Below are 144179 nucleotides of genomic sequence, written 5' to 3' on the forward strand. Positions count from 1 at the left end.
GAGCAATATTTAATAAAGCTGGACTGTATATGAAACTGACCGGCAAGCCTCAGTTTAGAGACTTATAGTGAGAGTATCCAAACATTCTTTGGCGGGTTAGAAGTTACTTTCAGGGGCTTTAAGCCGCAATCTCTGCAAGCCTGTGATAGAGCCATATTCAGTTTGATGGAATTTATTATTGCAGAAGCAGGCTATTGATTATATATACATGAGAATATCACCCCTGTTTCCATTTGGGAACAGATGAACATCTGTCTCTGTCTCTCCCCCACTCCCACTCTCTCTCCCTCTCTCTTTCTCCCTCCCCTCGCCCTCTCACTCCCTTCCTCTCTCGCTCTCCATCCCCCTCTCCCCTCTCCTTCCCCTCCCTCTCTCCCCTTCCCTCCCCTCTCCCACCCACCCCTGCTCCCTCCCTCTCTCCCTCTCCTCCCCTTTTCTCTCCCCTCCTACCCCTTCTTCCTCCCCTCCCCCCTCTCCCTCTCCCTCTCCCTCCCTCCCTTTTGCGCTCTCTCTCAGCGTGTTTCTAAAAATGAGTAGGTATAGGTGTATTTTGAAATGGTTATTTTCCTTAAGTATAACCAAGATGAGCCTTAGCCACTTTAGATCAAGTTCTGTGTGGGATCCATTGTCATAACAACAGTGAGATTCTGTTAAGAAAAAGCAAGAGACGATTAATTGTGGACTTCAGAAAGGAGGATCGTTTCCCAGGGCCTCCAAACAATTATTGACTAAGGAGGTTTAACATGGCCGTAGTTTCTTCTGGCAGGATCTGAAAAACCTGTACATCAGGACCATCTCTAAGATTTTTTGCTGCCTAATGTGGGGCAGCAACTGGCTTTTTCCTCACCATAACGAAGAGTAGCAAAGCAAAGTACTTTGGCAAAAAAAATCAAAATAAAAAAATCAAATCAACATAATTCTTTGGCAGTTAGAAAGCAAGAACCATACTTTAAATTGTGAATTGTGTAATCTTTATCCTGAATTCAGTGGGGTGAGATGAGAGAAATATCTTAATAAAAACAGAAATTATGCCTGTATCGGAATGAAACATATTGCTTTGCTTTTATAAGCCACATAAATCATCTTTTTCTTCTTCTTCAGAGCAAAATGTTAGGCAAAAAGCAAACCCATAGGCCAAATATGGGGGCTAAGGACTCCAACAGTGGACGAACCCCACATTTTAATATATACATCTTGAGGTCCTAGATCATTCTTCCCCAAACTGCAAATCCTCAGAAAAACTGGGATTTGTGTTTATATATTTGGAGTTAATATATTCGGAGAGCATCACATTTGGGGAAGCTGGCTCTAGAGAACATGGTAGCCTCCAGTTGTGTAATAGAGAAGGCCTGGTGTTTCTGGGAAAACTAATATACTCTTAAAAAATGTAAAAGTATTTTATTTTTATTTGCTGGGGAAATTAGGTTGGTTTACCAATCCCGGCTCAGGGAAATGAGAATCACCTGGGGTTAAAAAGTGGTACAAAAGCTTTCTTATTGAATGATACTGTTCCTCTTCATTTTTTGCTTTTCAGTATAATCTTTCCCAAGATGGCTTTCCTGTCCTATAGAAAGGGATAAAGGAAGAAGTGAGATGGCAGAAGATAGGGTGGGTCTCTGGGTACTTCCTCCCAGAGATAAGATAGCTGCTGAGGAAAGTGGGTGTGCTTTTATTTTAGGGGAATACGCCATTCAACAAAGAGAAAAGATCTGAGCAATTGTAAAAGACAATGCTGCAATAAATGCAAAGTCAGCTTCAATAGAGTAGTATTATTCATTAAAAAAAAAATCCATGGTTGTGAGGAGAAAGATGGAGAGCATCTTTCATTCATAATTATTTGTAATCATTCTCAAAGAAGCTGCTTGTAAATTGTGCTCCTTGATAGACTTTATCTATACCTACCTACCTACCTACCTACCTCTATATCTATCTATCTATCTATCATCTATCTATCTATCTATCTATCTATCTATCTATCATCTATCTATCTATCTATCTATCTATCTATCATCTATCTATCTATCTATCTATCTATCTATCTATCTATCTATCTATCTATCTATCTATCATCTATCTATCTATCATCTCTATCTCTATATATCTACCTATCTATCAATCATCTTTCTTTTTCTCTCTCTCTCTCTCTCTCCATCCATCCATCCATCCATCTATCTACCTATCTATCTACCTATCATCTATCTATCTATCTATCTATCTATCTATCTATCTATCTATCTATCTATCTATCTATCTATCTATCATCTATTTTGTGCCCTTATTATTTTTATTATAACTCAAGGTGGTGAACATACCTTTCTTCATAAAATACAATTGCTGGAATTCACAACCCCAGTGTGCTGCAAAGACCACTGGCCTCGGTGGCTTTAAAAAGGGGATAAAAATAATTTTTGGAAGCTGGTTAACACTCTTCTTCTTCTTCTTCTTCTTCTTCTTTTTCTTCAGCGTTTGTCTCGCGCTCTGGCGAGGTCCGCTAATGTCCTTGAGTACTGCTTCCACGCCTCTCTGTCTGCCACGTATGTCGGGTCTGCCTTCGCGATCTCTAAATCGGCCTTGATCGTGTCCATCCAGCGTTGCTTAGGTCTACCACGCGGTCTCGCTCCTCCGACAGTCACCTTCATCGCAGATTTGATGATGGATTCTTCCTTGGCGCGACTCACATGGCCGAACCATCGTAGCCGGGACTGCCTCATGACCGTGGGGATGGGCACGACGTTGAACCGTCTACGCACTTCTTCGTTCCTGACACGATTGAGTAGGGTGAGGCCTACCGACCATCGGAGCATTCGCATCTCCATTGTCTGGAGTCTGCTTTCGACTTCTTTGGTCGTCGGCCAGCACTCTGCGCCGTATATGGCCACGGGCGCACCACAGAGTTATAGATTTTCGCCTTCAGGCGCATCGGCATCTTCTTGTCACAGAGGACGCCCGTGACGGACTTCCATTTGCCCCACGCTGCGTTGATCCTGGCTGCCACCTCAGCTTGTAGTAGGCCTTCTTCCCCAAGAGTAGTTCCCAGGTACTTGAAGGTGGAGGCGTGCGGTAACTCCTGCCCATTCACGTGGATGGAGCCTGTCGTTTCGTTGTCAGTGGTCAGGTATTCGGACTTCTTTAGGTTCAGCCGGAGCCCGAACTGCTCGAGGCGGTCGTGCCACTGTTGGACTAGGTGCTCGAGTTCAGCCTTGCGCAGGTTGGCCAGGAACACATCATCGGCGTAGAGCAGCGTCCATGGGGCGGGCGTGTACAGGTCATGTGTAATTGTGTCCATCACCAGAATGAACAGCAGTGGTGAGAGAGCAGAGCCCTGGTGTACGCCGACGGTGATATTGAACTCCTCTGATATCCCAGCCGCCGCTTTTACACGGCTTTTGTGACATCTGTATAGGAGTTGGACCCATTGTACGAGCAGCTCGGGCACGCCGTGATCTCGCAGTGCGTACCAGATGAGATCGTTCTGGACTCGGTCGAAGGCCTTTTCCAAGTCCAGGAAGGCGGTGTGGAGCGGGATTTTCTTCTCTCTGTGAGCCTCCATCAGCATCCGCACACCGAAGATGGCGTCGGTGGTGCCGCAGTTCTTGATGAATCCGGCCTGGTTGACGCTGATGTCGACGATGTCCCGAATGCGCTTATCGAGGACGCATTCGAAGATCTTCATAGTATGTGACAGTAACCTGACCGGTCTGTAGTTGGAGCAGTCCGCTGGGCTGCCCTTTCCCTTCCAGATCGGAACAGTGGTGCTGCGGTACCAGTCGTGTGGCACTTTTCCCGTGGAGACGATGTTGTTGAACAGCTCGCACAGCCACAATGCCGAGCCCGGTAGTGCCTTTTTCCAGAAGTCAGCAGGGATGTCGTCTGGTCCTGTTGCCTTACCGTTTTTCATGGCCTTGATGGCGTCGGTGACCTCGCTGGCGTGAATGCCTGAGACTGGGCCTTCGACGGGGTCACCTCGCGGGGTTCGTGGGTGTGGGAACTCCTCGGTGGAGATCTTCTCGAAGTATTGCCGCCACCTCTCGGCAGCGCGTCTCTGGGGTTGACGATCAAATTTCCCCTTTATCGTTGATCCCATGAAACTGGTCAATGTCCAGGGTCTTCCTGTGTCTGCTTTTGGCTAGGCGGTAGATCTCATTCTCGCCTTCTCGCGTGTTCAGCTTCTCGTAGATGTCGTCGTAGTGGGAGCTTCTGGCTGTCGCTACTGCTTTCTTGGCTGCCTTTTTGGCCGTCTTGTACTCGCAGAGCTTCTCGCTGGTCTTGTCCTGAAGAAAGGCCTTGTAGAGCCGTTTCTTCAGGTGCACGGCATCTTGTACTTCCGTGTCCAGAGCCATGTATCTCGTTCGATGCGTCTCCGTCCTGGCTTGGTACAACCAAGCTGTTGGCAGCCGGCAGTGTGAACAGTGCTCTTCAGCATGGACCACGCTTCCTGTGGCCCGTCGACCATCTGCAGGAACTGCTCCGGTTTGATGAGGGGTCCCGCCATCTTCTTCTGGTTCCACCACTTGATTCGTGGCTGGTCTGCATTCTTTTTGTCAATCTGGTTAACACTCTATTTGCTGAAATTTTGACATGTACAACTTTGAATCCCAGTTTCTCCACTTATGATGGCCTTCCAACCTCCTTGTAGGGTATACGATTATTTGGCCTGATCACCTAAAGCTACCATAGAAGGAGGCGGGCATAATAGCTGGCTAGATACCTGAAGCTTCAAATGAATTATATGCATTAAAAAAGAAAAATAGATGTAACTTAAAGTACTGACTCTATTGTTTGTAGCATCTGCAGATGTGAACAGTTGTTCTCTTTTATTTCTTCCATTATTTAATGGATTTTGTTCCTCATCATTAATCTTTTTTTAAAGAAATGAAAGTAAAGAAAGTGCCACCTTTGTGGATTTTTAAATTGTTTCTGCTACCTGAGCACACCACTTAAATGCGATAGTATTTGATAGATGGAGGTAGGGTGGGAGGGAAGAGATAAGCCTTTTGTTCCTCAAAGATGAAAAAAGCTTCAGAAACTGGATCTTTGGCCTTCAGTTTGATTGGAGAGCCAATCTCATATGTCATCCAGAGACACAGGAGGGTTTTTCTAGTTTTTCCAACTTCCTAGATTTTCCTTTATCTAAATTGAAACTGAGAGTCAGCTTGGTGCAATGGCTTAAGGCACCAGTCTAGAAACCAGGAGGCTGTCAATTCAACTCCTGCCGTAGGCACAAGACTAGCTGGGTGACCTTGAGCTACACACTCTCTCTCTTAGCTCTAGGAAGGAGGCAATGCCAAACCACCAAAATCCTGCCAATTAAACTATTGGACTTCTGTCCAGACTGCTGCCAGGATTCAAAACTAACTTGAAGGCATCCAACACAACATCAAACTATTGTTCAATGATGTAAGTTGTAACTTTCAGCTTTGTTATTGGGTGCATATTTTTGACTTCAATTTTTCTACGGCGTGCCAGTGGTCAAGTCAAGAAGACATGGCGCTATTAGAAAGTTATTATGTGAGCCCTTTAATATCATGGCCCCTTAGCTTCACCAACAGTGAAGCCTGGTGTTGGCAGCATCATGCTGTGGGGGTGTTTTCCAGCAGCAAGGACTGGGAGAAATGTCAGGGTTGAGTGAAAGCTGGATGGGGCAAAGTACAGGGGTGTCCTCAATGAAAATCTGTTCCGCAGTGCTCAGGCCCTGAGACTGGGTCAAAGGTTCACTTTCCAACATGACAACGATCCTAAGCGCACAGTCAAGACAACACAGGAGTGGCTTAAGGACAACTCTGTGAATGTCCTAGAGTGGCCCAGCCAGAGCCCTGACTTGAACCCTATTGAAAATGGCCTCTGGAGGGGCCTGAAAATGGCTGTCCACCGATGGTCATCATCCAACCAGACTGAGCTTGAGAGGAGTTTCAAGGAAGAATGGCAGAGAATCCCCCAAGCCAGGTATGCAAAACCAAAGAGATTCAAGGCTATAATTGCTGCCAAAGTTGCTTCAACTAAGTACTAAGTATTGTGCCAATGTGATATGTCAGGATTTTTTTTTCCTTTTTAATAAATTTGCTTACATTTTGAAAATTCTGTTTTCACTTCATCATTATGGGGTACTGAGTGTAGTAGATTAATGAGAAAAAAATGAATCCCAACAATTGTAGAATCAGGCTAAAGCAGCAGGGTGTCCAACCTTGGCAACTTTAAGACTTGTGGACTTCAACTCCCAGAATTCCTCAGCCAGCTTTGCTGGCTGAGGAATTCTGGGAGTTGAAGTCCACAAGTCTTAAAGTTGCCAAGGTTGGACACCCCTGGGCTAAAGCATAACAAAATGGACAAAAGTGAAGGGGGTCTGAATACTTCCCGAATGCACTGTAGGTCTATAAGTCTAAGTTTAAGTCTCTCAAAGTCTCACAATGGAGATGGCGCAAATAAATATTGCTTAAAGATATGAGTGTACTTCTTAATTATTCAACGAAACCTTGGAACATGTCACAGTATGAATCACTCGAGAGTTAGCACTCATTGGAGACAGTGAAAACCTCTCTCTTCAATGTACATGTTCATATATGTTGATACCAGTGGTGGGATTCAAATTTTTTTATTACAGGTTCTGTGGGAGTGGCTTAGTGGGCCACGAATGGCTTGGTGGGTGTGGCAGGGGAAGGTTACTGCAAAATCCCCTTTCCCTCTTCAGCCCACTAATCTGCTTTCCAGCTCTGTTTTCCTGTGCAAGGCAACAAAAGAAGATCCAGCCGATCAACTGGGACTCAGAGGCAGAGTATAGATGGGGGGCGGGACCAGTCAGAGGTGATATTTGCTGGTTCTCCAAACTACTCAAAATTTCCGCTACCGGTTCTCCAGAACTGGTCAGAACCTGCTGAATACCCACCTCTGGTTGATGAACAGATGCTGGCTACGAACAGATGCAATGGAAAGACATATCAGTGTTACTTGGTGTGGTCAATGATATATTTAAAAATTAGTTTCAGCCATTTCCTATATGTAGCATAGTGTGTTTCTGATATTCCCCTTTATCCTCTTTTTGTCCTGCTCGTAATAAACAAATGGTGAGAGAATACAGGTAGTCCTCAACTTACCACAGTTCATTTAGTGACTGTTCAAATTTACAATGGCACTGAAAAAAGTGACTTAGGACCCTTTTTCAAACTTACAACCTTTGTAGCATCGTCATGATCATGTGATCAAAATTCAGATGCTTGGCAGCGGGTTCCCACTTACGACCGTTGCTGTGTCCCGGAGTCATGCGATCCTTTGAAGAAGCAAAATCAGTGGGGAAGCCAGATCCACTCAACGACCGTGTTACTAACTTATCAATTTCAGTGATTCACTTAACAACTGTGGCAGGAAAGATCATAAAATGGGGCAAAACTCACTTATCAAATGTTTCACTTAACCACAGGAATGTGGGGCTCAATAAGTTGAGGACTACATGTGTATCTTTTTAGCATATTCATACAGACTTGGGTATTTGTTTCCAAGATACAGACGTGTTCTGTCTCACCTTTCTTCTTTCCCAAAAGATGAAAGAGTACAAACTCACACAAACACAGGCAGGCAAGCTGACTCGGACTTCACAGAGTTAATTCTTTGGAACTGATAATGTCCTTGGCATTCCAACATGCTCTGCCTGCCAAGTCCGAATTGATAACAAGTAAAAAGCTACTCACAGAGAATTACAAGGCAGACCACAAGAATCATTCACAACGAAAAACCTGAAGTAAGATTAAACTTTGTCCTGTACAAAGTTCCAGCCGACAACACACCCACTTTTATCCCCTGTGGGGTGTGGCTCAATGACTCAGCTCACTCTCTGACCCTCCCACGCCTCCTACGTTGCTGCTCACGTTTCTCCCTACGACGCTGCTTAGGATCAAGCCAACATTCTTCCTCTTGACTCCCTGTCAGGGGCTGCTCCGATATGACTTCCTCTTGATTAATCTCAGGCTGTTCCTCTTGGTTGTCTGATGAAACCTGAGGCATTATCAGGGAGGAAGGCATTGCCAGAGAGGAAGGTCCTGGGGAGGAAGGCATTCCCAGTTCCTCCTCCTCATCTTCCGAGTCCTCTTCCTCTAACAGCACAGGCTCGGGAATCGGAGCCACAACACAGACGGGTCCATCTTTTTATGAATTGTTCTAGGATCATCCAGAAAATTCCTATCAGATTCATTGCTCTATAATTTCCAGGATCTTCCTTTTCCCTTTTTGAAAACAGAAATATTTGCTTTCTTCCAGGCAGCTAAAATGTCACTCTGCTCTTCAGGTTCTCTCAAAGAGAATACATAAAGGATCATCAGCAAATTCCTTTAGAACTTTAGGATGTCATCTGTCAGAGCCCTGGAGATTCAAATCATTCATAATAAAGAGGTAGGGCTGATTCCCCCCCCCCCCTGTCAGGTTGAAGCTTTAATTCTGCTCCTCCATTCTTTACTTCCCAACAACCTGGTGGAAGCTAAGGATCTTCCACTGAAGATGGAGACGAGCAGGGCCCAGGTAACCAGCAGATTGTGCCAGCCTAAATTCATGCCTATCAGCATTTGGCTTGGCTTTTGAAGTGATTACCCCTCAAATATGGTCCTGTGTGGAATAATAAAAATTCATATTCCAAGAAAACTACCTAGTCAGCTCATTGGCAAATCTTAATCGGGCAAGGGGAGTATGCAACAGCACCCATTATATTCACCCATTTAGCAGCTGTTCAAGCACTATAGACCACCGAAAAGGAGTGACATGCATAAGCCCACATTAGAAGGAAATACAGAGTCGATGAGTTTGGAGAGGAAGGAGGATATAAAGGAAGAGATTACAAGAAGAAGTGCGAACTGTACATAATAAGCTTGACGAGCTTTCATTTCTTTAAAAAATGCATCAGTTGAGATGGATGACAATTCATTACAACCAGGATGATAGAAGAGCTTTTCATTGTCAGGTGGTGTGGCTTTGCCCCTAAGTGGGACGATGTCTTGAAAGGATGTGAACTCACTTGAAATAAAATGTGACGGTGTCTAGAAAACAGGCCACCCCACCCTCTTCCCAGCTAGGTGGAATGTAGCAGCGTAGTACTGGACATGCTTGCCTTCTTTATCAAAATGTTTTTATCTGATTTTTGTTTCATGGACCTCAGCTCCTAAATTTGCTCTAGGAAATGGAAGAGGTGGTCAGGTCACACTGGAGTCTAGTACCTAGGGACTGATAATATACAAGAAGAGGAAGCACCTAATTTGTATTTGTTTCAAAAACAAAATTGTTCTGTACTACATAATTCACTGAAAGATCACAAAGCTGCCTTAGACTAGTTATGGTTTGTAAAGATGGATTTCCAGCAGTAATGAAATGCAGTGGTACCTTGATACTCATTGTTAATTGGTTCCAGGAGATGCAATGAGTTCCCAAATTGATGAATACTAAACACTCCCCCCCCCCCCCCATATGGAATAATGTACAGGTAGTGCTCAATTTATGACCACAACTGAGCCCAAAATTTATGTTGTTAAGGGAAAAAATTTTTAAATAAGTTTTGGCCCATTTTATGACTTTTCTTGCCACAGCTCCGGACTACTTCTCTAATATAGGTAGTTATGTTGAGCCATGGTGGCATAGTGGTTAGAGTGCAGTACTGCAGGCTACTTCTTCTGATTGCCGGCTGCCTGCAATTTGGCAGTTCGAATCTCACCAGGCTCAAGGTTGACTCAGTTTTCATCTTTCGGAAGTAGATAAAATGAGGACCCAGATTGTTGGGAGCAATATGCTGACTCGGTAAACTGCTTAGAGAGGGCTGCAAAGCACTATAAAGCGGTATATAAGTCTAAGTCCTGTTGCTATTGCTATGTTGGGTTGTGTCAATTGCAAAAATAATTTGACCGAATAAACTAACAAAGCTCTCTTATTAAGTCTGCCTTGACTACATGGAGCATTGCTTGCAGTTGAGATGTCCAGATTCAAGAACAATTCCGCTGTACAGTGGAAGAAAGTAATCCTTTCTAGTGTGTCGATTTCATCTCCCTAGCAAAGATATTTAAAGCTGCTTTTCTCAAAAGAGAAGAGCACACAGCTAAAGCTTCAAAACCAGACAGAAGCTTTCCCCTCTTACTATTAGGTTGACCTCAGCCTAGCTATCACTTTTCTTCACTCACTGAACTCAAGAGACATGAAAAGGTCTTTATTTAGGAGCACATTCTGAGACACTGATGTATGTGCCAGGAGGGGAACTTCCTGGCCATTGTTGCATTGCCCAGTTGCATTTCATCCAGGCCCTGGCTGGAAAGTGTGCTATGTTCTTTGTTGCCTTTCCTTTTTCTCTTATAAGCTTGGGTAATTTCAGCTCTTCCCATCTGCCTTTTTCATTCTGAAGCCGTGTGTGCATTTTTCTTTTGTGAAGCCTTTCCATTTTTTCCTACATCATTAAACTCTGAAGCCCCATCAGGCACAAGTAGTACAGAACCATTTTCAGTGGCTTGACCAACACCCTAATTTAGACACACCATTTTTAAAAAAAAGGATAATCTGGCAGAGGAAATATGTTAAATATGTTAAATCGCATATGTTTGATAAAGCTGCTTAAACATCATCAAACAATTTATCAATGACCTGTACACATTTCAACCCACGTTCTGCAACAACCTTCACAACAACAAAGCTGACTGTTGTTTGGTCAGTACTGTCTGGTAGAAGAACACATTCAGATTGTCAGTTGGCTTTTTCACTTCAGGAAGCCTTTTTTTAGCAGGAAAATGAGAACCAGACAACCTTAGATGACTTATGTTGATTCATTAGATTGTGATGATGTGGGTTTTAAGACTTAAATCAAAAGAAAAATTGGAGAACAAGGGTTACACTTTCCCCCTGATTTACACACATCCAACTGTCTGAAAGATTTAAACTAGGTGAAAGGAAACCATTGTCAATTTCTTGTCAATTAGACAAGAAAATGAGGGACGAAAAAGAAATATGTACTAATGATGAACATCTTTTTGCAAAAGCTTATAAAGTGTTATTGAATTTTCATCTTGAATAGTCATAAATATGTTAAAGGTTGTATGGCTAAATAGGCGAAAAAATTGGTTCTTATGCCCGATCAATGGGAAAATATGTGGACACAGAGTTTGCACTGAACTATGATTTGAAAGAATGTTTTAATAAAAGGATGTATTGATGGTATTTAATTCCTGATAAATTGTGAAAGATGTGTAAGGGAGTCTCAAACAAATGTTGGAAATGTAATCAATTTGAAGGAATTTTACCACCTTTGGGAGACAGGCAAAAAGGCTAAGACATTTTGGAATCAGATAACTACCTTGGTTCAGAAAATTCTGAAAATGGATGTAAAATTGAAACCTGAAACTTTTCTTTTAGGGATAGCTGATAAAACAGGGGAAAAGAAAACATGGGACTTTGTTTTTATATTTGTCTTCAGCTCCTAGTTTGCTATAAGCATAAGAGTGAAAGAGGGCCATATACCCACAATGGAACTATGGACTTTGAAACCATTGGAGTTAACCATGGTGGCAAAATTGGCAGCCTTGATTAGAGACAATAATTTGATTAAATTTCTTGTGAGCTGGAAACCACGGATTTATTACAAGACAAGGAGAAAAATCAACTTATAACTTTGGGTTTTGAGGATTAGGGTTTGATTTGATCAGATAAATATTGTGGATTAATACTTGTATGGTTATTCATATTTGACAATAAATATGGTATAGAGAAGAATATATTATGAAAATTGAGTTTTTGAATTGTAAGGTATTAGTATTCTATTTTAATTGTTGGTATTATTATTTAAACTTAGAGGTTGTTTTGTCATATTGTCTTAGTACTGAAAAAAGTCAAAGGTCACTATTGTTATGTATTTGATGTACTGTTTTTGCCACTTTTCACATGATGCATCTGGCCTGCGTGCGAGTTTGACAGCACTGTCCTACTTCATCATCAAGCCAAGCTTCTAAACTTCATAGTATCTCATGATGACTGCAGGTCCTCGACTTACAACCATTTGTTTAAACCCCAGCATTGAAACAAGTCACTTAATTACCCATTCTCGCACTTATGACCATTGCAGTAACCCCATGGGGGACATGATCAAAGTTTGGGCCCTTGGCAGCTGGGATGTATTTACCATGGTTGCAGCCTCACAGGGTCATGCTTACCACTGTGGCCTTCTCAGGAGGCTTCCAACAAAGTCAATGGGGGAAACTGGAAGATGCTTAATGATTGCATGATTCACTTAACAACTGTGGCAAAATGGTCATCAGAAGGCATGACTCACTTAACAATCATGTGACTTAGCAATAGGAATCCCACTTCTAAGGGCTACCTGTAGTTGAGGGCAACAATGCTCCATTTTTTCCCCTAGACCAGTGGCCCCCAACCTTTTTTGTGCCACGGCCTGGTACCGGCATCACAAAATGATCCGCAGCCCGGTACCGGCATCAGCACGCATGGCAAGGCGAGCCGAGCGACCGGCCAGCTAGCCGTCACCCACTTCTCCCCGCCACCTTCAACTCCTCCTTTGTACCTTTTTGTCGATGGGCTTCGGGACGGTCGCTCGACTCGCCTTGCCTTGGGTGCTGAAAGAATCCTCGCGCCTTAGTTTTGTTCAAAGCCGCCCCCCCCCTTCGATGAAACTAAGGCGCGAGGATTCCTTCAGGACCCAAACGCCGCTTTCCAACTGGAAAAGCTCACCAGAAGCACTTTCTCATCAAAACAAGATGGCGGCGCCCAGCAAACCGGCGGCCCGGTAGAAAATGTTCCACGGACTGGTACCGGTCCGGGGCCCGGTGGTTGGGGACCCCTGCCCTAGACTGAGTCTCGTTTCCAGTTGCTCCTGTTAGCAAGGAGGAGCACTACCAGAGATGGAGCAAGCGAACAAACAAGGAGGATGGACAGGTCCTGGAGTTGTCTTGATATATTCCTTTTAAAAATAACTTACTTGCATTTCTGCTGTATGCTTTCTTGACATTAGTGTTTCATTCATTTGCATCTTTGAATGGTAATTTTTTCTTTCTTTCTGACATGAAGAATTGGAGCATAGCCTGAGCAAAACTGTACTTGAGTAGTGTTAGAGCCAGTGGTGGCGGGATTCAAATGGTTTTAATCACTGGTTCGGTGGGCGTGGCTTGGTGGGCGTGCTTTGCCTAATGCAGGTGCGCAGCTTTCCCCACACCAGCTGAGACCTGCAGCGCCAATCAGCTGAGAGGGAAAAGAAGAGAAAAGCGCGGGGTGGGTGGGAGGCGGATCCTGCACTTTCCTCTTCTTTTCCCTTCCAGCTGATTGTGGATTTTTTCCTCCTCTCAGCTGATCCTCGGCTTTTTTTTTTACTAACAGTTTGACTGGTTAGAGCAGGGGTGTCCAACCTTGGCAACTTTAAGACTTGTGGACTTCAACTCCCAGAGTTCCTCAGCCAGCTTTGCTGGCTGAGGAACTCTGGGAGTTGAAGTCCACAAGTCTTAAAGTTGCCAAGGTTGGACACCCCTGGGTTAGAGCTTTAGAAATCCAGTACACATCACTTTTTGAGTACATTTAGTGTTGTGCTGAAAAAAACAACAACAACTTGTGGCCTCTTATCTTTCAGCTCGCTTTCAAAAGTTGTGGGTGTTTCATCACTGGAGGTTTTTAAGAGACTGGACAGTCCCTTGTCTGGTGTCTGGTCTCCTGCTTGAGAAGGCGGTTGGACTAGAAGACCTCCAAGGTCCTTTCCAGTTCTATTCTGATTCTAATCTCCAAGCGTTGACCAAAGCCAATATATCCATATACCGAAAAACCTACTTTTGGGAGCTGCCCGTTCCACCCACCCTTTGGGATGATTTGTCTAAACTTGGGATCTAGCACACCATTCACATCTCCTACGATAATTCCTTCCTGCTCTGCAATTCCTATTAAGATCCGGGAGAAACTTTTATATAATATCTGTATTTGGAACATGGACGGATGCCAGTGTTAAAATCTTGTTTTTTAATTTCAGGATGAAAATTCTTGCCTTTTGGGTTGTTCTAGTATTTCCCAGGAAGATGATTATTCTGTTTTTCTGTCTTCTCCCAATTTCTCCAGTATTGATTACAAATTAGACAATACATGTTCTAATTGTTTGAAATGTTTTGATCCCCCCATTTCTTGGCCCTATTTACCTTGCGTTCTTTCATTTTTATATTTCATCATAAACAACATCATTCATGCTCTGATTCAGTAATTTATCATAGGTACATAAATAGCCTTATGCTTAAATGTATATTTTCAACATGTTATCTTTTTAAAGCAGATTTGTGCATCGGTCTTCTAGTGGCTGAACCACTTTTTCCGAATTCCCTTCTCAATTCCCACTCATTCTTTTATGTCACCCACATTTCATTCATTCACAATGTGCCTTCAAAACCAGTTCCTAGTTCTTTTGTTATAATTCTCTGGATTGTAACATGTGACCTATCACTTTCATGTGCACTTCAAAAATTCAGTTTCTGACATACATTTTAACTCTTTGACACTGAAGCTACATCTTTATTTCTTTGTGTACTGTACCAGATCATTGTCTTTCAGTTCTATTACATCTTATTCATTTGTATTTTCTTTTATATTACTATTACCTCTTTTCCTTCCCTGAGTTTCACATATGCACTTTTCATTTGATTGATTCATCCATTCAGGGTCTTTAACGTTTACTCATTCTATGCTTCAAGTTTGCAGCCTTCAATATATGCTCACAAGTGGGCCCACAAATGTTGAGTTTCAACCAAGTTAATTGACGTTTTCATAAAATATTTTTATTAAACTTGACTTAAGTTATTAACCTTAATATATCTGAACCACATTTATCATTTCCTGCTATCAGTCAGGGCCCTGTTCTTGTCAGTTTGGGCACACTTTATCCATTATGTCAAAAACACAACCAAAGCCTAAGTACTGTCACAGTATTTGATGCAATCTGGAACCTCCAAGCCAACTACTTTGCAGATCAATGAATTATTGCCCATATACAACTAAGAGTATATACAGTATGCACCACACTGATACTAGCTATTTTCTTCTCTAAATATAATCTTCCGATGAAAGATAAGTACATTTAAGTGAACACTATTTGGATCTGGAAGAATTTAAAAATGGAATTCTTAAGTTATTAGGATCTTTCACATGTTGCTTTCCCCTGAAATGCCAACATTCATTTTTTTTGTTATTATTCAGTCATTAACCCCTAGAATTATTAATTTTAAATTTGAATCCCACTTTTTTCTCTAACAGTTCAATTGCCAATGACATTTTGGAGATCACAAAACTGTATGGGTTGCCCAAATAAACCAAATAGATAAAACAGGTCCCCCATGTAACATAAAACACCTTTAATTTAAAAATGTGTTGTGGAAATTGCTAACTCTTTAGAACAAATGAAGCTATGACTCCAGCTGATTAACTCTGGAGTGTCTTTTTCTCTACTGAAAGTTACAAAAGAGCAGATCAATTTTGCCTGTTGTGCATTTTTGTAAGCAGGGCCTCTTGTTGACTTTTTAACAAAACCATTTAAGAAAATTAGGCATGAGTCATCCATTATTGGCCTTTTAAAAGTTAACTCCAATTAGTCAGTACACTATAGGATTAAGCTTATTTTACCAACTGCCAAAGAAAACTCTGACTAGTACAACTGGTTTTTATACTTTATTGGAAAAGATATAAAAACAGAAATCCATAAAAATTTTAAAACAGAAGAATTATGCCATGGAGCTCCCATTATGACAATTCATACCTAGGGTGCAGCCTGAATAAACATAATTTGCTACATTTCTTTTTAAGCTTTAAGGAAAATGACTAGCAATTATTACAATAACACAGTGATGCATTTGCATTTGAATGCCGAAGGAAAACAGGCAACTTTTGCAGCACCTACTGGTAACAAGAATTTTTTATTAGTCTTGTGGCAAAAAAGATCAGTAACCTGTAACCAAGCATTGTCACATCCCAAAAATAAGTAAAAATTTGTGTGTTCTAATACACTGCACAATGCGCATCAAGTTCCTTTTATAATGACTTCTTCAGTTCCCAAGAGTCAAGGAAAACTACCTTAGAAATGCTGATTTAGCTACAACTTGTCCCTCAGTATTATCTATACCCCTAATGTGTGTTCCCCTCAAGAGTTACTTAGAATAAATGCATCAATGTGTTCAGGCTGGAAAAAAGTCAATACCTACTTCAATTAGAAAGAATGCTACAGTATATTACTTTTTCAAATTCATTTTCTATTGTCTTAGTGTTCTAAGTAGCAATTAGCGCTTCCACTTTCCCAATTATTAAGCATAGCAAAGTTTATCTTTATCCACCCAGCATATATATACTTTTTAGAAAAGAAACAAACACATGTTTGATTCCCGTTCATACTGAGAGGGCTCAATTTTCTCCTCAGAATGACATGATCCAGCTATGCGAAGGATGATTGTTACTGTGAATTTATCTTTGGTTATAAAACAGATTTAAAGCAGGCCTTATTTTATGCAAAACAGGAGCTAGAAATATCACAGAAGCATTTCTAGACAGCATTTTCATACTAACATTATCGTGCGTGCAAATTGAAAGTTGAACTGTCATGCTCCCTAACTCTGTTTATTTCTTTTTAGTCTAAATGATTTTATCATAATATTAAGTAAATAAACTTTTAACATAATCCAGAAGGCAGAAATTCGGAAAGGAAGGAAGGAAGGAAGGAAGGAAAACTGAAATGACAAATTAAATGCTATCCATGGCTTTGAATTCACTGAGCGCTTGCACTGGGTTAACGTGTTTCTTCTGGGAAGCTCGCTTGATTTTGGTCTGGGTTTCATCTTGTTTCTCTCGCTTGACTAGGGGCTTCTTCTCAGGAGCTTTCATTTTCCAAGACACAGCAGGAAGGTTCAGAGAAGCCATCCCCTGAGACTTCTGGTATTTAGTGGAGGCCACGTAGGAGGCCTTCACAGTTTGTACCACAGCATTCATCAGGTTCTTGGCAGCCTGGATCAGGGACATGGCACTATCCACCTTAACAAACAAATCCACAAAAGAGAATACTTTGAGTCTGAGACAGTGCCTGAAATACAGTTTGCTATAAGAAGTTTATCAATAGCCTAGTTCATATATATCAGAGATGCAAGAATTCCAAGTTTATGAATCTCAGAACAAATGCTAAGAGGAAGCTGAGATTCAGGTTCCTTTACAAAAGAGGATTCTGTTTGAATCCAAGGGTGCCTTTATCCTTGAGAACTAACTATGAAGGGAGAAAAACATCTAGATACTTGGGCTTAGCAGAGAAAAAGAATTACCAGTGGCTAAAACTTAAATGATGGTAAAATTGGAGTTTGTTATTTGAACACCAGATGCCTGTGCTAAGTCACAAATTACATTTTGATGGGCTCTTGCTTTCAAAAGCTAAGCCATGGAATAATACTATATATTTTATGGAATCGCTGGCACAAAAAGGAACAAGGGCATCATTGTGTCAAATATTTTAGCTTCAATCGCCATTGTTATGTCTGCTGTGCTTAATCTTAGACAAAGGCTTTCAGCATAAATCCACAAAAACATCAACAAAGAAATTTTGCAACAGCTTCATTGTTGCAAACAATGAAGACACACAAATTCCTACAAATGGCAATTTAGAGGTTGAACAATTAGTTCAGAATGTAAAAAGACTGAAAAATTAAAACATAATCCTATGGGAAAACAATTACAGAAGTGCAATTTATCAATTGTTGGTTTTTTTTAACTGACTTAAGGTTCTTTCCAAAAGGTACAATTTGGAAATCCATCCATCCATTCTTATTTCAGTTTGCCATTATTCAACTAAGCCATTTTCATCATATGAAATGTATGCACTGGACTGTTTAAACCACAGTTTGGACCATGCAATCTTTCTGAAGGAAAAAGATAGTATAAATGTCTCCAATCCTGGGAGAAAAATCTCGAGAGGTCTTGAAGATGCTGAAAGAACAGCTTTACGTTCTACATCTAGAATTTCACAACTGAAGCAAAATACAGTTTAAGAACTGAATCCAGAAAGGCACAAAGCAAACATTTAGCACATGTACATACCCCAGACACCACAAGTTCTCCTCCAAGATTCTGAACTTCTGCCTTCACTTTGCTACAAATGTTCAGCTGGTGACAGTATAAAGCAATACGCTGCAGATAGGCTAGAAGGTCTTGTTTGCAAGCAGAATCTGGGCACTGTGCACAGGAAAAGAAAAAACACTTCATTCTTTAGAGAGTTTTGCACACTCCAACTGCATTGAAATACAAGCCGGTATTTTAGTCATTTTATTTCTTGTTAAGCCCTATTCTGAATAGAACTGCACCAGAGATATGGAGTAAGGAATGCTTACTCCTGATAACATTCCAGATAAAATTCTGGAAGGGCTCAAGCTCACCCAAACCCATAGCCAGGTTTTCAGTGGTTTTTTTAAAAAAACATCACTGGGGGAACCATATGGATCTCTGTGGGGAGGCTGATCCAGAGAGGCATCACAACAGAGAAGACATAATCCTCATGTCCCAACAGATGGCATGTTTGCTTGAGGGGACTGGAAGTATACCCTCTGTGTCCAATCTTACAGAATGGACAGAAACTGCTGGATAGGCAGTCTTTCAACTAACCAGACCTTATGGCATGAACCTACAAACCAATTAGCAGTAAGTGAAGCTTGAGGAGTAGTGGTGACTCAAGGCAGACCCATTATTGCCCAATGGCATTTCATTCTGGACCACTTGTAGTTTCCAAGTAATAGTCAAGGGCAACCCCAAAGAGAACATATTGCAATAATTCACCAGATGGAATTTAATTTCCATCAGTCTTTATCCTTAAAAGATTCAGGTAACAATAGTCCATTTTGTATACCCAATGAAACTGTCAAATATTTAAGAATAAACATTCTAGAATGCAAGGAGAAAATCCCAGATAAATATTGAAAATCCAAGGTAGGGTTAATATTGTTTTAGCTACTATATTGCTAAAAATATAGACAATGACTTGTTTGATCTCTTGGCAAAGACAATATACATGCATTATCTTTTCCCTACAGTGACAGTGACAAAAAAAAAATGAAGTGGACTGAAAATCCTTGTCCTCTTTTCAGCACGTCTCTCACTATATTTTTCTATAATAAAATAGTCTGTGTTCTGAAATAAAAAAAATAAAAGACCTGATGGCATCGAAAGGAAACAAGATTAATTTTTTATCATGTATATGATAGTGCCTTGAATTAAGTGGGTATAAATGCAAAACTCTGTATATGACAGAGTATTCTTTTTTCATTCATGCATTTTTCATTCATTCCACACATCTGAAAGTTTTAAGTAAGTTTTTATTTGCAATAATTATTTGAAAAATAAGGTATCAATATAGAATATAAATTCATTAATATTGAGAGCAAGCAATGAGGAAAGCTTCTTTATAGAGAAGGGTACAGAATTAAGATTCTTAGGAAGACTCCATAAAACAAAATAGTGGATCTTGGAGTTCATAAATCTATTGCAAAATTAAAAGTGAATCAAAGACTCATAAAAAAATCAATTATGGCTTACATGATCAGCAATTGTCCGTCCTAGTTTATCCATTCTTGACCCGGCTTCTGCAATTTTCTTTGCTGCACTGATTACATCCGATGTGTTTTTTAGAGGTCCTTTACCTCTGCAAAAGAGAATAGAATATTTGTCTTTTCAAATCAAGGGCGCATATTTCTTTGTAAATTATTTCCCACGAGATAGGATTCACGACTAGACTGGTATGGTAGTCCTCGCTTAATAATTGTTTGAAGTTATGACTGACTCCCCCCCAAAAATGACTTATGATCCATCCACAAAGATATGACTGCTGTACTCCTGGGTCACGTGATTAAATTAGTAGGCCAGCAAAATGCTGTGGGACATAGTATATTTAGACTTCAGCAAGGCATTTGACAAAGTAGACCACAACCTACTTCTTGGTAAGCTGGGAAAATGTGGGATAGACACCATCACCACCAGATGGATTTGTAATTGGCTCACAAACCATACTCAACGAGTAGTCCTTAACATTTAAACGTAGGAAAATAAACAGTGGGATACCACAAGGTTCCGCCTTAGACTCAGTACTCAATATCTTCATAAATTACTTAGATGAGGGAATAGAAGGGGAATTCATCACATTGCAGATGACTGTAAACGGGCAGGAATAGCCAATACCCCAGAAGTCAAGCTCAGAATCCAAAAAGATCTTGATAGACTTGAACAATGGGCCATATCCAACAAAATGAAATTTAATGTGGAGTAAAGCAAGGTTTTGCAACCTGGGCAGAAAAAAACCCCAAAAGTACAAGTACAGATTAGGCAAAACCTAGCTCAAATACAGTAACTGTGAGAGGGACCTTGGAGTCCTAGTGGGCAATCACTTAAACATGAATCAACAGTGAGTTCTAATCCTGCCTTGGGCACAAAGCCAGCTGGGTGACCTTGGGCCAGCCACTATCTCTCAGCTCAGGATGCTAGCCAATCCAACAAGCTGACTTAAGAGTGCTTAGAGTTGGTTGTGTGCGGCAGCAGCCAAAAAAGCTAATACAATCCTTGGTTGTATAAACAGAGGCAGAGAATCAAAATCACGTGAAGTATTAGCACCACTTTAGAAAGCCTTAGTTAGGCCACACTTGGAATACTGCATCCAGTTTTGGTCACCATATTACAAAAAAGACTTTGGAAAAAGTGCAAAGAGCAGCAACTAAGAAGATTGAAGGCCTGGAGACTAAAACAAAAAACGGCTGCGGGATTTGGGTCTGGTTAGTCTAGAGAAAAGAACAACTAGGGGGGACATGATAGCAATATTCCAATATTTGAGAGGCTGCCACAAAGAGGAGGGGGTCAACTTATTTTCCAGAAATAGCAGAAGGCAAGACAAGAAACAGTGGATGGAAACTAATCAAGGAGAGGAGCAACTTGGAATTAAGGAGAAAACTTCCTTACAGTGAGAGCAATCAACCAATGGAACGGCTTTGCCTTCAGATGTTGTGGGAGCTTCATCACTGGAGGTTTTTTAGGAAGAGACAGTACTTGTCTGAAATAGTACAGGGTCTCTGGCATGAGCAGGGGGCTGGACTGGAATATCTCCAATCCCTTCCAGCTCTATTCTGATTGATCGTATTTGGGGCACTTATGATGGGTTGCTCTATTATCCTATGGTCATGTAACCGTGGTTTGTGACTCCCCCCCAAAAAATTTCTGGCAAAAAAAAAAAGTCAGTTTGTTAGAATTAATGACCACATAGTATGCTTAATGACTATGGTGATTCATTTTATAACCATTGTAAAAGCAGTTGTAAAATTGACTCTAGTCATGTGGTGACATGATTAACAACTGCAATGACTTATGACCAAAATCCTAGGGTCAATTGTGATAATTAAGTGAGGACTACACTTAATATCTTATGGAACAAATACTTAAGCTTGGCCATGGTTTATTTGATCATGGTGCACTTAACAAACCAAAATAGCTTTACAGAGCAAAGTAATCATAGCTTGTTCTTGGATTTTTTTTTTTTTTTTTTTTGAGATGCTCTTACATTGCCCCTTGAAATTAGAGACTTGGGTAGGGCATCCTTTAGCATTGCCTCATCAAAATTTCCCTTATCAAAGCTTTCATAAATGATTTGATTCTGTGGCAAGTTCTGTATGGTGTTCAAAGTCACAATCATAGGAAAGGGGCCCAAATCCAAGGGCAACCCTAGAATATATCTGAGATCTATCTATTAATCTATAACAAAACATGGGCTACACATCAAACAATTTTGTCTGATAGTAAAAGCTGTTTAATTATTAATTGCCTACAATTTACTGTCAGTTTAAAACAAATTGCATTTCGGTTCAGAAATGTAGACTATCAAAACGATTCTAGCTTTGTGCAGTTCCTAAAACATTTCATAAACTGAACTTATTTAGATCTAATTTTGTAAGCCAACTCTTCGGAAAAAGGGCGTTGGTACTTACCTGATACGCCCGTTCTCTGTGAGCTGTGAAGAACATCCAGAAGTGGGAGGTGCTTGAGTCTCTTCTGGAAAGGCTGGGCTTAAAACTCCGGGACGCTCCTCCTCCTCCACGGGACACCTCCTCAGCGCCCCCAGTTTTGCGAAGACTGGGTGCCAAAGTCCGGGACTCATCACCTAATCTAGATCCCTGACTGGAACAGAACCCCACCAGACGGAAAGAAATGGGTGGGGCTGGATGCTCTTCACAGCTCACAGAGAATGGGCGTATCAGGTAAGTACCAATGCCCTTTCTCCCATGAGCTGTTCAGAGCATTCAGAAGTGGGACATACCAAAGCTTGGCCTGTCCTTAGGGAGGGACTCCGTCTGGATCGAAATCCACCCCTAAACTCTGTGGACGCTCTGCAGGACTCTTCTGCCAAATGAAGCATGTGCTGAGGCATAGACATTAATTTTATAATTTCTGACAAAGGGAGATGGTGAAGCCCAAGTTGCCGCTCTGCAAATTTCGTCTATGGAAGCCCGTGTGGACCATGCTGCTGATGTTACCGCACTCCTTGTTGAGTGGGCTGTAATGCCCTTAGGAACTGAGATGGACTGGCATTCGTAAGTTTTAGCTATGGTGGCTCTCAACCATCTACCAATGGTCGTCGACGACACCTTTTGCCCTAAAGTGGAGGATAGGAATAGAGCCTCAGATTTTCGAAATGCCGCCGTGCGGTCTAGATAGATGCTTAAGGCTCTTCGAACGTCAAGTCGATGCCATTGATGCTCCAGTCTATGAGATGGTTTCGGACAAAAATTTGGAGGCACCAACTCCTGCGCCCTGTGGAAGGCTGAATTTACTTTAGGAGTGAACGATGGATCCAATCGGAGAATCACTCTGTCTGCATGAAACACGCACAGGTCCTTTCTCATTGACAATGCCGCCAATTTGGAAATCCTCCTTGCTGATGTGATTGCAATTAGGAAGGCCACCTCATATGTCAGGAATTTAAGACTATCGGTTCTTAAAGTCTCGAACGGGCCAGTTGTAAGTGCGGTTAACACCTTGTTGAGGTCCCAGGTGGGATAGCGGTGAATTACAGGAGGTCGTAAGTTTGCAGCACCCTTAAGAAAGCTGCGGACATGTGGATGGTGCGCTATGGACCAGAGGTCACCCCAGGATATCACTGAGGCTAAAGCCGCCACCTGTCTGCGTAAAGTATTTGGAGATAGGCCCTTGGTCAACCCCTCCTGTAAAAAGGCCAATAACTGTCGTATTGATGGGGCAGTTGGGTCGATCTTAGACCCCTAGCACCAGCGACAGAAGGCGGACCACGTGGCCTCATATATACGATTTGTTGAGGACCGTCTGGATGCTTGAATGGTGGCAATAGCATCCTCTGAAATCTGTTGGGCCCTTAAACGGCTCCGCTCAACCTCCATACGGTTAGACTGAGCCATTGTGGGTTCAGGTGAAGTATCGGCCCTTGGGAGAAAAAAACCTTCGACGGTGGAATTTTCCAAGGTTGTTCTCTCGACAGGTCCTGTAAGTCTGCGAACCACGTTCGCCTGGACACGTAAGGGGCGACCAATATCAATTCCGCTCGTTCCTCCAATAACTTCTGGATCAACCTGGGTATTACCGGGAGTGGAGGAAACGCATATAGAAGTCCGGGAGGCCACTGACAACGCAGGGCATTGACGGCCTCCGTCCCCTGAGTCAGGTACCTTGAAATATACCGGGGCAATTGGGCGTTGAGAGGAGAGGCAAATAGATCGATCACCGGTTGCCCAAACCTCCGCACTGCTTCCTGGAAGACAGACGGGTGTAGGCGCCACTCTGCCTGATCTATCGTGGCCTTGCTGAGCCAGTCCGTTTGTGTGTTTAAGGCCCCTGCTACGTGTTCTGCCTTGAGCGAAAACAGATTGGCCTCAGCCCCTTTGAACAAATTGGCCGTCTCCAGCATCAGAAGTTTGGAATGGGTACCCCCCTGTCTGTTTACGTGGGCCTAGGTTGTGATATTGTATGTCACGACCAGAACGTGGCGTGATTGGAAAAGGGGTAGAAGCTGCGTAAGGTCAGGTGAACTGCTCGCAGCTCCAACAGGTTGATGCTTTGTGATTGCTCAGAAATAGTCCAAATTCCCTGCGCAGTGTGGGATTGGAAGTGAGCTCCCCATCCTACCAGGCTGGCATCGGTTGTGATCGTTGCCCTGTAAGGTTCCTTGAAAGGACACCCCTTGTTTATCATGTTTTCCGACCACCAGCGGAGCGATCGGAGAACATTGTGCGGTACCTTTATCCGGACGTTGGAAGTGGCTCTTCCGGATCGCTGGAAAGGTAGCAGAAACCATTGCAGCTCTCTAGAATGGAATCGAGCCCAAGGCACAATGGAAATACAAGAAATCAGTTTCCCTAACAGTTGAGACAGCACTGCCAGGGAAACCCACTTTAAGGCTCTGATCTTTCTGGCCAAAGACTGGATACTGTTTAACCTGTCCTGAGAGAGAAAGACCTTGCCCTCCACGGTATCTATCACTGCCCCTAAATGAACTAACCTAGTTGAGGGGATCAAATGGCTTGTATCCCAATTTATGGAAAAGCCATGACCCTGAAGGATCTCCAGAGTAATCTTGGTATCCAATTTTGCTTGATGTCTGGAAGATGACAAAATTAAAATATCATCCAGATAACATTGTAAGCGAATAGATTTGATCCTGAGTGAGGCAGCCAAGGCCGCAAGGACCTTGGTAAAAGTCCTAGGGGCTGAAGCCAGACCGAATGGTATGGCGACATATTCGTAGTGCCGATCACAATAGCAGAATCTAAAATATCTGTAGTGAGCAGGTCTAATTGGTATATGTAGATAAGCCTCTGTGAGATCTATGGAGGTCAGGACATCGTTCTCTCTGATGCTGAGCAGAATGGACTGGAGAGTAGTCATCTTGAATTTTCGATAAACCAATGATCTGTTCAGACGTTTGAGGTCTAGAATTGCCATCCAGCCCCCCAAACTCTTTGGGACCACAAACAATAGAGAGTAACAGCCGTGACCCCGCTGTTTAGATGGGACCTCTCGAATGGCCCGAATATGTAGAAGATGATTGATAGCCTCCTGCACCAATGGGGTTCGTGGACCTAGGGCTCCTAATGAAAAAGTTCGGGGGGGGGGGGGGGGATTGAAACTCTAGCGCCAAACCAAACCTAATAGTGTCCTTGACCCACGCACCAGAGGTGGAGCTGTCCCACTGATCAGCAAACAATTTTAGCCACCCTCCAATGGGAACTGCTGTCAAGGACTCACTTGGGGCGACGAAAACATCGGCCTCCGGTGCCTCTGCGGTTTCTTCTGTTTTGACCTCCCCACTGACCTCTATCGGAAGATTCAGACCTATCCTGTCTAAAACTGGATCTGTAGCCTGATGTTCTCTGAGATCTGGGAACGTATGGGCCTTGATAGTAGGGCCGAATGGAACCCCTTCGAAACGACTGGGGCGTTCTGTTTTCAGACCTCCGAAAGAGAGGGGGAAGCACTTTTTTCTTGTTTCTATTCTCTATAAGGAGGGGCTCCAAGACACTGCCAAATAATTTATCCCCCGATATTGGGTATGATGCCAACTTGCATTTATACTTGGTATCTGCCTGCCAATGTCTGAGTCATAGCAGTCTCCGTGCTGATACGTGAGATGCTATGGCCCTAGACGAGAATTTGACTGCATTAAATGTGGCGTTGGCGGAGAATTCTGCTGCTGCAATAATTTTAGCTATGTCCTGGTGGGCTCTGACATTTGACGCCGGCAATATATCCCTCAAGTGGAAGAGCCATCAGAGGGAGGACTGTGTAAAAAAAGGACGGCGCTGTAGCTGCCCTAATGGCCCAGGCGTCAGAAACGTGCGCCCTACGGTGTGTCAACTCTGCTCTCTTTTCTTCTGGTCTCAGGGCTTCCTCGGCCTTGTTGGGAAAGGTTGAAGAAAAGGCCAGTGCCACAATGGGCTCATCCACCTCCGGCGTTTTGAAAAAATTTGAAACTCTGCTGCCAAATTATAATATCGTTTATCGTACCCTGTTGGGGCTAGGTATGATGCTGCTGATGCCCATTGATTTTGTACTAATTCAGCAAACATATGAGGGACAGGAATATTTTCCGCCTCATTATCCGGTTGTGAGAATATTAGATCCTCAGATTCGTCCTGAGACCCTGTTGACAATGGATGAGGGTGTGATGTGCCTGGTTTAGCGATGTTCTTTGCCTTGAACAGTAAGGATTTAAAGAGGTGTGGACGAAAAAGGCCAGAAAAAGTAGGTTGGTCCGGAATGAGTCCTTCATTGTCCGACATTCCCCGTTCTAGTGGGTCAGCCTCTGACAACCCCAAGTCCATCTGATGGATCGACCCCACCTCCATGGGAACATCCTGATCCTCAAATTCTACCTCCTCCCGAAGGCCCTGGGCTGGTATGTTAGGAATATTGGGGAATACCTGAGTTTGATGTTGCCCCATATGCGCAAAGGATCCAGTGGACAGGGATCCCGCATCCGAAGCGGCCGAGAAGTGTCTGGTCCTGATGGATTGCTGAACTCCAACCGCCATGCCCCTTTGAATCGCCATCTCCATCAATTGCCTCATTTCGATGGGGATAGTATCAGGTAATCCCTCCTCCTGTCTTAGGCCGGCAACCGTGGGGGTGAAGGTTGCCTCTGGGATTAGCTGGGCAATGCTCATTGGAGGAGATGTGCCTATGGGAGGTTGTCCAGAAACAGCCTGCCTGGGCTGGGTGGATAAGTCCTAGGGCGCCAACAATGGACTTGGGTCCTGATCAGATTGTTGTGTCATAGCCATCTTGTCTGCCTCCCTGGCTCGTTTCTGTAATTGCCTTTCCAAAGCTAGGTGCTGTCTATGGGCATCCTTATCCTCCACCTTAGAGGCCTTTTTGGGGCCCACTGGCTTATCTCGGGTCTTATTTGTCTTGGAGCGTTTTTTTTTAAGGTATTGTCACCTTCCATTGTGGATGACTGATTCTCTTGCCTCTGACTTTAATTTTTAATTAATTTTTTTTAATTATTATTATTATTATTAGTATTTGTAGTTTGGGGTGATGCCTTCCCCTGTGGTTGAAAGTAGAACGCTCCTCCAGGAGAGTAAGTCTCTCTCTATATATATGTATATATATATACACGCCCGTATACATATAGATGTGCCTATATCTATATGTAAAACTGTGCATATGGTAAACAGTATCTAAGGGTCCCCAACAAGGGAAACCCCCAAGCGCTCCAAGTGAGAACTTTCTGGATCCTTGGTCCCCAACAAGGGAAACCAGCTATACAGGATCTGAGGTAATCCACTCCTGTCAAAACCAAACGTCCTGCAATTTAAATGGCACTTGCAGTTTCACTCCGAAGAAATGATCCGAAGGCAATTGCAAAGAAATGCCTGTTTAATGACTAGCCTGCTTATCCAACGTCAGCCAGACAAGGGAGAGCTAAACCCAGGGAGAACAAAGTGGGAAGGTACTGCCCCGGTCCCCAAAAAGGGAAACCAGCGGGGAATGGCGCCTGTGATAATTAGGTGAGAACTTGAGCCAGCCGTTGAAAAGGGTGGGAAGCAGAATCTCTGTTGCTAATGTCTGAGCCGTCTAATGAGCCGCTGCTGCTGAGGCTCTAACTTGCGAATTAAATGCTCCTGTCAGACGAAACGGCAAGGCGAAGTGAGCCGCGGCTGCGAGCGCTCCACTACGATCGCAGAGAAGACGATCTGAAAGTTAGATAAGGTAATTGCCTGAGGCGGTAGCCTCAAGCTGCCTGTGGAGTGGCAGGCTCCGCTATTTACAAAGAAACTGTTTGTTTTTTGAACTAATCGAGGTAGCCTAATAGAGGGACCAGCCTGAAAAAGCCAAATTAAATGGGGAAGATTTTTAAAAGCTAAAATAACCCAACAGCAAACCTGAATCAGAAACCGTTCTAGTCAGGGAATGCACAACCTCTTACCACGAAGGCTGAGCTAAAACTGGGGGATGCTGAGGAGGTGTCCTGTGGAGGAGGAGGAGCATCTCGGAGTTTTAAGCCCAGCCTTTCCAGAAGAGACTGAAGCACCTCCCACTTCTGGATGCTCTGAACAGCTCATGGGAGAATATAAGATTACAATCAGTTTAAATTTATATTTACTTATGCATGTGCTAGAGAAATTACTGTACATTTACATGTCTCTCTTGAAGTGTAAACACAGGAAAACCAGAAGGCAAAGTTATAAAAAAAACCCATTAAATATAGGCTATGCAGTCTTATTAAGCAAACTTTACCACTCCTCCTTTAGGGGGAACCTACCTCTACTTTGGTCAAAGTATCCCATGAGTGTCAAACTCGATCGCGTCACATGACTTATCGTAATGTATCATGACGCTTTTTTCCTTGGCAGAGCCAGGGTGGGTGTGGCCTGCCAGTTTGACAGACCTGAATCACCCAATCTTAGGATCTCTATCTTGCCTAGATTGCCATGCAGCTTTAACTGGATCTTCTTCAGTCTATGACCCAACACTGGAACAGTTAAGATTAAATGAAAAAGAGGAGAGGCTTGGTATCGTATTCACATTCATGACCCTGCTCTTATTTAGAAATCTCTCCAGAATGAGAGATAAGAGAGAATAAATAAGATCATTTCACAAGGTGTCTGAGACCGTTTCAGGCATATGCCCAACCGTAGTGGATACCATCAAAGCAAACTAGCTGAGATTCAAGGAAAACAAAATTAGGTTACCCTTGAAAAGCCTACTTATACTGAATGCTTACCTGGTGAAGTCTGTCATCTCCATCATAATCATGCACATTTGTTTTGCCAGAACAATGATATCATTACCGCTGTCATCCCATTTGGATACTTCAGCATCCAATTTACTCTTTTCTTCTTGGAAGCTGGCAACTTGTTCAGCAATTTTAGCTTTTTGTTCTTGAGGGAGTTGAGCCATGATGGCCTGGAATGAAGAATTGTTCTATATATAAAATGCTTTTCAATAATTGGCTATTCAGACATTTTCACTAGCCAACCCAATTAAGAGTCAAAGTAGCGTAGTATCCAAAGGATGGCCAGGAACATTATTTTTTAATCTCTACCATATGGAAAAAGATACTGTTGAAAGGTGACGTTTTAAGCACCCAGTAGAAAAATATTGATAACATCAGAAATTTATGTTTTCTTCTCCATTTTTACATTGTATAGATGCAAAATTTGAAATTGCTACAGGGGATGAAAAATAAAGAGTTTTCAGACAAAAAACGGACATATTTTTGAAAGCCAGATTGTAAATGCTGATCAAGGATCAAATCTTATTCAAATCTTCCAAATATAGGCAAAATTGGAGGGAAAGACAAAAAACCCAGGCTACAGTGTAATGATCATATCATGATTATTTGATTCAGCTCTGTAAATTACCAGAGATACATTTTGAGGCAGCCAAGTTCATGTTGCCTACACGCTAAAATGTAAGGCTATTGCAGTAAGTGAGAGCAAATTTATAACAGGAAAATTAAAAAAGCATTGAGCTTTGTGAAATAACAAAAAGGGCAACCTTGGGACACTTGCTTGGACGACCATCTCTTCATAGATGTATCTGTTGGCAAGCAACCACACCCACCTAAACTTTCAAGTAGTGTGAGCAGTGGGAACACTTGAAAAAGTGAACTATTACTTTGAGGTTCCTTCTGAACTCTATTTTCTATAGTATTTATTGATGCTTAATATAGTAAATACAAAATGAGTTTCTCTTTCACTGTTAAGCACACAAGAAACTAGATAGGATTTAGAAGTTTTTTTTTTTTAAAGAAAACATAAAAGGAATGGGAAAGCTTAGTAATTCCATGCAGTTTTATCTATTTGTAACTATAATCTACAAAGACACTCTTATTGCAAGTGGAGAACAAAACTGCTATCATAAAGACTAAGATATCCATTTATGTGTGTATACAAGGGTCTTCAAACTTGGCAAGTTTAAGACTTGTGAACTTCAATTCCCAGAATTCCTGAGCTAACGTGACTGGAGGAGGAATTCTGGGAGTTGAAGTCCACAAGTCTTAAAGCTGTCAAGTTTGAAGACCCCTGGCAACATGTTATATTAGAAATAATCTTTCTCAACAGAATTGTTTTAAATAAAAATAATTGCAGTTTGAAGGAATATTCCTTTTTCCATGGCTAGGCTTAAGTTTAAATCAAGGATTGGGAATGCAAAAATCAGATTAGATTCTGCTGCAGTTATGTGATTTTTATCTACACCAAAGCAACACAAATAGAGGAAGAAGATAACCCCAAGCAATAAGATAAACAATCAAATAATGCTATACAGATAAACAGATATACTGGGAATGACAGAAATCATGGTATCTTGGGCCTGATACTCAGGCTATATAGCCAATGAGATTAAAGCATATATTAAATAGGTATCCCTTACTCTTGCACTATGACCGTGAATAAGTTGATCATCTTCAGTTTGAACACTTGTTCGGCTTCTGACATCAAAATCTTCTGTCTCAAAGTCAGAATCATCAAGTTCTTCAGGTGTCTGCAAATACAATTTAAGCCCAAATCAAACTTAGAGAGTAATTTAGGGGAACAAATGTTTCCATAGTTTTGGAATACACTGAATTAAAAACCTGTCAAACAGCATATTTTAAGACAGATGAATACTTAACAATATCAACAATCACATACATTTTTTACATGTTTATCTAGCACAACTGGGAGACAGTTTGATAAAAAGGTTAAACACTTAAAAAAAGTAATTGTCTTTTTATACTGCTTGCTTACATTTGCTATGATTTTTCTTGAGCTTAAGCAAATAGACATAAAATACTATTTGTAGCTTCTTATATTGCTGTATTTGTAACACTTCATTTAATGCAATTTTTGTAGATACTGTAAAATAACTCAGACCTGTGCTAGATTAAACCACAGCAATCCATTTAAAAGGATATATTACCCTTTTATTACCCTTCAGAAATCTGCACTTTGTATTTCTTTTATAGTAGGTGTTTTTGCTGATTTCTTTACTCCTAGAAAATATGTTTCCCAGTTTACCGTAATCAGAATATGTACTAGCTCCTGACCGTGGAGACGTTGGTAGTATTATAGTGTATAAACTACCTACAGATGGCAATGGGAAATAGGGTGTGGGAAATCAATTTTCTTTTAGTTTCACCTCATTTGAGTAAGTAGCTTTGTGCATATCTCTATTCTTTATTTTCAAAATGACTAATCCCTAATGGCATTAATACAAGAATTTATGGTACTTCATTTGGGGGCTTGCTTTGAAAATACATCCAACTGGTATTTTAGACAAAATGCAGAGCTTTTACTAATTAGGTCTTTTAACAAACACCTAAGAAAAAGGCATTTGCCTCTCATAATGTATTCATTTTTAAAATGTTTGCTGGCTCATCTCCATCAAAAGCAGATAGATTTTGAATATAATTTCTGAATAAGAGTATCCTAGCCTTTGTCCTTATGAATTATTCTTTATTGAGATTTGTTATGTCAGCCATTTATGCAGACTTAAACAATAAAAAGAGCATAATATAGTATTATAATATACTATTATATTATATACTATTATAATATACTATTATAATATTATAATAGTATTATAAACCATTAAGATACAGGCAAAGCTCCATAAATAGATGAAAATCTAAATGTAGTTAAATAAGTGCAATTTTTTCAAATATTATTGAACACTCAAAGCAAGGGCAAGCACAACTTGGATTCATAAATCACATCAATTAATGTACAAAATATGTCTTATAACCTGTAATAGCTGGATTGATCAATCACATAAAAAGAAGTTTGTTTGTGATGTGGTATAATGCAGAATCATTGAACTTCTTTAGTTTGGGGTATCCTTAGGCTTTGAGTGACAAGTTGACTGCTACATTCTAAAAGTGGATGGATCCGGGAACCAAAGAAGCCCCAATTTTGGGATACGGATAGATTTTTTAAGAGGTAAAATGGCAATAGCTTTGCTCTTTGAAATCCTCCCAAACTTCCAAACAATGAAACACTTTTAGTTGGCTTTCCCACTCTAAAATATGACATCTGCCTAAGATAAATACTACACAATGGAAACCTTATTCTAAATACAAACCAAATGCATGTTTAAAAATCTGTTGGTTTACATTGGAAAAGGGAACAGCTGAAATAGCAACAAGTAAAGATTTGGAGAGAATGTATGCCAAGCAGCAAATTAAACTGTGACCAGAGTACTAACAGGCCAAAAAAACTGAAGCAGCTTAGCTTTATACCATTCTCCTTTTCTATGTGGGGGGACAGATGTAAACAGAATGAACAGCTGCCTATATCTATCTCTTGTCCAGTTGGGACACCAGGCACCAAAAGTCATTTGAAACATCCTGACTTTGGTAATCTCCATCACTTTCCACAACTGCATACAATTTAATTTGAAATTACTGTGTTTATTACCAAGTTTAGAATAATGGAAAGTGATCACACAGTGTATAAAGAACTGCACAGCAATATATAGGTAATGGGTGAAATACAGAGTGCAATTGTTCAAAACTTAAAATATTTAGCTGCAGATACAGTAGTTACTGGAGTTATTAAGCTATGATATGCACTGGATGTGTGCATGAATTTGCACAGAATTTAATATATGTCTTAAATTATTAATAAAACTTATTTCGAAAAGCGAATGCTATTTCAAGGAAGCTGAAGTTCACTCACTCTGATCATCAGTACTGCTTTTCGGATGTCACGGATTCCATCATATACTAGTCGTGAAGCATCAATAAATTCATTTTCATCCATTGGTTGAGCAGGGTCAGAACTTAATGCTTCTACCGCAGCTTCTACTTGTTCAGTAAAACGTGGCATAACTACAGAACACACAGAAAAAATGAATTGGGGAGAACAAGAAGAGAGAAAAATTATACCACACAATGCCCAAGGAGCAGTTTTCATTCATATGTATTATTGGAACAGCATTGTGAGCAGAGAAATATTTATGTTTATGCTTATGTTTAAGACATATGTGTGTGCATGTGTATTTTTCAGAGTGTAGACATCGGGGCATTGTGCATTATATAAACATAGGAACTACAAAAAGGACGGCCAAGAGCTGTATGGTTCAAAATGATGCCTATTTCCTGCTTTATATTGTATAAGTAACTTGTTCATGTCTGACACCCACATGTAACATTTAAGGGGCCAGGATGAGAATATAAATACTAATAGCCAATATTCTGGTAAGATTTTTCTTTTTCATTTTTAAGAGGGGCTTTTTAAAAAAAGTATATACACCTATTTTAGGACATACACTATCAAGTATAGCTCTAAGGAATGTTTTTCAACCTCAGCACCTTTAAGCTATGTGGACTTCAATTCCTAAGAATTCCCCAGCCAGCATGTAAGAACCACGCTTGAGAAGCACTGCCCCATAGCAATAGCACTTAAGGCTCATACCAAAGCACAGTGCTTCTCCTTCGAGCCGCTCGGAGCATCCAGAGACTGGGATATGCTTCCGAGTCCTCTTCTTGCAGGCTGAGCTTTAGATGAGGAAACGCTCCGCCCCACGTGACATCGCGGAGCGCCTCCCCAGTCTTTTGCTCAGCCTCGAAGAGTCAGGCTGTGTGTTAGAGAGCTCCTTGGCTGATCGCAGATTCCTTCCTATTTCTCTTTCTGATAAGGTTTGCCTTCTTTCTCCTCCTGCGCAAAGGGTCTGGACTTAAGGAAAATTTTCCTCGTCCCTGAGACGGTTGCGGGCTCGCAGCGCGTTAGCGCTTCCCCCATCCTTATCAGATCGCATCGCTGCCTCCGTGTTGCCTTGTGGCACGCGTTGTTTTTCCTTTCATTTTACTGCTGGATTCCCCCACCCCAAACGCCGACCGGGAGGGTTATTGCCCCTAAGGCCCTAGGCGTGCCGAGCTGACCGGCAAAGCCCTCCTTTTCCGTCCCGGGCGTCCCCGACGGTTCAGCTTGCGGTCGCCATTTTGGCTCCGCCGTGGTCGGGCGCCTTTTTCTGGTTCTAGCTGCGGTGAATTAGAGCCCCAGGCCTTGGGTCAAAGCTTTGCTGCCCATTTCTTTCTACCTGGCTCGCTCTTTTATCTTAGTTGGCCTCCCGCAGTCCGTTTCGGGCAAGTTGCAGCCCCCTCCGGTTTTGTTTTCTCTTGTCTGGAGGCCTGCTGCCAGAGGCCCTCTTCTACCATAGGCCTCAGGCGTTTATTTGACTGATCCGGCCTGTACTGAGATACCCAGTTACTGCTACTGTTCGAGAATAAAAGGAATATATTTGCAAAATAATAATAATAATAATAATAATAATAATAATAATAATAATAATAATAATAATAATAATAATAATAATAATAATAATTTCTGTTTTTTTGTACAGTAATAATTTTTTTCATAGATATATAGATATTTACGGATAACCTGTATATATATTGGGTACAAAAAAAAAAAAAGATAAAAAGATAAAAAGAACAAACAAAAAGAAATCAAAGGAATTACAAATAGAGTATCTATTTTTCCTGTACATACTATATTATTTAGATACCTTTCTGTTATCTCTGTACACTACAAATTCCAAAAGGGGAGAGGGCCAGCTTCACCTTCACCCGGCCTCATCCAGGCCTATTCTGGGCAAGCCAACCGCCTTTGCTAGTATTGTTACCTAACATGGCAGACGACAATCCCTCTAAACGTCCTTCTTTGAAGGCTAAAGCAAAGTCCCACTACTTGCGCAGGCAGGATAAGGAACCTAAGGGCTCCAGACAGGACAAGGAACCTTCCAAGGCCGCCCAACGTGACGCCTGAGGCGCCACAAAGCGTTAGAAAAAGAGTTCGACCGGCGCTCAAGGGAGTCCCGCTCGGAGCCGCCTATACCTCCCCATCCAACCCCTTCTACCTCTGCTCTACCTCTCCCTCAGACCCTTCTTCCCTACCTAGGCGCAGTTCGCTTCAGGGTCTTCCGACCCCCGGACCTCCGACTAGACGGACCCCGAAGCCACCTTTACACCCACAGCCGCTGGTCTGCGCCAGGATGAACCCTCTACCTCCGAGGTTCCACTCACATCAAGGCTTGGATGGAATCAGCCATCCGCCAGGGCATAGCAGAGGCACTACAACACGTGTCCAGATCAGGCTTCTCTCCGCGAGCCTCTGAACACGATTCGTTATCACTCAGATCCCTTCCACAACCGGTCCCCCAACTGATCAGGTACTCTCTCAGAGGATAGCCCTCCACCGGTTGGGGCCCAGATGGAGGAGGAAGGGGACTTTGGGGATTTCAGGGAGGAGGAAGAGGATTCCTGGATGGGATCCTCCCGCTATAGTGAACCCCTCTTAGAGGCTGACATCATGGAGGGGAGATGTCGGAGGACGAGGGTCCTTCCCCACCCAACCCACCTTTGGGGGCTGTTCAAACCACATATGTTCAAGTCCCTCCTCCTTAAGGCCAAGAATGTATCTGGCCTTCTTCCCCAGTCCCCTGCTGAACCCCCCAGTCCAAGAGGGCCCAGAAGACTCCATTTTCACCCAACCAGTGGTGGAAGCCGAGGTCATCCCATCCCCTCCCATCTTCGTAGATCTGGTTGCAAAGCAACTTACCTCCTCAGGGACACCTCCTGCTCCATCTAGCCAAGACAAGAGATTCTTCAATCTCGATGCGGCTCTGTCTAACCTTCTGAATATCCCGGAGGTTGATGACCCCATTGTGGGTCTAGCTTCTTCCTCTACCCCTAGTGAGGCCCTAGAGGCCTTAAAGCCTGAGGACAGGCGGGCGGAGCTGGCGCTGCGTAGGGCCCACCTATCTGACGCCTGGGCCATTAAATCGGCTACGGCCGCCTCATTTTTCACCAGGTCTTCCATCCGCTGGCTACGCCAGCTCAAGGACCACATCCCTGCTTCCAATCTGAGAGCTCACCAGGATATAGCGGTTAGTGGCTGCAGCCGAGTTCTCGGCTGACGCCACTTACCAGTCGGTAAAATTTTCTTCCAGGGCCATCACGCCGCACGTTACGGCTCGCCGCATGCTATGGCTCAGACACTGGCAGGCGGACGTAAAGAATAAGGTCAAGCTGGCCACTGCTCCCATTACGGGAGACAAACTGTTTGGACCAGCTTTGGAACCACTGCTGGTCGAGGGCCGCAGTAAGAGAAAGTATTTGCCCTCCCTTTTTCGAAGATCGGAGACCAGGGGCCCCCAGCCCTTTCGGAGGAGCTTCCCCGCCCCTTCTACCAACCCCCTTCCCGCCCAGATACCCTAGACCTCCTTCCTTCCGGTCCCAGGACCGCTCGGACCCAGGTGACAGAACCAGACGCGGTGGCGGCTACAAGAGACCATTCCGGGATCGGGAGGAAGGCCCTACCGTAGAAGGTAGATCCTCTTTCCTCCCTCCCCATTGGCGGCCGCCTCAGCCACTTCGCCGCCCAATGGGACATATCCACCTCCGATGCATGGGTTAGGGACACAATCAGGTTTGGTCTCGCCCTGGAGTTCAGGTCCGCCCCCTGATTGTTTCATCCCATCCCCTCCTCAAGGGATCCCTCCAACGGGCTCTAATGGATGCAGCCATCCATCATCTTCTTGACATCCAGGCCATTCAACCTGTCCCTCCGGCCCAGAGGGGAAAGGGTTTTTACTCCCATCTCTTTGTGGTGCCCAAACACTCTGGGGGTTGGAGAGCCATCCTAGACTTGAAACGCTCAACCGTCACCTCATCCAGCGTAGATTCAAGATGCACACCTTGCAATCAATTCTCTTAGGCACCAGGCGGGAGACTGGTTATCTTCCATAGATCTTTCGGAGGCATACCTCCACATTCCAATCAGGCCCTCCCATTACAAATTCCTCAGGTTCTGCCATAATAACCTTCATTATCAATACGTGGCCCTACCCTTTGGTCTGGCTTCTCGCCCCGGACCTTCACCAAGGTCCTGGCGGCCCTGGCGGCCCATCTCAGGACCGTTCCCGTCCGCCTCCACTGCTACTTGGACGATATTCTTATTCTCTCCCGTCCAAATCCCAGGCAGTCAGGGATACCAGGGTCACCCTCTCCGCCTTACGGGCACACGGTTTTCTAGTCAATTGGCAAAAGAGCCAACTTACCCCTTCTACTCGAATTAACCACTTGGGGGCCATAATTGATTCGGTGTCACAGAGAGTTTTCCTCTCTCCGAGAGGTTCCTTAGCATTCAAGCCCTGGTCAATCAGATCAGGTGTTCAAGGAGGGTGGCCTTGTTGGACCTCTCTAAATTGTTGGGCAAAATGGTATCATGCATCTCCATTATTCCCTGGGCCCGTCTACACAGCAGATCCCTCCAATGGTTCCTGCTCCCGCCCAACGATCCGGAAGAAGCAACTCGAGGGTCAAAGTCAGGGTCCCTCCAAGGGTCCTCACGCTCTTCTCTGGTGGACCAATCCCGCCATCAACAGAGGCCACCTCTTCGCGAACCTCAACGACTCACCGTCACTACGGACGCAAGCCTATCCGGTTGGGGCGCCATCTCGACTCGATCTCTGCACAGGGCAAATGGTCGCTGACCGAGCAGGGTGCAGCATCAATTGGCTAGAGCTTCACGCCGTCCTTCTGGCCCTGCGCAGCTTTCCTCAGATCCGCAAACATCACGTTCGTGCTCACGGACAACGTCACGCCAAGGCCCATATCAACAGGCAAGGGGGCACCCAGTCCATCCAGCTAATGAGGGAAGCCGAGCGCCTTTGCCGCTGGGCAGAATCCAACCTCCTATCCTTAAAAGCCGAACACATCTCCGGAGTAGACAATACTCAGGCGGACTGGCTGAGCAGGGCCACGGTGGACCAGGCGGAATGGCGCCTCCATCCATCCCTTTTCGAGGAAGCGCCCAGAATATTCGGCCTTCCGGTGGTGGACCTCTTCGCTTCCCCCGACCAACACTCAGCTTCCACGGTTCTTCTCCCGGTATCCGTCTCACAGGTCGGAGAATCACAACGCTCTGCGTTGCCCATGGCCCCCAGGGCTCCTATATGCCTTCCCTCCGCTCCCGTTAGTTCCCAGAGTAGTTCAAAAACTCATTCAGGAGAGGGCAGAACTTCTCCTGGTGGCTCCCTATTGGCCCAGGCGACCGTGGTTTGCGGATCTCCGCATCTTATCAGTAGCGCCCCCATGGAGGATCCCCCGGACAAGGTCTCCCTCTCTCAGGGGCCCCTTCTGCATCCGGAGCCTCAATGGCTCCAGTTAGCCGTCTGGAGGTTGAGCGGATCCGTCTGACTTCTGAGAAACTTTCAACTCAAGTCATCGACACTATTTTGGCCGCCAGGCGTCCTTCCACCACACGAATTTATGATGCCACTTGGAAAGGGTTCTGCAAGTGGTGTAGCGGGTCTCAGGTTAATCCCCTCTCTCCTCGGTGGCACAGATCCTGGAATTTCTTCAGGAGGGTCTTCGCAAGGGGCTCGCACCTAACACCCTGAGATGGCAAGTTTCTGCTCTCTCAACCGTGGTCTCCTGTGATAACTACGGTTCCCTTTCTCACCACCCCCAGGGTTAGATCTTTCCTTAGGGCGCCTCCAACCTGTGCCCTCCTACCGTCACAGGTTCCCCACATGGGACCTCAACAAGGTCCTCGTTTCTCTACACGTCCCCGTTCGAGCCTTTGAGGGAGTCATCCCTGCAGTTTCTCACTTTCAAGGTAGTTTTTCTAGTAGCTATTACTTCTGCTCGTCGAGTTTCGGAATTAGCAGCTCTGTCAGTCAGGAGCGATCTATGCGTGTTCCACGCAGACCGGGTGGTCCTTCGTCCCGACCCTACCTTTCTACCCAAAGTTAACTCTCCCTTCCATAGGTCACAGGAACTGATTTTACCAAATTTCTGCCCCAGGCCCTCCAGGGGCAGGGAGGTCCTCTGGCACACCCTAGATGTTAGAAGGGCCTTGCGTATTTATATTAAGCGCACTCAATCCATGCGAAGGTCGGAATCCCTCTTCCTATCCTTTCAACCCAGGTCAATGGGGCTTAAGGTTTCTCCTTCCACCATCAGTCGCTGGATCAGGGCTACTATTGCGAGGTGCTACCTTTCCCATTCTCTGCCCGCTCCGGGTGGGATAACCGCCCATTCCACCAGAAGTGCAGCCACCTCGGCGGCCTGGGCCACGCAAGCCCCCATCGCTGACATTTGTCGGGCGGCACCTGGCCTCCCCCCGTCCCCGTTTATCAGACATTACAGAATAGATTCGTACGCCTCAGCGGAGGCCTCCTTTGGCCGACGGGTCTTACAGAGGGTCATCAGTGATCCGGAGGGGCCTTCGGACCAGACGGAGTCCCACCCGTAGGACAGCCCAGCTTTGGTATGTCCCAGTCTCTGGATGCTCCGAGCGGCTCGAAGGAGAATGGGCGTTGGTTCTTACCTGATACGCCCCTTCTCGGCGAGCCGCGAGGAGCATCCAGCCCCACCCTAATTTCTCCGTCTGGTGGGGACTCTTTCTTCAGCCAAGGAGCCAATAGTAGATTAGAAAGAATTAATAACCTCTCTTCTCGTTATCGCAAAAACTGGGAGGCGCTCCGCGATGTCACGTGAGGGGGCGGAGCGTTTCCTCATCTAAAGCTCAGCCTGCAAGAAGAGGACTCGGAAGCATATCCCAGTCTCTGGATGCTCCTCGCGGCTCGCCGAGAAGGGGCGTATCAGGTAAGAACCAACGCCCATTTACAGCACACTTTGAGCAGTTTACAATGTCAGCATATTGCCCCCAACAATCTGGGTGCTCATTTTAATGACCTTGGAAGGATGAAAGGTTGAATCAATCTTGAGTCGGACAGGATCGAACTCCTGGCAGTGGGCAGTCAGCCTGCAGTACTGCATTCTAACCACTGCAGCGCCAGGGCTCCATGACATTAGTCTGCCTATTTCTGCCTTTATCTTAAAACAACCATTTGGTATTTTATAACAGCGGCTTCCTTAACTATTAGACAATACTTATACATCTACACAGTGGCTGCAGAAAGAAATGAGGAACATGGTGGCCTGGCTGACTGTTTCATCAAGACTATCAAATTAAAAGCATAATTATGTTGTTTACTTTACCTGTGTTTGACAGCAGTTTTGTTGCATCCAAAACCTTTTCTGTATATACTCCGGGTTCATAATTATCCATTTCAGAAGTGACAACATGAATTACTCTTGCTGCACGACCACGGATTGCACCAGCAGTGCGATCTAAACCATCAACATCTTTTTCTTGAAGAGCAATGACACATTTATTTACATCTTCTAGAATATGGTTTTCTGGTGGTTAAAAAAAAAAAGAAAGAAATGGGAAAATTGCATTTGCTACTGATAATGTGTAAATCAGCACAAGTTAAAAAGAAATTGCTATGTATATTTGAAATACAAAGTTAGCATGAAGCGCACAAGTTAAAATATTCCCGCTGATATTGAAAATTAACATAATGTAGGTTTAGGATGTCATAAATATATTCCAATCCACAAGCTGAATCTAGTCAGAGTCTACATGTATATAGTTGCACAGATTCCAGCTATTGACCAAAAAGTAGAGGAAGCCATTAGATTATCTAACAGTGACCTCTCCTTGGTCCCTTAAAAGCCTGTAGAGTTACAAGCAGAGGGGGTTATTCAGCAGGTTCTGGAGAACCGGTAGCAGAAATTTTGAGTAGTCCAGAGAACTGGCAAATGCCACCTCTGACTGGAGATTTTACAGTATCCTTCCCCTGCCACGCCCACCAAGCCACGCCCACAGAATGGGTAGTAAAAATATTTGAATCCCACCACTGGTTTACAAGGTGTAAACACCATATCCAAAATTCAGCCCCATCCTTTACTTTGGGGAAGGGGAGGCTCCTCTCTTCAAAAATTCTGATTCTTGTAAAGCTTCTTTAATACCTTCGCAAAATAAAACTCTTTGCATATCAAGCTGCTTAAGAGGGAAGCTCTTCCTAACCTACACGTGGCTAATGAAAGGTTAGATGATGATGTCAAATATAACACTGGGCAATGCAGAAAAAAAAGGAAAATCAATACAGTAGGAACCACTATTTGCTCAGCTCCAAGTTGAGCAATATGTAAAAATATTTAATTATGGTAGAAGAAGAAAAGAGGAGGAAGGCTAGTGAATGAGGCAACCATTATAAACTAGCACTGGACATAAGCACAATATTTCTTTAAAGTACAAGATTTGGAACATGTTTTTATTAAGATTACTGAGAATTCCCCCCCCATCCCTTTACCAGGATACCTTGCTTTAGATGACAAGTAGAAAAAACTATTTAAGCACTGAAATAATAGGCAAGATATTCCTGAACGCATAAAAATGGGTTTCTTGGCAAATTGTAAAAAAGCATTTCCGTGGTAAAATAATATCAATTCTAAACAAAATGGTAGTAGCAATCAACCATAACAACTTATTTATGTTCAATATCTATGTGAGCCTGTTAAGCGAGGGCACCCACAAGTTATGGGGGTTGGTGACATCGGTATGCTCTACTTGGGGCCATCTGTGAAGACCACCTGGAAGCTTTAAATGCTTCGGAATGTCACAACAAAGGCAGTGATAAGCGCTTCCTGGTATATCCTCCTTGCGCCTTCTGGGTGCAATTAAAATGCTGGTTATAATTCACTAAGCCCTAATTGGTCTACAATCTGGCTAACTGAGGGATTGTCTATCTTCATGCCATTGTCTGGCCAGTATGAGACAGGGTCCCTTCAATTAAAACAGTGTTGACTATTGGGATCTAAGAAGTGTCCCACCCACCTGCTTTCTTAAGTGAGATTCCCCCAGAGAGCCGTATGTTTCTTCCCTGATGGCATCCCGTAAAGCCTTAAAAACCTGGCTGTTTTCCCAGACCTGTTTGTTTTTATTGTGAACCACCCATAATAGTCTGGAGTTGAGCATGGCCTATATTGAATAAACACAACAAATAAAGCCCATTTATCAGAAGAGTTTCTCTATGGTAGTACTAGCATCATAAAATTCTCTCTCCTTCCCCAGTCACCCAATTCTAAAGGCCTCTACTATTACTCCCTTTCCTGGAAGAAGTACCCATGTATTCCAGGTGTAAAAATTAGCTGAACACTCATACGTCTTATTTCTCATTCTATCTTGTTAACCTCTCTCTATTTCATAGTATTTTTATTTTAACAATTTGTATAGAAAACTACTGGAATTGCACAGAAGCGGTATAGAGATACAGAATAGGAAGCTAAGTAATAATAATTATCATTATGAATAAAACATTTCACATTCAAAATGTTCAATGAGAAACAGTCACTTCACATCTGAACTAGACTGCTTAAATCATGTATTGTAAGTTCTTAACTAATTAAAATAAAAGCAGGAGAAATTCAATATATGTATAGGTCTAGAAACTGTTTTACTCAGTTAAACAATCCAAACAACTTTATGTAAATCTTGCAACACGATGAACAAAATCTGTAAGATGCCCAGCAGAATTACTGGAATTACAGAGATCAAGCAATTGAAAACAACTTAGTTGTAACATGGGCATACTGGTATGTCTGGCAGAATGCAAAGTTCCTATTCAATCTTAAAGAATGTAGTGATGCTTTATTTATACACTTCTGGTATTTACCTGTGCTGTGTATACAAAACACAGGAAAAAATTACTTCGAGGCAATTTATGTATTAAATCACACTACAGAAGCTGTGGGAACCTGCTTTTAGCAATACAGTGTTGTAAAAACAAAGCTAACAACAGATGTGAACCAAAACCTATGAAGGACACTGAGTGAGGGATACAAATTACAGTCCATAATATGAAAGGATAGTTAATTAGAGCAACACATTCCTTTCATAAGTCTGCTGAAAAGAACTTTAAACTTTTACTTAATTATACCAGGAATTATACGAAGGAAAATAAAATGATAATGCTGCAGCTGCTGGTCGAATGATTCAAATCTCTGAGATTCTAATGCACAAAGTAAAGCCCAATGCTGTTGTTGCTTGCAAAGGAACACGGGCAGATAAGTAACAGACCAAATACAGACTGTAATCATATTATTATTGAAATGCCTACTACGCATGAGGCCCCAGTCAGATCAGGAAATGTGCAGGTTGAATTTGAACTACAGAAAAAAAAATTCAAATGTCTCTTATCAGTTGCTATTCTTTATTCACCAAGAGTGTTCTTAGAGCCAGTACATTGTTGTGGAGCCTGCTGGACAGCGGATGTTTTATACTGGTTTTCTCCATGCTTCCTCCAATTGAGGCTGTGTTATTTAGGTTGAATCTTGTTTTTCAGATCATCTTTAACTTGCTTTGCCCATATTATCTTTAGTGCTGATGTTGGATTATATGCAGGCCACTTTCTGATATCGTTCTTGAAAAGGTTGTTTAAAAGGATTCCTAGTGTATACCATAGGCACATTTAAAAAAAATCAACCTTATTTTTGATATTAATAGTGTCCATGTACCAAATCCATATAGCAAGACTGGAAAATTTGCATCCTGGTTTTCAGAGAAATATTTCATTTCCTCCACAGGCACTATAGTGCCCTAACAATCTAAAGAGAGGTGTGGCTGAAAGTGCTGTCTTGTGTTCTTCCCCCAGTTATTAATGATATTTCTAGTGGTTCACTTACTCTATGTGGGCTTTACTGGGGCAAACATCAAACTGTGACCCATCAGTTATCAAAATGTTTGCTGCATTAATGCTCATATGAATGAAGTGTTTGTAATGTTGTGCAAAGATGTCAATGGCTTCTGTGTTGCTGCCTGCAAAAATGGCACTATGATCAGCAAATATGAAGTTGATTAAATACAGGGAGTCCTCGACTTACAACAGTTCATTTAGTGATCGTCCAAAGTTACAATGGTACTGAAAAAAGTGACTTATAATCATGTTTCACACTTAGGACCGTTGCATCATCCCCAAGGTCACGTGATTTACATCTGGATGCTTGACAAGTAGTTTGTATTTATGACAATAGCAGTGTCCCGGGATCATGTGATCCCCTTTTGTGACCTTCTGATAAGCAAAGTCAATGGGGAAGCCAGGTTCACCTTAACAACTGTGTTATTAACATAACAACTGCAGTGATTCATTTAAGAAACATGACAAAAAAAATTGTAAAATGGGGCAAAACTCACAAAAAATTTCTCACTTAGCAACATAAATCTTGGGCTCAATTGTGGTCATAAGTCCATGATGACCTGTGGTGGTTTAGCGATACTCTATTACTTGTCTATCAAAATCCTTCCTCATTACAATATCAGCTACAGCAGGGGTAATATCACACAACCTTGTCTGATGCCAGTTAAATTAAGAATTCCACTGAAAGCTATACAGGGTGCTGGAACTGCTATAAGTTTTCTTGTCCAGATTCTGGAAAAAATGTTATCTGATCCAACACAAAAATTAGCAGGTTTTGATGCCACTCACCAGCACTGGAAAACTCTTTTCAGGATTCGCATCTTGATGGTACTTGTTAAGCCTCTTTATTTAAATGAGGCAGAGTTTCCTCCATCGAATGTGACTATGGCGCTCAAACTATCTGGTGACCGGCTGCCATTTGAGAGCTTATACAGGAGGAAAAACAGGTTTTCTCCAGCTAACAAACATTGCACTTAATTGGATAAGTGGTCTAGATAAAGGTCCCCAACCTGTGGCCATAGCCCACTACTGGGCTGCGTGAGATGGCTGGGGTACGTACATATACGCATACAGCCTCACTCGTGTGAGTGTTGCAGGTACTCTTGGCCCCACTCGCAGCCCAATGGCATGAGTGTCATGGACGCTCATGACCACTTGTGCGACCATTTGTCACAGGCACACGCGGCCCCACTTGCCTGAGTGTTTGCGCATGTACATGTGTGCATTTGCCTGTCTCTCACAAAACCATGCTTTCTTTCCCTCCTTTCCCCACTCCTGGCTGCCAACCCAGAAAGGTTGGGGAACGCTGGTCTAGAGATTAATATAGATCTTAGGAACCAACGTATTTCAAATGTAACCTATAACTTACATATAACTTCTTGAATTCCTCATACTTTACAACTTGACTACACCATAGTTATTGTGTTTCTTTCATATATTTTTTGCTATATTATTCATGTACTCTGCCATATACTAAATAATAAACAAACAAATAAATAAAATAAATCTTGCAGTAGGCTTTTATGGACAATGTGTTTACTTTTCAAGATTTTTTTTTGAAGTTGGCCAGTATACATTGTTGAAGGTTGCTTGAAAATCAAGAAATGCAGTGACAGTTTGTCACATCAAATTCTCTCTTCCATTAGTTGTCTGATGATGAAAATTTTGTCACAGCATCCTGGGTGGAAATGGGGTGCTGTTCCTTAGTTATCTGTTTCTGCTGTTTCTGGAAGTAAATTGAATCATCCTCATGAAGACCTTTCCAATGATTGATAGATGGCTTATATACCAGTAACTTTGTTTCTAGAACTGTCATCTTTCTTTGAAGTAGTGATATGCATGCTCCTTTCTATGCAATGGAGAGCTTTTCTGAGTGCCAAATGAGTTGTAACAGTCAATGCAGTCACTGAGTCAGATAGTTTCCACCAATTCTGAGTGCCTCGGCCATGACTTCATCCATTCCAACTGTTTTACCATTTCTCAGTAGTTTTATTGCCACTTTTACTTCATCTATCGTAGGCTCTGCAATCAAGGTCTGATTTTTCTGGTGTTTGAATGAGTACTGGATTTTACTGATGGTCCCCAGCAGCTCTTTATAATTGCATAGTTATTGAAAAAAATCTCCTGGAAATCAGTCATTTGAAGATCTTACAATATCCCATATGCCTAGTTGATTTAGTCTTTCCCTGTTGATATCCGAGAGGGGTAACAAACACATGGTACTTATGTTTTTGTGAAACCACTTCCAATTCTAGGATCATGGAGTTCCAGATTGCTTTATGCTCTGCCATTAGCTGGTGGAAAATTTCACATTTTTTTATATTAAGCTTTTAAAAAATAAATTTGATCGGTGACTGTTTAGAATGTAATAAATATAAACATCAAACAATATAAAGAGAAAAGATAAAGAAAAAAGTGTTAAAGGAATAAAGAGAAAAAATAGACAACTGCTTTTAATAGATTTTTAGATAAAGATAAAACAGAAGATGAAGAAAAACAATAACTGTAGAATAAAAACATTATAGAAATACTTTTAATGATGTTTTCTCCTCTTCCTTTCCATTTTGAAATGTTTCTCCAACTGCTAGCTAAAATATTAATATAGAGCTATTTGTTACCTGTTTAAAGTTATTTTGTCAGTTTTATTGATTTTGGTCCCTAATTCAGTGTAATTCAGATATCATCACATTATAACATTATGGCATATATCTCAAAATGTTGCAATGTGATAATCTCAAGCAACGAATTCCTTCTTGCCAATATGGTGTTCAGTGTGTCCATTCCAAGTGGCTGTGCAAATATCCAATTTTGGTATAATAAAGTAATAGTTTGTTATGTAACCAGCTCTTTGGCTAGCTGCAAACTTTCACTAGCATTCTGGCTAAGTTATCTGCTAGGATTAGCACATCAGATGCCCCAAATTTGGTAGTCTGTCTATATATGATTAGTCTGCAGTCCATGGATTAATGTCTGCAGCTGGTCTCAACCATGGAATGATGTATAACAAGAAAATCTTGTTAATGCAAAATACAGCTTCAATATTAAACAAAGCAGATAATTTTGATGGTCTTAAAACTCTAGTAGAATGATTTGGGATTTGAACTCTAGGAACCTCACAAAAATTCTTTGTGCCAGAGTTCTCTTTAAATCTGTTTCAACAATTCACCAAAAATTGATCATGAAGATAATCCACAAGTGGCTCTTCATTGCACTAAAATTATACCATATAATCAGTCCCATTTGTAGATGATGTGGGTGGGACTGCCAGCAAATGAGTACATATTATTATGCTAGATGGCCATGCCTAATCTGTCAGTTCTTTTAGTTGAAATTTCTAATAAAACTGGGGAAAAAGCATCCTAAAATCCTTTTTAATGAATGCCGTTGTCAGTTTATCATTTATTTTCCTAATCACCTAAGGTTTGCTATTGCAAAATGCTCAAAACTTGTCACTGGCTCAGAAGTACTTAAAAATGTGGGCATCTAATAGTTACAAAAATGTGGTAATTTCACAAAAGGGAGCTTTTAAAAATTCTACAATACAGTACAAGTAATTGGTCACCATTACATTAACTATATTGCTAATGCTTTATGTCTTAGAAGTCTCATTCTGGACAGAAATATTGAGTATTTATTAAAACAAATGATATGGTCAGCCATCTCACTGTAGCAACTCTGGGCGACAAACAGTAATTAAAAAACAATCTCAAACAATTACAGTAACAAAATTCAATAAGCCAGTTGTTCAAAAAATTCATATTAAACACTAACCAACAGGTCTCCCCTGACCCCAATACGTGAGGAAAAACTTAGGTCTTTAATGTCTTACTAAAGGCTAACAAAGTCAGGACTCTCAGAATCTTGCGGGCGGGGGGGGTGGGGGTGTATTCTACAGGGCAGGCCTCACAATAGAGAAGTCACATCTTCTTGGTCTTGTGAGGGACATTGTTTAATAAAAGAAACCAGGAGTATGGCTACCTGGTGGTGAGAAGAAATAATTGGAGGCAAAGAGCCCTGCAAACAATCTGGCCCTCGATGAGAATGAAAGATGTTCCATTTGATTCAGCATCGATTTCTTCTTCTGGATAGGGCAGATTACTGCTTGTTTCAAAACAGATGAAAGACCCCCTCTCTGAAGAAAGTGTTAACTTTACTTCATTTGGCTCATTTGAAAGACTCTTCTTTTTTAATGGTCCCTTGTAAGATGCTTCATTTCAGTGGGATCAAGGTGGAGGTACCCATAGCTATTATTTATATTCAAGAAACTTCTAACCTCCTCTTTTATGTGCTTCATTTATCTGAAACAATAGGCTCTTTCACACAAACATTAACCTGTTAAAAATATCTTCTCCAAGCAGATAAATTAATGAAACTTCCAGGATACAACAATAAACACAATTACAAAGTAATTAACTGAAAACAATGTAACTTCAAACATGCTATGCCTTAAACTCCTTTTTTAAAGACAAAAAGAATGGAGACTATCCATAACTTCTGAAGAAATGCATTCCACAGTTTAAGAGTCACACAAAAGGAATTTCTCCCATATTGTACCACAAGAATGATTCCAAAAAAAAGGTGAATGAATTTGCTCATTAAAAAAAAGGATAAAGACAAAAACTTTTGTGGCTTTAAAGTCCAAATACTACTAGCTTAAATTCTGCCCAGAAATCAACTGGGCATTGCCTCAAATATTTAAGTGCAAGCACAAGGTAATACAAACACTGCATGCCCATTAGCAGTCTGCCACATTCTATACTATTTTCATTTTTGAGACTCCCTTCACAAGGACTATATTAATAGGAATATTTACAGGATTCCTTAAGGTAATCTTCAGCATTCGTAAAATTTGATCAACTTCAAAAAATAAATTTAAGCTAATGTAAATTTAGCTATTACCTGATACTGCCAAAAAATCATCAATGGAAGTGATGTCATCCACAGCATCTGTTAACACACGCACTTGCTTTTCCCACTGTTCTTTAAACATCTCCATGTTTTCTTGAGCCAGTTTACTTTGTGGCTTGGCAGCCAAAGCCAATGCTGCATTAATTACCTGCAAAACAAAATGTCTACAGTTGTTGATTTACCAATTTTCACACCATGCCTGGTTTTCTACGGAAACTATGGGATTCTATGGGAGGGAGTGCTGAGAAAGCCAAGTGATTTGGTCAAGCTAACTAGAGATGGATTTAGATTTGATCATTTCCCAATTGCTAATGTCTATCTTATGCTATCTTACACTTATTTTATTTTAAATTTATAGCCCACCTTTTCAACAGGGCAGCTAACAAATCAAATTGAAAAGAACCTGAACTCTCCTCCCTATGATAATAAATTTTGGTTTCCTCAAGAAATTTTGGAGGGCTTTGTTGGCTTATGTCAAGCGCAACCAGCCAGAACCACTGACAAATAAGCCCAAGTAGATATTTTATTGTTGATCCCTTATATTACAAGAATCTCACCAGACTGACTGACTGCCTTCCCCTTAGAAGGGGCAGATGTAGACCTAAACGGTTCGTCCTCACAAATTTTCTCCCCTGAACCAACTCTAAACTATTATGTCTCTTTATTCTCCCTGGAGGGCTGTGATTCTACCACAATTTGTGTGCTGCGGTTGTAGTAATCTATTGGTTGTTTTTGAGATGTTTTTGATGTACAGTACCGTTATCTTTTTCACAGCTTGTGTTGGTTGTGTTGTAGTGGGTAGACCGGTGAAGACCTTTATCCACAGGTATTAGGATTTGGTCCTTCAATAGAATGCAGTCAAGTGATATAAGTCCAAGTTGATAGAAGCTGTAACTGGCTATCAGTGTAAGTGATTTGTGCTTGGCAGGGAATGAAATTGGCTTGCCATGACTGTATTCTTCCTACTATAAATCCCATTAATTGGGGAACTACAATACCCTAACTAGCTAAAGTTTCTGAATGCCCTTCAAAGGCCATCTCAAGTACTATACATTATAGTACTAGTCAAGACTCATTCTTTCAAGTAAGACAGTGTTTTCTGCTGGGGGCTTAATTTCCATATGGATGAACTCTTAGGAATAAAACAAGTTTTGGGCAGGGCCAAAACCAAAGACTGGTGCACACTTGTTTTCCATGATACATTTCTTATTTTAATAATACCATTTTCTCTTTCTTTAGTAGTAAGCTTCAAGAAAAGCATAAGGAGCTTTTATGAGTGATATCATCTCTAATAGTGGAATCCTGAAATAGTGGCTTGCATACAATTAGCCTGAGAAGAGCTATAGGTAGCTTCCCCCATGTTGCACTGTTCAAAACTACTGTATATCATTCCTGCTGGATCTGGCATGCTATTAAATTAAATGTTTTACTTTTTAATATAAATTACTTCTAGAAACATCCAGCTTCTTGAATACAGCCGATAAATGTATGATTTTTTTTACAGCTACTTGAATGAGCTTCTGTGTTCTATCTAAAAATCAACCTACCCACAAAATTGTTCTTTCAGACAATAAATTAGATTTTTCTAAAGGTACTTATATTTCACAGCTCTGATATAAAACTGGAACATGAAAATGATGTATCAAGCTTGCAATTTACCTGAGGACACAGTGCTTCAAGCTGGCTTGCTGACATATGAACTAATTTCACACCTTCTTCATTATTCGAGATAGAACAGGCCAAGTTGGCAACCTGGTTAAAAAAAACAATAAATTGATTAAATTTATATGCCATCTTTCCACTAAAATGGTCTTCAGGGTAGCTAATAACAACATACAGGGAAATTTAAAAATGTAAACATATATTCATAACATTGTAATTTTTTCATAAGAATCTAATAAAATCTTTAAAATATTTTACAATTATTCATGTAAATTTGGTAATGAGGACAAGTTGGTAACTGAACAGATTCAATGATCTTAATTTTGCCTACTTAATTTTGTCTACTGTACAAATGAACAACTTTTAAATATGTAAATCATCATCTAATTATGGAATGCTTAAAAGTACTTTACAATTTAACAAGATTAGTACTTACCATTTTATGTCCTATTTTCACTGTTTTTTTGGCTGCTTGTGCAAGATCACAATCTAACTTAGCACAGTACAGCACAGGTGAACTCAGTCATTAATTATGTTTAAGATCTGCTCACCATTTACAGTTTTCTGAACTACACAACTTGTGTAGCTACTTTTGTGAATTTCACTAAACAAACCTGCTGCTGAAGCCTTTTTGTGAAACAGTGACTAGCGATAAATACAGAGAGGGAATGAGGAAGCAAGAGCCATTGGGCTATGGAGTGCTGGCAAATGTGGGAAGGGTAGAGAACAAGGCTCTGAGAGAGGAATGTGAAGAACCTGCAATGATCCACCTACTAGAATTCCACTGACCTCATGAAGTAAAAATACATGGAAAATTCTACCTATAATTGCAGTTAACCATTTAACTTCTCAGAGGAACGTGGTACATGATCATCTCATATGCATCCAACTTCAATGCAGAAGAGCATACACTGCTGCCAACTGGTGCAGAAAGATATCACAACCAGCTGTTTCTAGAAAATTCCGTGAAGACTTGGGCTGCTGTCTAGGAACAACAAGTCTTTCCATTTGTTTTCTGGCATCGTAGTAAAAGGCCACACAAAGTTGTGTTATTTTTTAAGTGAAAGTGTTTTATATTGTGGAGCATGCTCTCATAGGGCATTCTATAACATTAATATATATTAACTGACAAGCATATGACAGGCTGCTACGGAAAGCCTTCATTTGTGCATAGAAATGCACAAAAATGGCACAAAAAGACAAGAATAGTGTGTCTATCCCTCTGGGAATTGACAATCTTTTCCCTCCATTTTAGCAGTAATTCCCAAGAAGTTAAAGCTGACTAGCAAACCAGATGGATCTATCAGCAGAAGAAACAAGGGCAAATACAAGCCTGTCTGAAAACAACTCATACTAACCATGTGCTCCATTATCAAAGTAACAATCCAATCTCCCACATGAGGAGCTGTTTAAGAACAATATTCAGGAGTACAAATGCACTGTAGCAACACAAAACATCAGAAAAAGAACACTGCCACACAATATATTCCAACAAAATGGAATACCAATGCAACTTTATCAAAATGTCCCTGACCACTCAACTACTACAGCACAACCAACACAATGAAAAGGATAACACTACCATATATCAAAACATCTTAGAAACAACCAATGCTATTACAACCACATGACATTACCCTAGCACACAAACCAACTAAAGCCCTCAAAACATCTTACGTAACCCAAAAGACCCAGTAGCTAGAGAAGAAAAAAACAGAAGCCAGCTACAACATATAATGTAAGAACTGCAACAGCAGCTATGTAGAACAAACAAGCAGAACATATATACCATGAGCACCAATCAGTAGTCAGAAAATACAATGAAAACTCTTTAATCTCATACGACTACATGGACACATTCAAGCATAGTTTCAACTAGAAAACTTAACATCCTAAACCAAACTTAAATCCAAAACACTGGGGAATTCCTGGAAGATTGGCATCAGCCATCAATAGGCACATAGAAATAAACCAGATTTACACACCATTCATAAGAGACAATAAAAACTAAGATGGAAACATTCCAAACATTCTTCTTCTTTGTCTGGCATTAATTCTTCTTAGACAGAACTGACAACTGACAACATCAGATAAGCAGGAATTAATGTCAGATAATCACACGGAGAACAATAACTTAATCAAGAAACTACCAAGTAGAAAACCACATCCCACCAATACTGGCAGGACAAGCTACTGTATATAAACAAAGAGGAAACCCTATACTCATTCACACAAATGATGTTATCTAGTTAGGTAATAAAACATGTACAAGCAAACAACCAACAGAAGAGAGCACCAAGGACTCCATAGTTCAATCCTGAACTACATTTATTCCCTTTTATTGGCAGATGGCCTTTATTGGAGATTTCTCTCTCTCTCTCCTCCCCCACCCATAACAAGACAAGCAATTAAAATGCATTTTAATATGTTTTAATTAGAGGGAATATTTAGTGTCATGAAAATAATGACATGGGAGCCTTTCTATATTTTTGGTGGTATTTCTTGTAGTTCAACTATCCCTAGGGATAGGAAAAACACTTCAAACTGTGAGCAAAATTACACGAAATTAATTGTTTTTGGCATTTATTTATATTGTGCTTTTATCTTGTTTGTCACATTTTGAACTGTCCAGAGTCAGTCTATTGTCAAGTGTTGCCAAAATCAAATAAGTGAATAAATCAAAATGCTTACATCATTTTAAAATGTAAAAAAGTGTTTGTACTCAAAAAGCAACAGTTTCTAACTCAAACTGAGGTATTTAATGAAGCTCCAGGCTAAATTTTTTTTGATAAAAATGCTTTACACACATCTGAATATAATTATTTCTTGATATTTATATTTTTGCTATGATCCCCGGATATAGGGTTATTTTTTTTGTACGATTCTACCAGGATCATCCTACACAGATCAATTATGCCTCATCTTGACAGAACTGATTTAATTGGTTATTAATAAATTATCAGACTTTCTTTACAACAAGTGTGCTCTGCAACAGTTATATATTTATATCAATTGAATTTTTATTCGCACCTAAGAACCCAACTATGAGATAAGGGCAGTGGTGCGATTCAAACCGGCGTAACAACCGTTTCGGTGACTGCGTGCTTCGCACCTACTTCTGGGATGGCACCATGTGGCCTCTATATTGCATAAGAACGCTGAGAGGGTGGATCAGCTGGTTCTCACTTCCAAAAACTCTGTTCCCTCAAAGTCTTCAGGGACCAAGTGGAGCAGAAAGCAGCCCCAAAGCCTGCAAGCAGCCAGCAGGGTAAAAAGCACAGTGCATGATGCTTCAGGGAGTGGAGAAGGACCAGGGCAGACCATATGTGAGCTGAGGAGGTGCTGCTGTGCAAGCCTGGCCTGCGTTAGGCTTTCCTAGGCTGCCCCCTCCGCCAACTCCTGATGCACTCCATGCTCTGCTTAACAACTGCAACGGGAAAAGCTGGGGTTGTGGCGGTTAAGCAAGGTGATCACATGGGCACCTCGCTTAATAATCACAATTTATGATCATAATGGGCAGGCTCCATTATGGTTGTAAGTCGAGGACTACCTGTATTGATCCTGACTGCATATGCAAACCATTCTCGCAAAAAATATATCCATGAATAATCACATGCCCTTCTCTCTTTCTAGCCGGAACAGGAAAAAGAAGAAAAAGATAACCAAAGAAATGGAGGAAGAGGATTGTTTAACACACACAGTACAATAAAAAGGCAAGTTTGAGAGATAAAACCGGATGGAGGTAAGGAAGAGTTAACTGGACCAAGAAAGACTGGAAAGAGAAGCCTTGTTTTAATGTTCTACAAAAGTTAAAGCCACCAGATAGGGCGTTGGTACTTACCTGACACGCCCATTCTCTTTGAGCTGTGAAGAGCATCCAGTAGTAGTGGGAGATGCTTCAGTCTCTGCATGTCTAGGCTGGGCTTAATTTGTGGAATGCTCCTCCTCCTCCACGGGACTCCTCCCCAGCGTTCCCCAGTTTTGGTGAAGACGAGAGAAATAAACGCCCTCGTCCTCAATGCCCTAACAAATACGTTGGCCGAAACAGGACCTCACCAGACGGAAAAAGGGTGGGGCTGGATGCTCTTCACAGCTCAAAGAGAATGGGCGTGTCAGGTAAGTACCAACGCCCTTTCTCCCATGAGCTGTTCAGAGCATCCAGTAGTGGGACATACCAAAGCTTGGCCTGTCCTACGGGAGGGACTCCGTCTGGCCTGGAAACCCCTCCTGGTCCCTGTGGACCCATTGCAGAACTCTTCTGCCAAAGGAGACCTCAGCGGATGCAAATACATCTATTTTATAATGCCTAATGAATGGTGATGGAGAGGCCCAGGTTGCAGCTCGACAAATTTCAGTTATTGGTGTCTGTGTGGCCCACGCTGCCGATGTTGCGGCGCTCCTTGTTGAATGAGCTCTTATGCCCCTGGGCACCTGCAGTGATTGAGTCTGGCACGTTTTCGCTATCGCAGCCCGTAGCCAACGGCCTATTGTAGAAGATGAGACCTTGCATCCCTGAGTGTTGGGCTGAAACGACACAAATAAGGCTTCCGTTTTCTGAAAGTTGCTGTGCGGTTAATATATATTCGCAATGATCGCCTCACATCAAGCCTATGCCATTGTAGTTCCAACCCTTGGGATGGTCTGGGACAAAAATGAGGAAGCATCAGCTCTTGTGCCCTGTGAAAATCCGAGTTAATTTTAGGAATAAACGTAGGATCAGGACGAAGGACCACCCGGTCAGAATGGAAAACACAAAGATCTTGTCTGATAAACAAAGCTGCAAGTTCCGAAATACAACGAGCAGAAGTGATCGCTACAAGGAAAACTACTTTATACGTCAGAAATTGGAGACTTGACGATTTCAAGGGTTCGAAAGGGCCCTTAGTGAGTGTGACGAGGACCTTGTTAAGGTCCCAGGTGGGATAACCTCTGGAGGGCGTAAATTTGTGGCTCCTCGAAGGAAACTCCGTATGCGTGGATGATGGGAAAGAGATAGTAGACTTTCACAAGTGAGAACTGACGCCAAGGCCGCCACCTGTCTTTTCAACGTATTAGGTGATAATCCCTTGTCAAGTCCCTCTTGCAAGAACTCTAGGATTTGAGCCACAGATGGAGAGATGGGATCAATTCGAGACTTGGTACACCATTTGCAGAAACTGGACCATGTGGCATTGTAAATGCGAGTTGTTGAGGGGCGTCTGGCAGCTTGGATGGTGGCAATAACTCTGTTGGAAAACTTTTCGCTCTTCAGACGACTCCGTTCAACCTCCAGATGGTCAGGTGTAACCATTGAGGGTCCAGATGTTGAAGGGGTCCCTGGGTTAGCAAGACCCTGTCTGGCGGAATTCTCCATGGTGTTCATATGGATAGACTGCGGAGGTCTGCAAACCACGGCCATCTGGGCCAGTAAGGAGCTACTAGAAGCAGCTCCGCCCTCTCATCTAGCAGTTTCTGGATGACCTTGGGAAGCAGTGGAAGTGGCGGAAATGCATACAGAAGTCCCGGGGGCCAACGACAGCGGAGCAAATTGAAGTTCTCCGCTCCTTGTGAGGGGTACCTGGAAAAAAATCTTGGGAGCTGAGCGTTGAGGGGAAAAGCGAACAGGTCCACCACCGGCTGTCCAAATGTCCTGACCGCTTCTTGAAACAGAGTCGGATGGAGGCACCACTCCGATTGATCGATCGTGGCCCTGCTTAGGCAGTCTGCCTGTGTATTCAACAGGCTCGAAATGTGCTCTGCTCTGATGGAAAGTAGGTTGCTCTCCACCCAACGACACAAGCGCTCCGCTTCCCACATGAGATGTTTCGACTGTGTGCCCTCCTGTTTGTTTATGTGAGCTTTCGCTGTTACGTTGTCGGTCAATATTAGTATGTACTGATTGCGTACCTGTGGAAGGAAGCTGCGGAGAGCCAGGTGTACTGCTCGAAGCTCCAGCCAGTTTATGCTGCACGCCTGTTCTATGGCGGACCAGCGGCCTTGGGTTGTGAGCGATTGAACGTGCGCTCCCCATCCAAACAGGCTGGCATCGGTGGTGATGGTAAGTCTGTGTGGCTCTTTGAAAAGGCAGCCTCTGTTGATGACTGGTCTGGTCCACCAGAGGAGAGATATGAGGACCTTTGATGGTACCTTGACCTTGTATTTGCAGTTGCTTCAACCGGAGTGCTGGTACGGGAGCAGGAACCACTGGAGGGATCTAGTGTGGAGCCGGGCCCAAGGGATGATAGATATACATGAGATCATCTTGCCTAACAATTTTGATAGTTCTGCTAGGGACACTCTTTTAAGACCCCTGATCTCCTTAACTAATTGCTGAATGCTATTTAGTCTATCTGGTGACAGGTAAACTTTGCCTTCCACCGTATCTATGACTGCCCCCAGATGGGTTAACCGAGTCGATGGTGTTAAATGACTCTTTTTCCAATTTATTGAGAACCCGTGTTGTTGTAGGGATTGTAATGTGTTCTGGGTATCTCTGACTGCTTGATAATCGGAAGATGACAAAATCAAGATGTCATCAAGATAACACTGGAGTCGTATGGGGATAGCACGGAGATGAGCAGCTAGCGCTGCGAGAACTTTTGTGAAGGTCCTGGGGGCAGAAGCTAGTCCAGAAGGAAGGGCCACATATTCGAAATGGTGGTTATTATAACAGAATCTCAGAAATTTATAGTGGGAAGGCCGAATAGCAATATGTAGGTACGCCTCCATCAAATCTATGGACGTAAGTACGTCATCCTTTCTGATGCAAAGTAAGATAGATTGCAGGGTGTGCATTTTAAACTTGCGATATACTAAGAAACAGTTGAGACGTTTCAGATCCAATATTGCTCTCCACCCCCCTGAACTTTTGGGAACAACAAAAAGATGTGAATAGAAACCTCGCCCTCATTGATTGGTAGCTACTGGTTGGATGGCTCGTATGTCCAGTAGATGATGGAGAGCTGTTTCCATAAGATTATGTTTAACCGGATCTCTGGGAACAGGGCATGACAAGAAAAAGTCTGGGGGAGTGGATTGAAACTCCAGCGCAAGACCAAATCTGATCGTGTCTCTGACCCAGGAGTCAGACGTTGAGGAGTTCCATTGGTCCGCGAATAATTTAAGGCGTCCGCCAATGGGAGCCGGGTCCGGGGAGTTATCTTGGACGCCGGAAAGACCTATTTCCTGCTCCTCGAAAGGATCTCTTGGATTGGCCACCCCTTCTGTTCCTATCCCCGAAGTCAGACCTCTCTGGCTGCTGCCCTGGTCTGAAAGATGGGGGTCTCTGGTATCTAGGTGAGAAGAATCCCAGATCAAAGGGCCAAAAGGATCCCCTCCGAAAGGACTGAGGGTTTCTAGAATCTGAAAAGGGGAAGGTAGAATTTTCTTTTTGTTTCGGGTTCAATTTGCAGCAGGTCGAGGGCAGGGCCAAAGAGTCTGTCTCCCACAATAGGAGATGAAGCCAGCTTGCATTTGTGCTTAATGTCCGCTTGCCAATGTTTTAACCATAGTAAGCGTCGCGCTGTGACATGTGAGGTAATGGCCCTGGCTGAAAACTTGACTGCATGATGAGTTGCGTCAGCTGAGAATTCAGCGGCTGCTATAAGTTTTGCAATATCTTGGTGCGCTCTAATGTTGGAATTAGGGACATGCCCCCGTAAGAGATGGAGCCACCTGAGAGAAGCATGGGTAAAGAAGGAAGCGGCTGTGGCCGCTCTGATGGCCCACGTGTCAGACTGATGGGCCCTGCATAGGGCAAGCTCGGCTCGTTTTTCCTCCAGCTTTAATGCCTCCAGCGCTTCACTAGGAATGGAGGAGGAGGACGCTAATCCCACTATAGGTTCGTCTACCTCGGGAGTATTCAACAATTTTGAGAAATCAGGGGCCAAATTAAAGTATTTCCTGTCATATCCCGGGGGGGAAGGGTACACCGCTGCAGACGCCCACTGTTTCTGTACCAGGTCTGAAAACATGTGAGGAACTGGAATCACATCTGCCTCGACTACTGGTTGGTTGAAAATTAGATCTTCTGGTCCCACTTCTGAAGGAGTTGGAGTGGTAGAAGGGGCCAACTTGTTCAGGCGTGCAATGTTCTTTGCCTTAAACAAAAGTGATCTGAATAGGTGATCAGGAATAAGGCCCTCATCCTCAGACATCCCACTTTCTAGGGGGTCTGCTTCTGACAGGGCTGGGTCACTGTCATGTATTGATCCTGACCCAATCTGTTCCATTTGATCAATGTGATCCACTTCTTCTGCCTCCTCCTCCTCCTCCTCCTCCTCCTCCTCCTGCGGCCCCTGGAGGGGCATGTCCCCCTGAAACTGTACCTGGATATAGTGTTGCTCCAATCTGGTCAACGACCTTAGAGATTGAGAATCATAGTCAGTGGTTACCGGGTGTTCCCTGGTCAGAACTGCGTGTTGAAGACCTGCTGCAATTCCCTGGCAGATTGCCAGCTCCATCCACGCCTTCATTCTCTCTGGAACTTCCTCTGGAAGAATGTCGTCCTGCTGAAGACCGGCATCCGTCGGAGTGAATGTAGCTTCAGGAGCCCTTCGCGTGGTCTGTGTTCCAGGTAAATAGGCCTGTTGACTCTGGGAAACCAAGCTGTGTCTGGATGAGAGGGAGAGATCTGGGGGAGGAGGAGGATGGGAAGAGGTAGACGGTACTGGACTGGGGGGCAGAAGGTCCTGTGAGGCCCTGTGTGCCTCCCTTGCACACCTATCTATTTGCTTTTCTAATGCTTTATGGCGCCTGTTGGCATCCTTTTCTGAAGCTTTAGAATGACCTTTTGTCTGCTTGGATTTGTGCTGAGATTTAGCTTTGACCCTTGATGTTGAGGGTTGAGAGCTACTACCGCCTGCCATTTTGAATTGAAAGAGATGCAGTATGCTCGTTATTCAAAGCGATACTGTTGAGGCGGTTGGCACGCCCAGCAGCCTGATCCAAGAAGGGACCGGTTGCCCTGATAATATCTTATCCCCTTGTTTTGTTTTGTTTTTTCAATTAAGATATATGTATATATAATATGAGTCGTATCACAGTAATAATATCTTTCCTTATTAAGATATTAATACTGAATATTTTATTATTATTATTATTAATTATTATTATTATTATTATTATTATTATTATTATTAGAGTGAATGAAAGTCACACACACACACACACACACACACACACATATATATATATATATAATGTATGTATGTATGTATGTATAAATTAATAGAGAAACAGCTTGATAGAGTGAATATCCAAACAGCCAAATTAAGAACACCTGAAAGGCCAAGATAATAAAGAGAGGCCTTCAACAGCTTCCCTTCACAGGCAGACACAGGCCTGGGTGCTCTCTGTTGTGCCACTGGGTAAGGCTGTGAGGGTTAAGCCAACAATAATACACGGATGGCCTTGAATCTAATAAGAAAACGAGGTGTAATAATTCCTTAGGTTATCAGAAGGAAAAACCTCTGATCAGGAAGGAAAACTACCTCACACAGCTCGAGTTACAAATAGCGCGGCCACGCAGTTTTTTGTTTTTGTTTTTTTTAAAGTAAAGGCAAAAACAATGAGTGTTATTTTTGGTGCGCGCGTGCTTCCCAGCAACAAACTCCCGCCGCATGGGGAAATGCCTCTGATGGCTTCTCCTTGTGGCTAAAAGGAACGGCGGGGGAAGGGGTGGAAAGAATTCTTACTGCTTTCCACACCAAGACGGCGTTCTGAGGGGAAAACTCAACGATACCACTCGAATGAGAGCGAAAATGCCCACGCCGCTATTGCCGATATAGAGAAAGGCAATGCGGAATCACAATGGCAGGGGGTAGAACAAGCAGATGGCGGGAGCTCGGAGCAATGCCGAAGCTACCCGCTGCTTCGGGCATGAAACAGCGCTGCCCAAAAATGCAAATGATCTCCAATGACCAGATGGAGAGAGCTAACGTCGGGAGATCGTAAAGTGATTTGGAGGCTAAAAGTCTGAAAAAATGAACTGGACTATATCCAAACCTGCTGAGTAATAGTCCTGTTTCGGCCAAGGAAGAACAAAAAGCACTGCCTATCCACAATGAGGCTGAGCAAAAACTGGGGAACTCCTCCTCCCGTGGAGGGGGAGGAGCGTTCCACAAATTAAGCCCAGCCTAGACATGCAGAGACTGAAGCACCTCCCACTACTACTAGATGCTCTGAACAGCTCATGGGAGAAAAACAGCATCTCCCAGGCTCCAGCTAATTATCAGGCTGCTCTTTTCAAAGTATTAATCACAGTTCCGCTAGATTCATAGGGTTTGAAAAAAAGAACAAACTTCCTAATCTGAAAAGGTATTACATGTCTTCCGATTCCAGCCCCCATCCTCCCCCCTTGAAAAAAAAAGAATAGGAGAAAATACTTTTGTTACTTTGAAATGTCTAGAAAGTTTCACATGTTTATGCATGGAATTCTACTTTGGAGTCTGAAACTAAGGCGATGGAAATTTGCTCCTTTCAGTGGAGGCATAAAATTTTGGCAGGTTTGCTCTTCTGAGCTCTGACTGAATAGTTAGGCTTCCAGAATAAGCACCACCAAAATATGGTTTCATTCAGTGGAGTTCATCAGAATAGTGAAGAACCTGACAACAAGCATTTGCTCAGGAAATACAGCATTAATATTTCATGTGATCAAAGTCAAGAAGTGATACTGGTTTGCCTACAAACTATAGATAAAGCATTGTTTATGACTGGGCTGGTAGTCAACACTTCAATAAAAAAAATGTAAGTCCACCCAAGACCACAGTACTGTAAGTAATCTCACATTTTAATATGGAAGTGATAATGAAAACAGCAAAGAATGCTTTCATTGGCTTAGCAGCACCAGATTCTTGTTCCTCAGGTGAGGATTGAATCTCCCTCTATGTTTTTTTAAAGTGGCTGTCACTGTCTGTGCACTTGTCTATCACTCATCCTTTAGTAGCATGTTTTTCATCTTGCTAAGCATTATATATTGTGCAGTCTTGCGATAATAAACTTCATGAAGACCTGTTTGTCTTTGTCCCTTGATACAAATATGCAAATAAGACAAAGAACCAAAGCATATACCCCATGTACCAAAGGAAGGCTGAAGGTAGAAGAGGATTTACTAAACCAAGAAGAATTTATTATTAATCTTCATATTTCCAATCTGTCATAAATCATATTACTAAGATGAAGAAAACTGAGGTAGGGATTTCTGTACATGAAAAGACTCTATTTCCTTAATCTCCAGTATTAAAAATAAGTTTCCGGGCTCAAATACTAAAGTCTAATTTTGTGTTTTCTGTCAAGCGCTGACTGATGGATTTTAAGGTTCTCATAAAAGTAAATAAGAAAGTCATTTGCCATCAGTCTACATTCTGTCTATCCTGTCATGCACTGTTTTATGAACTAGGAAGGAACATTTATACAAATCAATGACTAAAACATTTTTCATAGTAGGGAAGAGAGAGAGAGATATGTACCGTGTTTCTCACAAAATAAGGCCAGGCCTTATTTTTTTTGGACCCCTGAAAAAACGGCTAGGCTGTCTTTTCGGGGGTGACTGAATTTCCTCCCCCACCTAGAGTGGCCCATACGCACGTACCTCGCCGCGAGGCCACTTCTATAGGCTGATGAAAGCTCCCCGAAGGCAGAGTCCCCAGCTGCTTCAGGGCGTGGCATGGCTGCCCATGTCCCCTCGCCTTTAGGCAGTTTCTTTCGGGCGATGGAAGCTCCCCAAATGCAGTCACCAGCCACTTCGATTGGCCGGTAGAAGTGGCCACGGAGCGAGCGCACACTCACACTCCCCTCGCCGCGAGGCCGCTTCTACTGGCCGATCGAAGTGGCTGGTGACTGCATTTGGGGAGCTTCCATCGCCCGAAAGAGACTGCCTAATGGCAAAGGGACACGGGCAGCTATGCCTCGCCCGAAGCAGCTGGGGACTCTGCCTTCAAGGGAGCTTTCGTCTGCTGATAGAAGCGGCCTTGCGGCGAGGGAGTGTGTGTGTGTGCGCCGCCCGAGGCCGCTTCTACCGGTCGATCGAAGTGGCTGGTGACTGCACTTGGGGAGCTTCCATTGCCCTAAAGAGACTGCCTAAAGGCGAGGGGACACGGGTAGCCACGCCACGCCCTGAAGCAGCTGGGGACTCTGCCTTCAAGGGAGCTTTCGTCTGCTGATAGAAGCTGCCTCGCGGCGAGGGGAGTGTGTGTGCGCGCTCGCCCTGAGGCTGCTTCTATCGGATGATCAAAGTGGCTGGTGACTGCACTTGGGGAGCTTCCATCACCCGAAAGAGACTGCCTAAAGGCGAGGGGACACAGGTAGCCACGCCATGCCCTGAAGTGGCTGGGGACTCTGCCTTCAGGAAGCTTCTATCGGCTATCGGGGTATTCTAGCCTAGGCTACCTGCAGGGCACTCCTAAAGGCAAGTTTCCCCCCCACCCACCCTTCCCCCCCATTTCTCTTCACCTCGTGTAGTTCTAACGAACAATGTGAGAAATGGCGGGGAAACACATGGTTTAAATAGGCCTAAATTTTTGGGGCGGGGCTTAATTTCCGCTCATGCCTAGAAATCATGCTGGGCCTTTCTATTGGTGGAGGCCGTATTGTTGGAGAAACACGGTACTTTTATGAGAATTTGCCTAATCCAAAAATAATTAATAACTTGGAATAGGGAAATGCTTTTTATAATGCAGAGAAGCCAAATTAAATTTCAATATACTGTAGTTCTCTAATGATGCTTTTTTGTCAAATTCGTAATTATCCTCTCAGAATCTGTCCATTACATTTTAAGAGGCATGGATGGCCTCGGGCTGACTATTGCTACTACCAATAGTCTGATGAACAAGTTTTCTATTTACTTTCATCTTCCCAGATATAACAGTAACAAAAGAGTAAGTATAAGTGTTTTTGTCTAAAATATTTTGTGCCAATTTGAGCTAATGTGTTGGGTAATCTAGAATGTGATCCAGTCCAAGCGCAGATCTTTAAATTTTGCTTTGAAATGAATTAACAACTACAAAGGAATAAGGAATTAGGATGAAGTCCAAAGACATTTTAAGTCTAAGAATTTATTTGCATAAACTGTATTATGCTTAACTATTTGAGTAAGAAAGTAGGCTTGGGGTGGTGGTGGTGGGATTACATTTCCAAGGTATAATACATCCTACTCCCAATGGGCTGTAAAAATCAATTGTCAAAAAGGGCTACTAAAGCATTAAGTACTCCAAACCCATAAGGTTGATATTTGTAAAAGTGTAACTCATAGTTATTGGCTATCTTTTGTGGAAAAAGCTAGATTGAAAAAAAAACTTTTATACTGTTTATAGAACACTTTTATAGTAAATGACTTTTCTCAAGGACTGGATTTTCAGTTACCCTAACTTTAAACTTTTGGGCTAAGATAAACAAGTCAAGCTCATAATCTTCATGCATACGCTTGCTTACTTGAGAAATGATGAATTAGAAGTTTGTTCATCATTCAGAGTTTCGTTCAGGGATTTTTATTTACTTTAAAACCCTACACTGACATTACATGAATGCTTACACTTTAAAAGAGAGATAACTATTCTATTATAAATATTCATAACTGTCATTTCAGTTGCGCCCTGTATAAACTACATATTATTCTCAGTGCTTCAGATAATGTATTTTCAAATTTCTTTCCAGAACACAGAAATAAATTTGAGATAATTCACCGAAAGAATTTTGCAATAAAATAATACTTCAAAGAAGGCATAATCTATTTCCCACAATGCCCGTGTGGCATCCGGATTTAATTATCACAGTACCTCAATCAGCTTGTTGGCATGTTCACGGAAAACCTGTGCATATTCCTTAACTTCTTTCTCATTCCCATTTTTAGCAGCTTCAATCAAAACAAGGAGTGGTACATTTGTTTCCAGAAAAGAATCTGAAACATGGTCCATAACTGCTTTACGGAGCTAAGAAGAGAAATCAAAACAAAATTAAGTTGTTCAACAAGGCAAAATGCTATTTTCAACTTCTGCATTACTAAAATACACTTTACCAGTGATCCTTCTATTAAAAATAAGTGACCTTTCATGGAGAATAATTATTTCAACGTAGGTGGGATTTTGTTTTTGAAAACTCAAAAAATTACTTGCTTAATTACTTTCAGAATAGATCTAGATCAAAACACAGGTTCAGCTTCCATTTTGATGTGACCAAGGACAAAGAGATAAAACTGCTTTAACTAATGACTCTAATGATTAAAAAAAAGCTAATGATTTTATAATTTTTTTAAAAAAAGAGTTCATTCATTGTTATAGTAGGGAATGGTAATCTACACTGACCCCTAAAGAATCTGTCCAGGGCTATACAAGTGATCAAGAATGTCTAGCCATTTACTGCCTAGAGCTATGTCTTATACACATCTGAAATCACTAAAGAGAGGAGTTAATCATGTCTATTCTAGATGACCATTTCCTTGTTGGTTGTGCATTAATGTTTCCTGAGGTGAGGAAAGAGAGCATCTAATCTCATCTCCCAAGAATCCACATAAGGACTGCTGCTAACAGATGTGGAGAAAAGTCCTAGGTTCTCCTGCCCAGCTGATGGCTAATATAAAAGAGTATGCTCTCTGGGGTATATGGGGAAGGCCAAGATTTATTGGCAGCATTGGCTTTCTCAGTTTGGTCCTGTCACTGGGTTGTAAGGAAGAAAAAACATTATACTTGTAAATGTGACAGAATGAAGAAAGCATCACACTCTAGACTTAAGGTTAGCTTGCCCAGTTTGAATAAAATCCAAGCATTTAGTTTTCTATAATTGACAGATATGAAAAAACTGCTAGAATAAATGTTATGCTATGTACATGAGCTTTTTAATACATATTTAATACTGTACCTGTCTACGCAAATCTCTTGTCTTTTTTGTCATTTTGTCTATTGCCAAGTTGAGGGCATCACTTCTTTCTTTGCGCCCAGCCTTGAAAATCAAATAAAGCAGCATTACATTATAGAATTATAGTTATACAATAGCTGAAGTCTAGATTCCATTGACTTTTCCACTCATTCAGTTATCAATGGCAAACTGAAATCAGCAGAGGTCTTGTATATCAAAACAGCAGTGTATAGGAGAAATGTTGCTGGACAGATCTAGAAACTAGAATACAAAATTTGTACCACATATCTGATAATGCACATGGTTTAGAACTTTAAATTTTATATTTGGCTTCCTTAGTTGCACTTTATAGATTGATTAGGAATGGATTGTAGCAATGTTCCTAACCAGCTGTCTGAGTCAATTCCTATATTGTATTCATTTTGCAAAACATCCAGGAAGCTGTTATATAGTCACTTGTGAAACAGTATCATGGTTAGATTCAGACTAAAGAACGAGGCTGGTTTATTATTGAAAGGAAATGTTGCCATGGGTCATGATGGGTCCTTGAAGATGTCCTATTTGCTTAATGCATATGATGGACAAACTTTGCCACTTTAAAATATGCACAACTATGTAGCATAAGACACATGGACAATCCTTTAATCTTGTTGAAATTATAATTTGTCCTATTCTAACACATCTTAGAACAGGGCTCTCCAAACTTGGCAACTTTAAAACTTGTGAACTTCAAATCTTAAAGTTGCCAAGTTTGGAGATCTCTGTCTTAGAAGATAAATTTTAGAGAGATGTCATTTTTGAGTATCTTCCGAATAAAGCAATAATGCTTTGTTATATTTATTTTACTTATTTATATATTTAGCATAGATGTGTAAAATCTCTGCTGCATGGTGTATATGTAATGGTACAAAGTATATATAATTATTTTCAACACTTGTTGTTAAGTATTCTTAGAATTGCACACAGTTTCTGTAGATTTCTAGATTTGCTAGGTGTAGTGGAATCTCCAGTTACATTGAGGAAGATGTTAAGAGGAGGCTGAGCTTAGAATTCTTGCACTGCAAAAAGCAGTGTAGGTTTTACTTCCCGCCAAATCCCTGAAGCCTTTTGACTGAACCCAAGAGAAAATGCAATCAAGACTGGAGAGATTCTTGTACCATAGGTGACTAATAATAAAACCTCTGCTTGAGACGACCCACAAATTATTTGCGCCTGATAAGGTGGTTTATACATTTCACTATGACATAACATGGTTGTTTAGTTTCAGCACAATTAACCATTATGGGCTATTGAATAAATCATAGTTAAACAAAGCATAACTTATAATAATATATGAATCCGGATGCAAAGTTATTTGAATTAAAAGAAACCTGAATAAAGATGAACCTCTTAATTACATGAACAGATTGTTCTAACTCCCAGGAAAACTAATAATCTTGTCTGATTAAATACCCCTTAGGGATCTTTTTCTGATTAGTTCCACCTGTTTAGATGTGGTCATCTCTTGCAGTAAATGAGTCATCACTGCTTTTACTTAATTTAGCAAGTGTTTCTGTGCCCGTGTTATTCCTTATGTTCCTTGTGGCTTGTGTCAAGTTTAGAAATTTGGCATCTGTCTAAATAACATGACAACCTTTGTTACATTATGACAGTATAGAGAAGGAGATGCATGAACCTAAGATTCTGTGTCCACATACACGAGTGCAAAAAGTCAAGAGAAATGGAAGGTATGATATTTCTCAAGGAAAATGTTTAGTACCAGTAAAACACAAGGCCCCTTTTTGTACAGGTGGCAGTATTGTACTAGAAAAACATCTGTTGAATTTCACTAATTAAGCAAGCAGGATATGCCTATGCTAGGATATAAGGCTAGTTATATTTATTTAAAATATTTTGAAAAGCAAACATGACAAACATTAGTATCTTTGAGAGCTTTTAAGTAAAAAGGCAGGATAAAAATAAAATGACATGGATAACTTTGTTCTCCAGGAAATAAAACATTCAGATAAAATAGAAGATGCAAATAATAATATGTAAGTAACTCTAGCCTACTACCCGTATTATGTTAAAATGAAAACATGCATGTGGCAATACAAATTCTGTCCTTACATCCTTGCATCCAACGTAAGTACAACGTGGTAGGTTTGGCATCAAAGCCTGTTTTGTCCCTTTACAAGTATCCCCAATTCCTATGGATAATGGGATAAGGAAGCTATAGCTATGGTGTGCAACAAGGAATATAATTATGCTTCCATGATACATTGTGCAACACTTTATATAGGGATCCCTCTCAGAAATTCAAACTTAATCCTCATCAATCTGAATGCTGGATTGCCTTGATATCCTATGAGAAGCAAGCTTGGTTCTTAATCTAAGCCAAACATATTACTGCATTTCTAACCCAGGGTTTCCGAAATAGGCATACTCTAGCTGACTCCATGTTTTTCTCCTTAAGAATTATTGACTATGTGTCACAAACAATAAATTGTGCTTTGAAAGGATTGAATCTCATAAAATGAAGACAAATTCCAATAGCTGGATTCAAACCAATGATCTGCTTCCAAAAAATCTACACACCTATTTGCTGGAATAGAATAATTCAGGTATTATAAGTGGAAGTTTAGACTAGTAGTATAAGTGGAAATATATTTGAGCTAAGATTTAAACTTATATATCACTATATAGTAAGATGTTTTATTGTATGACATTGACCTATGATATATATTTTTATGATATGCACATTGTTTAAGGTAGTTGGTGGGTAGTCTAGAAATATAATAAACAAGTGAACATACAATTGGAGGAACCACTCCTATTTTTATGCATGTTCCCTTTGAATATGCTACCAACGTATAATAATTCTTCTGGTCAGACATATGATTTTACCTAAGATAAACTACAGTACTATCGATCTTGGACAAAGTTTCTTGGAATTCTAATGTCTATTGTTTAAAATTGGAAGCCAAATGACTTGGTTCTTATCTTACAAATCATTTATAATCTGAATATATGCAATATTAAACCTTATTTTCTTTACTTATTATTATCATTTTGTTGAAATATTTCTCTTTAAACTTCACCTTTAAGATTTGCCTTTCTTCAGTTGCCTTTGCAAATACCTGGCATTTTATTTCTACTTTTGCCTTCTTTTGACTCTTCTAAGATCTGACCAGTTAACTAACAGCAGTCAAATGGCCTACTCAACTATCATAAAGGCATCAGGCAATTGCAAGAAAAAATTATGAGAGATTTCCACATCACAGAAGCAACTATATCCAAATATATTTTCAATAATCTAAATTGTTCAATTCAATTACATAAAAAGACAGCAAAACTGGGAGGAAAATAAATGACTTTCTATTACTATCTTTATTTTAAAATGATTCCCTTAATTAAAGTGGAGATGAGTTTTTCTTTCATAAATAGTACTGTAGACACTATTTAAATAGGACAGATGCTTCTGTCCCATATTCATTCTCTCCCTCCCTCCTTCCCTCTCTGTCATACACACACACATACACTACAGCTGTGTGTGGCAGAAAGGGTGATCACTACTTATCCTCCTCTTCTGACTTGAAGGAGATACTCATCTTTTATAAATGAAGGGTCAATAGTTTTTTTCCCAATTATCTTGTCCCCTCTCCTCCAATTTGGTCCACCTTTTCTTTTTTCATTCCAAATATGACTATCTCTTTTTCACCCCCTTTCTCCATCCTGCTTTTCTTTTCACTGCTCAGTTGGAATGAAGATTTGTGTGTGCAAAAGGGAATACTTTGTGTGTGCGTGTGCATGCACACACAGAGAATCAATTAAAAAAAATGGAGTGCCTTATTTTACATACAACTAGGGATTAATTCAATTTTAGCTTTTAGCTTTTTTAAGATTGTGGCTTCTGGCAAGTATCTGTAAACCAGACTAGAAATATGTGATATGCATAGGTCCTTTGGAAGGGGTAAAACCTTCCAGGACTGGATTCAGCAGAAGATGGTATACTTAAGTCTGATATAGTAAAAATTTATGCATTAAATATTGAGTATGCTCATAGTTTTTTTTTCATCTCTTCATTTCTCGGACATTGTCTAAAATAAGGGTCTTTTCCTTACGTGTACCTCAAGTATTTGGCAACTATTATGCACAATTTAAAAATATGAGTTGCGAGATCTGAAATAAAAAGGACTCAGCTAAGACAGTGGCCGTTTAGTACTTTAAGATAGATAGCTATACACAGCATGACTTTCAGTAGGTATTTGTAAGTCTGGCATCTTCAGTTTCAAAACCACACCTCCGTGAACACATTTTCCTTCCCAATCAAAAAGTTCAGCAGAATGTTGGGTCTGATTTGGAAGTTGCAAAGCGAAGGCACTTGGAAGTTTCTTTATGACTTAGAACCAGACATAAAAGTCCACATCCCACTGTTTTTGATCTAGAACAGGAAAGGACTTCTTCAGCTTTCATCTTTTTCCTTGAAAGCTGGTACTTTTTCTTACTTTGTCAAGTCTGCTAACTACTAATCACTACTTCAAGTCAGAGCCCCTTTGGACTTTGTGTGCTTTCTTGGTTACTGTTGAACAGTTTCCATCATTCTAACTGTGGATAGACAAGTACAGTTTTTGGCTAATGAGATCTGGTAAAATCTGTAGATAACTTCCTCCACTCCACTAGCCAAATCTAAAAATTCAGATTTAATAGTAATTTTTTTCTGAAAAGTACTGCATATTCAAAATTCTAAAAACAGTAACTGAATATTTTTCATATATTATCTGCCATAAATATGTGATTAACAATTTTACAAGTGTTAGGTGAAAAGGAAGCAATTTCCCTGAGAAAAATAGGCATAGAAAAAGTAGCATAGTTATTTACACTTACAAAATCATATAATTTTTACATATATATATGTATACACACACACACATATATATACATACACGCATACATATACACATACAAATATTTAAAAAATTACAGGTTATTTTATGAGTTAAAAAATTATAGCAGTGACAGAATAATATTCAAAATATAAAATGTGAGGTTAGATCCTATTAGCATTAATTCTTATTAACTGAGAATTATGTTTAAATGTTGCCAAATTTGGATAAAACTATATTACCATTTCCAAATCAAATATTTACTAGGTTATTCACATTATTTGAACTGATAACTGCAAAGCCAAGCATGCAGTTAAATACTACTGCCTCTGGCTCACTCTTCAGTTCAATTTAAGAAGTAAAAGAGCTACATATTTAATAATTAAAGATGGTACTGTCCTGTACATTTCCAGGGACTCAGTCATTTAGAATGGAATCCACATATGTATTGAGTATGTATACATGTTTCTAAATTCTGTCTGAACTACCCAGATGAAGAATCATCAAAGCCCAGTGCAACTGATTTTTACACACAATTTTACAGTTTTTAAAAGCTTGTCTTTTTAATATAAGATATACATTTATAAATATATTCCCTTAAAAAAAACTTTATGCTACTAATTTCTAAAATGTTATATCATGTGTGAGTTTTTCCTGTTAAGTTGTTTTGGGGACAAAGTGTGTGTGTGTGTGTGTGTGTGTGTGTGTGTGTGTGTGCTCTTATGTACCACCTTTACAGTTTTCATACAGAATACCAACACAAATACTAAATCACAAAACCCAAAACCTGTACAGCTTAAGATTGTAGTAATAAGCATGTAATCTACAAGACAGACTCTTGAAAAATCATTCCTATCGCCTGGATATCAGCCGAAGAATTCTTACTCTTTTTCCTCTTAGTGGTAGTCTAATCTCACAATTGAGAGTTTGCACTATAGTGCCTTAAACTGCAAAAGCTTCTGGAAAACCCAAACAAAAAGGAACGTCACAGGATGACGTCAGCCTACATACAGTTGTGTGGTAGCAGCACATAAGCAAATGCATTCTGTACCTTAGCCCTGAAAGCTTTTCAGCAAATGCATTCAAGCGACTACAGAAGCTTCTCTCAGTGACAAGCTACCCATCTGCCATCAACAAGTTAAGAGTAAAAAAGCCATAGCTGTGGAAAGCGTTTGCAATTAAGCAGCTGTACAGTATAAGAAAAGCTGCCAATCAACTCAGCACTGATTCGGGAATTAACAGATCTGCCACTGGAAATCAAGGTCATGAATTCAAAAGAATATATTGGAAATGGGATGTGAAGCCTTTTTATTTACTCCAAAATCAAAGAAGAGTAAAGAGAGTAAATGATTTAAAAGCTGTCAACGTTAGAGCTTTTTACAGACTCACTGTGTTGAGTCTAAAACTACGACTGAATGCAACCTCCAACGTACTCAAAAGAATGGGTAAGTTTGCATTATTTGACTTGTTTTATAACGTGCAGTTAATCTAGCTTTTGAAATGCATGTTTAGGAACCAGTACTTTTTTAAGACTGGGAAACTGCTTATCAATAATTTCAGTAACTTAAGATATCTCTACCAATAATTTTTTTAAAATAAGAATTAAAGCTCCAAAACATTTTAATGCATGTCATTATTTACAACAATCTTTCTCTTCTTGTTCTAAGCGTATCTCTGATAAGAATATCCTATTTTGTTGTTTCCCTGAATTATATTCTGCAGGCTTACATTTCAAGTGGCCATTAGGGGCTCCTATGCTGGCAGCAGTATATGCAATGAGTATTGTTTTTAAAATGCTGCCTGCCTTGGGCACGGCTTGTCCACCAAAATGCCGTTGTGAGAAGCTGCTCTTTTACTGTGACTCTCAGGGGTTTCACTCAGTGCCAAACACCACTGACAAGGGCTGTCTAGGTTTGTCACTGAGGCACAATTTTATTATGGAACTTGAAGGGGATCAGTTTGCAAGCTTCAGTCAACTTACCTGGCTTCATTTAGACCATAACCAAATTGATACAGTAAGAGAAGATGCTTTTCAAGGACTATATAAACTCAAGGAATTAATTTTAAGTTCAAACAAAATATCTCATTTACCAAACACAACTTTCAGTCAGCTACTTAACTTGCAACATTTGGATCTCTCTTTCAATCAATTATCTGCTTTGAATCCTGAATTGTTGTATGGCCTTCGTAAACTGCAAACCCTAAGTTTACGTACCAATTCTCTGAGGACTATTCCAGTCCGCCTGTTTTCAGACTGTCGTAGTTTGGATTTTTTGGATTTGAGCACAAATCGCTTGCGAAGTTTGGCGCGCAATGGATTTGCAGGATTAACCAAACTAAGGGAGCTTCACCTAGAGCACAACCAACTGACAAAGATTAACTTTGCTCACTTCCTTCGGCTAAGCAATCTGCACATGCTCTTCTTACAGGGGAATAAAATTAGCAACCTGACCTGTGGGATGGAATGGACCTGGAGCACTTTAGAAAAGCTAGATTTGTCTGGAAATGATATCAAAGCCATTGATACGACAGTTTTTGAAATAATGCCTAATCTTAAAATTCTCCTAATGGATAACAACAAGCTAACCACTCTGGAGTCCAAGGTTTTATATTCACTTAAAACCCTAACGACTGTGGGTCTCTCCAGCAACCCCTGGGAATGCAGCCCCAAAATATGTGCACTAGCCACATGGCTCAGTGGCTTCCAAGGTCGGTGGGAATACTCCATCCTTTGTCATACCCCAAACCATACCCAGGGAGAGGATATTCTAGATGCAGTTTATGGTTTTCAGCTTTGCTGGAACTTATCAACTGTTGTTACACCCATTGCTACAACTCACAGAGCTCCAACAACTGAATATACAAAGCAAATAAGCTCCTCAAATTTCCATGTGGGAGATAAAGAAATTTCAACCACCACAGGCATACCCTTTACCACAGAAGAGCAGATGCCTGAACCAAACAATGTCATCTTCACCCAGCAGGTAATTACAGGAACAATGGCTTTATTATTTTCTTTCTTTTTTATCATTTTTGTAGTGTTCATCTCCAGGAAGTGCTGTCCTCCCACATTAAGAAAAATTAGGCAGTGTTCAATGATTCAAAGCCACAGGCAACTGCGATCTCAAACACGGCTGCATATGTCAAATATGTCAGACCAAGGACCATATAATGAATATGAACCTGCCCATGAAGGACCCTTCATCATCATTAATGGCTATGGACAGTGCAAATGTCAGCAGTTACCCTATAAAGAATGTGAAGTGTAATATCTACAGGTAATCAAAGAACACAAAGGAGATAAACTTATTTTAAATTGCAGGGATCTGATACATTTAAAAAAAAAACTCAAATACTGAGAAAGCCTAGATTTTTCTAAGCAAATTGTTTTGAGTGATGCAGTAGTATTTCAGGGTGTTGTTTTTTTTAAATAAACCCACAATATTTTCAGTGTTTAAATAACAGTGTTGGCATTACATTTGCATTCCTGATGTTTGGAATCTAAATATGCTCAGCCCAAAATATGTATATTGTTTCATGTTATGTAATTATATGTGTATTTTTTTATCTTTTTACTCCCAAGCCCCCAGATATAATTTAGAAAAATAATTTGGATGAAAATATTGTTGGGTATCTATTTAATGGACTTAAGGGGGAATATTTTACCAAATGATGCATTGTAATTACTAAATTTTACCAGCATTTCAGCCAGTTCAGTGTTTCATGAAGTACATACTAACCAAAAAACAAAAAGATAATTTCCTTAAAAGATTGTTGTCTTGTGATCTACAGTAGAAAGGTGCAGAAAAAGGATTTTCCAGTCTACTACAGCATGGGATTTTAGTACTATTTTAACTCCATAGTAAGAATTCAGAATTCTAAATGTGTTGCAAATTCAGAATATAGCTACTGCCACTTCTGAATAAAGATCACATTCATTACTTCAAAATATTAACCTGCTACAACCATTCAGTAGCATTAAGCTTGGTCTCCAAATATTACATGAGCTTCAACTTCTGTTAAATCTGTCTTGACTTTAATGGGATACATTTCATACCAAGAAGCGACATATAAAGAAATGAACACTAAGGATTTTTTTTAAAGCAAAAAGCCCTCTTTCTTTTCCTCAACAAGCCTGACTGACTACTTAATAACAGAAAACCATTTTCTATATTCATTACTATTCCTCTGGCACCAAATTATTCTCATAGAATGAACTATCAATTACCACTGTAAATTCCAACACTGGATAATTTAAACACCAATTCAATATTCAAGGAGAGGGCTCTACTGATTGCAATATAATTAATTAATTAAATTACACTTGTGGAAAGAGTAAGAACTTTAAAACTCAGATTGGTATTTTTTTGTGGAGAAATATTATAATGTCATTTAAAATAGGACAAAATTTCTCTGAAAAGCAAATAATCAGTTCTTGGATCTTAAAAATTCTAGATTTGGTGTTTATGAAACTTAACTTTGCTATACATTTGTGGTGTTTAAATGTAATGCAATTAAGAAATTATTTAGTACAACTCTCAAAAATCATGAACACATAATTAAAGGTATAATATTTTGAAGAAAATGTACATATCTAACCATCATGCCAAGTTCAACAATGACATTTGTTAGTGGGGGAAAAGAAATATTGATGCTTGGATTCTTTAAATCAGTATATAACATTGTATATTGTACTATGCTGCAAGGTTTTCAAACAAATCATTTTTCTGATGCCTGTGCTATATAAACATCCTTGAATAAATATTGCAAAGGTTTGAACAGGGTGAAAAGGATGGAAATTTCAGACTTTAAAGCCAGTGCATCAAATCCCAGTACTTGCAAGTTTTATAATCGGCATTACTTTAGCTCAATATATTGGATTGTATTATTTAAAGCTCTATTAAACCAAACTATTAGTGAAAAGTAGATAAAATCTACAAATCCTCTACATGATAAGCCATTGTCTTTCAGCCATATACAGCATATTCTATGCATCAGGTAACTAGATTTTCTCTGCACTGAAGCATAATATCTATTAAGAATCTATGTTCCACTTTAACAAACTGAGAACTGCCTATGCTTTGGTTTCTATTTCCACCTGCTAACTTAACAAGAACCCACTGTCTGTAAGCAAGCCTGTAAGTTTGAAGGTGAAAAGAAATGTATAAGCTGCAAAGATTTGTAAGGCAACTGAGTAACAATTATGTTAACACGTACATTCTAACAGAACATTTTTAAGCATCTTAATGACATTTGTATCTCATAAGATACTCCTTCAGAATACAGCCCAACATTATTTCATCAACATTACTTAACTACCATATGGAACAACTGGCTTACTAATTGGTCAAAACTCTTTGTTATTACTAACCCTTCTCTTCAGGGCAGTTCACCTAAGTCAGGAGATGCTGCAGGAAGTACCAGCAGCTAAGAGATTTATTTTCTCCTATGTCAATCTGTTTTCTTTTCCTTCTGAACTACTTGAAAACACCTATAATTTTCATAGTCATACAAGATTTGAGAACACAAATTTTAGCCCCTTAGCTAGTATCGCATATCATCATGCCTATATATTTGACTGTTTTAATCTAAAGAGAAAGTGCAGAGCAATGTTATGCATTAATCCTATAACATCAGTCATACGAGCTGCATGATACAGTTATATAATTACCAAAATATATCACCTGTAAAGCAGTTTGGTTCTAGTTATGTTAATTGAATTTTTCTACTTTTCTTTACAAATCTAAAAAGGGGGCATTTTCTAAAGTGACAAAATCAACAGCTACTGATATCACATTCAGTAATGCAGTAAGTATTAATTAAGACTACGACCAGTCCCAATATTATTTTCACACTGACAGGGTCAAATAAGAGTTTCGATGTTTTCAAAAGCCATAGGCAAAATATTAACATCACCCAATAGCAATTTAAATACAATTTTCAATGACACCCCTCCACAGACTATTACTTATTCATGGGAAGATGGGTATGATATAGCCTTGGCAAAGATCCAAATGTTGAATCATTAAATAAAATTTTAGGTGATATGCAAACCTATATGAATTAATTCTAATCTGGTGTCAAATTATGAGGCTATTGATCACCATCAGCCCAAAGCATCGTATCTCCCCCAAATGCTACAACCAAAGCTGAAATACAGATTTTGCCATTTTTATTTAGTAGTGCTTAACAGGATGCCGTCTTGAATTACTTCATCTTCTATAGTTGATATTTCAAATGACAGTTACACCAGTCCCAGAAGGAAAATAAATAATCACTTATTTTAGTACTGTTCAATCAGTCCTTGAACATATAAATTATTTCCATTATTTTAGAAAGCAAAGGTTCCTGCAAGTAAGTTCCTGAATTAAATGTTCTCTGCTACCTATAGGAAGAACAAGTTGTGATGCTTAATTATACTCAATATCACCTTCCAGTCCAAGATCCAATACAAAGACTGAACTTTATAAGCTTTTACCTGGCATAGTACTGTACTATAATTTAATATTGCAGGACCTATTTAGTGGGGAAACTTATTGAGACATCATATAATAAAAACCATCTAAATGAAAAGCAAATAATGGTCATATCTGCACCATCAATTTCAGAAATATATGCCACACTTCTATTTCAGTTATCATTTTATCTTTCCCCTCAAATTTTTAAATGTTGAAAATATTAATAGAAAATTCTAATGATTTCTACTAGCAATATTCCAAGTGCATTTTCAGTGGGAAGTTCATAATGCAGTAAGTGCAGTGTACAAAAACATTAAAAAAATCTATACATTATAAAACTAGAAGTTGACTCTTTCTTGGTGCCCTTTCAAAATAAGAAACTGTGAATTTGATTTTCTTTCTTGGTTATAAGTTTGCTTATTATATCTTTCCTTACAATACAGGTTGTAGGAAAATCTCTTTTTGGAATGAGCATATTGTTTTGCTTCCAAGATACAAATATGATACCCTCTTGTTTTGGGTATTATCAATGTCACGGTATCATTATATCAATGTCAAGTAGACTTTATTTTATTACTTAAATATCAGGTAAACAGAAAATTTCCATACCACAACCCTCTAGATTTTTCTTAAGGATGACAAATTGTAGAGGGCTGCCTTTTTTAAATTCCAAGAATATTATAATTTGAATGAGAAGGAATTCAGCATCATTAAATCAAATACTTTCACCAATTTTCATATTCTTCATGTTCTCATCTGCAAATTATTTATGAGGAACCCATGTTGGGTATAAGTTCCAGTTTTATGTGCTAAGATTACTGTAGTTTCGTAGGCTATTTCATAAAATAAAGAAAATTTTTTTCAACAGATTCTACTACATCTTTTTTTTTTTTTTTTGGCACCACTGAATTAGGCTCTGCCAATAGACATAAGGGAATGTAAAGAGATTAGTTTGATACGTCCATGTTATGAATTTTCTTGTATTAATTAATCACCTGTTATTCAACATAATTTTACTGAAATCACTACATTGACAGAGTAGAATCTGAGAGAGGACCTTCCAGAATAACATTTGAAAAATCTTTTTTATATCAAACACCAGATTTTCCAACATAGTCAAACCTTTCAAATTGATCACTTGTACAACAAAAACTATCTCTAGTTCCTCTGCCAGTTTACGTACAGTCAGCAAGATAAGGCTCATAGCAAATTTAATTTCTAGTCCAAGTGTTTAAATAAGGAGATAGAATATAATCTGTTCCATGTTTAAGTTTCTAAGTATGAGGCTCAGCAGTCCATGAAAGGAAGAACATCAGTCTCAAATTGCTCTGAGGTCATTCGAAAGACTTACACAGAAAGCACGGATAAAAAAGTTCAAGAAAAAAACATTTTGTTAAAGGATCAGAATGGTCAACAGACTATGAAGTCTCAGATTCTATCTTGTAAGAATAGGTTTTTGTATTTTAAATAATTTCATTCATTTAAGTAGACTTAAAAGATACTATAACATGCAACATATGTAGTTCTTAAGCCCATTTCTACTCAAAGGTTTATGTCCCTAAGAGAAGTGTGAAGACCACAATAAGCAATAAGAACTAATTACTACATTTGAATTAAGAAGGAAATCATTTTGGTTAATATATGGTGAGCCTAATGTACATTAGAGATGCTTATCTAGGGTTTTCAATCTAAAATTGAGAATAACTTCTGGGACAGATATATATTCTAATATTCAGTCATCTCAACACATAAGTGGCTTTCAATTATCATAATTGCTGAAATTCAGCCAACCTAATCTTAGACGTTTTTGTTGTAAAGCACAACAAAAATTATCCAGTGTTTTCTAATAAGCATAGCTATTTGTTTAAATGTCAAGATTTAGTTCTCCCTTTTCCTTGTACTGCTCTTCACTTTTCAAATGCCTAAAATCTGCAGTATATTTCAGAAGAGCAGTTTTTCATTCTTTTCAAAGCAGAAAAATATCTTCGGATTAAAGACACATTTGAATACTTGGCTATTATTAATACGGTTCAGCATACACACTGTAGTAGTTATGCTATTATATCTCACATTAAATAAGATCAGGACGTTGCAGGAGAGGTTCCCATTCCATCAACAGAAAGTAAACATGAATTATTCCATATTATTTAAATGAAGCAATTCCTCTCTCCCCATAACTAGATAGCCTTGTCTGATTAGAAGAGGCAGAACTCCAATTTTTAGGTGTCGTCTTAGCTTTTTTTTTTTTTTTGCTTAGAGGTTGAAAAATAACAATTTCTCCTTTCAGTAATAAGTTTTATTCTGAGATGTCCTTCAATTATTTTGGTTATATGCTCTGGAAATCGGCTAAAAGAAATTAGGGAAAAGCAATGTGTATGTCATTTTCTTTTCCTAAAATGAGGACAATAATTTGCTTTTTAGATACATTTTGAAATGTAATGATATTTCAGTGGCCTAATTTCCTGATAGGCAAGCCTATTATCAACTGAAGCTTAAAATGCTTTTGACCTTTCATAGACTTCTCAATGCTTAAATTCTTATTAGTGCTGGAAACCATTTCTTAGTTTAGCAGCCACTACATATTTTTGTTTCTTCTAACAGAAAAAGAAAAGAAGAAGAGACAGAGATGCCTTGTTAATCAGAAATAGTTCCTGTCATATGCGATTTTTTATTTTACATATTCATCTTTCACGTTTTCTGGAAGTTCAAAATGATATATAAATCCTTCCCCATCATTATCGTGTCCCATAATAACTCTTAAGAGTCTGAGAAAAAAAAGATTGGTTCAGTTAATGACACAAGCTCTATGATTAAGAGAAGAACCCTGGGGTCTCCAGTGCAAGTTTAATGCACTGGCATTAAAACTCAGCAGAGTAGTCCAGCTTGGAACCGGAACATTGTTTTCCACTACGAAAACAATGATCTACTCATCTATAGAGCTACAGATACTGGAAATTTTTGCTCTTTTTTACATAGTTAATCTTGATGAGTTATTAAATAAGTTAGACTAAAATAATCTGTTGGTTTATTTTCTTAAATAAAGATAAGCTTTTAATTAAATTAAAACCAAAACCAAAAGTGTTACATCTTCTCACAGTTCTGCCAGATGGCAAACAAAAAATGGCTATGATACTAAACCATAACTTTAGTATTTGATAGAGCTACACCTGTTAAAAGTTGCAATTCTGTAATCAGTATTCCATATATATAGTACTGAGATCTTGCCACACAATCCTACATCTTATAACTAAGAGTAACCTATCAAATATGTATTCGGTTTTGAATAAATTCCATAATCATAGAATCATAGAGCTGGAAAGGACCTTGGAGATCTTCTAGTCCCGGGGTTGCCAATCTTTTGGACCTCAGGGACCACCAAACTCATAATTTTAAATCCTGCAGACCAGAGACCCTGGGGAAATCCCCAAAAAAGTCTGCAGGAAAATTCCCCACCCCGTTTTCCTACCGATCGATCATTATTTATTTGGGATTGCAGGATACCATCTCCAGCTCCGTTCTCGGGGTGGTGGGGGGGAGAGAGAGAGGCTGAGACTGAGACTTTTGGCTTCATGCAAGGAAAGCAGCAGAAGTCTTTCTTTCTCCCTCCTAAACTCCACCAGAAATGAGTCTTTGCCGGTGCAGCCTCTTGGAGCAAGACGTCTTGCAGGGTCCCAAAGACCGGAGTTTGGGGGAAAGAAAGACTTTTGCTGCTTTCCTTGTGTGCAGCCAAAAGCAGAAGAAGAAAGAAGCGGAAAGAAGCAGCCCGGTGGCCAGGCCAGGCGCATGGGGCACATTCCCCCCTCCGATCTTTCCCCCTTCCCCTCACTACCTCGTGTTATTTGCAATGCAAGCAATGCAAGCCATGTGTTCCTGTGCAGCCTGGACTAATTGCTTTGGAGGGTGCTTTGGGGGTGACATTTCTCTGCGGACCATCAAAATTTTCTTGCGGACCACCAATGGTTCCCAGTCCACTAAATGGCAACCACTGTTCTAGTCCAACCCCTTGCGCCCAAGGCAAGAGTCCTCAGACCATCCCGGACAAATGGTTGTCCAATTGAAAACCCCCAGTGATGAATAACTGAATTAATATCCATATAACAATGTCATTGCATAAATGGACCAAATATCTGAAAATAGGACTGAGAAAATGTAGATTTGCTGAGTCAATTTTCCTTTCTGCATAATCATGGCATTTCACAACTATTTCTGAATTTAATTTTCCCAATAATGCAGAAAAGAAATTCATAAAACACTATAATTAACAAAGGTCAAATATTTTTAAAAATTAGCCATATTTGGTGAAGCTGGTTATGTGGCTTCCATTTTGAAGGGGATTGAATTAAATTTATTATATACCAGTACTAAATGAACCAAATTTAATGCTCACAGTTCTACTCAAGTAATGCTCCAGCACTACTCAAGTACAAGCTTTCATGTCAGCTTTACCAGGTGGACCAGACAGGAAACATGACCAGAGGCTAATTCTACTTTATTGTAAAGCTATATTAGCAGTGTCTTCTGAAAGGACAATCTCCTGCCACCTCCTTTACAGACCAAGAAACTAAAGAGGGTACCTCCTGAGCCTCTTGCCCTGCAGGCTATGCTGTCTCTTATCTGACTATTCCTTAGCCGCCATCTCGTCATCCTGACTCCCAAGAACTTTCTCACATACATTATATGTTAAGTCCTGTTCAACACTGTTTTTATTTAAATTTTAAGTCACTAGATGTTTTCTATTTTCTGTGCAAAGTATGACAGTGCTGAAACCGATTAACTGAAGCCACTGATTTCTGAATGGGGCAGATACTGTTTCAGAAATTATGTCCTGCCTTACTAGACAGAAACAGTATATTGACAGTAAAGTCCTTCCCACTATCTTCTGGGTAACAACAGTCAAGGAGGGTGGCTGGGGCTTTAATTTGCAGAAGGATGCAGTTTTGAAAATTTTGCAAAGCTACGTAGAACTCAAATATGCCTCTTAAACTTAGGTACACATGCATTAAAGGACTATTTTTCTTTAGTGTAGTATTGGTTTGAATCATAAGTAGAGTTTTGTGGCAGCTAAATCAAATTAATTTTATCATATAAAATTGCTATTTGGATTTCCAAATGTTTCAAAATATGCTTAAATGCTATTTAATTAAAGTAACTATTTTTTCTAAGCACTTTGAGTACTATAATTGCACAACTGACAACAAAATGAATGGCTTTATAAATTACTCATTGTCCAGGATCTAAACAGACCTTTTCAATCATACTCTCCTTACTACCATATTGTAAGCCACTTTTGAAAGTAAGTTCACAAGATAGTTTCACTAAAATATGAAAAAATATGGTTGAAATGAAAAGAAGTCAGGCTAGACTACTAAAACTTGAAGCATACCTGTAAGAGCTCTTCAGATCCCTGGCTACTATAAATTATGTGCTGAGTATAGATTTCCAAAAGAATGTTTATACAAACTAAATATTTTATATTTAAAATATAAAGAGAGATAAACATATTGAATACTTGGCTTTTAGGATGTTTTCATATTTAAGATAGGTATTACCAAAGGAAACCACTCAATTTCTCAAAATCTGAAGTATCTGTTCTAAACGTGATAATTTTCACACTCTATTGGAAGGAATGCTCTCTGAAAATACCTTAAGTCTAGGTGGTTTTTCAAGAGGCATCTAGAATATCAAGAAGGATATGAACAAATTCAATACCCGTAGAAAAAGTTTTAGATGCCAGCTTTTCAAATGTGTATTTATTTTTAAACGAACAGAGGGAAATATGGATTCTAATAATTAAAACTTATTTTGTTAATTATGAACAAACAATTCAGAAGTTTTTTAAAAAGCCAAATGCCATTATTTTCTCTCTCTCCCAATACATAAAGCATCTGATGATGTCAGCTGTTCTAATGTATGCATTCTGGTGCCTTCAAGCAAGCAGATGTAATTAACCAAACAATATCTGTAGTTTCAAGTCTGTTGTCCAAACCAAGGTCTTTGTCTTATTGCTCTTTGAATATGATAAGGAAAGAAGCCAAGAACAAGCTATTATTTTATTCAATGATTTGTTCTAAAAGCTCTCTATTTTAACTGAGAAGAAAAATAATGGAAAGGTTACAAAAAGGGGAGATTGTAAAAGAATAAACTAGTTTAGTGATTGTGAGTAAATTTAGATGTTTTTGTAACAAAACAACCATAGGTTTACATTACAATACTTGTCATAATCTTATCTTGGGTTTTTCCCTTTTACCAACCTCTTCACATTTTCTCAATTTAAAAAAAGCCTAAATCTCTGCAAAAAGTATAGACTTGTTATCTTTATCTCTTACTTTTCCAAAGCTTGTCTCCCTTTTCTACCTTCCATTCAGATAGAAAGAGTTCCTTCATAAAGACAGATTGGAAATGAGTTGATTGTATCACATTATAATTTAATTATATTACATCAATCTTATGCTTTACAAACACAGCCATGCTAAGTCAGCTAGAGCAGGTTCAGTCTACCTGAAGTAAGATTTGTTTTTAACTTAGAGCTGCCAATAGATATTACAATTCTGATTATATTCCAAATGTATTTCCACATATAATTCATTTAGAGAATTTTGATAAGCTTATCATGAATTATTTTGAGCGTTCTGGCTGCTAAGAAGGTCTCTTGAGGGCTTCTCCCAAGATTTTGGGGGGCTGGATGTAACCCAGGAACTTCACTTTGTATTCTCTAATCCACAGAGTGTGGGAGATGTTTTTGTTTAGCCATTTTTACATACGTGAAACATTTAAACTGTTAAAAAATTGAATTTCATTGAATTTCAGCTACCGTTGGTTGAAGGAGGCTGGGCAATCCACAAAGGGGTAGATTTAACATTTTTATCCATTTTCTGAGTTGTTTTAAAATTTGATAGCAATGCTAAGAGTACCTGAAGTTTAATATATCTATTTTTTTCATTGTTTGCTAAAAATCAGCAGGAAGTAATCACATTATTCTTCAGTAATCGAATCCTAAAATGTAATGGCATAATCTTCCACAGTTCCCAAAAAGGGGCTTTGGAGGCTACATCCCTCCCCATAGGTTGTCCAGCCCTGCTCTATTCAATACAGTTGTATGCTTGTAACTGGCTAAGAAAGGAAGATGAGCACTGCCCCCTAGAGCTGGACATAACTGGACAGGGAAAACCGTTATCTTTTATTTTTTCTACTCAAGCACAAAAAATACCCTGTTAAAAATTAATATTAATGGCAGAGTTATGAGTTGTAGACATATTGTTTTAACTGTAACATGGTTTTGATATGCAAGACATTATTTCAATTTACACATCTTATGTATTTTTAACATTCCTTGGCCAGAATCCTGCCAAATTCAAGAACGATTTCTCTCACTCTTTTAATACCGAATCAATTCTGAGAAAAAAATCCAAGCCTTTGAAACTCTCTACTATTCTAATTTACCCTCAAGTCAATTTCAAAAATTAATAAAAAATAATACACTGATTTAGTGGATTTTGAAGATTAATATACAATTGAGAGCAGAGGTTTTTCTTTGGGGAATTGATAGTTCGGAAAAAAGTTGTGGAACTTTGTTTTTGTACACAATAACTGCAGTGAGATTATTACATGCACAAAGGAAAAATTTGGCATTACCCACAATGAGGAATGGTTGGTAAGGATGATGGAATGTGCAGAGATGGCCAGTTGATTTCCTTGATCAGAGAAAAGACAATTATCTATGTTTATAGCTGACCTGGAAACTCTTTATAGATTTTTTGCATGAAACAGAAAACAAAATTAACTTATGATTTATAGGTTTGATGATTAGACAGGATAGATTATAGAAAGAAGAGAGTTGCATTGTAACCATAAAGTAAAAGGAAACTCTATAACTCTACTTATAACTGCTGGAAAGAAGATTGGAAGATACTTCCTTGTTTTTTTTCTTTTTGTACTTTTAGCTTTCTCTTTAATTTAAACGTCTATGGAGATTCTCAATAATCCAGATCAGGGGTCCCCAAACTTGGCAACTTTGACTTGTGGACTTCAACTCCCAGAATTGAAGAGCAGAGCTGGCTGAGGAATTTTTGGGATTTGAAGTCCACAAGTCTTAAAGTTGCCAGAGACCTCTGGCAGATCATAATTGTCTCAAAGGTGCTTTTTTTCTTTCTGTCAAAAGGCAATTGGATTGTTTTTTATTTGAGGAAGAAGACGAAAACGGTTCGCTTCTTATCCAAGAAGCTTCATCAGTATAACAATTCTCTTTGATTTTTTTCTCTCCCCCCCTTACTTTGTATTAGTTTGTAACTTCATTTAAAAAAAAAACATCTTTGAATGAAATGATATAACATAGCAGAAGACCATCACAGGACAATTACAATTTTAATGGCTTAATTTTACTTTTGACAATCTGTACAAGTTTTCTAATTCAAATCACATTGTGTTATTGTTCTCCTAAATCCCAATGAAAGAGAAATGTTTGCAAGTATAGTTGTTACTTACATTTCCCATGTATTCTGAAAGCAGATCTTGTAAGGCTTGTCGCACTGCATTACACTCGGCCACTATGCGTTCCCGTCGGTCATCACGTGTGCAGGATGAGTCAGCCATTAGGGCTGCACCACTAATGATGCTCTCCAAGCGCTCTTCTAAGGATGGCCTAAAACGCTCTTCACTGAAGTTCAAGGGATCTACAATAATTTGTTTCTGTTAAGAAGAAATGGTTCATAACTTTTAATAAAGTGACATGCTGCTCTTTTGATGAAGATCTTTTAAAATTACTATAAAATATGTATCTGCTTTAGATCAATATACTACCCAGAATTAACCCAGTGTAACACTGGCTAAAGCTCAGTCTACAGAGATCTATGTCAACAGTTGGATTTTAGCTGTTTTCTTACCTTCAAGTACTATTTTTTTAAAAAAAAACTATAAAACAGTAATATGAACTTAAGATTGCATTAGTGACTTCAATTTGTGGTTTGTCAGTTTTTCAATTTATGTTGTATACTGTTACGCCTTCATGCTAAAGTAATATTCATTAACAAGTTATTATTTTTTAAAAATCAGCAGCTTTTTATTTTTCTTAGAAATTTTCCTAGATGCTAAGGTTTCTTTGATTTGGTATCAGCAGCTCCAAATATTTTAATTACACTAATTATGCCATTATTTTTACCTGTTGATCTTTTTAATGGGTCAACATCAGTTATGCCATTTTACTGCAAGAATTAAACATTTCTCAGTAAAATCTCATATGGCAATATTTTTGTACATTCTATAATATTTTACATATCTGAGAGTGAATTTATTTTGCCCACACTTTGGACAAATGTCCATATTTTGGACAACGTAGCTAGAAGTGACCTATTTGAAATATTAAAAGGGAATTTTAAGAGACTGTGTTTATTAATTTGTTGTACAAGCTGCAGCTGCTCAGATTCTCTCTTCTACATAACTATCAAAGGATACATTAGCCTTGACCTCATTCCAAGAGGTCAATTTGAACAGCTGATCAGGGGGGGGAAATGCTGGGAAAGCTGGATAATGGAAGATAAATTTAGTTGGGAAAAGTACCTTGCAGAAGCTGCATACGGTTGACTAGGAGAAGTGGTTCTCAACCAGATATGAGTATCAGACGTGTCATTAAAAAATAGTTCAAGTGAACACAGAGTAAACTGAAATTGTGTTGAGCACAAACGGCCTTATTTCTGGTTATTTGACAGTCTGTCTGAATTCTGGAAAATCTGAAAGCCTAGCCCCCAAACTGGGAAGCCCATTACACTTTCTGTCGAAAAACTGGAAAATTTAAATTTTAAATAAATTGATACAAAACCCTGATTTTTCAAAAGAGAAGAACTTTTAGTGCTGATATAAAATACAGTTACAAGCAATTTGCATTTCTATATTGCTAGAGTTGGTTTGAGCTGGGCATTATTAAATTAGGTGTTAGTTATACTTAATTTAATAATTCCCAATTCGCATTCCTGCAAATATGTCAGATCCTGCTGTATTTTGAAAGATAGTACTTTTATTAGTTTTTACAAGCATAGAATAATGATGTCCCTTATATGTCAAGGTTGCAAATCAGAAACTGTCAATCATATTGCTCCAGAAATATAGTGGCAAAACTTATTTACAGTACAAATTTAAAACTTACATCAAAGTTATTAAGTGCATAAGCCAACTCTCCACCACCACTCTGATGTTGGACAGAATCTTCAGAAGCTGTCGCTTGGGCAGCATTAGAGATTCCTGTGACTGCCTGCTGCAACTGCTTGTAGATCAAGTCCCTATTGGCTTTATAGGCAGCTACATCTGGATGCTGGAGGCAAGCTTGAGAAGCGGTATAAAGAATAGGGATGTTTTTCTGAAGAATTCCTCTGGCTGCAGCCATCTGGTCACGATGACCAATGTCTTTCAGTTCCTGCAGAAACAGTAACGTTTTATTTAGGGATAATTTTTTGGGAATTTAGTTTTCTATCAGCAGTGACAAGATGTGAGGCTCCAAGTATAAATCCCAATAGCCAATGGAGTGGGACTGATGCAATCTCACAGCACCTGGAGAGGAACATATTGTCCATTTCTTATCTCAGTGGCCCCCAACCTTTTGGGCACCAGGGACCAGTTCCAAGGAGATTTTTCCACAGACTGGAGAGGGCATGGTTTTGCAAGCTGCCTGCATCCTGTGGATGTGGCTTTGCTTGTTTACACAGCCTGGTTGCTGGCATACCATGGCCTGGTGCCAGGAAACCCCTGCCTTATCTGACCTATTTCAATTAAGAAATGTAGGGTAGCCCATATCAGGATGCATCAGGAAATGACGTGATTTCTAGAGGACAATAATGTTGGCAAAATGAAGCCTCAAATGTCCATTCTGTAACTGAGGTTACTATAAATTCTCCATCTGAACTGCAGAAAAAAAGTACAAGCCAAAGCTTAATATCATTATCTATTAGTGTGTATTAAACAGGCAGCAGTGTCTCACAACAAATATCATTCTCATCTCTTTATACCAGTTTACTCATCAGTCTCTCCCATTCTAAGATACTTGACCACACATTCACTTTTTGCTAAAAACAAAACAAAACAATTGGAACAAGTTATTCAACTGAATAATTATGTAATTAGTAATAGTTGCATAGAGGACTCTTGTTCTGTAGCTTTTGAGAAAAATGGGCAGCTTGATTTTAACCTGTTCCATAGAGAAGGAATTGCATGCAGATCAAGTAAAAATACTCTCTGCTCTGCTAATCTCTATGAGGGAGATATTCAGTTAAGAATTTGATATATAAATAAACAAACAATCCTGTTCAGGAGACTAGCAAATCTGAGGCAGCTGACTAAAAGATCTTCTCCACATTCAGCAGGTTCCTTAGGAGAAGAGTTAGAAGCAGTTACACTGAAATATATTTTCTGAGAGAGTTTGTAGTAAATTGGAGCCACTTTGAATCTTTGAAAAAGGCTCAAACTGAAGATAATGACCCGTTACATGCCTTAGATCAGGGGTCCCCAACCACCGGTCCGCGGAACAAGTCCTACCGGGCCGCTGGCTTGCTGGGTGCCGCCATCTTTTTGATGAAAAGTGCTTCTGGTGAGCTTTTCCGGGTAGAAAGCTCACCGGAAGCACGTTTCATCAAAAAGATGGCGAGCGCTCCGTGAGCTTTTCGGGAAGCTCACGGCTTTCATCAAAAGATGGTGCCAGCTCAGCTTTTCCGGAGAAAGCTCACCGAAGCACGCTTTCATCAAAAAAGATGGCGGCACCAGCGCTTCCGGTGAGCTTTTCGGGTAGAAAGCCATTTCTACCGGAAAAGCTCACTGACGCTGGCCGCCATCTTTGATGAAAAGTCTTCGGTGAGGTCACCGGAAGCACTTTTTCATCAAAAAAGATGCCGGCGCCCAGCTGATGCTGGTACCGGGCGCGGCGCCCAGCTGATGCCGATACCGGGCCGCGGCGTAAAAAAGGTTGGGGATCACTGCCTTAGATTACATGAGTTGCATAATGTAGAAAAGAAAGAGCCAGGCAGCAATGTTGCAGGCAGGAGCCAATAAAATGCAGATTTCTATTGTAAAAAAAACTTTTTTTGGTAGTAAAATGGTCACAGTAGCTACTCACACAAAAGTGGGTGGATTCATATAACTTTTCCAAGCTTATTATGGCACGACTCTTTCAGCAATATTACTTACAAGCTATCAAAAATATATTTTGTCTTCTAGTTTCTACTCCTTTAATATGGCTTTAATATTTCCATCAAGGTGTAGATATAGCGTTTCTCTACCCATGTGGCAGCTTTGGCTTTCTTTAAAAACAAAAGCCCCTGCAATTACATCACAATTTATACATCCTCTTTTCACAATGGTCAATGTTATCATTTTGACAATTTCTATTACAACTGTTTCTGTATTTAACAGTCAGATTTTATAAATATCCTAAAATTACTCTACCTGTTGTCTCTTGCCTGCCATTATATTTAGCTTATCCACTTCTGGTTTAAGAGCTTTATATTGTATTCCTAAATCTTGTTCAGTTCCAGCATTTCTTAGTTTTAGAATGCCTTCTTCCACCTAGAAAATGAAATCAGTTTTAAATTATTCACAATGTGTATAATTTAGTATAAACTCTTCAAAAGCAGTTATTTATAATGTCACTATACTTAAGCAAGAGAAATATGGTCTAACCCCAACCCCAAACAAATCAATAAAATCAGACACATTAGCAAAACAAGAAAACTATTATGTTTGTGAATATCAGTTTTCAATAAGCTATTAATGTTTTATATTGAATTTAGCAATAGCAATTTATGTTAAAAGGCCATGAACACATCAGATCCAAATTAAATTAAAGAAGTGCCTGGGGTAAAGAAGTAAAACAGAATTTGTTCCACTGATGGCAAATCTGTCAACCAATATGTAACAATATAGTAATTTTTTTATTTCACAGAAATTTTCCATTTAGACCAGAATATTGTTTCCACAATAATGTAAAATTTCTTAAAAACTCCAAAGCAGGGTATAAAAGACATGGTCTTGCCCTATTAACCCACCAAGTTATAAACAACAATTCTGAATTCCTTTTATTAATGATGCTATTAAAATAGTGAACAATATACTCAAGACTTACAACTTTAAGTTGTACAAGTAGTCTGTAGACATCTGCCATATCAGCCAAAATGAGCAGCCGGGTAACTGCTGACAAGAGGGCCCGAGCTGCTCTCACCATATTCCCTCGTTTCACAGAAGAACAGGGGTCATCAGCAAATTCTCCAGAAGCACTCTTCATCAAGTCTCCTATATATGCAGAAAGTAACTGCAAGGCTTCAGTTTTTAATAATTAGGAAAGTATTTAGCCAAAACCAAAATGGCATGGATTTTTCTCATTAAAACCTCTATCACTATAATTTTCATCACATTCTCTTCCAAAACAATTTATTTCTGGCACTTAGGCGAGTATTGCAAGATTAAGGATTTGCTGCTTATTTAGAATTCAATGGCCTTAATAGAATGTGCAAATATTCAACCTGAAGCTGGAAAGACGAGTAAACTGTGTTACTGGCTTTTTAAAAAAGCCCCATCTTTGTCTGATTGTACTCAGCAATATCATACAAGCCCAGGGAAAGGCATGGCTTCATTATGGAAGCACTGACCTTGGTCTCCATGCCGGATTTCAAATACCTTTCAAGTTCAAATACTGTACACCTTGAAGCCTAGTCGAGTTACAAAATGGAAATAATGTAAAAAGATTGACAGTTATTGCTAAATGATATTCAAATTTTGACCTGTACAAATCCTGAACAAGGTGACTTGGAATACATTTACAGAGCACTGCTTTTTGAACTATTAAAACACGCTATCTTTTTAGAAATGTAGTTGGAAACTGCTCCTGGTTTTGTTGACATACACGTAGATAAACAGCTACTTTACTTTGCTGGGAAAAATGAAGCAAAATTGCACGCAGGTTAATGTGAAGACACCTGGGAGATTTTTGAAGCAGCTGCACAAGCCTAGAAAATGATGCGCCTGTTTTAATTATGCAAAAAAGGTGCTCTGTATGTGCCACTGTGGGTTCTCAAACATCTCATTTTAAATGGTTTTCATAGCCCCATTAAAATGATAGCTTTTTGTCAGATGATAAAAGGCTCTATTAATATTTTAAACATGGGGTGAAGGTGGGGGAAGAAAATATTGTTTTGGATTTTTTTCAGTAGCAGGAGATATCAATACAATCACTTAAGTTAAAGACAATTTAAGACCATCCAATTTTATGTCAAGCTTTTTGGAAGTAAAAAACAACAAAATCCTCTGGTGTAATAATGCAACCATTTTCAAGTTTACAAAAAAATGTCATTGAAGCTGCACTTTCATAGACATCAGTCAATAAAGTCAAAATTTGATTCCACAAATGTAATGGCTGATTAAGGCAAGGTCATTCAATATTTCTCTGTCCAGCCCTTCTCACAGGACTATTGTGAGATTAAGCTGAGAGTGGAATAACTATATACATTTTTGAGGTGCTATATATACATAAATATAGTAAAGTTACATAAAACATGCTGACACATATTAAAAGCTGAGCTTATCCCCAAATGGTGTTTAAATATATGCACATACTGACAGGCAAGTTCTTTCTTTTTTAAATTGGTAATTCCTGTGAGCTAATTTACAAACATGGACAATCCTAAGAGTTACAACTTCATCAAAGGTATACCTTGTTTGCGAACATCTTCCACAGCTGCTACCAGTTCTTCTTTAAGAAACTGGCTCTCCTTTGCAATTTTGTCCCCCTTTTCCAAAAAGTTTTCTGTTGCTTGCTCAACTGATGCAGCTAAAACATGCGCCTTTTTAGATCGGCCTCTTTTTTTGTTGGAAGGACCTTTGTTGCTAGTATTGACCAATGTTGTGACCTGAAAACAGCATAATATAATCCATTTTTCAATTAACAAGCTTTAACTATTTAATATGGCAGAAATTCCCCATGAACACAATTTCAACTAAGTTATTTCATTGCTTGAACAAGATAACTCAACTAACACACTCCATATTTAAGTAAACAAACCTTCTGCTAAAAGGGTTTTTTTTTTGGAACTCAGATTAAAAATCTGGAAACATTCAAAACATTTATATATCCTGGTTGTTTTTCATATATCTATAAATCAGAAATGTGAAATTTTTGGGGAATACTTGTGAAATCTTCAGTCAAGTATTATTAAGTTGAACCTGTAGCATTCTAAAACATGACATGAGAAATGGAAGCTATACAGAAATGTGGTTTAGAAGCAACTTTATTTCTTTACTCTTATATATTCATGCCTATTCTTGTATTGTTTAATTCTCAAAGGATTTTTTTTACCGTTGTATTACTATTCAGTTTAATTGTTAATGGCATGTCAATGCCTATCTTTTAGCATTAAATCCATGACACATTACATGACTTATTGCCAGGGTCAAAGAATAAGGACCATTCATAAAGTTGCATCATAGATTTATTCAAACCTATATAAAATTAATGGTCAGCACTAAATTGGTGCTAGATAAGGGTTAACAGAATTCATGGGGAGAGGGCTGCACTTGGATCTCTGTGGCAATGCAACAGATAAAATGTTTGATTCTGTCCGCCACACACACACCAACACACACACACACCCCACACACAGGCCAACTATGCCTGCTCTTCTCCTACAGCTATTGTGACACGTTTAGAAAGATTCCATTATTTGGCCTGGGCTCAGGAGTTAAATTTAAACACTGATTTCAAATTTTGTCTCTTAAATATAATTTCTGACACTGTTCATTCAGGCTCACATGCACTGCTCTACCTTTGCAGTATTTCTAGTTTTAAGTAAATTAAATGATTAGCCATTTCAATTTTTTTTTAGCTCAGAAATTATAATTTGATTTAGGGTTAACATTAGGTTTAAAGTAAGATATGGTCATCTTTTGACACCTGGATTCTAATTAGGAGTTACTCAGTTTGGCAGATATCAAACCAACCATACCAAAAAATAAGAGAACGGGATGTTTTGAACAGAGAAAGGAAAAATGTGTGCATGCAGGACTTTGCAATATAAATTTAAAAGTCTATTTAGGTCATATTTTGGTTGCTGAACATTACTGAAATTATTTGGGCTAATTCTGGGTCATTTAAATTCCAATAATTTAAATGGGATTTAAGCATAGTTAATTTGATATGAGATTAAGGACAAAACGCCAATGATGTTTGGTCTCACTTTTTTAAAAGTAATATGCCAGTGATTTATTTTTAACACTGTTTTTGTTAAAGTTTCTATTAATTCTGGATGCTATTTTAATCTTACTTAAATTCATTTTTAAAAGAAACACAGTAGTGGGATTGATGTTCTTTTTTTTACTCATCAGCCTATCAAACTTGTTTTAATATATAGGATTGTAACACCAACTCCCCATCTCCAAGCCCAACATTTTGGGATTTTCTATATTTACTACATAAAACATGTGGTTATATTTCAGCTTTAAAAAAAAATTTAAGGAAATAAATCCTGATATTTTCTACTTTGATCTGGCTTTATAAAGGCAAAAAGAAAAAGAAAGAAAGCTATGAACAGAAAACATTCCAATTACATCCTTAATTGTAGGTCCAACTGACTATCAACACAATGCAATTAATCTATCGATTCTCCAATGTAAAACTGCAGATCCAGAACATTAATAAAAAGCAAAGGATAACCACATAGAGTTTTTATTACCTGGGTAACAAGAGGTTCAAGCAATCTTTCAACTGCCAATGTCCTTATTTCCAAGCTTTTTGGATCCCATTTGAAATTAACATTTCCTGTATTAATGGTAGTCATTTCTGGAAAAGAAAAGTATTAAATAATTTCAATTCTTTAAACAACACAAATGTCTATGCAGCAAACTCAATGGAATCAATAGAGGTTACTCAAAACTAAATACAGACTAAACTCTGACCCAAAATAGAGCCATTTACATATATCATTAGAGTCTGAACCGCTAATCAAATTGAGATTTAGACTAATAGTTGCAATTTCTTTCTTGACCTTTTACCCCAGGGAGCAACCTTTTTGAGGGCCACCATGCAATCTTGCACAGTGCACGAAACATAAAATTAGCTGAAAATAGTTCAAGATTACATGCTAAAATGTGGTTATTTAATGAAATTAATGTTGATATATCTAGGATTTTATATGCCATTCTGGAACCCTTGCTTTAGATTAAACTTTAAAAAGCAACCTCGTTTTATCCCCATATTTTTCTTATCTTTCCTTCCTATATTTTTTCTTTTAAATCAATTGTTCTTTAAAAAAGAGAATAGCCCACCAGTAAAAAGTGACTTATAAAAGAAATGATCCTAACTGTCCATTCCAACCATTTCATGAGTTTGCAATAAAAAAAAACCACAGCATTATTCTAGCTGCATCTTTATATTCTGTTGGCACAATGCTTATATAGTATATATACAGCATACTGCATTACTACCCCACCCCCTCACACACACACCTTACAGGGAAAATAGGAAAAGGGAGCATTGTGTACTCCACATTAAGTTATACCAAACAAAGACAAACACTAGTTTAGTTCTAACCAAAGACACCCTTGGACCTTCATAAAAATGCTAAGGTTCAATTACTGTAGTTATAGCCAACACAGTTCTACTCATTTTTTTTTATAACAGCTGTTTCCATCCAACAAAACTACAAGAGTACATGGTGAAGCATGGCAAGACAACTGTGCTTTTTGCAAGTATTAATTCACTCTAATCACAGATCTGAAAATTTATTGAAATGTAAGGTATTTTGCATGCCTTAAGGAAGTTATTGATGTTGAGCCTTCTTACTAACACCCTCTTCTAAACATTTACTTTTCTATCACATAAAATGGGAGCATGTTACTTGTGTACATTCAGAACCGAATGTTTTGGGATCTAGAGGCAATTCTATAGAAAATGTCATCATTTAAATATACCCAATTATTTTGCTCTAGTCTGCAACATTTGCTGAAATTGAGATCAGAATTTGTCATAAGTTGCTTCTGTTAAGCAAGGCAACCACATGATCACTTTGCTTAATGACTACAATCCCATCTCTCCTGGTCTTTAAGTGGACCTTGGGGCGCTTGAGGGAGTGGGAGAGGTTCTAGGAGGCCTGGTGCAGGCCTGGGTCTGCACTGCAGCACCATCCCAGCTCATACATTGCCTGAACTGGGCCTCCCACACCCCAAGGCACCCCTTGCACAGCTTCCCACCCTGCTGGATCCCACAGCCTTAGGCCTGCTCTCTACTCCATCATGGATTCATCCACTTATCTCTTCCAAAGAGCATCTTTCCAAAACAGCACCCAGATGATGTTGCCCACTTCCACAATGGAAAGCCGTGCATCGCATGGTATGATGCTTTTTTGGAAAGGCAATCTTCAGAAGAGGTAAGTGGGGCAAGGTGTGACTGAGCAGGGATGAGGCCCAAGGTTATAGGACCCAGAGGGGTGGGAAGCACACCCAAGGCCTGTGGAGACCCAGCGAAATGGGAAATGGGTCCAAGGAACCCAGCCAGGCAGGATGAAGAGGGGAAGATAGGCAAGTGGGGCAGTTGCAAGGTCCCTGAGGCCAGTCGTAAGGGCCTGAATGAACGTTGGAAATGGGTTGTAATTTCAAATGGCTGCTGAATAAATGGTTGGAAGTCAAGGACTACCTGTATAGGATTGTACAAAATCTTCCAAATTTGAAGCATTCTATTTGAACACAAAATGCCATGTTTTGATGCAAAATAGCTTAGGTAAGTATGAAATGGATTCTCAAGCATTCTAGAAATGTTTTGTCTGTGAAACAAGAGACATGCTTGAAACACAGCTTTTTGAAACTCAAAAACACTTCCGGAATGCGCAAAACAGCATTTTGCCAAAAAAAAAAAAAAAGCAATTCATCCTTGAACTGGGGGATTTTCAAATTCAGTGTTTTTGCACATCTTTATTGCTTTCCACATGATTTGACTGTTTATCTCATTAGACACCTTGCAATTAGAAACTTGCAAAGTAAAATCAGAAAAGAGACTTATAAACAAAACTTAATTACTGCAATGTGTTCAAGTGTAAGGTGTATGGACAATCATAAAATAGCACACATATCAATTTCATTCTAGAATGACATTGTCTTAATAACTAAAATCCAACAAGAATCTTGAAAACATAAAATGGAGATGGGTAATATCTCCATGGGGTTTAAGTTGAACAAATATTATGCTTCTTAAAAGTGCAATTTAAATAAATTAAATTTGAATATATGCAATTCAAAAGCGAAAGCCAGTTTGGTGTAGTGGTCAAGCACCAGGCTAGAAATCAAGAGACTCTGAGATTTAATCCCATTTTAAATATCAGGCCAGCTGAGTGACCTTGGACTAGTCACATACTCTCAGCCCTAGGAAGAAGGCAATGGCTAACCACTCCCTAAATCTTGCCAAGAAAATGGCAGGAACTTGTGCACGCAGCCACCAGGAGTCAAAATTGATACCCCCCCCCCCAAAAAAAAAGTTGCTGCAACTTAGAATCACAAAATGATAGCCAACAAACTGACCAAATTGGAATAATTTTATTTCAATTATAGTCAAAGTATCATTTAGTTGTTTTCAGCAAAGTTTCTAAATGGTGAAGACTTCCTCAATGCGCAGCAAAGCCAAACCATTCAACTGGGATGGGGAAATCAATTCTAAGTTTCCAGTCACACTATTTAATATATTGATGATCAGGACAATTTTCCATGAAGATGGATGGATATGAGGGGAGGAACTGCAATATGAAAATTGACCACACTCCCCAACCCAACAGGATGAATGAACTCTGTTTTCAAACTATTCAAGATACATGTTGCTGCTTTTTTTGGGTCAAGCCAATGTCATGTTATAGCTACACATTCTCATACTATTCCACAATATAGGAACTTTAAACTATGTAAATAGTTTAAACTGGTCTCAAAAAGCAATTTCCTTTCTTTACATTTTGAAAGCTTATTAATTTTTATGCCTGCATCTTTAGGATGTTTTTGGAAAACTGCAACAAACTCTAGCTGCTGAAAATTTTACAATTACAGGAAATAACCTTATTTTAAGCACAACTGAATTTCTCTTTTGGCTTTCTCACCATTCTTAAAAACTCAGTGATTCTGTATCACAGAGCCTTCCAATACAACTGGTTGATCTCATTCCTTCACTACATAGATTTCAATGAAACATGTCTGTGACATCTGTCTAAAATGTATGCAATTGTTGAGCTGAAATAGCAATATGGTGATGTCATTAGTCCATTCAAAAACTTTATCCTTGTTTTTTTTCCCTGGCACTTCCACTCTAGATACAGCAAGAGATACTGTAGTCGTTTTGGCAAGCAGCCTAGATGAAAATTAAATGACTGCATCATTAATGAAAGTACTATACTATACTTGTCTGGCAGATTATATAATAGCCATTAATCCTCCTATCCAGAGAACTTTTGATTACACAACACATACTCCACAGAGACTTAGTATGGGGCAAACAATAATCACAATAAATGGAACACGTTTTCTTTAATACTGTTTATTTTGACCACTCACATTAAACCAATACTGGATTAACCAATTAGTGGATAGTTCCACAGTCACACAGTAATGGAAAAAGGATGTTATTACTGCAGGAAAGAGTATCTGTAAGAACATCCTGAATTTAGACTTTATTTAGTGATTTTTTTCATTCTATGATAGCACTTTCATTACTCAGTTTTCCCATTTGCTGATGGAAATAAATGGTGAAAATCTCAGACTACTTTTGAAAGAAGATAAATTACCAAGTTGGTGTTAGCTCTACTAATGTCCAAGAGAAGTTATCCTAAATACCATATGAAAACTTGTAAATATGTAAGAATTTCAATGGCATTTAGTGAAAATTTAATATTATAGACACCTATCAAAACTAGCTACAGTATATTCAGATTTTTTTTTCTCAATGCTAAACAAAAAGTTAGTAAGAAACCACCCCCAATACAAGCCAGGAGAAATTGGTGTGATATATTGTGTTACTTTCTACTTGAAGCACACATTGCTGTAAACATATTTAGAATGGCATCTTCTGGTATAATTATTGCAGTAAGCATCTCTCTACAATTCTCTCTGCCAAGTCTTTTATCTTGTAATGCCTAAGCATGCCCTTAAGAAAACCTCCTGTGGAAATGCAGTATGAGTCCTTATCTCTGGGAAAGAGTATTCTACAACTTAAAGGGAAAATTGTTTCTATATCCGAAAGGAATCAATCACAGAAGGGGCACATGTATGAAAAAGTGCTGTTTGCTCATAAATCAATATGTATGTATGTATGTATGTATGTATGTATGGTATTCAGCTTTGTTCGGGTATTTTCCCACGTCATTATAGTTGTGCTTTTAAAGTTGTAGCAACGTTTCGGCAGAATCTCATCTGCCATCATCAGGCTTCTGTATCTGCCATCATCAGGCTTCACAGACGAACACTATACAATCTGACTCACTATACAAAGTCTGACTCACAGACGAACCCAATACAGAAGCCTGATGATGGCAGATGAGATTCTGCCGAAACGTTGCTACAACTTTAAAAGCACAACTACAATGACGTGGGAAAATACCCGAACAAAGCTGAATACCATACATATAAATACCCGCAAAAACTTAAGAAAACAAACAAACAAAAATACATACATATAATGCATACACATAACTCAAAATGAAGGCCTCTAAAATGGTGCCAAAGGCAAATGATGTATCAATGAACATCTCCTGATGTTCAGTGGATCTTCTGGCTTCTATAACTTTAAAGCTCTTCAGATTTTTAATTTTAAATGGGGAGTTGGCATGTTACAAAGTAGCATTGTCATTATTTCACAAAAACACATTGTGCGGGCTAATATTGTGTTTCCAACAATATTGGAAAATAAAAATAGTGAACATCTACGGCTTAATGCTTGGTTATAACTGTACCCATTTCCCCACAAAACCATTGAGGGAAGGGTAGAAAGGATGACAGAACACTAATAATTTGCCCTTTATTAACTGGGATCTCATAATTGTTCCTTCATTGCAACCATTTTGTGAAGAAGTAAGCTTCTTATACAAGAGTTATGACTCACAATATACTCCCAAATTTCAAAGCTCATAATTTGCTTAACAAATGGAAACAAAGCCCCAAAGAGATTTTAAAGCGGGGGTTTTAAAGTTACTCTTGCTTTAGAGCAGGCCTGTCAAACTGGTAGTCTGAGGGCTGGATATGTCATGCGCAGGCCATGCCCACCCTGTAAAGGCAAAAAACATTGCGATATGTCACGATCCGGCCTGCGATGCAATAGTTTGACACCCGTGCTTTAGACTCACGAAAGGAGTAGTATATAAGTTAAAAAGAAGGTGTTTGCTACTTTCTTAACCCTTCTGAATGGCACAAATATGGATTGAAGAGATACTATCAAACTCTCATCACAACACCTTTTTAAACACAAGGCTAAACAAGAAGGCATCCCCTGTGCTACAAAAATATCAAATCATACGTAGTACCCCAGTCTTAAAATGTATGGATATTTATTATTACTTATATGATTTGGTGTTCTCCAACTCAAAACAATCCTGGGTGTCTCACAATTATAGAGAGTAAGGAAGTGACCTTGATTGAGATATTCAAGGTGTGCTGCCTATGAAAAAAAGGGGCTGAAACATTTTTAGATCCATAACAGGTATTCAGGCAGCCACCTCCAGAATTCATTGACAAATAAGGGGGGAGGGAGATAAACAATCAGACTTGCAAAATTCTGTTATTGTAATCAATCTCCAGATACTCCACAACAACCTACCAACATCCAATATCAGAGTCCCCATTCCAAGGCCCGGGAGAATGCCAAGATCTATTTGGGCCCCTGGTAAAGACAGCAGGGTGGGAGCCATCTGGGTGTTATGGCATAACTTTGTTCCACAAGGCAAGCACTGAGAGATATTGTTTAATTAAAGAAAGCTGGAGTGCACCAATTCTTTCAGTTCAAATCAGCTGGGAAGACACCAAGGGACACAAATGATCCCTTAAATCAAGGAGGTCAAACTCCCGGCCCCATCATGTGCTGGTCACGCCCATGCCTGGTTTAGCAAAGGGGGGGAAAGTCCCGTTATGTCATGTGATACTACTGTGACCTGAGTTTGATACCCCTGCCTTAAATAATTATCATGTAGGGCATTGTAGGTCATAACCAGCATCCTGAATTTCACTTAGAAGCTACCTGGCAAGCATTGCAGCTCAGAGTTACATGGGCATATCAAAGCATTAATTCTGGACCAATTGAAACTTCTCAATGGTCTTCAAGGGCAGCCCCATGTAGCATGTGTTCCAATATACCCATATATTTAGCAATGCCATATCAGAACAGGAATTTTCAGTTCAGGTGAATACCTAGTAAGATGGCTATCTATTTCTATTCTTGATATGTTATCTTGTAAAACAAAACAGATTGGAAAAGCATTCCCTAGCTCTAATCTGTCATTAAATCACAATCTAGAATACTTCATTTCAGATAGTTTTCACTTTAAAATCTTGAACAACTTGCATGTCACATATTATTGATAAACTTTTACTTTTTAACTGAAGAATTCCCAGCATCACTTTATAGCTATCAATACAGAGAGAAAAAAAACTAATGTAAGAATCTTAATAAATTGGGACAGTATAACTTTCAAAATTAATCTTTGCCTTATATATGTGACTATACTCTGTTTCTTGACTAACACAGCTTAGCATTTGGGTCCAAATTGTGGACCTTAACCATGCCTATTTTTAGATATATGCAGCAAAGGGCAGTTTGATTATGCTCTAAACCAAATATTCATATCCAAGACGACTTCCCAAAGCAACTGTTCAAAGTTGGGCTTCTCTCTTTGCTAGTAACTAGTATACCAAATATCCAACATGGGGAAAAGGGGGCGGAGATGACCAAGGGAATGAAGAAATATTATATTAGAACAAATAGTTAAATAAGCAAAATATCTGGTGCATTTCATTACAATGTCTCTACTAGTGACATAATAGATGTCTTGATAAAACATACAGTTGGAAGAAATGAATGCTATCTTACAGTTCTACAAAATAATAAAAAAAAACAGAAAAGCAATAGGTGATGAAAAATGTTTGGACCCAAAGTTACAGATGTATCCTATAATCACACACAAAAATTAGTAAATCCCTTATTTTATTAACACATGGGTAATCTTAATGGTATTGCGGGAACAATGCTTTCATGTGCTTCAAAGGTAGTATCATTTTTGAATCAAGCATAATTGCTGGTGTTTTCAGATACATCCTTAAAGTTGTGACATTGTGGAAACCTCTTTCACAATATCACCATTACAAACACATCCTGCTGCCTTTGAAAGTAATATTCAGGTGGTACATAAGCTGTGAAGTAGTAGGACTTCCTATCTCACAGACTGTAATGACTGCTCTGCATTCTTTAAATTTCAATTTACAGAGCTAACAGCCCCATGTAAAATATTTTATAAGATTTATATAAAATGTGCTTACTATATTCAATAATACCCCAGAATTATTGAAATATTTTTAGTATTTGAACCATAATATCGATATCATAACACAAGCTATGAATGTTTCATGTCATCACTCAACTTCAGGTAGTTTAATACCAAGTCTGTAAAATCATTTTTTTTTTAATCAGAAAAGATACCCAGCTTCTTCTCAGGGTCAGCAAAAAATACTTGAAGATTATAGTTACTTTTCATAGTAAAAATATTCATCTGTTTATGATTAATGTTACTTATAGGAAAGGAAGCTTATAGGAATTATCCTGGCCATTCAGAAAGCAGATTTGAATTAAAAAAAAAAACCCTGTCAGAACAGATTTATTAAACTTGGAATTTTTGAGTAACAGATAACAGAAGCCCAATTTTAAAAAATACAGGAGGCTCAATGGGTTAACGCAGTAGCTAAAAAAATGAAATACTATTTCTCCATAAAGATTTACAGCGATTGTTTCATAAGCTGTCTTCTGCACAGGATTTAAGCCAGAAAGATTTAAGACAGTTTTCTGAAACCTGCTCCTCTTTGACACTCTTTTGTTTTATATATATATAAATAAATCGCATACTGTAGTTAAACCCGGCTTACATGACGGTGGACCTAATAACTGCTTAGCCAGCACTTTTGTTTGCTTTTTAACATCAGCAAGTTTTCGAAAAGTCCCTCAAAAAGTGCTTTGACTCCCCCATTGGGGAAGGAGGCAAGCCAGGACTTCCTCTCTCTCTCAGCTGCCAGCAACTTCTCACGCCGACGGATGAGGGAAAAAAGGGAGCCTTTTCTCCACCCTCCTCCTCCTCCATTAAAAAAAAACACAAAAAAACCTCGCGTCCTGTTTCCTTATGGGAGAAAGGTCCATTGCACGTCACAGCAAAATACCCCAAACGATTGGGGGTGGGTGGGAGAGGAAGGGGGGATACGACCCCAACTGGCAGCAGGAGGAAACCCGCGAGAAACTTTTTCTCGTTACGGCGGGCTCTTCAAGTCCCAGAGCCTCCCGAAGAAACTTGAGGAAAAGCAAACCCGACTTCCTTGCTCCGCCTGCCTTGCCTCCCTTCGGAAGAGAACTGGAATGGGGACACCGCCCGGGGTTGAAGTGAGGGAGAGAGGGAAGGGGATGAGGGGGGGGGGGAAGGGGAGGCCGTTGGCGCAGGAGGCGAAGGGAACTAGAAGCAGGAGTAGTCCCCCCTCCGGGCAGTTCCGGGTCTCTTTTTCTCTCTCTCTCTCTGCCTCGGGAAGGGAGGAGAAGTCCAAGAAGGGATCCGAGGCCGCTCTCGGTCCCGCCGCACTGCTGCCGTTTTGAGGGCAGCCCACTTCTAAAACTTTCCAACTCGGCCGGCCAAGAGAAGAAGGCCCAAGCCGGACAAAGCGACGCCCACGCCACATCTCCAACCGCCTCCATTGACCTCGAAAGTTACCTGCGGCGGCTGTTTTTTTTTTTTTTTCCTTCCCCCTCCGCTGTGACGACGGCGATTCGCGCTGGCTTTCCAAACACCCCCTCACCCCGTCCAACAGGCCCGCGCTTTGTCTCTCGCAGCGGTCGGTTAGGTGCGGCCGCCTCGCTTGAGCCCCGTGCCTGGCTGCTGCTGCTCCTGCCTCCTCCGCCGCCGCCGCGCCCCGTCCCAAACTCAAGCCCGAAAGTCCACACGGAAGACGACGAGGAAACGGGACTCTTCCGGGCACCTCCCCCTGCCGCTTTAACCCAGGCTCTTCTCGGCACCGCCCTCTGCTCCTGGCCGGCTCGTCCCAGCACCGCCCTCGGCCGCTTGGCTTCCCGGCCCTTTCCAACAAGCGAACGGCTCTTCCGAGCACCGCCCGCCTCGGAACGGCAGAGGCAGAGAGAGCGAGCGAGAAGGAGAGAGAGAGAGAGAGAGAGAGAGCGGCCGGGCGGGGTGAGGGTGGGGGCGTGGAGGAAGTGGGTGAATCAGGGCGAGAGAGTTTCAGGTGAGAGTTTCAGACCGAGCTTGCGCTCGGGGCGGCCGGAGCGGGGGGGAGCCCTCTTCCGAAGATTCCCGACAGGCGCACGTAGTTTTAAAGCACCTTTTTATGGACATGAGGGGAAGGGAGGATGTGTGTGTGTGTGTGTGTTCCTCTTTTTCCATATACGGACTGGGAGCGCTTCCACCTCTTGTAGGGGAAAACAAAGGCACGAAATCCGGTGCAAGCGACGTCACGGCTACGGGAAAGGCATTTTGTGGAAAGAATAGCCTTCCTTTCCTTGGAAGGGTTGATTTTTAAGCGCGCTCTTAGTAAAAACAAAAAACAAAAAGTCAAGGAGAGTTTTAACAGAATGGTAAGACATATTCCATTGGATCGCAACTGGTGAAGTGAGACTTTACCAAAGAGGGATGGCAAAAATGCCCTAATAAATTTGTTGGCCTTTTTAAGCTCGCCCTTTTTTAAAAAAAATTCTTTTTCTTTTTGCTATAACAGCACATGGCTATTTTTCGAAAAACATCTTTGATACAAAATTATTTATTGAGAATGCTTACACCTCACTGTTCTTTTTAAAGAAAGAACTTAAGGCAGCACAAAGTTGGGCCAAAAAATCAACAATAATATACAACTTGAGTGCACTGGCTAAGCGTGATTGCCAGCGGAGCAGAAAACAATGCCAGCTCAGCCAGTTTTACTGTCAGATAAGCTTTATTTATTTTGTTCGAAACATGGGGACTTTCTGCTCTTTAACAAACTCTCCAGATCCTCCTTGCACTCAATGCATTCTTCAGGTAGCACATATGGACCTGGACAAATGCTTGTGGGTGTTGATTGGTCAGTTTTTTTGCAATCTAGACTTCTTTATTCAAATCTCAACCCCCACATTTTCATTTTTTGAGAGTTGTTGGCGATACCAAGCAGGAACATCTCTGGAGGGCTTTTGCTTGGATTAGGTTGATTTTAATATTCAGATTGTTGTAAGTGTGTAGGAGAGGTATACAGAAGAAACTCTGTCAAGGATCTTGGAGTACTCATCTCTAATGACCTAAGTGCTAGAGTCCACTGTAACTACATAGCCAAAAAGGAGTTGTTAACCTTATCCTACGTAGCTTTTTCTCTGGTAATACACTAATAACTAGAGCATACAAAACATTTGCTAGACCAATACTCGAATACAGCTCATCAGTCTGGAACCCACATTACGTATCTGATATTAACACAGTTGGGAAAGTCCAAAAATATTTCACAAGAAGAGTTCTCCACTCCTCTACTCCACTCGTTGTAGAATACCTTATGCCACCAGACTTGAAATTCTAGACCTAGAAAACCTAGAACTATGCCGCCTTCGGTCCGATCTAAGTATAGTATATAAAATCATACATTGCAATGTCCTACCTGTCAGTGAATACTTCAGCTTCAATCATAACAATACAAGAGCAAACAATAGATACAAACTCAAGGTTAACCGCACCAAACTTGGTTGCAGGAAATACGACTTCAGCAACAGAGTGGTCAATGTCTGGAATACTCTACCTGACTCTGGTTTCTTCCCCAAACCCCAAAAACTTTAATCTTAGACTGTCTACTATTGACCTCACCCCTTTCCTAAGAGGTTTATAAGTGCATAAGTGCACCAACGTGCCTACCGTCTCTGTCCTATTGTTTCTTTTATATATATATATTTTTTATTTTTTTTATTTTTCTTATATGTATCCATGTATTCATAACTATGTTTTTACTTATACCTATTATCTTGTAAGCAATTGACAAATAAAAATAAATAAATAAATAAATAAACCATTCTGACTTCTTTCTAATGTTAATTCTGGCAATCAGAGTGATTCTAGGAATGGGCAGCTTCACTATGTCAGCTGGGCCAAGGCAGTTTAGACCAGTTGTGTGGACTTGCTGGCTGAGGAATTCTGGGAATTGCAGTTCTTATGTCTTAAAAGTAGCTGAGGTTGAGAAACATTAGATTTGAATGATGGGTTCAGAAGATGCCCACAAATTAGTTGATTAACTTCCCAGCTGAACATCATTTGGCCCTGGCTTTACTCTGAGTTGCATGTTTTCTTCCTAAAAGCACAGCTAATATGGTCCAAATGTGGTCTGTAAAGTTATTGGACTAGGAACAAGGATATCCCAGTTCTAGTACACCAGGGAAGTCAAATTCACATTGTCATGGCAGCGTCACATGATGTATCAGGACTTTCCCCTCCTTTGTTAAACTGGGCATGGATGTCAGCAGTGTGTGACACATCCAGCCTGTAGGCCGGGAGTATGACAGCCCTGTTGTAGTACACCCTCACCTATGGAAGCTCACCGGACCTAAAGCTAACTTTAGGCCAGTCACTCACTCTCATTTCAACCCATCTCATAGGTTTGGTTGGAAGGAGTGTTAAGTACATTGCCACGAGTTACAGGATGAAAGGAACGATATACATCTTAAGAAAAGGACTATCCAGCCACACTTTTTAAAATTTCAGTATCAAAATATGCTTGAAATTACTTTATACCAGCCCCGGATCTAGGAAAAGTTAGCCAAGAAAATTTTATAGGCTACAAATTTTGAAAGGATTTATTCAACTAGGAATCTGTAGGGATGTATTTACCTTATGCTAAAGAAATTTGAGTATATAGTCATCATCCCATTCTGGGAAGCATTACTGGTAGTTCTTGATTTACAACTATTCATTTAGTGACCATTCAAAAATACGATGATACTAAAAAAGTGACTGACAACTAGTTTTTACACTTAACATCTGTTGCAGCATCCCCATGGTCACGTGATCAAATTTTGGGTGCTTGGTAAGTGGCATGTATTTATGACAGTTGCACCGTCCCGGGATCATCTGATCACCATTTGTAATCTTCCTTGCTAGCTTCTGACAAGCAAAGTCAATGGGGGAAACTTAATGACAGCATGATTCACTTAACAACTGCAGCGATTCACTTAATAACCCATGGCAAAAAAATGTAAAATGGGGCAAAACTCCCTTAACAACTGTTGCTTAGCAACAGGAAATTTGGGCCTAATATGAAGAGTCCCTATATTCACTTTAATAAATATAAATATGTCAATTATTTTAGTGTTAAGGCAGGGGTGTCAAACTCACGGCCCACGGGATGCATCACGTGTTGGCCACCCCCACTCCCATTTTAGCGAAGGGGGAAAAGTCATGATACGTCACATGACGACATGATGCCGTGAATTTGACACCCCTGTGTTAACGGAACTCTTCAGATCAGATAACTTGGTATTTCCAGATGGGGTTATTGGGAGGATTTGAGGATGCTTTGACTGCTGTGCTAACTTCGCTTGTAGAAAGGAAGTTTTGCTTATTTAAATCTGATAACTGAGATATTTAAATGTGTCCACAAATATCAATAGAGCATGATACAGTGCCCTCCCCCCCTTTTTTAAACAAAAATGTCTTATTTTCTATATGTTGTTTTTAAGAATCAAATACTATTTAGAGATTGTATCAAATATTATAATAGAAGAGAACAGTCTCTGAATTTACTAGAATGGGTTTTCCACAACACTGCAGTCTTCTTTTAAAACAAATGGTCATTTGAGAGTTGCTGGAAATGTGATGGATGTACTTTTAACTGTCTAACCTTCCAGTTTTGGAGGGAAGGAAATTGCCTCAGATTCAGAGCTGGCTTCCTTTCCAGTAAATTTCCAATAAATTCATAATAACTTTCTTTACTAGTAAATATAATACATCGAAGTAAATCTAACTTAGGACACATTAACTTATTTGTCATTTTTATGGGCAGGTGGGCACACTTCCAAAGTGTTGAATTGTAGCCATCCATCATTTTTACATTGTAAAATATAAATATAAAATACATGCGGTCTGTATCATCCCTAGAGGCAATAGTAGAGACAAAGTTAATGCTAGAGGTTGATGCTTTATTTGCATCATGTCACCCATATATTTATTTCTTTGTTTAATTGAAACAATTGAATAAATAATTGGAATTAGGTGCCAAGAAATGCCATCTGCCAGTGTATAGATACTTTGGTCTTTCTGCTGGCAGGCTGCCTACTCTGCCATAGTTCTCAATGACTTACCAGCATATTCTTGTTTATTGCCTCTGTAATATCATGACTTTGGGAGAACACTGCATTTGCAGTTTTTTTTTCTTGAAACTTCACAAGAATGTTGTAGTGACAAAATGGGTTTATTTGGTATAGCTGGCATGACTTTGATGGTGTTCAGCTTCTATTTACCATCCTGTAATTTATGCTTCTGCATTTTCCTTTCCATGAATATAGTTCATGTTTGTCCAACCTTTGGCTTTCCTGGGCCAAAGGTTGAGTGAAGTGGAATTACCTGGGTTGCATTTAAAATATATAATTTAGTTAATATATATAAACCACAAACTTCCTTTAAAATATTTTTATTATCTTGCGGGCTATATTACTAGCTGTCTACGGCTGCATATGGCCCATGGGCTGCAGGTTGGACATGCCTGATTTAGTTGTTTGAAAGCTGGCTGCTGTACTTGTAATCTCATGTCAAATTTACCTTGATTTTGGTGTGAGGAAGGCCTATGTAGTCCCCTAAGACCTTTCCACTGACAATATGTGTCTTACATAACTGATGAAGGGACCAAGACATACAATATACCTGCTGATGCTCCAATTCATTTATATAAAACATCTCATGGCTAGGAAAAACAAGCAGTGATACACACAGAGGCTGATGGTATGAGATTTTCCAGTAGCTCCCAATAGTCCTCTCTGATGGTACTGGCTAATTTGTTGATTCAGAAGTCCCAAACAGTGCACGTGTTACTTCCTAGATGCCCATGTAGAATTCCAGTGACCTGGTAGCGCACAGGAACATCTGTATGTTATTGATATTGTGGCTACTATTTTATGACTCCATTTTTCAAAAATCTCCTTCAGTATTTTTAATGTCATAATTTTTTACATCCTCTTATCAGACTCTATATTTTTTCTCTGCCTAAAATCTTTAATCCTCTCCACTGTCTAGTTTTTGAAATCATAATTATCTGTGTATGTCTTGTAAAAACCAAAATAACATCTATTTCTCATGGCGAGCTGGTGGACTTCATAAATTCCAAAACCTTATTTAAATATGTATTTTAAATATTCTAAAATATGAAATACTTATTTCAATATTCCAATTTTATCTGGACCCTTAGTCTGTTTATAACTTTCTTAGATCACAATTTTCTTTAGCTTTGTGGAGGTTTATTTCGGTTTCTTTGAATTCTTAAACTTATGATTATTATTTTCTTTCCAGATTGAAAGCAGGCTCATCTGGTGTTTTCAAACTTGTCATTCCAAAGATTTCTAATAGGTTAGAAGTAGTTAATGAGCTATTTCAAAAAGCAATCAAAAAGTGAGGTTTGCAAATTTAATACCCTTTAAAAGGCTCTGACACAGTTGTAAATAAGATGGCTGATCGTATTATCTCTTAGTGCATAAACCCACAGAAAAATTGTGTTCAGTCTCTTTGCAAGGTGCAGCCATCAGGAACATATGTCAACTCCATCCTCTCTTTATTTGGAGACATCTTAGCCTTGAGAGTGTTAGAGGAGGCCTTCCATAACATCTTATCAAAGCACTTGAATATCTTTTTAGTACATTTGATTTTAACTTTAGTGGCTATTGTGAACTACTAAGATTCCATATTCCTTCTCCTTACCAAATACACAGGTTGGCTTGAAATAGTTGTCCAGTTTTTACTATTCAATCAGTTTGTCAGAATTTTTACAAAAAATTCTAAATTCTTATTTGGAGTTGATGTCACAAGGTGGTGGGTTTTAATGATGTTCAGGCCTGGAGAATTTGGCTAAATCTTTTGAGTATAAACAATTGGTAATTTTTAAACATCGCCATTACCTCCCTTGGTTCTGATGTGTTTTACTACATCTGTGTTTTTATTTTGCCCCTGACCATAAATTCAATAAATCATATAAAAAACACAGGACACAAATGCATTCCTCCTAGCAAGATATCAACCTTAATTTGCTACTGCTAGTAACACAGTTACTGTTACAGATTTGTTACCAGTTGGTTGTTGGCATGGAAATTGTCCAGTAGAGATGCCCAGGGGGTAAACAGCATTGGTTGGGCTTCTCAATGATGTCTGGCAGGAATGGGATGCGAGTATACACAATCCTCAACTTACGACCACAATTGAGCCCAAAATTTATGTTGCTAAATGAGAAATTTATTAAGCGAGTTTTGCTTCATTTTATGACTTTTCTTGCCAAATGTGTTAAATGAATCATTGCAGTTGTTAAATTAGTAACACGGTTGTTAAGTGAATCTGGCTTCCCCATTGACTTTGCTTATCAGAAGGGGATAACATGACCCCGGGACACTGCAACCGTAATAAATATGAATCAGTTGCCAAGCATCTGAATTTTGATCATGTGACCATGGGGGATGCTGCAATGGTCGTAAAGTGTGAAAAATGGGCCTTTTTCAGTGCTGTTGTAACTTGGAACTGTCACTAAGCGAAGTATTGTAAGTTGAGGATTACCTATAGTGCATCTGTCCTTGCTCTGTTTGGTCTCTCAGTTGTTTTTGATACCATTGACCATAATATCCTCCTGGAATGGCTATGGGGGTTGGAAGTGAGAAGCACTGTGTTGTTCTCTGACAGTCTTTATTGTGATATGGTTGGATTATACCTGTCCTACAGAAATGCAAGCACAGGTTTAATTCAGATCAAACAAACTGTCGAAGAAGAAAAGCATGCATTGGCTGATTATGTAAAAGGCCATCAAAAACAAACATTGAGAATTAATGATTAGGAATTGGAACTTACTAAAGGTTGTTGTTGTTGTTAGTTGCGAAGTCGTGTCTGACCCATCGCGACCCCATGGACAACGTTCCTCCAGGCCTTCCTGTCCTCTACCATCTTCTGGAGTCCATTTAAACTTAAGCCAACTGCTTCAGTAACTCCATCCAGCCACCTCATCCTCTGTCGTCCCCTTCTTCTATTGCCCTCAATCTTCCTGAGCATTAGGCTCTTCTCCAGTGAGTCCTTCCTTCTCATTAGGTGGCCAAAGTATTTGATTACTAAAGGTACAGGAAGCAAAAAATGAATATCAAAAGAATGTAATAAAAACAAGAACAGAATGCTGTCATGACAATGTTACGTGTCAATTTCTACTAAAGGTCAAGGGGAAAGTGCATAAAGATAAAACCTGGCAGTGGCTTACAATGGTAACATTAAAAAAAAAAAAGAAACTGAAAGGTTGATTTTGACTGTGCAAGAGCAAGCTATTCAAACTAATGCAACAAGGCTAGAATTGAAAAATCATCAAATGATTCAAGGGGCACATTGTGCAAAAAAGCAATAGAAACAGCAGATCATATGGCATATGATTGCACAAACTGATTGCACGAACTGATTATAAACATACCACTAGAATATCTGTAAAACTTAGCATGTACAGGAAAGTAAAGGAAAATTGGTGGGACCATACAGTTGAAAATGTAGTTGAAAATGAGCATTATTGTTGTTGGATAATAATTGTGTCTTCATCTGGCAGATAGCTAGATAAATGTAGACTGAATGAAACATATTCATACAGTCAGAAGTCTCCAAAATCATTGGTATGCATTACACTTAATAAATAACAGTCAGTGATATACTGGCATACTATTTGTTACTATACTGCATACAATAGATCAGGGGTTCCCAACCTGGGGTGCGAGACGATATTCCAGGGGGTGCGAGAAAAGTCCAGGTAAATAATAGGATATTGGCTATATGTTGGCATTTTTATTTATTATGCAATGGATTAACTTTGTTTTCATTTTAGAGTTAAGTATCGTTATTTAGTGGCCATCACATACATAGCTGAAAAGATTCAATCCTACCATATATTTAACGCGTTCAGTAGTTCCTAAAGTCTAAATTTCAGGGGGTGCGAGGTTCGAGTGAAATTCCTTTAGGGGCGCGGGGCGAAAAAAAGGTTGGGAACCACTGCAATAGATAATCAGGATAAGTGCAATGAGTTATTGTGCCAATCTAAACAATCTTCCAATGGATTACATTTGGGCAAACTTTTGCAACTAGAACTCGTGTGTGTGAGCAGGAAGACAACAGTCTTTATCATTTAAGTTACTCCAGTATTTAGATAAAAGTGGCTTAATTAAGTCCCTAGCCCAAGATAAATAATGCAACGGAAGTATATGGTCAACAGATTCAATTTTCACTATTGGACAGAGACAAAGATAATCTGGCAATGAGCTACTGCTGAATCTACCTTCTGATTGTGCTAACGGCAGCATATTATCTAGCCAGGATGAAGGTTCTTCAATATTTTAGGCACAAGATATTGGCAAGATAAGGAACAACTGAGAAGGGTTTACTGAGTAAGCTGAAGTGGTAAGACCATGGTTTAGGTCTTTCAGGAAATTAATTTTTTTTTAAAAAAAGAAAAGCTGTATCAGCTCCACACAAGGAACTGACCTTAGACAGAGAAGCCACAGTCTTTGATCTAAATTTATTCCCTTAATCATAAAGGTACCATAGAAAATCAGGGAGATAAAAAGTGTCTCAAAATTTAAGTCAGTATTTTAGGTAACAAGGCAACCTGTATATCTGAATTGAAATCCATCTGGTCTCGAACATAGAAAAGCAGCAGGATACACCTTGCAAATTTCTTAGAAATTCTGATTCAACAGTTTCAAAGAGAGTGTTAGAGATTAGAACCTTTGTCCTACATATCTTAATAGCTGCTGAAACATCTTTATTGCCATTCTGAATCACAAAATGCAGGACAGCATTTAAAAGCCATTGAGCCTTTGTGAACAGTGTCTTTATCTGTTATTTCCAAGATGTAGAGGCATAAAAAGAGACCCCAAGATATTTAAAGACTTTGACCTAGTTGATGCTAATGCTACCTTTCATCCACAAATAATGATGATGATTCTTAGAAAGACAATTATTTTTATTTTCCCTTGATTAAAGTCAGGCCCATTTTCCATACAGAAAGAGACAAGACCCCTAAGACATCGTTTGAGACTTAATAGAGACATAGAAAATATGATTTCACTGTCTGCATAAAACAACACTGAAACAAACCTATTGGTTAATGAAGGAGAGGGAAACAGTCTGGAAGTGACCTGTGCCACCGGCTTTGTGCTTCAACCTTGGTTGCATTTATATAAAACTCTTTATGGCTAGGAAAAAAAGTAGTGCTACAATCAGAGGCTGTTAGAATAATAAGATTTTCCAATAGCTCCCAGCAGTCTGATGTGACTGGCTAATTTGTTGACTCAGAAGTCCCAGGCAATGCACATGTTACTTCCTAGATGACCTCATCCAAACAGAATTCCAATGACCTCGTAATTTGCTGGAGGAGACATTGTTGATATTGTGGCTACTATTTTCGGATTCCATTTTTCATTTTCTCCTTCAGTCTTTTTATTGTCATAGCATCTTGCATCATCTTACCAGCCCATATATCAAAGGTCTTCAAACTTGGCAAGTTTAAAGAATTGTGGACTTCAACTCCCAGAATTCCTGAGCTAACATGACTGGAGGAGGAATTCTGGGAGTTGGTCCACAAGTCTTAAAGCTGTCCAGTGTGAAGGGCCCTGCTGTATATGCTTGATAAATGTAAAACAACCTTTGCACCTGAGGAACCTCAAATATATTGGACTTAATTCCTATAATTCTCAGATGGCATGATTGGAAATTATGGGATTTAAAGTCCAAGAAGGAGAACTGTTGAGGTGGAGGGGGGGTTACAATTGTTGGGGAGTTGCAGTTAAGGTTTGATAAAAAAAAAATTGCCACTTCAGACTGAAGTGGATCAGGTTACCAAAAATAAAATCAGTCTATAATTCATTTTGTTATTTAAATTTTTTTATAAAATAATCCAAGAAAGTCTTGTCCAATTAGTTTGTTGAGCATTATAAATACTTACATGTTAAACATCTCTATATTAAACTGATGTATTTGAATGACAGAAGACAATGTTCTAGGGTTTGAACAAGCTAATTTCAGATAAATTAGATCATCTTCAGATTGCTGTCTAGTTCTCTAGTGCCAAGCCAAGAAATATACTTTCCATCCAGAAGGAAAACCATATGTTGCCTGCATAGATTTGAAGGCCTTTTTTTACTTGATTCTCAAAAATGGCTTATGGGAAAAACTAACTATATCCTGTATCAACTAGTCTTTACTAGCTTTAATCATGGTACTTCATGAGAACAATGCCATGCATGTTTATTATGGCTTTCCTTCCCAAATCCAATCCAAAAAAGGTAAAATACAAGGTTGCATCTTGGCACCAATCTTTTTAATAATTACATGAATGACAATTAACTTTCCCATAGTAAATGTTCTGCAGGTGCTTATTTTAACAGGTGCTTCAGTTAAATATGTGCATAGGATACATATTTGAATATGTGCTTGAACATATATTCTGCTAAAGTGTGATTGTGCAATGCATGTTTATTAACATCCCAATTTGAAGATATCATTTAATCAACTAGATCATACCATAGTATATAGAGCTTTAGTGTAAAAGTGGACTTCTTATAAAAAAGAAATCCTAGAGTAATTCCTGGGTAATCACACAGTGTAAAATTACTCAGTTTGCTATATAGATTGCTTCAGTGAGAAGCACCATTGAAAGAAATAAATTAGTGTCCAAAATTGATCCCGCTGATTACTATTCTGCAGGTTAAGAAACCTTACAGTTTTCTATAAAAGAATTCTCATTCTATGTACGTTATGTGACTATTATGCTCAGATGATGGAGTCATAACTGATCATATTTCTAGTGAGTTAAATCTTGCATGATGTCTTTATTTCAGAAATGCTGAGAAATTCTTTTAACATTTCACTCTTCTGGAATGGATTAGTTTTATCACCAGTCATGGTTGATATGAGAGAGGCTTTGCTTAGACTACACAATGACAACAGTCTGCCACCAAAATCAACAGTTCTGTTGTTCCTCCTTTGATTCCCTGTAATCTTCAGGTGTTTAAGTATCAGCATTGTGATGTCATAATTGTGCTTTTGTTTAATGAGCCTGCCATAAGCAGTTACTGATGTGAATAACAGCTAGGAAAGCTCATTCCTTCACAGCGTATGTTTAATGAATGTTTTCATACATTATAAGGGAAAGGAAAACCAATCAACAAAGAATTACGTTTTTTAACTGAAGCAGTGTGTGCCTGCAGTAGATTGCAGATTGGATCTCATCATGGTGAACCCAGCAGTTTCATTCCAAGATTTGGATGTATTCCAGAGTTTTACATAGCACGTCCCCCCCAAACTTAACTACTTCAGTGATTCACTCAGCAACTGGGGCAAGAAAGGTCGTAAAATGAAGCAAAACTCACTTAACAAATGTCTCACTTAGGCACATAAATTTTGGGCTCAATTGTAGTCGTAAGTCAAGGACTACCTGTAGTAATGAAATACATATGGTTAGGATCCATTCTGGGTCAGTCACTGGGACCAGAGGTTTTTGTTTTTTTCGGGCTGAGCTGGAGCACGAGTCTGAAAGCTCGGAAAACAAAACCTCTGGTCCCGCTGATCGACCAGATTGGATCCTGCAACATTATCCTGGGACACGTGTGTTTGCCTTCATTCATACACATGGTTAGTTGATGTTTTTCACCTGCTTCTATTGATAATTATTTATGTCAAGGGTCCTCAAACTTGGCAACTTTAAGACTTGTGGATAGCTGGCTGAGGAATTCTGGGAGTTGAAGTCCAAAAGTCTTAAAAGTTGCCAAGTTTGGAGACCTCTGGCATAGCATTACATGCTGACTTCTGATTCTTCTTTACCATTTCTTAATCACCCATCTTTTAAATGCATTGATAAACATCATCCATTCAAAGAATGGGTAGAGGATTTTATAGGTTTAGAGACTAGATTAGAGCTAGCCCTCAACTTACAACAGTTCATTTCGTAACCATTCAAAGTTACAACAACCACTGAAAAAAGTGACTTATTGTTCTGACCCAAACCCTTTTCAAATAAGACAAACAATAATCAAAGAAAACAGAAACTTTTTAATGAGTCTTACGAATCCCCGGTTAAAAGGCTGCTGCAAACTAATTACTTTGATAAGCACAAGCCTCGCCAAAACTGTGCAAGACTACCAAAAATTATAGATAAGAAATATTTCACAACATAAGAGTCTTCAAATACCAACCCAAGATACTGTAATGTCCATGAGGCAGAGTTTTGAAACGTCTTTGCTTCCTGCAAAGAACGTTCGCTTCACAGCTGGCTTTTATCTTCTTGAAGGAGGGGCCATTATCTTGCAGCCTTACTCACGAGTCACCCGTGCTGTTGCAGCTGCTCTTTCCTATGACCAATCCTGCATGCACATGCACTTGGCACAGGCTCCTCGGGAACCTCTTCATTGCTGCTGCCAGCCCCCACAATCTCTGAAGGCAGCAGTCCACTCCCTAATGGTCCTGGTCCCTTATCTGAGTCCTCGCTCTTCTCAGCCGTCTGCACCTGCTGCCAGCTAACCACAACACTTATGACCATTTTTCACAGTTACAACCTTGGCAGCGTCCCCATGATCATGTGATCAACATGATGGTTGGTTGGTTGATGGATGGTTGACATGTTGTTCATATTTATGACAGTTGCTGTCATGTGATCACCTTTTGCAAACCTCTGACAAGCAAAGTCAATGGGGAAGCCAGATTCACATAACAACCAGGTTACTAACTTGTCAACTGCAGTGATTCACTTAACAACTGTGGCAAGAAATGTCATAAAATGGAGCAAACCTCACTTAACAAATTGTCACTTTACAACATAAGTTTTGGGCTCAATTATGATCGTAAGTCGAGGGCTACCTGTATTGATAGGAAATTATTTCTGTTGAGCAGATTTGTAGAATGATCGGTCACAAGTTCATTCATTTTGTTCCAATTGTGTGGAATCACCTCCTTAGCAAAGGAGATCTTATCAATCAATCACATTCAGAATGTTTGAAGAATAGTGTGGTTTAAAATTAAAAGAACTACTACAGTTTTGGACAAAATTCTGTTATTAAGTACAACTGGTTTTCTTGAAAGTGTTTAAAAATACAATTGAATTTGAATTGAATAAGCATGGAATATATATTTGATATAAAATTCCTTTTCAATCTATTTTGGCAAGTAATCAAGAATTGGCCAGAAAAATAGTAACAGTTGGTATGTGGCCTATTTTAATGGCATTATATCATTCATAGTTTTTTTTTTCTAGATTGCATTGAGGGTTTCTAATCAATTTTGTGTATACTTTGGTTTCAGTATCCATTGAGTTAGTCAGCTCTTGAAGAAATTTAAAACATGAACCAACAGCTTTTACTAATTAATGTGATGTAACCCATTAATTTGTTTTTTTAATAGCTGCTAGATTTATAGCAAAATTAAATTAATTAAATTATCATGGGTGTTTACAATTGCAAGAAATGCTACAGTATTGGCTGAAAAATTAGTACAGTAGCAAAGAGTCTTGAGAAGTTTTTAAATATTAAAAATAAAATTCACACTTTGTTCTTACAATAAAATGATGATGATTTTGCAAAATCAAACTTTTAATTTGCTCCAAACTTCAATGAGAAGGGGGAGGAGAAAGGGGGAAATATCACTATAACATCAAGAAAATAAATGAAAACTGCCCGGAATGGCAGAGGTGGTATTCAGCAGGTTCTGACCAGTTCTGGAGAACTGGTAGTGGAAATTTTGAGTAGTTCGGAGAACTGGTAGCAGAAATTTTGATTAGTTTGGAATACCACCTCTGACTGGCCCCGTCAATCCCATCTATTCTCTGCCTCCCGAGTCCCAGCTGATCGGCTGGGTCTTCTTTTGTTGCCCTGCACAGGAGAACGGAGCTGGAAAGCAGGTTAGTGGAGTCGGGAGGGAAGAGAGATTTTGTAATAACCTTACCCTGGAATGGGGTGGAAATGGGGATTTTGCAGTATCCTTCCCCTGCCACTCCCACCAAGACATGCCACGCCCACCAAGCCACACCCACAGAACCGCTGGTAAAAATGTTTGAATCCCACCACTGGGGAATGGTATTAAAAATGTTCACAGTACCAGCTTACCCAGATGAAAACTCTCTTGAAATTTTTTTTTGCAATTCTCCATATTATCGCAATCAGAAAATATGATCATCCAGGTCATTCTAAAACTTCAGCCATATTAAAATATAAAATCTACATGTCTTCCTCCAAATCTTAAGGAAAACGTTAACACTGTTAATCATTTCTTTTTACTTCAACAAATTCTTTTGCAGTTTCAGAAAAATTCCTAATAAATCCTGCATCTCTCGTCTTCAGGCAAAAGCTAACACTGTACCCAGCGAGACTGGACCTTTTAACTCTCTCGGAATGGATTTCTCCCCAAGGCTTTATAAATATTACACACGGGAGATGGTAAGGATAAATACATTATTGATTTCTCAGGCTCCCCAGACACGTAAACAGAGCTGCGCCGGAATTTTCTAGGACTGCTGCTCAAGAACCGAGAGGCCGTAATTGGGAACCTGGGTGCAAACAAAGGAATAAACAAGCAAACCGTAAGCAACAAAGTGGAGATTAAATTGTGAACATAGCTCTCCTGGGCATGATCATTCTTAATGAGGCAGAGATATGGCGAAAATAAGGAAGTCCAAATTGACTCCATGTCTTGATTAGAAAAGTAATCCCTCAGCTCCCTTTTTAATAATCCGCTCTTTGCTCGATTCGCACTCTGGTGTCTTACATTTGGAAGATTAATATCAGACGCCTGTGTTTTAAGATTACACTGAGATGTACAATTATTTTTAGAGCGAACTTTTTTGTTGTTGTTCCAGTTAACAGTTTACTGCCTGTGTACTATCACCATCTCTGAAGGAGTTTACAGTACTATATAACAAATGACTTGAATACAAACCGTCAGAGACATAAATCTCACTTTCCAGTAAGGTTTGCTTGCTGGTATTACTTACCAAGCAAGGCAACGAAGCAAAAAAACAACAACCCCTACCCAAACTTTGTAATATATCAATGTCCATTATATAGTAGGCTGTATGAAGACAAGCCAGCATTTTCCCAATAGATGCATACATATACAGGTAGTCCTTGACTTACGACTTCAGTTGAGCCGAACATTTCTGTTGCTAAGTGAGACATTTGTTAAGTGAATTTTGCCCCGTTTTAGGACCTTCTTTGCCACAGTTGTTAAGTGAATCACTGGCTGTTAAGTCAGTAACAGCATTGTTACGTGAATTTGGTTCCCCCAATGACTTTGCTTGTCAGAAGGTACAAAAGGGGATCCCGTGATCCCAGCATAGTGCAACCGTCATAAATATGAGTCCGTTGCCAAGCACCTGAATTTTGATCACATGACCGTGGGGATGCTGCAATGGTTGTAAAGTGTGACAAATGGTCATAAGTCACTTTTTTCAGTGTCATTGGAACTTTGAACGGTCACTAAATGAATTGTTGTAAGTGGAGGACTACCTGTAATTGTGGATTTTTCCTTATTTGAGACTTGAGACTTTCAAGAAGAGATTGGACTCCCATCTGTCAGAAATGGTGTAGGGCAGGGGTCTCAAACTCACGGCCCGTGGGCCAATTGCGGCCCGCAGGACGATATCTTGTGGCCCCCACCGTGATATGAAAGTATAATATTAGTGCGGCCCGCAGGGGGAATGGACCTCTGAAGGAAGTCCTGCCCGCCGTTCCTCGCCGTGGCTTCTTCTCCACCCTGAACTTTAACAAGTCCAAGTACAGGTCCAGACTTACTGATGATCATCTTCAAGCCATACTGAGGGTCTCAAGTGCCTCTTCTCTCAAGCCAAATGTGGCTCAGATATGTGAGAGGAAGCGTTGTCAAGTCTCTGGCAGCAAGGAGTAAGCTGGAGAAGCCATGTTCTGAGGAACTGCTCATTATCTTCATTCAATGTTCCGTTCATGTGTTCAGGACAGCTCATGTATTGGAGAAATCATTAACTGTTGATGACATTTGAGGATATTTTTTTAACAACGTTTTTTGTGGAATCCCTTATGCGGCCCAGCCTCACCCAGATTCTGCCTCCAGCGGCCCCCAGGTAAATTGAGTTTGAGACCCCTGGCATAGGGTCTCCCACTTGGGTAGGGGGTTGGACTAGATGACCTACAAGGTCCCTTCCAACTCTGATTATACTGTATATTACATCTGTTATTATTTGATAATGGAATCATAGACTGTTTTTTAAAATAGGCCAGACCTTTGGACCACAAGCTAAATAGCTACAGCTGAGGCTGGCAGTATAAAATCCTTGGGTTGTCTGTGGCATGAGAGCTTCCTTTTTCAAGCCCTTCCTCCACTTCCACCTACAATAATTCTGATGCCACCTATGTGTGTGAAAGGGCTCCACCCGTTTTACATCACTGCCCTTCCTTTGCAACCTTCATTCAGCCAAAACGTAACCCCCGATTACTATTTTTGTCAGTCCTGATATGCAAATAGTGGTGAGAGCAGTAGAGGGTATGTTCTACATCACAGTCTAAAGGTTAACCTAAACATGTCAGTGGTGTAACGATATGTGGGAATGACCTTGGGAAACAAAAGAAAGAGCCGCAGACTTAGACACTGGTTAGATAAGAAGAAGCTGAACCTGGCAGAAGAAATGCGGGTAGGGAAAGCATGTCAGAAGGAAAACCACTTCCCGTTTTCTTGGATTGTAAGCGCAAGAAAGGAAGAGACTTACTTTCAATTTTGCAATATTTTTAAAAAATATAACCGTACAATAAAGATAGGGCTAGGCCTCCTGGGTGCGCTTCTTGTCTGGACTACTTCGAGTGCTGACAAGTGGTGAGGTGCTTCATTTCTCTGCAGGCATACTGTCCTCAAGCATTTATCTGGAGCAGCAATTGCCCGTGCACCAAAGCATTTTAAAACTGGCCAAGAGCTTTCAGATAACTATGAGAATGTCTTTAAGGGATGGCTCCTAAGGAACCTCTTTTCTATGAGTTTCTACTGGCTTCTAATATATATAGAATAGAATAGAACTGGAAGGGACCTTGGAGGTCTTCTAGTCCAGCCCCTTGCTCAAGCAGGAGAACCTATATCATTTCAGACAAGTGACTGTCCAGTCTCTTATTAAAAACCTCCAGGGATGGAGCGTCCACGATTTCTGAAGGCAAAGCTGTTCCACTGGTCAATTGTCCTCACTGTTAGGAAGTTTCTCCTTAATTCCATATTGCTTCTCTAATTAGTTTCCAACCGTTGTTTCTTGTCCTGCCCTACGGTACTTTGGAGAATAATTTGACCTCCCTCTTCTTTGTGGCAGCCCCTGAAATACTGGAATACTGCTATCATGTCACCCCTAATTCTTCTTTTATTTAGACTAGCAGAATAGGGGTGATTCAAAGTGCTCCTTATCACCTTTAAGACCCTACATGCCACAGGACTGGGTTACTTGAAGGGCCACCTTCTCCCAAGAACATCTGCCTGCCCCAGACACCCCCACATGGAGGCTGCTCTAGATCCCTTCTTTTAAACCTTTTCATTTTCTGGAGCCTAGGAGGTGTGCTTTTTTCTGGGGTTGCTCCTCTTTTCTGGAGCCACCTCCTCCCTGACTCTCCACAGGCCCCAATTTGGCTCACTTTCAGGAAGGCCACTAACACTTGTGGTTATTCTGTTCTGTTGCCTGGTTGCTATATTCTGTATTTTGTATCTTTACAGTATATTGTTAGTATAGAATGGTAACATAGTTTGGGGAGTTGGTTTATTGTTTTCCTTTTCTGCTGCACACTGCCCAGAGCCATACTGTTGGATGCCCTTATATAGTTTATTAATAAATACAAGGTAATTTTTTTTTAAAAAAAAGAAATCTTAAGCACATGACCAAACTTTAGCCTGAGCTCCAGAATTATCCCTTTCATTTCAGCTTTCTTTTCCAATAACCATTTCACAGGATGTAGGCTGATGAGGCACATTGCTTGACCAAATAACATTTTCGTTCACCCCTGTGTGGTTTTGATTTGCTCTTGTTTATTATTCAACATTTTATTGATGTGGTTTTTTCTCCCCTTTAAGACAAGGGGTACAAGGCCAGTTTTCAGAAATCTAATCACAATTTGCTTCCACAAAGCATAACAAATAGTTCTTTTATGGATGGGAGCCTGATGATGTTCAGAGAAACCTACATACATATGTAGTCTAAATAAACCCAATAAAAATGTCACATCCTGTACACACAATTCTAGACAAAACACACATATCACATAAAGTCAACTTGCTGATATATACAATACCCAGTGCAATACAAAGATATAGAACACACAGGGAATACAAGGGAAATGTCACCATCTGGTCTACCTCTTCTCCTTCCAATCCCCTCCCTATCATGCTGGGTAAACTTTGTCAATTCATCTCACCTTCTCTCTCTCTCTCTCTCTCTCTCTCTCTCTCTCTCTCTCTCTCTCTCTCTGAAATTGCCCCTTTTTCAAAATAGAGCTGAACAGGAATCTTATAATATTTGTGGATTCTGTATGGAAATGAAAGTGAGACTGCTGGCAGCTAGCACGGTTGTTTAAATGCATTTCTTAATTAAATAAAAAAATACGACTAAACAAAATACCCAAAGAGTATGAAGAGAAGTATATGCTGAGCTACCACTACTCATAGATGCTACCTGGGAGGGCTCAAAGTATGACTGAAAATGGCATCTTACAATATTTGACTAAGATAACCAGACCTTTGAAAGTTTCCTGTATAATAAAGTAGTCTATTCACACTATCTTGCACAACTGTAGTGTCAATAAATCTGTTAATAAATTGTTGTCAAAAGGGTATCATATATAAAGATTTCCTGACTTACTGCATGATTTTTCACCAGATTGATTTTTGAAGTTATTCTCCAAAGCAGATATGTGTAAAGACTGTGACTTGGGATATGTACCATGTTCATGAGTTCCAAATAAAACTGCAACTAGCACTTCATTCTAAACTGGTATTTTTTAAAAAAGTTATTAGTATATATGTAACCATTGCCAGCACCTTCATCAGATAGGGTTGAGTCGCACGTTGAAGCTTGGATCTTTAAAACCTGGCTGTCTAGAAGCTTCTCTTTTGCAAGCTGATTTATATCCACCTCCATGGGATTTTGAGTGCCAAGAGTCAAAAGAGCAATGAAGTCATTCTGTGCTTTCTCTACTTGGCTGAGAGGCAAGATATTAAGATTGTGTAGACTGTTCATTTATCTCTTCACAATCAGAATTGTTTAACGGGAGTTATAGAGATGACAGATTTTAATAGCTTTGGCTTTTCAGCTTGCAATAAACCATTAATATCTTTAGTGTCAGCTGCATTCAGAAGTATGGTCACTTTTATTTTTGATTGGTAACATATTCTCAATATCTCTCAGTAAATCTTGAACAGCTTTCATTAAATTAGTTAGAGTGCAGTTGTATGGCTCAATTACGTGGCTAAAGGATCTTGAATTTATTGGAACTGTTTTTGTAGTAGAATGTCAGGTACAGCACCGTCGCCATCTTGCTCACTACAGTTGGACACACTCAGCAGAATGGGGAAAGCAGTACTGGCGATGGATCATGTTGTGAATAAAAAGATACCCCATTCTTCTCACCAAATTGAAACTCTACCTACATGTGTTCACATAAGTCAGAGGTCTCCAAACTTGGCAACTTTAAGACTTGTGGACTTCAACTCCTAGAATTCCTCAGCCAGCTATAATTTTTTTCAGTGCCATTGTAAGTTTGAACACTAAATGAACTGTTATAAGTCAAGTACGTTGTATGTGGTTAAATTATTATCCAATACTATATGCTGTGTAAGCAACTGGTCCAGGTGGAAAGGGCAGAGGAATAGAGAACTTCAGCTATCTGTGAACTGTTATCATTCAAGGTGGACTACCTTATTCCAAATGAAATGAGTTCTAATTCCAGAAAAATCATTTCATCTGTTCCCTTCCCATGGGAGACAGGAAAGGAAGAGAGTTTGCATTCAGCAATACAATTTTTCAAAAACAGGTTTGCCTTAGTATGAATTATCACTTGCGATGAGATTGCTGATGGGTATTTCAGAAATGTCCCAATACTTCTGCTTCTAGTGTCAGGTCAGATGTTACCTAATTCAAGAAAAATGTAACACCCTGCTGTGCTATTACAAACAGCAGTGACCTAAAAATAAACATCAGAAGCAGTTCCTTATAATGTTGGATTAAAGCTTTTCAGTGCAGTTGTGGAATTATGAACAGGCATTCTTTTGAATCTCTTATTTACTTTTCATAAATCTGTAACAATAAAGGTAATAGGGGAGTAATGTGAAATGAGAGACTTTGGCATCTGGAATAGAATAGGAATAGAATAGAACTGGAAGGAACCTTGAAGGTCTTCTAGTCCAGCTCAAGCAGGAGAATCTATACCGGGGTTGTTAAGTTCGGAAGGACGGATTTCAGAGATGAGAGACTCGGGTTCAGTAACAACAGCTCTTTATTAATAGGCTAGATCAGACTCAGCAAGGTAGCAGCCATGGCAGCTCTTTTATAGAGCTTGCCGAGGCTTGGCGGCCAATGACATCGCTTTGAGTCTCCCGCGCTTGGTTTTAACCAGTTGCGGCAGACTCTTAGCGAGCCAATCATAAACACCCAGGCTGACCAATCAGGTAGCGGTTAACACAGACCAATAGGAATGCAGGGTTTCAAGCCTGCTAATATGGAACAGGGGTAGGGAAACTTGGCTCTTTTATCACTTATGGACTTCAACTCCCAGAATTCCTGAGTGAGCCATAAAAGTTTCCTCATCCCTGGCCTACTGGTTTTTCAGTTGTGGGGAAAATCAATTTTTGACTTGAATGGGACTGTTTAATATTCAAATGTAGGACATATTCTTTATATGCCCCACAACTGAAAAACCAGTAGGCCAGGGATGAGGAAACTTTTATGGCTCACTCAGGAATTCTGGGAGTTGAAATCCATTAGTGATAAAAGAGCCAAGTTTCCCTGCCCCTGGCCTATACCAATTCAGACAAGTGACTGTCCAGTCTCTTATTAAAAACCTACAGTGATGGAGCGCCCACGATTTCTGAAGGCAAGCTGTTCCACTGGTTAATTGTCCTCACTATTAGGAAGTTTCTCCTTAATTCCATATTGCTTCTCTGATTAGTTTCCAACCGTTGTTTCTTGTCCTGCCCTACGGTACTTTGGAGAATAATTTGACCCCCTCTTCTTTGTGGCAGCCCCTGAAATACTGGAATATTGCTATCATGACACCCCTAATTCTTCTTTTCTTTAGACTAGCCAAACTCCAAACTTGCAGATGTTCTTCATATGGTTTAGTTTCCAGGCCTTTGATCATCTTAGAGCATGTCTGTATGATAAGCTCAATCATTCATAGGGTTAACAATGAGTAAGCTACTACCCAATAGTATGAGCCAGATGACAGAAGTGAGACAAGGAAACCCAGAATCCAATGTTCTTTTGTTGCAATAGTGATTATGTCAGGTTGAAAATACTCAATCATAGTGAATTTAATAAATTAGATGTGCCTGAGGTGGGATGGTATGCATGATTGAGAGTAACCTTATTATAAGGAATCAAATTATTTGTCCAGGAACCACATTTTTCCTCTGATTTAAAATGATGGACAAAGAGCAGAACTCTGATAGATGTGTGAAAGAGAAGGATTATTTTGTTTTACAATTGGAATACTTTAGATGTGTGTACCAAGCTGTGTTATCTGCACATTTGGGCCTCCTCCTCCTCCTCCATCAGTAGGCCCTCATTTCCCATAATGTTGTGAATGGATGCTTTATGGAACACTCTAGGTCCGTGATGGCGCAGAGGTGGCACGCAGAGCCATTTGTGCAGGCACGCGAGCCCCAGCCAAACTTACCTGCATTATCCATGCATGCCTCCCAGCAAATTTTTGGCCTGTTTGAGGCCTTTTCTGCCCTCCCGCAGGCTCGAGGGAAGCCTCTGCAGCCTTTGGAGGCCAAAAAACAGGCCTTCCGGAAATACCGGAAGTGCCAAAACAGACCCGTTTTCGGCCTCCAAAGGCTGCAGAGGCTTCCCTCGAGCCCCCAGGAGGGCGAAAACAGTCTCAAACGGGCTGAAAATCAGCTGGGAGGCGCGTGCCTATGCAGTGCAGGTAAGGGGGCAGGGGGGTCTGCATGTGCATGCGCAGGGTGTGTGTGAGGTGCATTGCATTATGGGTGCTGGCATGCGTGCTTGTACTTTCGGCACACCACAACAAAAAGGTTCGCCATCACGGCTCTAAGTCACCTTGTAGTATTTTTTTAAAAAAATAGCTATTTCTACTACAGCTGAAGTGGCTCATAGAGAGTGAGTTCAAGACCTTTAGGTCCAGTGAGAGGAGATCAGCTGCCAAACATGAACAGATGTAATTGAACTCCAGATGAAACCTGCCTAGTTGATATTTTTCAACATCTTGGAACTTCTGCTTGAACACTGAAGGTAAGTGGTTCTGCTTTTCGACCATTTGAAGAGTCAGTCCATAGTAGAGAATGAGGACAAAGTCTGTGCTACCAGATTTAATGACCTGATTTTAAATCACAAGTCAGATTTTGGATGATCATGGGGAAAAAAAATCCTTTATGATGACAGCTTGTTTGAGAAGGAAACCGGTTACTTAAAGGAGGAATCAACTAAAAGCAGAAGTTGCGGAACCATCTGTAAAGGGGGAAAAAAATCTTCATTTCCCAGGCTTAGTTTTGATGGTTTATTCAAAGGCCTCTGACAACTCATTGACATATTGAGCAACAGCGTAGCCAATCACACTAATCTACTGAATTTCTTTTTAGTGTGCTGTGTGAGCCCAGAATTTAATTTAGCAGCCCCAGGTAATTATGGACAAGCATCTTGATCCAATATAACCTATTCTATAATACTCTGAGCTAAAACACGTGGTACTAATCTATACCTAAAGGATCTAATTTGCCTATCATGTTCTTACTGTCTACTGTATCATCTGTTGTTTGCATGGCTCAAAAACTCTCATTCTGTCTTTGTTTTCTATAGTTTTGAGAATCATCTGATTCCTTGTTCTGTCAATTGACATTACTATAGACAGGATAAACACAGCAATGGAGCTAGAGTTTAGAGTCAGCTGGAATCCTGAATACAGCAACCTTTTGCTCGTTAAATCACTGAAGCAGAGCTGAAAATAGAGATCCGACTTTGTCAGTTCTGAGTATTAAAAAGAAACCCATCACAAGATAGGGTAGGGAAAGGTTAAAAGGATGCCCTGACAGGCTAGAGCAAGCAACTTTAAAATTAACTGAGGATTGAGAATACGGTATTTGGGCCAAGCAGTAGTTATTATCAAGAAAGACTTTATTTCCCTGATTTATACAGAGAGCCACAAATCTGGACTATATCCTTCTGTGGGTTTCAGGTCTATATGCAAGCTCTTCACTTTGTGAAATGTTAGCATAGCTATGGGGTTTCCAACTTTTGGCTGTTCCCAGTACCTTCTTGGTAGCCATCATATTTGGGCTTGTATCACAGTAGTACATCCACAACATTGTTCAATGGCCCAAAGGTGGTCATCTACAGTCTACACTACCACCACTTATTCACAAGGTCTGTTGGAACAAGAAGTTGAGGTTGTGTTTCTATCTCCTGAAGTACAGTAGTTCAGCACTTGGGGCAGTTGCTTTCTGGTCCAGCCCCTCCTTATAAAGGGTCAACCATATAATGAAAGAAATCCTAGCCAAAAAATTATGGCAGGAGCCACGTTCCACTAGTGCAATAGATTTAACACATCCGATGGTTAGAAATGTGGAGTACAGCTGTTCCCCAGTTAAAATCTGCAGAATTTAAATCTTGTGTGGAAGTTACAGGCTTATTTCCTGTGTGCTATCATATGTGGATTTCATTTTTACAAATGGCTTCCTAATTTTCCATAATAAAGCTGTTTACGTAACCTCCTTGCATCTACTCTGGAATGTGGAGCTAAGAGAAAGAGTTAGGTGTTAGGTGTCTGGTATAAAGCCGGAAAGTAGGATAAGAGATAGAGAGATTGGTGATTGAGTGTTAAGTAGTCCCACTCACTTTATTATCCCATTCCCTTGTGAAAAAATACTTTATATCCTGGATCAGGAAGTATGTTCCTCCATCTGCTGTTTTTCACTGTTTGTATACTTCCATTGGCTAGCAGCTTTCCCGGAAGTGCATAATCTTCCGAATGAGAACTGTGACTATGCTACAGCATTTTTGTGGTAAATTTGTCGACATCCTAGTGGGGACTGGGATCTGGAAACAGATTAAGAATTACTTACCTCTGTATTTACTGATCTCTCCAACTGTTGCATCCCATATCCCAGAGGTCTCCAAACTTGGCAACTTTAAGACTTGTGGACTTCAACTTCAGCTAGGCCTGCTGGAGAATTCTAGGAGTTGAAATCTACAAGTCTTAAAGTTGCCAAGTTTAGGGACCCCTGCAATATCCTCTTGAGCCCTTTGTGTGTTAAAACAGCAGTGTTCTACTATGTATAGATATGAATCTCAATCCTTTGTCTTTTGAGGTGCTTGGAAATATCCTATTATATATAATTGCTGCCCTTTCCACTGGAACTCATTATATACTATGATGTCTTGTGGATTTTATATAGCATACAAGGCTCCTTGGGATATATTTTCTTTCTATTTGGGTCCTTTCTACATTCACTGCCACAATCCCAGATGGCGATGTTCATAGAAATACAGACTTGGAGGGCATCTTAGAGGTCATTTAGTCTAACCTCCTGCACAGGGGATACAAACCTACATTCTCTTTGGCTCTTCTTAGCAAAGTTATTTTGTTTTCAGTAGTTGCTGCAGGAGGTTGGTACCTGATTTTCTGTTCCTTTTCTAAAAGCCTTGTACAAGGCCAGGCTCAGACATGTTAGAAATAGATTCAGTATGCTACGGAATACATTTTTGTCATTTATTTCCTTCCTCTGGGATCTTTATTATTATTACTGTTGTGCAGATGCTTTTGAAGAGTACTCAGCAGGTGCTGGCAAAAAATCAGGTGGAATCTGGTAGCAACTTTTCCAATTAACAAATGTTATTAAAAAGCACAAACATAAGGCATAAAATGATTTGCACCACACAAGGCGGGCGGCAGTTCACAAAGGCTTACGCCTTTTAATAAAACCTGTTAGTTGAAAAAGATGCTGCTAATCTCCTGATTTTTTTTTCTTTTGCTACCATCAACTCACACAGTGCTCCTCCTCTAATATCAGCAGGTGCTGGGAATTTAGGCTCAATTCCAACTTTATTCTCAGAGCCTAAGAAGTTTCCAAATATAGGTTGTCCTCAACTTATGATCATAATTGAGGCCAAAACTTATGTTGCTAAGTGAGAATTTGTTACCTGAGTTTTGCCCCATTTAACCACCTTTCTTGCCACCGTTGTTAAGTGAATCACTGCAGTTGTTAAATTAATAGCAAGGTTGTTAAAGTAAATCTGGCTTCCCCATTGACTTTGCTTGTCAGAAGAATCACAAAAGCAGATCTTTTGTAAGAATAAATAATATAAAATGTAAGAATAAATAATGTAAAAAAGTATATCTTTGAATTGTACATGAATACAATGATGAAATGCATAAAATAACGATTGGAATAGTATATTATGGTGGAAACAAACAATAGGTATTATTTGGATGTATTAATATAATATGGTGGAGAGATTATACGATATGATAGCTTTAGCTAGGATGTATAACATGATCGAAAGGGAAGAAAGGGACTTGATGTATCCAGTACACAATGACGTTGTATAATTATGAATAGTTATGTATATTAAAGAGTATAATTTAAAGAGTATAATTTATTAAAGAGTAGAATAGTTATGTATATTAAAGAGTATAATTTAAAAAAGGCAGATCTCCCCCACCCTCCGTGTTTTATTTACTTTATTTGTATAACATATAACAATTCCATTTCAATCAAACAGTGCGTTGTCTGGGTACAATTATTTTTAGACAATCGTAATCCAAATGTTTACAATAGCATTTATCACAATAACATTAATACTATAATAACAATAATATTTAGCTTATCTATTTTATCAAATTTCCATTTTAACATTTATCCTTTTTATGTCCCTACATTTCTAACTTCTGTTTTTATTGCCTAACCATTGATAAAGTAAGTCCCATGTCAAAAAATATTCAGTGTCTTCTTTGTCCTTAATAGTAAGTGTTAGTCTATCTATTTCTGCACAGTCTAATATTTTCTTAATTACACTCTCATCTGTCAGGGCCTCATCACACTTCCATTGTTGAGCATATACAATTCTAGCTGCAGTTAATACATGTAAAGTCAAATGTATAGTCCCTTTGTCATATTTTTCTGGCAGAATGCCCAATAAAAATATTTCTGATTTCATGTCTATATGCTGTTTTATCATTTTTTTTTTACAAAAGCAGAACTTATGATGCCGGGACACTGTGATAGTTATAAATATGAACCAGTTGCCAAGCAGCCAAACTTGTGACCAAGGGACTGCTACAATAGTTGTAAGTGTGAAAAATGGTCGTAAGCAGAGGTGGTATTCAGCAGGTTCTGACAGGTTCTGGAGAACCAGTAGCAGGAATTTTGAATAGTTTGGAGAACCAGCAAATACCTCCTCTGACTGGCCCCGCCCCCATCTATTCTCTGCTTCCCGAGTCCCAGCTGATTGGCTGGGTCTTCTTTTGTTGCCCTGCACAGGAGAACGGAGCTGAAAAGCAGGTTAGTGGGGTGGGGAGGGAATGGAGATTTTGCAGTATCCTTCCCCTGACACGCCCACCAAGCCACGCCCACAGAACCGGTAGTAAAAACTTTTTAATCCCACCACTGGTCGTAAATCACTTTTTTCAGTGCTGTTGTAGCTTTGAGTGGTCACTTAATGAACTGTTGTAAGTCGAGGACTACCTATATGGGCACAAGTAAGAGAGGGGACACCCTGCAATGAAAATATAGAGCAAATCCCTCCATCAAGGTGGTGGTGGATGTCATTAAAATTCCAAATAGCCCTGCATTGAGTAACCCATCATTTTATCTACACAATTCCACGAAGTAGAACAAGAGACAGGATTATTAGACTATGGTTGGTTCACACAACAATACGCTCACCTATGCTAAAAATAAGACTGGCTAGTTTGTGGTTTAACCTGTTCTGGCAATACAACCACAGACTGAACTGACTGTGCCTCTGCTAATGTACAAATGCTTCTTGCCTATTGCTTGGCAGCAAAACCCCGATAAAGATCTTCTCATCCTTCCTATTCCCTATCTCCTTATCTTCTTATGACTATAACTCTGCTGCTTGTATCTTACGATTTATATTGTTAGTATCTGTCTGAGTACGATTTACATTGATTGCTTACTTAATATCCATGACTATCGCCAAGTGTTGTGTCTAATGTTTTATGATGAATGTATTTTTACAATGACTATGATAATGATCTATCACTACTGTTGTATGTACACTGAGAGCTTATGCATTGGAGACAAATTCCTTGTGTATCTAATCACACTTGGCCAATAAAGAATTTTAATTCTAATCATTCTAATTCAGCGCTGCAAAGCCCTGGAAATTCAGCTTCCTTGCCACTCCGTGATCAAGATTTTTTTTTTTCCTTCTCACACTTCAACTACCCAGAAGGCTCCCCTGCTTGTGTGTGTGTGTGTGTGTGTGTGTGTGTGTGTGTTTGTGTGTTTTGCATTCAATAGAGTATCCAGTGCTCACCTTGGCTTAGAAAAAAAGTCTTGTCAAAACAAAGCTTTACTGCCTTGCTATTGGGATTTGCTGGGGCAGCACGCCACACAGGTTTGCTAGAAAAGCACATGATGAACTGAAAGTTTCTTGCTGTCATCATTCCTTTTATAGTTTGGAAGAGGTGGGAGTAAACTCGGGGGTCTGGCAAGTTTGAAACTGGAAGCCTGACAGCTTATTGGCTCACCTTCTAGGAGCACAGCTACTGGGTAGCTTTGACAGAGCAATAATTGGCTCTAAGTGCCCGCAGCAAGTTTCAGGCCCACATTAGCTTTTGATACCTGAAGACAAAGAAGGGGAATAACCTCCCAGCTGGAATTGAAGATTATTTGCAAAGGAGAGGTAGGATGGCAGACAAAGCAAATGCCAATGGCTCTGAAACATTTTTTTTCATCCCATCTTTTTTTTTCACATATAACTCTTAAAATATACTTTTTAATATGCTTTTTACTGTATATATTTTTCACACCTTTTAAATACATAATTCAAGGTGGCATACGTAACTTATACTCTTTTCTGCTATCCCCCCTCCAGCAACTCTGTGAGGTGAGTTGGGCTGAGAGCAAGAGGCTGGCCCAAAGTCACCAAGTTGGCTTTCATGCCTAAAGCAGGACTCGAACTCACTGTCTCTTGCTTTCTAGGCCAGCACCACAAGATCAAACTGACTTTTTGATTCTGTTTTTTTTATTTTTTTATTTTTTTATTTTTTATGTTTTGTTTTGTTTTTGATTCTGGGCCAGCCTAAAACAATGGACACATGTGTATGACATCAATAAAGCTGAGGATTTCATTGGCATCTGGACTGAGCAAATATAAATACACGACTTATTTTAATCTCTTTCTAATTTATATATCACAAAGATTCTCAAACTTAATACAGCAACCACCACTGCGGGCTTTGCAAATGACAAAGCCCAGAACAAATTTTGACAGTGCACCCCAGTTGTTTGAGCAAGGCTGATTCATTCTGTCCATCCATCCATCCATCCATCCATCCATCCATCCATCCATCATCAATATAATGATACTGACAGTAACAAAAATGGTTAGGAATTAATATGGCAAATAGGTGCTCCCATAGAAATATGTGACCTAATTGATAAGAAATGTGCTAGATGTTTAAGATATGAATAAATATTAATATTAATGAATAGATTTGTATTGGTTTTGATGATATTGTATAATGTCAGAATGTACCAGACAGAATCCCAACGTAAGTTATGTACTTTAAATCAAGTATTATAAATATAGGGGAAAGAGACATAGGCGTCATACTCCAATCAGTGTACAGGAGAAGGTTTTTCTTTTTTTTTTCTTTTAAGAAGAAAGATAAACGGATAGTTGGAAATAGAACAGACAAAGAATAAATATTATGATTTGAATTGAGAGGAGATAAATAAAATAAAATTGAGAAAATTTAAAAGAAAGGAGAAGCTATATAGAAAAATGAAAATGTAATAAGATATGGAATGGCATGTAAAATGAATATGAATTTGAATGTGTGTCTGTACCAAGAGTTTTGACCGGGATTAAGCAACTTTCAGAAAAGAGATTTTTTATGTTTTTATGTCTTGAATTTTTGTATGTTTTGTATGTCTTTAAAAATTAATAAAAATTTGTTAAAAAAATAAAAATAAAAAATGGTTAGGGTAGTAGAGGCTAAAACATAAAGAACAGTTGCTGGAATTGGGTATATTTAGTTTAATGAAAAGAAGAACTAGGGGTGACATGATAGCAGTGTTCCAATATCTAAGGGGCTGCCATAAAGAAGAAGGAGTCAATCTATTCTCCAAAGCATCTGGAGGCAGAACAAGAAGCAATGGATGGAAACTAATCAAGGACAGAAGCAACCTAGAACTGAGGAGGAATTTCCTGACAATTAGAACAATTAATCAGTGGAACGAATTGCCTCCAGAAATTGTGAATGCTCTAACACTGGAGTTTTTAAAGAAGAGGTCAGACAACCATCTGTCTGAAATGGTACAGTGTTTCCTGCTTAACAGATGGCTGGACTAGAAGAGCTCTCCGGCCCCTTCCAACTCAGTTATTTTGTTATCCATCCATCCATCCATCCATCCATCCATCCATCCATCCATCCATCCATCCATTGGCATTGTATGTTATAAAGGAACACGGTAATTACTATTTGTTAATTAGAATTGACATGTTAACATGTTGTGTGAGTTCAATCAATGACTTTCATGGTAGGCTTGGAATTCTATTTTTGCTATTGCTAATTTGGTTTAGTTTAGCAATCCCCAACCTTTCTGGCTCTATGGATTGGCAGCCTTGGTGGGGGGTGGGAAGGGGATGGATTCTTGTGTACAACCTAATCCCACTCATGTGCAGATAAAGTTTTGTGCACTTTCCCGCCACTTGTGCAGCCTGGTTCCCAACGGGCCATGCAGTGGTACCGGTCCATGGACTGGGGGTTGGGGACCCGTGCTCTATCCGCTATCAGGATGTCATTCTAACAAAACACAAAGAATTACACTATTATTTTGGGAGGACTACTATATTCTGATTAGAATGTATTTTCATTGAAAATCAGCATGGTCCTGAGGAGGAAAAGGAGAAGACTACTAATATTTTGCAATGATGTGCATAGTGAACTTCAGCCAAACAGGCATAAATTAAGCTAATGAGCTGTCTGGATTACTGTAGTTCAATGGGTTCATCCTAAAATAAACAGTGTAATGAACAGAGTGAAGAGACACTCTCAACCTAACCAAAAAAGGCCCAAGGGAGACCACAAAAGTTGTTAACTTTCACCTCCGATTTGCACTGTTTGTCTTATAATAAATTATTATAACCTTAAGGGAGAAAAAAAAACCTCCAACAACCCACACCATTCGGCAAGCATATAACTGAAGAAGTATTTTTTTTTTCTCTATATGAGTCACTGACCCCAAACAGTGAAATAACCTCAGCCTTTATTATTCATTGGGGTTGTGCATTTCAGAATTTACTTTCTGTCAGGCAGCCCTGCCTAGTCCAGAATCACGAAGGTGAAAGACAGGCTGGGAAAAATAATGTTTCGCTGTGAATCATCAGTTTGGCATAACTTATTTTTCAGACTTTAAATAGCCCACGATCTTCAGCCTTTCAGCATTCTCACAGTTCTTGAAACTGGGAAATAAAATTGCCCAGGCTGGTATTGTTTGCCTTGGAGGCACAAATCTAGGCAGCCAGCCTGTTTCCAGATGTTCATTAGCAAAAAAATAAAAACAAAAAGACTAAGACAGTGTCTTCAGCTCCAGGCTGGCTGGAGAGTTGGATTACAACTTCAGTCCTTCTTGTCCCATAACTATTTGGATGGTCTGATTGGGGATGGTAGAGGTTGAAAGAGGGCACCTGGCTGTAGACAATTGGATACTAGCTTTTGGATTAAGTATGGCTCTCTTTCTAAACCTGATGTGTGCCTTTCATATTATGATATGAAGCCTTGCAATTGGTGAATGGAATAATATGAAGGGTAATGAAAAAAATGGTTCATTCAAAAGTTCTGAGTGGTAGGACAGGAATATATAAACATATTTTTATGTAATTCAGACAACTCATCACTTTATATATGGGCACAGCAATCATGGATTTGGGGTGCTTACAGTATCTAACCCACAATAGTTGGCTTGGTGAAAGAAACTTACAAAGGCTAGTAGCATCACTAGCTACAAAATAGCTGGTACAAAATACAGAACTGTAAATTAGGATCCTCTTATTTGAAGAGCTTCTGGAAAGATGGGGTATATGACAATACTAGGGTGTTTGGTTATACTCTTCCCAAAAAATGAGAACATATCATCAACCCCCTCCCCAAATGAAGGAGACATGCGCATTCATACTTAAATTTATACGAATTGGATATAATTGTCATTTTGTTCAAAGTACCATTCTGCCAGCTGATAAAGGAGGAGCAATAATGTAATGGGTTCACCATGATTACCCAACACAACCTACATTTGTGAATTTCGAGTCTCCCTTATCTAGGGTAATATATGTCTTGCTAGGCCTAGTGATGCACCTTTCCTCACATGTGAGAGAAGACCATGTGACACATTCAGCACCTGCCATTTAAGATGGCTGCTAATCCTGTCTAAGGATAAGGCTGGACATTGGTTGCAAGAAAATTGAAGAGGCTTGTGGCCATAGATATTCACTTGATCCAATAGAGAAGCTGTTCCTGGTAAGAATAGAATAGAAAGCCCAGAGGCAGTTCTATGTTGCTGCAAAGAATCAGAAGTTCAAATATCCTGTTAATAATTGCTTTATAGATCAAGTTCCTTTCCTATTCCCAGGAGCTGGACATATTCCTCAGCTGAGGAATTCATTTTTGGTTACTCTCTTTTCATTCCCGTTTGTGAATGATAGGTTTCTGTGTTTTAAAGGAGAACCCAAAACTTCACACAGATGTATATTTCTGAAGACACTCCTAATTTTGATGTAGGGAGCATCTACTGTTCTGAGGAAAATATTTCCTGTTTGGCAGTGGCATGTACTTGTGCCTGATCTTATAATGCTATAGAAGACGTATAGAATTGGGGGCAGGGGGCTTCATTGTTCAGGTTGGTGCCCTTTTAGATTTGTTCTTAAGTGCATCTGATGATAGGTTTTTCACATTGCAGATATCTAGGGCATTAGTGGATGTATACTTGTCCATCCACAGATTGAAAACAGGACAACACTGCTTGGTTTTCAGTTTGCTTTGCCATTTTGACAAAGGAAGAGATGGCCATTTATATTTCACAGAGGAAATTTCTTTTTGGAGGATTGTTATGCTTTAGTCTGATTAAAGTTATAGCACTCTAAAAAGAGGAAGAAGGCACACCAGGCTCCTGAAGTTCCTATGATGCATGACGGTCGACTGGTTATAGTATGGTGACCTCTGTCATTATTTAAATTATAGTTATTATTTCTAAAAGTGCAGCTGTGCATTTCAATTATCCTGTCTCAGTTAATATATTTTCCTGAGTGATACCACCCCAACACCCATGTGAAGTCAGGAGAGACACAACATATTCTGATACAATTCTACCATTTTGTTCCTAGTGATCTTGTGTTGTGTTCTTTGAAAGTTGTCCATTTTGGAAATAAGACCAATCTGCTCATGGCAAGATTTCTTACTATTTTTAATAGTTTAAAAAGGAGGCAAGGAAAGGCAGCCCGTCTCAGAGCTTTCCAGATGAAAGGGAGCCTGCCAAACAATTCTTATCTAACACATCTTTAGATGCTAAAAGTTAAATTTAGTTAGGGGCCATTGTGCCTACCACTTTAATTTTTCTTGCACTGATTCAATTTCCTTTGTTGTTGATGATAATGTCCCCATGCTTACTAGTTACAGGTTAAGGAATTCCTATTCAGTCTGTGAAGTTTTAAAATGGAAAGCAATTTTGTAAGGCTCCAATTGGGACTGGCAATTAATGAGTGGAACATCTCCTCACCTGATGTTTGTTAAATAACAACCATCCAGAGTTATTTCTTGTCCCAGCAATGAAAGTAAAATGAAATAGCTATCTTGTTTCCCCGTAGACATTGATTTTCCCTTAAAAGTGGAAGTGAGAATGAGCATCATTTTAAGATAATGAAAGCAACAGAAGGCCAGCGATGGTAGCAAGCAGGAATGAGAGCACTAGCAGTTGCTGTGAAACTAGTGAGAGAAGGTTAGGGTGAGGCGGTATAGTAGAGTGATGGAGTGGGATTCGTGGTGGTATGCTACTGGTTTGGACCGGTAGTTAAAAAAAAAATGCCTCAAAGGATCAGCTGAGAGGAGGGGGAAAAAAGCCTCCACAATCAGTTGAGAGGAGAAAGAAGAGAAAAGCGCAGGATCGGCTCTCCCACACACCCCTGCGCGTTTCTCTCTCTTTTCCTCTCAGCTGATTGGCTCTCTTCTTTATCCTCTCAGCTGATTGGCTCTCTTCTTTATCCTCTCAGTTGATTGGCTCTCTTCTTTATCCTCTCAGCTGATTGGCTCTCTTCTTTATCCTCTCAGCTGATTGGCACTCTTCTTTATCCTCTCAGCTGATTGGCTCTCTTCTTTATCCTCTCAGATGATTGGCTCTCTTCTTTATCCTCTCAGTTGATTGGCGCTGCAGGTCTCAGCTGGTGTGGGGAAAGCTGCATGCGCGTGCTAGGTGAGTGTGCATTAAGTGCATGTGCACGTGAGTGCGATCATCGAATGGGTAGTGGAACAGGTAGGATCCCACTGCTGAGTGGGATGCAGAGGTGGGTATTCAGCAGGTTCTGACCAGTTCTGGAGAACCGGTAGCAGAACTTTTGAGTAGTTGGGAGAACCGGCAAATCCCGCCTCTGACTGGGGATTTTACAGTATCCTTCCCCTGCTACGCCCACCAAGCCACGCCCAAAGAACTGGTAGTAAATTTTTTTTGAATCCCACCACTGGTGGGATGAGATCAGCAGGTGACATGTTACTAAGAACTCCTGGTTCTCTGAAAGATGAAGACATCATTGGCCATGCTTCTTTCGTGCAAGTACAGGTAGTCCTCAACTTACGACCACCACCGAGCCCAAAATTTATGTTGCGCAGTGAGAAATTTGTTAAACGAGCTTTGCCCCGTTTTATCCCTTTTCTTGCCACGTTTGTTAAGTGAATCACTGCCGTTGTTAAGTTAGCGACACGGTTGTTAAATGAATCTGACTTCCCCATTGACTTTGCTCGTCAGAAGTTTGCAAAAGGGGATCGCATAACCCCAGGACACTGCAACCATCATAAATATGAACCCGTTGCCAAGCTGCTAGTGCTTTCATTCCTGCTTGCTACCATCGCTGGCCTTCTGTTGCTTTCAATACAAATCACGTGACCCTGGTGTGGCTACAATGGTCCTAAGTGCGAAAAATGGCCCTAAGTCTACTTTTTTCCAGTGGTAACTTCAAACGGTCACTAAATGAGGACTACCTGCATACACAAGAAAGCCCGAGCACGGCCAAAGCAAAGCGACAGTATTGTAAAATAGTTCTGGATGTCTACGGCATACCAAGTAGGTATGAGGAAACAGCTTCAAGCCTTCGTCTCAGCATGTGAATTGAGGGGATCTATCAACAGATCCGCTAATCTGGCTTAAAGCAATTACTTTGTGTGAGATTCTGCTAGGTAGTTTAGAGGTTTTTTTTTACACCTAAACTAGAGGAAATTGAGAGATTGATTTACTCCCCCCCCCCCAAGGATTTAACATCAACCTGATGAAGTATATATGCTCTCTACTGCTTGCTGCCTGATAAGTTTTATTTGTGCCGAAAGCACCACCTACACACAGAGACCAACTGTGGAATGTTTGTTGAGGCTGGATGATATTTAGTTCATATTTTTCCTTTGGGTAGGAAATAAATATGTGGCACATGTATGAGTGAGTTAGCTTAAACACATCACGGGAACTCACCGGCTTCTGCAATTAATCCCATTTCAGCCTAAGCAGGCAAAGCCTCTTTAAAATCAGCACTGAGATTTACATGTTGTTGTTTTTTTAACTGGTATTTCCCATGGATGATTGTAAATCCTTAAGTGCAAATTGTTTTGTTTATAACACCATTATCCCAATGGGCTATAAATCTCACCTCCGAAGGAAGATGAAATCTAACAAGACTTCATGGAGCCCCTTTTCTTATGTTTTGGATAATAATCATGAAAGGATCTTAGAATATCATGGGGAGGGTGCAATCTTTCAGCTTGACCCCCCAGCAATGGTTGTAGATATTTTGAGAACAGAGATCAAGATTCTGACTCTGAATGTCAATTTCAATCATGGTCACATATAGTTCTGCCTTGTTCTGCCAGGGTTGATGAGGAAATGCATTTTTTATATGCTGTGGGCATGGTCGCTCATAGAAACAGAAATTTAATTTTTGACAAATGCAGTACTCCTGCTGAAACCTCTCACATCAAAATATTCCATGAATGCTATAGTAGCAATAGTGGAATATTTTTTTTCAGAAGCATCATAAGTACAGGAATATATAGGATGGCAGAGAAAGAAATATTCCTCTTCTCTGAAATATAAAAGCTCTAAATTATATAGAATGAAGGGAGAAACTATTCTTCTTGCTAAGACTGAAATTGAGAAGATCAGTATTCTAATAATTACTACTAAAATACTGATTTTATTAGAACAATTCCCATTTTCTGCAATGAGAAGAAACAAAATTCTCATTATACCTGGTAAACCTTTAGTTACAAAAAAAAAAAAAAAAGTTCCCCAACCCACTAATCTCTTGTTTCCCAATATTGGCAATTTCCAAATGTGTAGACTTCAAACCCCAGATTTACAAAGCCAACGTGACTATTGATAAGAATTCTGGGAATTGAGGTGCATACACGAAGTTGCCAAGGTTGCTAATCAGCTTCAGGATAGTTCTGGATTGGACCAGCTCTTTGGATTGAAACATAGCTGAGGAGAAAATATAGGATTAGATCGATCAGTGGCATTTCGATATTTTTCAGACAGGCTGGTGCAGAGTCCTAGATGGTGAGCAAGACTTGAAGAGTTAGCAGAGAAATTAATACATCAGATGTAGCAGAGAAATGGGACAATGAAGCGGGTGCCTAAGACCCTATTTCAAGACCCCCCCTCAGATCTGTATATCATAATTGCCCTGATTAGAAGAAATATGTGAAGAAATAAAAAAGTCACATCTTTAAATTAGACCTGGTGAGGTCATAGAATTTGTACAGTTCTCTTGGCAACAGTACAAAGGTATTTTACCATTATATTCCACCTTTTTTTAACTACTCAGTCTAGCCTGTAACCCTGATATCTTCTGATAGTCTGTCAAACAGACCTGATTCTACTTAACTTTCAAACTCAAGGATGACCAGGTGCTGCCACCTGCTGAGGATGTGTAGACATATTGGGGAATAGGGACCAACATTTGCAACTGGAGAAAATCCTTAAAGATGGTGCAGAATCTTCATACAGTGCTTAAAAGTGTGGTTCCATCTCCCAGCCTCCTCTGCTATTAGGAATAAGAACTGTGCATATGAACAGATTTTTTTTAAGATTTTCTTTGGTAGCATAAAGAAAACAAGCTATTGTGAATATACCACCCAGAGGATTAGTTGGATCTTTAGAAGAAGAATCAAATCAGGGAGAAAATATTATAATAATGGATGGCTTCAATTAGTCTCTTGTAGAGTAGCTAAATTTGCATATCATGATGAAGAGTTAAATTTCTGTATTTCATAAATGACCACAGGGGATGTGATTCTGGATTAATCCTAAGTGAAAGCAAAGATCTAGTATGAGAGGTGTTATTAAATCAGAAAGAAAGAAATTACTGTAATGCTATCAGCTTTAATTTATATCTAAGAAAAAAATTGCCTACAAAGGCCAGCAGAGTCAGAGTTTATTTAGAAAGGAAATTCTTAAAAAAAGTGGCATAACAGAAACTGGAAAATTGGAAAGTCAAAAGGATCACATCTCCAGAATGTTTTTTTAAAGCTACAATAAACCATAAATAATATATATATTGTGTATCTGAAAAGTCCAAGAGGTCACCAGTATTGTTAACAAATACTGTCAAAGAATCTAATAGAGGGGGAAAAAACAAAGTTTCCTTGAAGAAATTGTTTCCAAATGAGAAGAAAAAAAAATCAAAGAATGCACATTTGAGGAAAAAGGAACACACCTTTAAGAAGAAAAAAAAAAAAAATGAAGGAATATAGTAAAGGGTGCCAGAAATGATTTTGAGGAATATGCTATTAACAACAGTGACTAATAATGAAATATTACATACATATTATAAGCAAGAAAATGGCTAGAAAGGATGCATTTGTGGCAACAATCTGAGACCTAAATGAAATCTTAGAAACTGCAGAGAAGATGAATGATTTCTTTACATTCCCCTGCACTCTGTAAGATATGGATATCTTACTCTGAACTGGTATTTGCAAAAGCTGAACCTGAGGATTTGAAGCAAATATCAGTAAGCAGGAGATGTAGCTCCAGACTTCAATAACATAGTTTTAGTTTACAATTGTCTATAATCTGCACTTCCTCCATATAAACTTTTTTCCCCTCTTGCATAATATTCTAATAGGGACTACTTTAAGTACTATCATATCTGTATTAGCAGTCCTCAATTTAGTATTAAACTGCTGCTCTAAGATTTGGTCTCTGGTTTTCTTCCTGACAAAGTGCCCAAGGACATCCCTTGGAACATTTCTTAATTTTGCAAAGCATGTGTTGATACTATAAACCTTATCGATATCTGTCTCAGTGTCAGGTTCATCCCAATCCAAGATGTTAGGGACTTAAAACTCATTTCTCTGGTATCTTCTCCATGGTTTTCTGGAATTGCTCTAAATCAAGGGTATCAAACTCAAGGCCTGCGGGCCAGATCCTGCCTGTGGGGTGCATAGATCTGGCCTGCAGAGCTTCCCTGGAAACAGTGAAGGACCAGTCTGCGATGCCTCTGCTAGCGTAAACGAAGCTTGCGAGGGCAGCACATGCCCCTCCCAAGATCTGTTTTTGCTGGCAGAGGGTTGCAGGAGGCCATCCCAGCTGAAAATGAAGCTCAGGAGCCCATTTTCACTGACAGAATGCCACCACAGGTGCCCCCCCCCCCACGATATGAGTGACATCACTTTTTTTAAATGTACAGTACTTATATTTTTTGCAAAAAAATGAAAACATGTTCCTAGTTTTTTCTTCTGGGTTCTTTTTTTCTGCACTTTTGTCTTCCTCCCTCCCTTCCTGTTATTTCTTTTTGTTTTGTAAAACTTTAGTACAAAAATTATTTTAAAAAGCTTTCTTGAATCATAATCATGTTAAGCTTTTTGTTTTTAAATTAAAATCCTTTAGTATTTTTTTCTCTTGTTAATTTTTTTTTCTTATTAATCGCAAAAAGAAGGCAACACACTGGGCATTTTTCTTCTTTCTTCCAGTTGTTAATTAATTATATCCAAAGGTTTTTAAGAAAGTGAAATTTTTGCCACCCATGGATCTGTACCGGCTACACAATAGTTTTGGGGAGGTTGATTATCCTTTGGTTCCGAAGCAGAATCAACTCACAATCAACCACAAGAAATTCAGTTCCTGTGGTGTCCTCATGAGGAGCAGCTACCCAGACTGCAAGTAGGTCATTATCTATTTGTCCTTGTTCCAGAGCAATTTTTGTCCTCCAGAATCTGTATCCTGGCCACTGATTTCACCATGATGTTATCCTGTTCATGGAGATGCTCTCAGCGATGTCTAACCCACCATAGATCCTCTCCGGAAGCCTAGTATTTTCGGGGTTCCCATGGATGTCTGTTTGATCATTGTCAAAATAGAATGTAGCAATAGATAAGCCTTTGGTTTCATTCTAATATTATATCTATCATATTTGCATTTGACATTCCATTGCATATAGCTCAAATAAGGGCTGACTATTTATTCATCCCACTTCCTGGAATTTCTGGGTTTTTTTAAGAGCTGTTCCTGTGGCATAACTTTCCTAGCTATAGAAAGTATCTTGATATAGCGTTCATCTGAACTGCATGCAATGGACTGATTCTTGATGATTTATTCAAAAAGGGGAGGGAGATAGCGAATAAACATGAAATAAAGGAGTTGGTTCTGAAGTGTCAGTATAATAAAATGTCTTTTAGGGAGTACTAATGAGCCTAGCCAAGCACAGCTGGAGGGGAGTGTTAAATAAGGAGAGATCTACATGCAACCAAAGGAATCTGACATGAAACAGACCTATGCTAGCTTTCATGCTGACACAAAGGCTGCCAAGCCATACTGTGCCGAATCTTTTGGCTAGGCTGCTAATTATATTTAGCAATATTTTTAAAGGTTGCTGCTGAAGTTGCAGCTTTAGTTGGAGAGAGCCTGCAAAACTACTGTGTTTTTCCAACAATATGCCACCCCCCATAGGAAGACCCAGCATGTTTTCTGGCATAAAATGAAATTAAGCCCTCCCCCCAAAGTTAGGCCTATTTTAAAACATGCAAAATGGGGGGAAGGGCAGGGGGGACTTGCCATTAGGAGCGCCCCGCGGGCAGCCATGCCTCGCCATCAGCCGCTCCTAATGGGCGATTATGGAGGAGCGCGGAGAGCTCCCTTCTCCCACCAAGCACCTTTGCTGCAGACCCGAGACCTTCGGTGCCCGCCACCGTTGCTTTCCCTTCTGCCCGTGTCCCGGCGGCATTTGGAGCTGCCGCTTCTGCGTTTGAAGCACCGCCGCTGTTTGGAGCGCGTTTAGAGGGCCGCTCCAAATGCACTCCAAACAGCACCGGCGCTCCAAACACGGAAGCGGTGCTCCAAACAGCAACGGTGCTCCAAACGCACTCCAAATGGTGCCGGTGCTCCAAACGGCAGTGGTGGCACGGGCAGAGGGGAAAGCAACAGCGGCAGGCGCCGAAGGTCTAAGGTCTGCTGCAAAGGTGCTCGGTGGGAGTAGGGAGCTCTCCACGCTCCACCATGATTTCCCATTAGGAACGGCTGGTGGCGAGGCATGGCTGCCCATGGGGCACTCTAAGGGAGGATGCAAGGGGGGTGGGTTTAAAATAAAAAAATAAAAATAAAAATCAATACATGTTGTCTTTTGGAGAAGGATCTTTTTGATTTATGTCTCACATAAATTAAAGTGCCAAGTCTTTTATCCACTGGATCCCAGTTGGTTAGCAGCATTAGCACTTCTAACCTTTAAGACTATAAACAATTCTTCAACATTTTAGTATACTTCATTTCTTGTGTCCTCCTGATTCAGGTTTCATTCCCCAAAGTCTTATCAGGACAGGCAATCCTTGTCAGATAGGAGAGAAAAAAGGCTTCAAAAATGGATTATCTGGTATCTGCTTCGTTTCTCCCTGATGAAAGGAACACATTCAATTATTTCAAAACAAACATTTGAACAGTAAGTGAGAAAGTATTTGTCACTAGGAAGGTTTTTTTTAATCAAATTTAGGAGGACTGTAACAAAAATAAGGGATGCCTTACTATATGTTGGATTCCTTGAGATAACTGGATCTCAAGCTAAATATACTCAGATGTAGATATACCATATACAATATACGAAACCATTTTTTTCAGCTGTCAGGTCAGTTCTGTCTCATGGAAACAGCCTGGGCAAGTCTCTGCAGTTTTCTTGACAAGAGTTTGGAAGTGGTTTGGCATTGCTTCCTTACTCTTCCTAGGACTGAGAGAAAGTCACTGGCCTGAGATCACCCAGCTGGCTTTGTGCCCTTAGGTGGGACTAGAATTCGTAGTTTCTCCAAACTTTTCCAAACTTCAACCTATTCCCCAAAGGACCTAAAGGCAGGACAAGAAGCCATGGATGGAAACTAATCAAGGAGAGAAGCAACCTAGCACTAAGGAGACATTTCCTGATAGTGAGAACAATTAATCAGGGGAACAACTGGCCTCCAGAAGTTATGGGTGCTCCAACCTGAAAGATTTTAAGAAGTGATCGGACAACTATTTGTCTTAAATGGTGTAGGGTCTCCTGACAGAGCAGGAGATTGGATTAGAAGACCTCCAATGTCCCTTCTAACTGTTATCCTGTTATTCTGTCTTCTGGTTTTTAGCTTGATGCCTTCATTATTGCACCAAACTGGCTTTAAACTAGATTAGGAATGGTAAACCTTCTTGGTGAAGTCTATGTTAGATTGCTCAAAATGTGAGAGAGTACACATTCCAGCAGTGATTTTGGCAAGTTCAGGATTAGGCCTATTGAGGTAAGTGTGGGTAAGGAGAATGTTTGGATGCATGCATGCATGCAAGAGAGA

General features: G+C 39.7%; 2 protein-coding genes across 5 annotated transcripts; one reads left to right on the forward strand and one right to left on the reverse strand.

Annotated features, from left to right (window-relative positions):
• Nucleotides 1-15635: 15635 nt before the first annotated feature.
• Nucleotides 15636-102599, reverse strand: CTNNA1 (catenin alpha 1). Of its 3 annotated transcripts, none has more exons than XM_087947920.1 (18): nucleotides 102202-102599; nucleotides 92959-93065; nucleotides 90945-91140; nucleotides 89361-89527; nucleotides 88685-88804; nucleotides 86400-86666; nucleotides 84746-84949; nucleotides 64945-65025; nucleotides 63867-64019; nucleotides 50113-50205; nucleotides 48445-48601; nucleotides 40004-40204; nucleotides 32670-32821; nucleotides 30385-30495; nucleotides 28733-28914; nucleotides 19537-19642; nucleotides 18049-18183; nucleotides 15636-16998 (listed from the first exon to the last, which is right to left on the reverse strand). In XM_087947920.1, exons 2-18 carry the CDS (start codon nucleotides 93061-93063, stop codon nucleotides 16711-16713), a joined length of 2718 nt encoding a protein of 905 aa, XP_087804046.1. In that variant the 5' UTR covers nucleotides 93064-93065; nucleotides 102202-102599; the 3' UTR covers nucleotides 15636-16710. The 3 variants fall into 3 exon arrangements, with proteins under 3 accessions (XP_087804046.1, XP_087804056.1, XP_087804050.1); XM_087947930.1 differs by having other exon boundaries at nucleotides 102190-102513; XM_087947924.1 differs by lacking the exon at nucleotides 102202-102599 and adding an exon at nucleotides 101375-101881.
• On the forward strand, nucleotides 70971-75850 carry LRRTM2 (leucine rich repeat transmembrane neuronal 2). 2 transcript variants are annotated; one of them, XM_087948028.1, is made up of 2 exons: nucleotides 70971-71251; nucleotides 71529-75850. In XM_087948028.1, exons 1-2 carry the CDS (start codon nucleotides 71248-71250, stop codon nucleotides 73073-73075), a joined length of 1551 nt encoding a protein of 516 aa, XP_087804154.1. In that variant the 5' UTR covers nucleotides 70971-71247; the 3' UTR covers nucleotides 73076-75850. The 2 variants fall into 2 exon arrangements, 1 of the variants encoding a protein (XP_087804154.1); XR_015746082.1 differs by having other exon boundaries at nucleotides 71163-71251; nucleotides 72846-72971.
• Nucleotides 102600-144179: the final 41580 nt, after the last annotated feature.

This window comes from Notechis scutatus, chromosome 1, assembly GCF_049901735.1.
Source record: "Notechis scutatus isolate UNSWTSFEM ecotype Mainland chromosome 1, rNotScu1.2, whole genome shotgun sequence".
NCBI classification, from domain to species: domain Eukaryota; kingdom Metazoa; phylum Chordata; class Lepidosauria; order Squamata; family Elapidae; genus Notechis; species Notechis scutatus.

What these genes read in the sequence shown, in the direction of transcription:
- CTNNA1 (XM_087947920.1), bottom strand. Translation starts at nt 93,063, where the DNA reads ATGACTACCATTAATACAGGAAATGTTAATTTCAAATGGGATCCAAAA. An exon ending in TTTCAGAATACATGGGAAAT is followed by an intron (nt 65,026 to 84,745) that starts GTAAGTAACAAC and finishes TTGATTTTCAAG; the next exon opens with GCTGGGCGCAAAGAAAGAAG. An exon ending in GAGAACTTGTGGTGTCTGGG is followed by an intron (nt 16,999 to 18,048) that starts GTATGTACATGT and finishes TTGTTTGTTAAG; the next exon opens with GTGGATAGTGCCATGTCCCT.